Consider the following 119,866-nt stretch of genomic DNA (forward strand, 5'->3'; position numbering starts at 1 on the left):
TCCAAGAGTGACTGTGTACACGTAGATAAATAATAGATAATAATAAAATGCGAGAAGTGATTTGTAAAACGTGTATTATATATTTTTCTCCACTAATAGCAAAGCACTTTCGGCTAACAAATAGCCATCATCAGTGCTACCTAAAAGTTGTAAAGAATATAACTTCAGAAGTTCACAAGAATTATCACAAAATCTCTCCCTAAAAGGGCCAAAACTTAAAATATCATGACAAAACTTTTTTTTATTAACACATTTAGACAAACGTACGTCACAATTTAAAATTAACAAAATACAATTGAAAAGTTCAGACAATGATCATTTAAAAGACTATATATACAGAGACAGAACGGTTAATAAAATTATGTGTTTAAAATGTAATAAGAATGAGTCGTGTATGTATCTTTAACGATAATCTGCTGAAAGGTACCCATTATTTGGAATTGTTGTTCTTCTTAATCTTTAATATATCAGAATGAGCCAACGTAGTTGTGCAAATTTCATGATTAAAGTGAGTGAAGTCTATTTAATCTCCTGTACGTAAAGGGGGAACTTTTTGAACATATAAAAATATATCTAATGTATCATTTGAAAAAGATGAGTTGGATCTTTTACAACTCCGACTTAAATTTTCAATAACAACAGAAATATCACATAAAAATATATCCCACTTTGGTATAGAGATGGATGTTATGATCGAACAACTTCATAAAAAGTGGCCGAAGTTTATTTTGGAAAATTATCGCCCTATTTCGCTAATTCCTATATTTGGAAAGATCTTTGAATCTCTGCTTAGACACAGATTAAAGAGTATTTTGAACTCAATTCATTGTTGTATGAAAAACACTACGGCTTTAAGAAATCGCATTCAACCAGCTTCGCAGTTATGGATTTGGGTGAGAAGGTGCTTGAGGGCTTTGAGGGTCGCTTACACTTCCATGCCACATTTTATGATTTATCGAGAGCCTTTAATTGGGTTGAGCATGATATTTTTCTACAAAAATTAAATTACTACAAATTTGACGTCAGTACTCTCCATTTACTCTTTATCTGTATGATAGAAGTCAGTATCTTTCGTTTGGGGAGGAGGGGAGGGGAGTGAATCGCAGAGTTTACCACTGAAACATGGAGTTCCACAAAGCTCCATTCTAGGGCCTATTTTATTCTTGGTTTACATCAACGATCTCCCTATTTGCGATACCGGCTCTGTATTTTATCTCTACGCAAATGACACAACTCGCATATCTCAAGAGTCATGTGCAAACTTGAAAGACTGGGCTGTTTCAAACAGATTATGTTTAAACGAAACCAAAACCCAGCAGATTATTTTTTCTCTTTGAGATCTTGGTTCTTTCCCGCATCTCTCGAATGTAACAGTACGTTTCCTTAGTGTCACTCTTGATGGTGGTTTAACCTGGCTGAGTCACGTTGAAGCGTTGTCGTCCAAATTATTAAGATGCATATTCCTTATCCGTAATTTATCGGGCTTTACCTCAATGAACACACATGGGATTGCCTATTTTAGCTATTTTCATTCTAAAATGACATAATGTCTTATCAGCTGGGTGCACATGTCTAATATATTTGCATTGCAAAGAAGATGTGTGAGGGTGATTGCTCGTTTGGGCTTCATAGAGTGTTGTAAATACCACTTCCGGAAATTGAAAATTCTCACTCTACCCTGTGCAATTATTCTAGTGTGCCTATTATATGTTCGGGAAAATGTGACTAACTATGCAATATAATATGCTGCTACCTACCGGCACTTTACCAGAAATAATGACTTCTTAATTCCACCTTTTCATCGACTCTCCAGATCAAGAACTGGTGTTTCGCACTACGGAGTAAAATTTTTTAATGCACTGCCAGCCTCTGTAAGAGTTCTGCCACTTTCAAAAATATTCAAAAATAAAGTTAAAGATTTCTTAATTAACAACCCTTTTTACTAATTTGAAGAATTTCTTCACTCCACTGTGGCTTTTTAGGAGTATTATGTTTTTTATGTTTATATTGTATTTCTGTTAAGGTTTGAATTTGTTAGTTTTACTTAATGCTTAATTCTTGATGTATTTTTACTTCAATCGTGGATTATCTTATAATATTATATAGTTGCTGCATGGGTTTTATTATTATTGTAATGCTTTTTTTTCTGTATTTTGAATTTTGTAAGAGTTTTTTTTATTTTTTGGCATGAATAAATACATATTTCACCAGTTGCAAAGAGACTGAGGGCTGATATACATGTGGGCTGGCATAAAAAAATTTAAGGAACTGGAAACATTTATTACCTTCCAAAGGACATCATAAAATGTTAATTCTTACTCTTAAAAAAATTAATGAAAAAATTGGGAACTAAAGCTTAGTAATTTCAAAAGCAGACAAGGGGGGCTGTCTGGTTATAATGAATGGCGACGATTATATTTAGAAAGTTAAAAATGTTCTTTTAGAAAACAATTTTATAAAAATTGAATACAATTCTTTAAAAAGAAAATCTGTTTACGAATTCTGTTTAAGAGGCGTCACACAAGAACCCAGCCTATAAAGACGTTTGGGATGCTTTGTGTTCTCTTAAGGAGAAGTTGCTTGCCGAGGATCTGAGAAGCCTAGGCATTCCTAAACTCGCATGTGGACTCGTTAACCTGGACTGCAGGATGATTCGCAGTATGTTAGAAGTGGTCTACAGGCGTGCAAGTTCTGCTGGGCTGTTATACTCCCTAACGTCGTTCTCGGGGAAAAATCCACCACCTTTGGATTTTGGTTGAAACCAAAATCAAAAATAGGTTGATTGCTACTACTGTTTTTGGAATTTTACTGAGTACCCATTGTGTAGGGAACGCTCAAAATTCTGTATCTATCCAAGCGAAAAATGCTTGATTGCAATAGAATTGTATATCAAACAGTCAAATAACTCTGAAGATGTTATCACTACCGAGAACGAAGGCAGTGCAATTATTATTTTATAAGAAGAGAAATACTCTGTAATCATAAATAGTATAAAAAGTTTTTTAAAATACATTTAGTACTGCATACCTAGTAAATTTGTATAACACCACGATTTTAACCATAGTTAGTTTAACCTAAGTTACCCTTAGCAATAAAAGGTCAGTTTTATAAACGTCCCATTTCTTCTTCTTTGTCTTTGAGACGTTTTTAGGGTCATTAACTGTCAGAAGATTGGTTGGCTTGGCCGTAGATATACTTCCAGAAAGAAAGGGCGAGTTTTTAAATTCAGCAAGATTTTTTGATGGATTCCATCCACGAACTTATAAATATACCTGGACTGCTAATGCATATGGCCACGATACCCAAAAATGACCACTGCATGGTGGCCGCCATTTTTATAGTGGTTGTGTCCTTTTGATGTTGGTCACTCTGAAAAGTTTTAGTGTTGCCAACAAAAAATATATTAAATAACGGTAATGAAGTTGACGACGTTGACATTTGACGTGTGAGTATAGCGGATTGCCTAGTTTTTGGCGATTTGTAAACGACGCTTGAATATATCGTCTGCAACAGGCGATATAGCTTCCTCCTTATTTAATACGTGGATAATGTATCACCATCCTTATTTAAACGTATTTGGTTCAGTCACACTCAAAACCGAATAATTGTGAATTGTCTGTGTGTGTTGTTTATGATAGAATAATATATAAAGTTGTTTATTTTTACTATATAAACCCTTGCTAATTACAAACCCTCATAAAGTCATCTATATTTTGATTTTTATAGATGGTTTTACCTATTAATGTAGAAACACTGTGCATAGAAGGAAAGTAAAAGTCGGAATAGTAAAAATAGAAAGAAAATAGGTGTTTTTAACTGGATTGGAAGATTCAAGATTATTAGAATAATAAAACAAATATTTTAAAGTGCATGGATCTATTCCAAGTTAATTGAAACTTTGGCTCATTTCAGGTGAGGATTAATTTCTTTCATAAACTTTAACGAAATTCTTAAAGAAGTACCAGAAAAATCACAGATCTAACGCAACTATCTTAAATTCTTACCTATATGTAACTTTCTATTTTGTATTTTTGTAAACATAACCTCTCAAAAACTTTAATTGTTTTGTTTCCCTACAGTTGGCACAACTAAAATTTGTCAGAGTGACCAACATCGAAAGGACACAATCACGCAAAATGGCGGCCCCTTAGTAGTGGTCATTTACTTTTCATTGAATTGGCAGTCCAGTCAGGTATATTTATAGGTTCGTGATTCCATCAAATGGTTGACAAATTGACAGCTGCTTGACTGATGACGTAAACAGCTGACGGAAGTTCAACCGATGAAAAAAGAAGCGCTTTTTTATATTGTTTTGTGTTTTGTTTTTGTTTGGATTAGACTTTTCAGTTGATTTCCAAATTTATTTTTTCTCCTTAGATTTCCTCTTTGTTGTTATGTTTTAATAAGAATTCACGTAATAAGCCAGGGTGCGAAAAAATAATATACCCCTATACCCTTGCATCTTGCACTTGTAAAAAAAATATTAAATTGAATGAATGCAGTTAAAAGTTAATTATCTTGTTTGTCTTGGTCAAATCAATAATTATTAAAAAAAAATAAATATATTAATAAAATGTCAAAATCAACGTCAACATTTCCATCACACCATTCCACCAAAACGAAAATACGTTGGACCAGTGATTGCCATCACCCAATCATTGATGGACCCATCATATAATAAAGAAACATGATGGAAAGCAGATAATTTAGAAACGCAAATAGCAAATTTTGCTAAGCGGTGGATCGACAGCTGAATTTAAAAACGCGCCAAAAGCCTCTACAAGTTAAAGAACTGCGAAAAATGGCGTTTTATATGACATATATCAGATGCTCAGCTCAGATCAGACAGTCCGGTAGCGGTAGTCTGGAGATAATTTCGTTTTTTTTTACCGCTATCAATATGTCGAGGAATAGAAGCTTTTTCAGTGTTAGATTATATTCAAAATTATTCACAGAATATATGTCAAAAACCTGGATTTTTTTATAAAGTTAACTTTAACTGTTACCCCATCTACCCGATAAAGTTAACTTCTACATTTTGAAGTTAACTGTGACATGTAACGTTATTCCCCAAGTTAACTTTAAGTTATCTGTCCATAGAGTAATTAAAAGTATGTTTAATATTCATTTCTCTATGTATCTGTCAAAATAGTTTTATAATACCGGTCCTTTATATGTTCTCATCATCCCACATTCTGATAATTTTAGACGAAACATCTAATTTAGTTTTCAAAATCCGGCAATATAGGTCGGATAGCCGGTTGCTTAGACCAAAACTGCCTTACTGGGAGCAACCTCAGAAGGCATGAGAGAGAAGAAGAAGAACTCGAATAAATTAAATTTAAATTAATCAAAGACCTTATAAACACAAGTCACTAAATACTAAATTAGTTAGTTAATATTTATTATCCGAATAGATTATCGGTACGTTATCTAAAAAAAAATAGTACAATAAAAATGCCAGAAAACTGTTTTTGACCGAAAATATTTTTTGAAAATGATATCTGTGCTAAAACAATGCCAAAAATTATCCAAAAATAAACATATCTATAGAATAAATGTGCGGTATTTCGCCAGAGCAATTTCAGGAGATAGAAGTACACCTTTAACTGATGATACACTAACTGGGAGATTCTTATCATATCTGGATAATAATCTTTCAAAAGCTACAACATATAATGATAAAATTGGGTTGGTGGCAACAATAAAGACACAGCCACAAGAAATCAGAAATTTTGACACCAATGGAGTTAACTTAGTATTAAGTGTGTTAAATGATAGAACTGTTATAAAACATAAAAATGAATTTAAAAGAATATTGGAACTGGTTGATGTAGAATGTTGTAGCAGACTACATGAGTTCAGCACTAAGAATATATTTGATACCTTGACAAATTTTGTAAATGCTGTGCCACACCAGATAACTAAATGCCAGTTTTTCCATTCGGCACTAGACTGTTTGGTTATTCATAAGGAAAAGTTAAATAAAGACCAACTGGTTCATCTATTGTTTTTCATAGGATTTTTAAAAAAGAATTATAATGCTCAAAACATGATTAGGCAGTGTTTAAAATTATTTGACCACAGTACAATTAATAGACTGATGAAAGAAGATTTATGCATTATTTGCAACTCTACTTTTAAAACCAGTACTAAAATAAAAAATCATTTACTATTAGACAAAATAAAACTATATATTAATGACAACTTAACCCTTCTAAATGATCCTGCTGTCTTTATAACATTAATAAAAACTCTAAGACACAATCGGTACCAAGATGATGATATTCTCAACTCCATTACATGCACTATTTTCTTCAATGGAACTTTAAAGTATTATTCCTTTAGTGCCATGTGTCATATATTGGCTTTATATGCTGATTATTTATATTATGATGAATCTATTTTAAAAGTCCTAACTGAAAAGTGCCTAAATGACCTAAAACATTTATCATTTAAATCCAAAGATACTTATCTTCAGGAACAACCTAGAATGAAAGATATAAAAAGATTTTTGTGGGCATTAACTAACTTAAACTACAAAATTTCCCGAGAAGAGATTGAAGGTATTATATTACCTCAAATAGAAATCCGAGTAGATGCTGGAGAGTTTACAAATGATGTAGGATCAATGTTTCAAATTATTCTTTATTTGTGGATGATGAACTATAAGGCATGTGGATTAATTGACCAGTTTATGGTCAATGATTTAATTCAGAAATACAAAGGTAAGGATAACAAGGCAATTATGACAGATCTACATTTGATCATGATAATATCTTTAATTCTTCAAGCTTTTTTTATTTTAAAAAAATTGTAGGTATATCAACAAAGTATTGTTACCCACAATTGAATAAATTAAGTGTCACAAAAAAAAAACAAAAAAAAAGAATAACTCTAAAACTAGTTTTTTGTCCTGACTCAAAATAAGAAAATTGAATATATTTTTTTAAATAAAAAAGAAAGAAAAGCTTTTTTAGAATAATTACAACTAATAACAGTTATCATTCAAAGTACACTGCAAGTTAAAAACGTGAATAGACTACTTTAAAAGATTTAAATTATACATGCAATAAAACAATAAGTATTAACAAACTCTTCAAAACACCAACTAGAATCTAATGATCTCTTCAACGAACATTCTTGATCTATATATAGTCAATGAATTTTTTTAAATTTTTGCTTTAAAACGGTTGAAATTTAGTTTTAATTCAACAGGAATCTAATTAAAAAATGTTTCACAAGACTAAGTGGGAAACATGTTTTGCAAATGATGTTAGCATCTTTGGAAGAAGATTAATCTCACACTTTTCTGTAGTTGAATCTCACATTGCTTATAGAACAGCATTCTGGGGTTGTTTTAGTACAACCAGTTTTTCTTTAATATGTATCTACAGAAACAGGCTCCATGGAGGGAATACTGGAGACCCTTAACCCACTCAAGTAAATCCTAATTGTTGCTGGGGATTTCAATGTTGACTTTATGACTGAAAATACATCTGCCTGTAAGCTCCAGGATGTTTTCAGAAACTTTAATTTGATTAAAACTATATATACTCCAACTAGAAGTATTAACTGCATTGACAATGTCTTTTTGGATCCTGGAGTGTCACTCCAGTCCACTGAGGTGATTGATGTGGGATTTTCTGATCATGGAGGGCAGATTGGTGGGTTTGAGATTTAAAAGAGAACTTTGGGTCGCAGAGAGCAATGAAGGCTTATTTGACCCATAACTGAAAAGGGTAAACAACTATTTTATAATGGGCTGTCTGGGATAGACTGTGGGTTTGTTCCTGATAATGACACCTCTATAGATTTTAAGTTCAGTTAGTTTGTGGGCATTCTTGAATCATGTTTTTCAGAATCCTTTCCTCAAAAAGTAAATGGGCAAATTACATGGTTTACAAATGAATTGAGAGCAATGAGAGAACATTTTCTTGAGTGAGTACTACATACAACGCAAAACTGACAACTTACAAATACTCAATGATTTTAAAAAGCTTTGTAAACATGAAATAAGAAAGGCAAAAATTAATTCTAATAACAGAGTAATTCTAACCTCAAGAAATCTTCCAAAAACCATGTGGGGTATAATAAATAGGCAACAAGGAATACCTGGAGTTCCACCTCATGCTCATAACATCACTCCAGATAAGTTTGATAATCATTTTTCTCGGAATTGGTCACAACTTAATAAAAGACGGACTTTCTGACTTTGCGTGACGAGCATGTCATTTTGTTGCCACCACGAATATATAGTGTTTATATCATTTTGCAAAGTAATAATATCATTTGGAGTGGAGATTTGCCTGTAGATTTTTAGGTCGTCGGCAAAAAGCAGGAAATGGGATTTCAAGAGAGATCCAAGATCATTAATAAAAAGACTGAAAAGCAAGGGTCCGAGGTGGGAACCTTGAGGAACTCCAGAAGATGCCTGAAATGGTGAAGAAAGGCAGCTTCCTATTTTTATTTGCCGCTCACGGTTGGTTAATATGATTTAATCCATTGTAATAAAGAGCCACAAATGCCAAGTTTATCATAAGGTATGATTGGTTTTATCAAATGCCTTACTGAAGTCTGTATAAATGGCATGAGCTTCACAGCTACTTCCAAAAGATTTAAAAATATAGTTGTTAAACAAAAAAAGATTTGTTTCGATTGAACGCCCTTTAATAAAGCCATGCTGTTGATCAACAATTATCTCTTGAAAAACTTTAGATAAAAAATTTTCCACACAGCTCAAAAAGTTTAGGGATAGATGATAAGATGCTAATGGGGCGATAATTTGAAACGTCATTCTTGTTATCAGATTTAAGGATTGGACAAACATTTGATAGTTAATTAATTTGATTGAAACATTTGATTTGATAAATAAGATAGCTATTGTAACATTCCGTGGATTCCTAAGTTCTAACCTCAAAGCGCTAAAGTTTACATAAGCAGAAGGAGAACCACTCTGGTTATACAATTTATGCGCGATTTTCTTCTGAGTTATGTTTTTTAATTTTCTTGAGAACCACTGGGGATAATGTTAAGAAGGAAAAAAGCGTTTTATAGGTACAAACTTATTAAAACAGTCATATAGTACCGAATAAAAGTTAGCAGAAATTAAACAGTGAGATCTAAGATCAGATGGTGAGAATCTGACATGATGGTTTCCCAGTTGTAATCTAATTAATTGATGATATTAATTAATCTTAAGTAATTTTTGACAAAATTGAAATACGCATGTTTAAAATTATAATACAGAGTTACAGGTACATCCAAAAGTTTAGGTTCATGACAAGGCAATTTCAGTTCAAGTGGTGAGTAATAAGGATCATGTTTAACAAGACCACTGCAAAAGATATATCAAGATTTGAGAAGCAAAGATCCAGAATAGACCCATGATCATTGACCACCCCATTGAACTGAGTCAAACCTTCAAAGGCTACCTTATCGCATAGCAGGGCCTCTCTTTTTTGAGCATATTGCCATTCTCTACCTGGTATCGCAAGAACTCTACAGTTGTTCGTAATAGTGTAACGATTATTAGGGTCATGTAAGACTCATGAATATGTTAAGCTGGAACAGTATAAAAAACAGTTTTTGAAAGATTGTTCAATCTAATAGGAATTTGACTGTTGTCTAGTTTATATTTTACTCTATTGGAGAGCTACTTAAGATACGATTTGCTTTAAGGATTCGTGTACATCTTTTTTAGGTTTTTGGGCTCAGTGAAACTTAAATGAAATAAGAGTTAATTTGTAAAATTTTTTTCAGCTGTCTACTACCCAAACTTGTAGTTTATTCTTTTCGGTGACATGTTGTCCTAAGATCTATAGAAATAAAAATGGCTCAATTAAAAATAAGCTTTTTTTTATATTACTAATAGTTAAGTAGCAAATCAGCTTCTTAGCTTCAACTTCTCTAACCATTCTCTTATATATGAAGGTTTTAATTATTTACTATTTTTTTTAGCTCAAAACCTACCAAATCAACAAAGTCTAAACCTACTTCTAACAAGTATTTACTATGAAGACCCAAACCTCTTTCAAAAATTAAAAATACCATTGGAAGCCACGTCGCATGTTTATAATCAAGATTATCAGCTAGCCAAAAGACCTGTTCTCAGGAAGGTTATTCAAAGCCTAAAGTCAACATTTCCACAAAACAAGTTGGATACATTTCAGATAAATTGTCAAGTGCCTTACCTCAATATTGTAGGAATAACAGGGTATCAAAAGAAGATTTATAAAACTGTGAATATTGAAATTTTGGATGAGTATACTACTTTGAAAAATAGTGACAACGTGCCATCTGGATTAATGCAGTTAAAGATGAGAATTTTAGATAAGTGTGATGAAGCATTGATTGTGGTAAGCACATTTTGAATGTATTAAGTGATAGAAAAATTATTTCCTGAATCAATAAGATTGAATTATTTGCAGGTTTAAATTCTTCGTATTGAACCTGTAATTGGATTTATTGAATGTAAGATATTTCCTCTGAGTTAAAAAATATATTTTTTCATTAAATTGGTTTTAGTCTAAGCACTAATAATTACTATCCTTTTTTTTCTAATCTGATGAATTCTATGATGCTTAGTTGTTGACATGTTTTCACTGCATCAACATTTTAACACACTCTACCCATCATTGTTGTTTTTTACAGATATGTGAAGATGAGTTTGCTGGACTGACTGACTTAGAACTGCAGCAGTTTTTGGAAGATGAAATAAATTTAGTATGCTAGTGTATTTCTACTACGTAGTTCCTAAAATTGTTACCTATGTTTGGCTTTAGGAATGTTGTTGATTTTTAAGCTTTATAATCTGAGTTAAAAAAATGATCAATGGTCATTCCAATGATTTGCTCAAAATGTATTAATTTAAAGTGTATTAGAACTGAATAATTAGGAATGTTTTTGTTAAGACAAAAAACAGTATTTTGTAATAAGCTTTTAACAGTTTATTCTGATATTCAAAATGTACATTATAATATTTATATAATAAATTAAAGAATTATTTATTTACAATATTATGTGTTTTTATCTTATAACCTAATCAGACTTTACAGAAATCATTACATTTTAATTAAGGGTTCTTGAACAATCATAGATACAAAGAACCATCAGCAGGCCCTAGATAATGCAAAGAAATTAAAATGACATCTATGATTGTCCACACCCCTAAGCCACCAAAACTAAATAGTTTGCCTATTCCTTCCTGCCAATGTCCCAAATAGAACCTATCTGCTCCAAAACCCCCTAAAGTAATACTCAAAGCTAAAGCCGTGGACCATTTATATCCGCCAGTCCAGTTACACTTGATTTTCTTGTTGAACGTTCGGCGACCTATATGGAAAATATGTATTATTTTTAAACTCAATTGCTGATTTCAAGCTCTAATGATCTCACTTCACCTAAACATAAAATGTCCCCATTCACAGTACAATTAGTGACATAAACGTCTCTAGGTGATGAAACTGATTGACAAGTAGCTTTTTGTTCACAGCTGTGCTCCCAAGGTTCTGTTTGGTAACAATATCTACAGATGTACTTTTTATCAAATTCTTTGGACCCCTAAAATATTTATATTATGTCTAGATGTATGAAAGTTTAAATAGCGCATGACTTACGTGACATTTGACTTGGGCCTTATTGCGACATTTGGAAATCCTTTCCTTGCCATATATGCAGGAATCTGATAATTCACAGTCCAGACATTGTGCAGGGAGTTCCTTACATTCTATGTTTAAAGGGCATTTGAAGACTGTGTCACTCTATACAGAATACATATGTGTATTATTTATTAAATATAAGAATTTTATGTGTTGTTTATGAATAAACATTTTCATTTATTTTAAATTTCAATAACAAAAATAGCAATCTGACTATACATTATTAGGTACATACTTTATTTAAATTGAAAATTTAAAATTAATTTATTTTGGTAAATAAATGAACATGCTTATTTTTTTAATTTATTTCATCATCCATCATAACGGTTGACAAGTAAATAATAATGAGAATAAAGCTAATTATAAAACTTTTCTCCCTAGTAAAAATAAACCATAATAAATTAATTTTCAAGACGCATATAACTACATTTTTTAGGTATTTTGTATGTTAGGCTCTATTTTTATGAATTTAAGGAGTGGTTCCTGGATATATGATGTTCTTTGCCTAGGTTTATCAGGATTTCTGCTTATAAACATTGTCTGCATTGTCAGTCTGACCCTAGATCATGATTTACCCTACACTTTGGACTACCTATTCTTGATAGTGGGATCTACTTTGAACTTGACGGGTAAGCATTGTCCAAATACGATATTATTTTTTAAAATAAAATAGTTTTAATATTTTTAGGTGGAATAATGGCAATAATTTATTTTACAGATGAATATGAACGGTACAAATATATGATACCATCAACCTATTTGTTGCCTGTCGGTATATGCTCCATTTTAGCAGGATCCTGCATGATTGCAGATTTGATTAAAGGCATTTTGGAAAAGATGGGGCCAAATAATTAATACTCATTTAATTCGTAATAAATATACGTATAAAAATATAGTAGTATAAGTTAAATACTGGCTTTGGACTTATAACTATATGCAAATCTAGTTTATTCGGTGTCCATAAGACTGTTCAGGTGTCCATCAGCTGTTGGTTTATACAGTCGGTCATAGGTCAACTATCTTTGAGATAAGTTTTTTGATGTATTGACATATGTATTTAGAGAGAATGCTAAAAAACCAAATATGCTTTATTGTTTTTTAACATTAGTTAGAGTTATAAACAAAGCAAAAATATAATAATACAGAAAAAAATATAATATTACAGCTAAGAAGAAAATTTCACGGATACAGTAACAAGGAACAAAAGTCGCAAAAAAAGGTTTTAGTATAAAGTAACAATATGTCAACCAAAGACAAATGTATTAATAATGGACAATAATATATAAAACTTAAAATACAGGTAGGTTAAAAGAACCGATAAAATTTAAAAAAAACTATGTCAAATATTCAAGACTTACAAAATATCTCTATAAAACTCTTCTAGGCAGTAATATGCATTTTTAATTAATAAATCCTTCATAGAACAGTTAAACTGCTTGCTACTCTTCATGACTTTGCATTACAGGGGCAAGTGATTATACATTTTAATACCCTCATATATAATTGAGTATTTTGTAAGGGTGCATAGACCTAGATTGGTAGTATTAAATCTTGTTAGATATATGTTGGGCTCATTACTACTCTTGTATTTTTTATGAATCACTTCTACCGTCATTAGTATAAAAATACAAGTTAATGTGAGTATTCGCTCCGTAACCAATAGCGGCTCTAAAACCAAAGTGCAGAAAAATATCTCACAGCACGTTTTTGTAAGACAAAAAATTATTGAACCAGACCCTGCCCAGCCAAGCCCCAAAATTGAATAGGACTCTACTAGGGCAAAGTACACACTTCTAGCCACCTCTATACCAATCTCAATGCGGACCACTCTAACAGCATAACAAGCAGAGGGGGAACAATCTTCCCCTTTAAAGCAGCAATGTGGGTCTTAAATTTCAATTTTGAGTCGATAAAAACTCATAAAAATTGAAATAATCTCTATTCATTATAGGCTCCCCATTCAATGAAGGATTTGTAGTAATACCCTTAAATGTCACAATATTCGTTTTGGAAATATTAAAAGAAAGCTTGTTTGCGTCACACCAATTTTTAATAAGTTTAATATTATTGTTTATTGTTTCTTCCAATGTATTGTTCCTCCTTCCTAGCCACAGAATGGTAGTGTCACCAACAAATAACGTAAAGGATCCATTAATACTAATAGACGCTAGGTCGTTGATGTAAATGAGAAACAATAAAGGGCCAAGAACCGATCCTTGAGGAACCCTCCGATCGATATTCTGCACAGATGAACTACTGTGTTGGCCCTTAACCTAACATAGCAAGGTAGCTTTTGCAGCATTATTTTACGATCCACACAATCAAAGGCTTTGAAAAAATCACAAAATACCGCAGCCATCTCTCTCCTGTTTAAGCCTAAATAAAGTTTCTCCAAAAGATTAAAAGCTGCATCACCAGTACTCTTTCCGTCCCGAAAACCAAACTGGTTGTTATTTAATGAATTGTGACAGCAATAAGAAATGAGGTCATTCTAATTTAGACAATTTTTTCGATTATTTTTGATCGAGTTGGAAGCATTGAGATCGGCCGAAAATAGAAAGGGTTATTAGTGTCACCTCTCTTAAAAAGAGGTTTTTCTAAAGCCGTACACAAGCTATCAGGGAAAGCTTCTCTGTCAAAAGAAATATTTATAATTACACATAACTCTACAAGTAGAGCATCTGGAAGAGCCGCTACCGAGCGTTTGTTTTTAATTGAAACTAATATTTTTTAAATTTCATTTACGTCAAAAAGGATACGATACAAACAAAATGAATCTCGTACGTCTGTATAATGTGTCTACATTCCTTAAAAATTACAAGTTTCCTTTGTTCTATTATTCGCAGTACAAATCTTACTCTCTCACTATAATAATAATCTTTTTTAGCATTTTTTATTACTTGCGGTATGGCTTTATATTTATTACAAAAATTTTTGAGTATTCTATGACACTGTAGTACACTATGACTGAGGATTCTATGATGAAATTCTAATCTCCATATAACAAATTATATGGAGATTAGAGTTTTGTGAAAAAACGAATTTTTATGCTTCAGCAGTGAGAAAACCTTCAAATTGTTAAAAAACATTCAAAACTGCAGTATCATTTTCATATTACAATATCAAAATCTCTATTTGTTTACCTGTACTGGACATTTTAAAAAGTTTGAAATTATGCCAACCTGTCTTTTTTAGCTTAAACCATAGATGGAATGGTCTTATATAACAGTGCTGGAAGTAATGTACAGGGTGGCCAACTAAGAATGCGAGATACTGTATCTCGGAACGTACTCGTCGCAAAGGCTTGCGGTAAAAAATATTATTACTAAAACTGCCAAGAGAAAAACCTGGAAAATATTTTCAAGTTTCTATAATGACTGCTAGAGGGCGTAACTGCAATCTTGAATCTAAAAAAGTAAAGATTTTGTGAATTTCGATATATTAACCTAACAAAAAAATACTTGATCTTTAAAGTAGAGCACAATCCGAACCTTTTTTGTTGGGCAGTTTTCGCTATACCTATCTCTAAAAATAAAGTGGTGGAGAGTATTCAAAGGTTTCCGTAAAAAAACCCTGTATCTTAGAAATGGCTCAGTCGACGTTAATATAATTGTGTCATTCATCAAGCCATTCTTGGGCTTTCACTGTTGTAGTATTCGAAGTGTTGTTAGTTTCACATGTCGCCACCAGAGGGCTTTTTTTGACCTTTCCGCCAGAAATGTTCGAAGTTTTAAAAGTTTTTTAATGAAATTTTCTCTTAAGAATATTTTTTTTCATGAAAAAGTAGAGAAATGATGCCCAGGCCAAGGCTCACGAAAACCGCATCTTGATATCTTATTCCTAACCTTAAATTTAGGCCAAAGAAAAGTTTATACGAAAATCCTATACTTAATTTTTTTTGGCAATTATTACCAGGCCATGGAACCAAGAAAACAACAAATATACCTCAAATTGTCAATAGTTTCGCTTACTTTTGTATAATTTTTGTCGTAATAATGCGTTTTACGAACGATGAAGGTTGCGATTTATATATATTTTTACGATGATGCTTGCGATTTATTTTAAATATCTTCAGAATGCCCTAGCAAAAAGAATTTACACGGCTCGATGTCCAAATCGACGTCCTTGCGTTGTGAGAGTTTTTCCCCGATTAGTGGCTAATCTACGAGCCTTATATTTCAACGGCAACGAATTGGAAGAACCCAAGAAAATATTAACTAAGTACTAGGATACATTTAAGGAAATCCTCATGTTAGCACGAGAGCATTATCCCTTGAGTTTGGCATATCACGAACAACAGTTCAAAATATTTTGAAAGACTATAGATATGTTTAAATGATCGTTACAATATACTGACTTATTTGAATTTATCTAATATTTATTTTAATTTTTACTAGTAATTCTAATTAATTTTAGAACGCACCTATATCATGTCGTTTTGGCGACATGGCGAGACAGGATTATTGGGCCATATATACTTTTTCAAACAATCCCTAAATAGCAACGTCTGTCTTAACTTTTGGACCAATCAATTGCCGTTGTTGCTGGAAGATGTGCCATTAGAATTGCGGCAAAGCATGTTCTTGCAGTTTTTCAATATTTATACTGTTATAAGGTTCTCTCCAGCAAGTGTGATTTCCAAGCCTTGCGAAATGTGGGAAAAGATGCTATGGACTTTATTTTAAATAGCAGGTAATGTGAAATTTGGTTATGTACATTGTACATTAAAGCCTTTAACTAACTCTGATTGTGGGGTTGGAAGATAAAGATTATGCTCACCATTCCTAAGTGGGTAATTGATGGATGACGTTTCTGAAATTACTGATACAAATTTAAATGTGAATAAAGAAGGATGTTCAACAACAGAATGTAAACAAATAAAAAATTAAAATTAAAATTAAAAACAATAATAATAGAGGGTTTTTGATATGTAATCAAACCCTGAGACGTGTGTCTGATACCAATTTTAAACCTTTTACCCCCTGATAATGGGCACCACTGTGTCTGAAACATGTAGGGAATTTTAAGTTAACTAAATGTTTAATAAATAAGTGGAGGGAGACTGCAGGATTTTCATTTTACCTTAAAGAAGGAAGTGTTAATATTTTATACTTTTTAATGAATTCTGAGCAAGAAATCCTAGTACCTAGTCACAGCAAATAACAAACATCCCTCTTTTGCAGTTTAAAAGAATGCTCAAATTGAGTCATACAATATGTACCCCAGAATGGAAGCAGGTTTCAGAGATGTGCAAAACATACAGAGCTTAATTTTTTGGAAGTCTTCAATATGCCAATCCCATTTTAAGGGCTTGGCTACAATAAGTGCCAAAAACCTAATAGATTCAACAATGACTAAACTGGTGTTACAATATACAATAGATTGGTGATGTTATTTTTGAAAAAATTATGTACATTGTATTTTTTTTTAATTCATGTAACATTGAATTTTATGATTGATGCTAATAAATATTTAATATGAAGTAAGAACAAAAGGTTTCAACATATTTTTGACAAGACTTTTCATGTATGGTAGTAAAATGTGAAAGTATTATATGAATGTTCTAAATGTTGAACCTTCTTTAAAAACTGGAAATAGCAAAAGCCAAAAAAAGTCCAGTGCTCAACTGTGTGAAAGATATTTTTAATTTTAAACCTCACTTGATTTTTAATAATTTGACCTTGCCTTCAGATTCACCTTAAATAAAAAGGCTTAATGCTACCTAAATAATAACACAGGAGGTATGTAGTTCACTTGCTACATTCAACTTTTTTTCATATATTCTTTACCTCATTTTTATGCCTTTAAACTTAACCTCATTGTTTTTATATATAGGAGCGTCTGCGACTATATTATGTCCGCGCTGTCCGACACTACTTTCTTAGGTGTTTTTTGGGAAATAAAAATTCATATCTTGGGCTGTATGGGTAGCGAAAAGATGAAATTTGGCATGTCGTCTCCCACTACATTGGGAATGATGGATCCGTAAAAATCCGTTTTTTTCCGGTACCCCCGACGGAAGCGGTACCGGTTAAAAGTCAAAAATTCGTAAAAAACCGTAAATATTCCTTTCGTCCGCCATAACTCAAATTTAAAGCCTTTGAATGACTTGAAATTTTTAGGACGTAAGGAGTAGTGGGGGCTTAAGAAGCCTATACTTTTTGGGCCAGATCAGTATATAGGGTGAGTAATTATAAGCGATCAAAATTGAGTAAAAAAAAATTCAAAATGGTCCATAGGCTAAAATAAAAACTTTATAAAAAAAGTGTTTTGGCAAAAATACTTAGTTTTATGCGAGAAACAACATATTTGGAGTTTAAAAAAAAAAAATAAAATTTTTACGAGTTCTGGCATTTTTAGTTTTTTGGAATTTGTCGCCAAACGGTACTTACTTTAGGAAAAAAAATTATGAAAAAATAGCTTCATCTTTTGTCTTTCAAATGCCATACAACCGAATTTTTTGTGAACCATACAGGCCGAGCAATAATAAATTTTCCCCATGAAGGTCCGAAAAATTGAAAATATAAAATCACATTTTATTTAATAACTTTTTAGGGATGGCACTTGGAGATTTTAAACTTTCAACATTTTTAATACTTTTTAGAACCTATTTTTTGATATACTCTACAGTCATCTATGTAGAGTAGTTTTTGCTCTACACGTTTTTTTAACTTTGACGCTTAATACTGGCATACCTATGCGACCTACGAAGACCATTTTTGCCCTCAAATACGCGAAATTTATCTGGCTATAATCCATTAAATACCGTTTTGTTTCAAATATCACCACTTTCCAAGAAAATACCATTTTCTATGAAAAGTCCCAAAAATGGTAAAAAAAGGTAAAAAATGGAAAAAAAGTAAAACTTAATTTTCAGACGCTAATATAGCACTTTTTATCTTTAAAGTTTTAAAAAGTTTATGTACAGGGTGGGCCAATTTAGACGTTTTCTTATGGGAAGTCATGTCCCTGTTAGAGATAAAAAAATGTTGACCTCCATTCTCCGGGCTCAAATTTTAAAAGAAGTTTATTGAAGCAAATGAAATTTTGCTATGGCAAACAGTTTGGCCGCTAGAGGGCGCTTCTGAAATTTGGTCATTTTCGTTTTTCGGCTATGGCTGCTGTGTTTTTAAAGATAAATGATTTCTGTAAAGACTTTCTTATAGCACTTTTAAGCGCTTAACATGCTCATGATATTTAAACTTATACAGGGTGCTTCATTATTAATTTTTTTTTTCTTTTTTTAAATGGATACATATTATTTTTTTGCATTTTCTTGTAGCCCTTAAAATTCCCTTTTCAAATATATATAACACTTATAATCTAAATTCATTAGTTTAGGAGATATAAATAGATTTCTTAAGTATGAATAAATTATAATGCCGTGCCATTTAAAACGCCTAAAAAACAGAGTAGGCGGGTGACACAATTGCGGGTGAAACAATTGCGTAAAGGGTTGAGTAGGCGGTTGTCAAACTGCTTTGAGTAATACGTCATTTTGACATAAACAAGCTTATTTTCATAATCTGTTTTACTTTCTATTTCTTTTATGTGATAATCACAATGTATCAAAACTATGAAAAATTCGATATGATTAAATGTTTTATTGAATGTAATGAAAATGCAAGAGAGGCCTGTAATTTATATCAACGACGATATCCAGAACGGGCAGCCACATAGTACGCTGTTTGAGAAATTAGAAAGAAACCTTATTAATTTTGGTTCTTTTGCTAAACCGCGAAGAAATGCTAATAATAATATAAATGACGATCAAGAACTATTGGATATAACAGTTTTGGGCGCAATTGAAAATAACTCTAATCTATCCACCCGGAAATTGGAAGTAGAAACTGGTGTGCCAATGACCTCTACAAGACGGATTTAAAAAAAATATAGGTATAAAGCTTATCGAACCCGAAAAGTTCATCATCTCTTTCCTGCGGATCGTGATAGAAGATTGGAATTCTGTCGGTGGTATTTGCAAAAGTGTGGTCAAGATACAACATTTGGCTACAATTGTATTTGGACGGATGAAGCATCTCGATTAGTAGTGCAGGCATTTTTAATAGGTATACCTGGGCTCGAGCAAATCCTCACGCAACGGTGGCTGTAAGAAATCAAGGCCGTTACAGTTTTAGTGTATGGGTAGGCATATTTCGTGGTAGATTTATTGGTCCCTATATTTATGATGGACAGTTAAATTCAGAGCGATATTTACAAATTCTGCAAACGCAAGTTGAGCGCTTCCTAGAGAAATTGCCTCTAGCCCAGCAGAGGCATCCTATATCTTTCCAGCAGGATGGTACGCCACCGCACAATTCTAGAGTGGTCAGTAATTATTTAAATGAGCAGTTTGGTGAGCAGTGGATAGGAAATCAAGGTCCAATACGTTGGCCGCCTAGATCCCCTGACTTAACACCCTTAGATTTTTATCTTTGGGGAAGAATAATAGACTTGGTATACCAACAGCCAATTACTTCAAGAGTAATGTTGGAAGAAGCTTTACATAATGCATTTGCAACAATAACAAATATTGAATTAAGAAACGCTGTTGATAATGTTGAAAAACGTAGCCGCTGGTGCATTGATCAGGAAGGAGCTCAGTTTGAACACTTGTTATAAGTACGTAATATATAGAGTTGCAGTTTTAATATAATAAAAAAATAAAATCTGGTTTTTACTTTTTGTTTGTTAGTTCATATTCTAAGTTTAAAATAAATAAATAAATAAATACTTTTATTTTTTTTTTTATTTTTTTACAGTATTATTTTGTTTTTATAACTGTATTTGTCCATTAATATAATTAATATTTAATAAAACAGGAGCTATTGTTTAATTTACTTTTGATTTTTAAAAGCGCTTACTGAAGTATCACAAATAAAAAATACAGAACCTATAACGTCCTTTTTTAATCTTTGAGTGTCTTAAATAACTGCATTTATTTTTAATAAGGACGTTGATACTTGGTGAAACTGTTTGCCATAGCAAAATTTCATTTGCTTCAATAAACTTCTTTTAAAATTTAACCCCGGAGAATGGAGGTCAAAATTTTTTAATCTCTAACAGGGACATGACTTCCCATAAGAAAACGTCTAAATTGGCCCACTCTGTACCTACTTACCTAACATATTTTTTTTTTAATTTTGTGGTAGGTACCTTTATCCTTGCATTAATAACTAATATACACTGTTTTTTGCAGCTAACCGAGGCTCCGCCAGTATTCAAAACTGCTCATTCTCCTGATAATGCTGCAAATATTGAAACACTTGCCTATAATTTGATTTAAATAGACCATACATTTTTTGAGACCGGCCACACCGAAATGGAGTGTGACTCCATACACTCTAAAATTAAACAAAAAGCTAAATATCTGAAGGCTGGACCCAAATTATTAGAAGCGCTCGTACAAAACCACAACCATTCGCCGTAAAAAATGTAACACATGAAGATTTCTTCGACTTTAAAACATTTGGAGATCAATCATTTAAACTAAGTCAAATTCCCTGGCGTAAAGTTTGTTGGATTCGATACCTTAAAGCTGATCAAACCAAATTGCTATACAAACTCAACTATGATGATGACAAATATTACTAAAGGTAAAGGAAGGCCCAAAAAAGTAACATTAAGTAAAAAGTATAAAGATGAGTTACCGATTAATGCAGCAAAGTATCAAAATCTACAAAAAATGTGTACTGATCTTACCATACCAAAAATTTATCACCCATTTTATAAATCACTCAAGGTAAGTGAAGTCAGGGATAGGTTGCCTGAACCAGACGTAGAGGAAGAAAGTGAAGATAGCGATAAAGAAAATTTGTAACTTCGTTAAAAAAGTTTTTTGTAAAAACGTATTTTCGTATTTTTTAAGAACTAAGTACAAATTTATTTGAAAATAATATTTTTAAACACTACTTTTTGAAATTTTTTGGTAATAAAATAACTTTAAAAAAATTGTTGTTTACTTTTCTTAACCTTTTAAATAAATGCAGCTCAAAAATAAAATTAGTTGCATACCCGAAATTGACTACAACTTTTTTTCATCATTCTTAAAAAAAAAACATAATTAACTAGTTTAATAATAATAATAATAATAATAATAATAATAATAATAAGCCTTTATTTCCAACAGGCAACTTGCCCAATAACAGGAAACAGTTGCAAAACAATGAAAAATATAGTTAAAAAAAAACATACACAAACAAACCTAAAAGAATGAAAAGAAAAGAAAAAGAGTAAAGTAAAGTCACATTCTCAAAAGTCATCCAAAGAATTAGAACAAATAACTATTAATATGATATAAAAACCCAATTATAAAAGTTTAACAAGATAATCACATATTCAACAAAATTAAATTAAATTAACTGCAATATACCTACTAACTATAACTTAAACACATGGGTCTTAATCCCAAGAGTAATGATCCACCAAGATATCGACAATCACATGAACCGGAGAGAAATTTATATCGCACATGTGACAGATCCGATTAAATATAGCGCATATTGTATATAGTGGCGATTTCAACAGGATGTTAGTATGAGGCCTTGGCAGAAAGAATGTTAGGGGATGTCTAGCATTAAGCCTAGGCACCATGAAACGTACACCGGAAAGAAGTACAGGACTATCAATGAATCCATTCAGTAACCCATGCAGGAATTTTACAGAGAAGATCATTCTTCTGAGTTGTAATGGATGTAGATTGAAGCGTTCCAATAGTTGCCGATGATCAAACCCTCTTACCGGATATATGCCATCCTGCCTGAAGGCCAAAAACTTAGCAAATCTACTCTGAACAGATTCAAGGAGACCAACATGATTCTGATAGAGCGGGTTCAATATAATGCAGCCAAACTCCAGTTTTGATCTCACAAAGCAACAGAAAAGCAGTTTTAATGTAGACTCCAAAGTAAAACTCTGAGAACTTCTAATTATGAACCCAAGCCTTCTCAGGGCTGACTTGACTATGTTATTGAAGTGTGGAACGAATGTAAATTCAGAGTCAAAGGTTATACCAAGATCAGTAATTTGCTCTAATCTACTCAAAATAGTATCATTAATAAAGTAATTAAAATTTAAGGGTGTTTTTGATCTAGAGTAACTGACCACACTACACTTAGCCGCATTCAAGCCTAACCTGTTAACAGCGCACCATACCTCCAATGTATTTAGACAGTTCTGAAGAAAAACACAATCCTCCAATCCATATACATTTAAATATAGCTTCAAATCATCGGCAAAAGCCAGCCTATGACAAGTGAGTGACTCAATCAAGTCATTTATAAAAAAACTAAACAGGAGCGGACCCAGGTTCGAGCCCTGTGGCACACCCGACGTTACGTTAAAAAGTTTCGATTTAAAGCCCTCATATTCAACATATTGAGATCTACCAGTCAAGTAGGAATGAAATAAATTAAATAATCTCCCTGAAAAACCATACTGAGTTAATTTATGCAGCAAAATATAGTGATCTATCCGATCAAAGGCTTTTTGGAAGTCGGTATAAATAACATCGACTTGAGTATTAACATCAAGTGATTCACAGATGTGGCTAGACAGACAGGATAAGTTAGTAACACATGATCGCCCGCTAAAAAATCCATGCTGGTCTACAGAGATGAGTTCTTTTGCGTGATTAAATAGCGACCGATTCAGGATAATTTCAAAAAGTTTTGAGAAGTTACAGAGTAATGAGATTGGCCTGTAGTTCACGATTAAATCAGAGTCCCCAGCTTTTAAAATAGGTATTATTTTATTTTAGTTTAATATTTATATTGAGTTAAAAGATTCTGGGCTAACCATTATATCATAAAAATGTAATGCATTAAACTCTTTTATATTGCAATAATAGAATAACAAACAGACAAAATTTCATGAATGTGGCACATTCATGTTTTTGGCTTGGAAAAAATTAGATCCAAATTCATGAATGTGACATATACAAAAAACAATACAAAATAGAAAAAAAACAATAGGCAACTATTAAAGTACTTAAATTTATACAGTAAGTACAAAAAGATCAAATACATAAGTCAGAACACTGATTTTTCACAGCAAATTATATCTTTTAATTGCAATTATCTCATAAACACGATTTTGCACATTCATGGTTTTGGCACTGGACCGACAATATAGTGCAAGACTTGAAGAAATCATTTGAAACAATTAATACATTCTTATTAACAGCAACCAACAGCTTAAAACAATTCATTACTGAAAATGTAAATATTGGTTTAAGATTCATTCACAGAATATTTACTCAGTCAATTTACATGAATATTCTATTATTAAATGTATGCCTAATATAATTTTTGTCATAAGATAACAAATTAAAGTTTAGTATTGTTGTCATCTGATGTTTTTAAATTCCATTTACTTCTTATAATTATTATGAAAACATTCTCTTGATTAAATTTTAATAGAGGTACCTGTTAGTGTAAATGTACCTGTTAGAGTACCTGATAAAATTAACTTATATATATTACGTTGTAACTCTCGTGCGCATATACAATAATTAATGGTATTTTCCATTATATGTTAATGTCAAGGGGTGGTAAAGTGGTGATCAATTGAGCATAGGAACAAAACAATGGTAAATATGTTTTATGATACTTACTTGCAGGTTAACTGGTTTATTTTCATCCTGTATATTTATACTTTTCTTCTCGTCAACGAATGTATTTATAGTATTGTCCGCTAAAAAAATAATAAACTTTCAGTATCTTTTCATAAAAGTAATGAGGCTTTGGTATTTTGTTCCTATTTTACCTGTTTGTATATTGTTGGCTAGAAAAGTAAGTAAAATAAATGTGGCTTGACGGATATTTATATGAACGCATCGCATTTTTGCAACTTTTGTTATAATATAATAATCAATTAATAAATTTTCAATATTTGTATGCAGAAATCATATTTATTTTCATTATTTTTGACATATGCATGGAAGATTTTATCCATCTCTGTTCATTTGACCTAGTAACGTTAACCAATAGGATGTGCATCTGTAGCAACATGAAAATCGTCATCCTATTGGCTGAAATCATTTCTGATATTGAGCAGTGGCGTAAATTAAATTAACTTTAATATTCACTGCTTCACAGGTTGGTAAGTGATACGCATAGCTTTAATCATTTTCAAAATAGAAGAATAATTTATTTTTGAATAAAGTAAATTGTATTGTGAATAATGTAATTAGTATTTATACCAAAATGTATTATTTTAAAGAAATCGGTAGAATAAATTAAATGCAACTAGACTATATTCATACTTTTAAACATTTTTTAAAAATTTATTTAAAACGGACTCTAAAACAGTGACGGGTGCCAGAGCCTAGGTTTTACTGAAGTTAGATTAATAGAAAAAAATTAAGTATTTTTTATAATAACGATCGCAATAAGGTTTTATGGTAATATTGTATATAATAAGTAATATTATTGGGTTTTGGTTAAATTGGCCATTTTAAACAGGATTGGATTTTTATTTTGAAATCCCTAAGCCCAACAATATTACTAACCACAAAAAAAAAATAAAAATTACTAACCGAATATTAAACAGTTGTCTCTAACTTACTAAATTTAAATAAATTTGTTACTTATATGACAAAGTTCTTTTATTGTTCTTGCTTCCACTACTATCTTTTTTAACTCTTAATATACTGTTATATAGATTATGCGAAATGTGTATTTTATACATTTCTTCAATTGGAGTAAAGTTAGGTATTTAAAGTATTTTATAGATTTATCCAGCACGGTATTAAGTACCTTGAATGAGATAATATAAAACTATAGTAAAAACTAAAAGTCTTATTATTTTAATATTTATAAATATTTAAAAATAATAAATAATATAAATAGAAAAATACTGCTATACTGCTGTACTTCATCTTTCATCGTATTTTTCTGTTTCATAATCATATAAACAGTTTTATATTTGTATTTACCGTTAATTCATTAAAGCACAGCAATTTATATATTTATTATAATATTTACCAATATACAAACAAAAGGAAGTAGTTAGTATAAAAATATGACTATTGATCATTCTTGTAAGCCATTCAGAAATATATTTGATTAAAAAACAGCACTTAGACACTCAGTCTGATAAAGCTTGTAAGAAATAAAAATCAGTCGCTACAAACAGCATAATAATTTTTTTTTAGAAAACGAAAAATAACTTACCATTATTTTGAAAAACAGAAACACCTTGATCCATTTTCGATGCTTCCATTGCAGTACAAAGCAAAAATTATGCAAATTGTATTTTTGTCATTCTACCCGGATAATTTAGTAAAAGACCGAGAATTATCTGAAGCTTGAAAGTCGCAGTCGATTGTTATTTCAGGCGCACTAGCAAATTAATATTATACATAGGAGATTAATGTCTTAGAAAAGGAATTACAGTGTATACGCAATTATTAAGGTATGATAAAAAAAAAGACTGTATCCCCACCAGATACCGTGCTGGGGCTCCTACTATCTCACAATTTTAGTTTGAGACTCATGTTTAACCAATGGGTGGCGGCAACACGACTTCCACGTTAAACAAGTCTGCCTCACTCCCGCGCCCGCGTATGCATGCACAAAAATTCAAATTCAAATTCAAAACAAATTTATTTATCATGAAGGTAAATAAATAAGCATGTACAAAATTGTAGCATAATAATATACATATGTTGTACAACCCACCAAATACATGATAAATAGGACCATGCCTCGATTATAGAGAACCGTTTACACAGGTTCATCATAAGATAGAACCTGTGTGGCATAGCCCTTCAAACTTAAAAGAAAAAGACATGCATGTGTTGATGTGTATCATATTCAAATATTTAAGTAAGGCGAAGCAGGCGGGGGTTCTGGATATGCAGGAAAGGTAAATTAATTAATATTTATAACAATAATAAGTAGACAGCAATAGAAGATCGTGCGGCTCAGCTCTTTTAATTTTTATTGTAGATTAATAGTATTGTTTTTTTGAGAATCAAGCAGTTTATTACGAATATATTTTTTATATGCAGTAAACGGAAAACTTTTGCAATTAGCCGGAAGTCTATTCCAAAGTTGAGAGGCGACAAAAACAAAAGATTTTTGAAAATTTGTTGTTCTATGTTGTGGTATCCTAAATAAATTTATAAATCTAGTGTTATGCTCATGAAGAAAATTTGTAAAATTGTTAGCTAAATATAACAATTAAAATAAAACGCATACAACAATTCTGAAGTTTTTGTATTGAGTAAGCGGAGTCTTCAGTCAATGAATCCGAATATATCACATCACAATAATCAAATAGGGATAAAACAAGTGTGTTACATAAAAAATATTTAGTTTTAGGAGGTAAATGATTTTTTAAGCCGTAAAGTTTTCTTAAGCGCATGTATGCAATTTTGAGCTTATTCTTTATATGTGTTTGAAATGAAATACCGCTATCAATGTATACTCCTAAGTTTTTGACATCTCGTACTACTGGTAGCTGCTCATTACGAATGTTTGCATTTGAAGTTGTTGCTGCATTAAGGGCGTTCTTTCCACCACCCAGAAAAATTACACATGATTTAGACGAATTTAATTTCAAATTATGGTCGCAGGAAAAGTTATCTATATTTTCTAAAATCACGGCCAATTTACCAATTAGGATTTTTAAATTCCTAAAATTTAAGAGGAAAAATACCACTGACATAAATATAAATATAATAACTGTTTCACAAGTTAAAATACCAAATTAATTTTTTTTTTTAGGAAAAGGTGCCCGAATCTAGTAACATTCTAGTGACGGGTTTCGGTCCATTTGGGATCCATAACGTAAATGCTAGTTGGGAAGCGGTTAAATCCCTTCCCGATAAAATTCAAGGATACCGAATCATTAAAGAAGAAATCCCAGTTTCCTATAAACATGTTGAAGATAATATACCTCTTTTATGGCTTCAGTATCAACCCAAGGTAAAAGATGCATAGCAAGTAATATACTATATAATTTTTTCCGTCAATTTTATTTTAGCTAGTGGTTCATGTGGGCGTATCCGCTTTAGCAGAAGAAATAACCATCGAAACGTGTTCAAACAAGACTGGATATCTTAGACCAGATGTAGAGGAAAAATGCCTACCAAATTCGGAAGCGCGTTGTGGTACAGACCACTGCTTAAAAACTGGGATAAGTACGAAAGCGATTTGCGAAAGAGTTAACAAACACCCAAAAATTAAGGCTTGCACTTCTGCTGACGCTGGAAGGTATATCCTAATTTTTTTTATTGATGTAAAAAAATGAAATCTTCATTATAAACACTGTTTTTTCTATGACTACGTAATATTGTTGGCTCTTAAGGAAAAAATACTGCATCGGGAATACAATTTTAGAACCACCTCTTAAATGAAAGTATAGTGTTTTTTCAGTATAAGTAAATTTCTAAGACCTAAATTAAACTTAAAAAATAACAACTTCTGTCTTATTTATGTTAACAATCACTGATGTGAAAAAATGGTCAATATAAAATGGAAAGGCAAATAAAGATTATTTAAAACCTTAGATTTAGACCTTAAAAAACTAAGTAAATTGAACTCTAAAAATTAATATTTTATTTTCAGGTATCTCTGCGAATATATTTATTATATATCCCTAAATCAGGATAACAAACGAACCCTCTTCATTCATGTTCCCCCATTGGATAAGCCCTACAGCAAAGCAGAATTGACAGAAGCTCTTGAGGAAGTTATAAAAGCAGCACTAGAATTAATAAGTGAAGAAGAAAAAGGGTATGATTATTATCTTCCACCAGAAGCAAGTCGGATTTACAAGAATGGTAGAGCTGCTGCAATGACTTAGCATTTAAAGTTTCGATATTAAAAGTGATGTATATTATAACTACGGTGAATTTTTAATAATAATAAACTTAGTTTACGGTTGCAAATATATTATTTTATTTCTTGAAATATGTGTTATTAGCTTACTTTTTCCAAATACAGTTTAGTTCGCTTTCCATAAAATTTAAATTTAGTTTCTGCTTCACGAAAAAAAGTGGCATTTTAGAGCTGCTTTGCAAAACAAAAATTCCACATTACTTCTCGGTAAAACAGAATAATATCATGGTGAAACACCGTTATTTCGGGCGAGTATAAGGATGTTACATGAGCCGAATGTCCAAATCAAATATTATTTCATTATTTCTTATTTAGGTAAACTAAAATTTCTTCTTCTACAAACGTTTAATAATAGTGCAACGATATTGGCAACGTCGTGAATATTAGCGTTCTTCGCCATTCCGAAATCATCCCCGTGACGCGAGCGAGCATACCGCACAACATCTCTAGAAACGCCTGAAAGGTTAACCAATCTTCCAAAACCATGGTCTGGCCAGTGTATAAGGAACCCGCACCCCTAGGAAGCAAGTTCACGTCGGTATATAGACGTGAGTACTCACGGGTTTGTGTGTCATGATAATTTTGTATTTAGGAAAAAAAAAACTAGACAGAAAAACCAAAGAGAGAAAAAAATATTTATTTAAGTGTGCAATGGCTGTTAAAGTAATTGCCTGTTAGAATTTGCTTGACAACTTGATAAGTCATATTAATTATTGAGGTATTTGAGTATTAAAATTTAAAAAAATTTGTGTCCTGGAGTACGTTACGTAAATGATTTCGGGCTGTGTATTTTTGTGGCTGAGTATAGTGACGCCGAAACCGATTTTAATACTTCACATAAAATAACAGAAGTAGCAAATGCCATATCCAATAAACTTGGTACCAGAAAAATCGCGAAGCAAATAAACTGCTGTCTATCAAAATTTCACGGACTGAAGTAAAACACAAAATTTAAATTAATTTTCGGAAAACGTGATCTTAGTATATTCTGACCTTTTCAATAAGTATAAATCATTTTTGCTTTATTCTATGCTAAAAAGCAAGGCATTAAATAGAAATATGCATGCATAAAATAAAAAACATGCAGAAAGACATGCACTGTATCTGTATGTACTGATCGTTTTGTTGTTCATAAATTTAAGGTTGCATTTATTATGGGATGGAATTTGTTGGTACTTCCCGCAGTATGCGACGAGTTGCGGCAACTGATATTAAGGAACTAGATTTTTTGGTAAATATTCTAAACAATAAGACAAAAACTGCCAGAATAATTATGCTAGTTGATATGTTCTAAAAAATATATAAAATATATATTGATATTAGACTTTAAAAACCGTTCTGCCCGAATAACTTATTCCTAAATTATCAAAAACGAAAATGTACCATCCAGTCTATTAGCATAAACTCATAAACAAATTTGATTTAATGGGGAAGAAGGTTGCCAATTCCTTCATCCTGTTCAGTCCTGAGCTATAACCAGGACAGACACTATGAAGATCATCAGCTACTCTTTTTGTAGACGGAGGTAGGGATATAACTGCCTTAAAAAGCCATGGAGGATGGAAATCATACATAGACGACTCACATAGAAATAAAATGGATACTACAAATATAAATGTTTATTCAGTTTATGTCAATACGACTACCACCACATCATCAACTGTACACGAGCAGACAAAGAATAAGATTAATTTGGGTTAGCAATACTACCCTAACTTGAAAATTTTCAAATTATTCCAGTAATACTGTAAATATTTATAAAGAAAACACAGCAAATTGAAATTGTATTATATTATGATAATTTACTTCTTCGTCGTAATAAATATTTTGAATGTGGCAAATTTTTATTACAGAAAGATTAAAATTTCTGTGGCGGTTATAGTGTAAATCCAAATGTCACGATATTATTTCACCTTTTAATTTTATTTACCAAATGAAATCAAAATATGCTTTATTGCCACAAAAATATAATATAAACAATTTGAAATAATATCACGGAGAGACAAAAAAAAATTATTAAAATGCTACAGTCTTAGTCAATGTCCAATGTCTGCTCTCAGTCACTGCACAGAGCATCATTAAGGAATTCCGCAACGTCATAATAAGCTTTCCCCAAAAGCAATACTCCTCTTCTAAACCCCTTGTACGCATCCGAAGACCTAATACCTAAGGGAAGATGATTAGGCTTTCTTGGCAGACTAAACAAAGACTTTCTTACCAAAGTGCTCCTCGGAATCATTAATCGAATATTATTCACTTGCCTTGTAATATATGGTTGAGTGAGGACAAGTGAATTAGAATAATTCTTATAGACCGGTCAAACACTTTCAAGCAAATACAAGCATGGAAAAGTTAAGATAATATGTTGTGAGGTAAAAATTGGACAGGATTTACAGGACTGAGTAAAAGACATTTCTTTTTTAGATATACACCTTGGAGCTCGTTTCTGTTAGATAAATATTGTTGAAAAACTGGTTGTACTACAACAACCCCAGAATATTATTCCATAAGCAATGTGAGATTCAACTAAGGAGAAGTAAACAGATCTCACTACAAGTTGGTTTAAGTAATCGGAAAGCACTCTCAGGGCATAGAACTAACAACTTGAAGACAGTTTTACCGAAAGAGCGCTGATGTGTTCCTCAAATTTTAAATTGTCAATTGTGAATGTTGGGTAGGGAACATTGAAAGTTTAACATATTAGTCTTTGGTATGTTAAAGAATAGTTTATTACTATTACAGCAATTTATTATCAAAAGTAGGTCAGTATTAATTATTCGTTTAAATACCTTAACACTATCTCCAGACCGAACGATCAAAGTATCTTCAGCAAAAAGCCGAAAACATCCTCCAATCCGAATAGAGGCGAAATCGTTAATATAGATCAAAAACAGGAGGGGGCCAAATATGGAGCCCTGCACTACACAACTGTTCTGTAATGACACAGACATTTCTCCTCCATAGGAGACAGAATACCGACGATCACATAAGTAAAACTTAAACCAATTGAAAGCTTTCGGAGCAACACATGATGATCATAGTTGAATGCTTTTGACAAGTCACAGAAAATTATGGATGAAAGGAGGTTTTCATTAGTATTGAAATAAATATCCTCTAGAAGATAGAAAATAGCATCTGATATTCCTTTCCCACTTTGAAAGCCAAATTGAGAACTGGAAAGGATTTCATAAATGTAAGAACTCTCTTTTTCACAAGTCTCTCTATTAGCTTACCTAGGGAAGGAAGAAGAGAAATTGGATGAGAATTTGCTGGAGTATCAGAGTCAGCTCTTTTATAAAGAGGCACAGCCAGAGCATGCTTAAGAATACTGGGACAGTCATCTTTCTCAAAGGAGAAATTTATGACACACATAAGTGCTTGAAGCCCAGCATCGCTAAAGTGAAGAAGGATTCTGATCAATATGTAATCATATCCAGAATAATTTTTGTTTTAAAGAAATACAGAGTTTCTTTAATTTCAGGAATATTTATCTACTGGCGCCAAGAAAAATGATTTAGAAATCCTCTTACCTATCAGATAGTTGTGGAGATTTAACAAGATAGTACTTTAGCAATAGAGCAATAAAACTTATTTAAAATATTCGGAGATAACTTAGATACAGAAACTTGTAGACGGTGACTCGTTTTTCGTCTAATCTCATTGATAATGGACCATGATTGTTTTTGGGTATTATTAGAATTAGCAATTTTATTTTTAAAGTAAATCTTCTTGGCGTGTTTAAAAACTTTTTTATAGATATTTCAATATCTTATCAATAGTGCTTCCATCCAAAATACTTGTAGAAAACTGAGATTTTATTTAAATAATGTGCAGACTTTTTGGACACCCTGTATAAGGTCGTAGAAGAAGTAGTAGAACATAGCTTTCTTTTCGAATTTAATAAGCTATTGCTCAGTCGTATAGCCGAAGGTACTAAACCTAAATACATAAATTGGTTTGTTCGCTGCTGTTAGTGATCTCTTCTATATTTTTCTTTTTTCTGATAGCTTAAAAAAGCCAAGCAGAAATACATATCGACAAGTATCACCCAGATCATTTTACTCTGGTTGCTACATCGCAAAGGCCAGGAACCAATTAGGTTAATGCGCGCGCATTTAAACGTCAGCCATCAATGTCATTCTTTTCTGACTATTTGAAAATAAACACGTCAATCCCTTCCTAGGGTTTTAAATATATTGATGAAAAACTTGTAGGTCTTATTTAGAAAACAGTGATTTTTTAAATAAATCTGTATTGTTAAGAGAAAGTGTGTAAAACAAAAATTTGCGAGTATGGGACTATCCAGGCAGGAAATTAATTTACGAAGACTGTTGGCCAAATGTGAACTTCTGAGTAAAAACCAGAAAGAGGACGAAAGATTCGAAAAATATATAAGTACTTTGGAGGAAATGGTGCAAGAAGTAAAGAAAAATACTGAGTAAGTCATTAAACAACTTGGCAACCACGCAATTTTTTAGTCGTTGACGTTTAGGTTTGGCTTCTGAGGTTATGAACAGTTGTTTGCAATTCTGTGTATTGTGCTCAGTTTGGCATTCTCATTTTATCTTAAAACTAGCAATTTTCTAAGTATTTGGTTCCTTTAGTAAATATCAATAGTACTAAAGTCATGGAGGATGAAATGGAACGTTTTGAAATCACAGATTATGATCTAGAAAATGAGTTTACAATCAAACATAGAAAAGGCCTAAGTAAGCATCAGCAAATCTATGGTATATGGGCGGACGACAGCGATGAAGATTCCGGTGAAAAGAAGCACAATAGGAGCAGCAAAAAGCCTAAGAACTATTCAGCCCCTATTGGGTTTGTCACAGGTGGTGTACAACAAGCAGGCAAGAAAGAGAAGCTAAAAGAGGAGGAGAAAATGGAAGATGATAATTCAGATATTGATGAAAAACCAAGTACATCTTTTAATATGCAAAGGAGTTCAGATTCTGAAGAAGAAATGCCTTCGAGAATTGGATTTGGATCTTCTCGCAAATCTTCCCAGCCACCACAACAATCCACAGTAACAGAAGTCATTTCTGATATTGCTGGGTTTAGAACAAGAAACAAAGTAGATCCCTCATTAATAAACCAAGGAATGGGTAACTGGGAAAAGCACACTAAGGGAATAGGAGCGAAGTTACTTCTTCAGATGGGGTATGAGCCAGGAAAAGGTCTCGGCAAAGACCTGCAGGGCATATCTGCACCTGTACAGGCACATCTGCGGAAAGGTAGGGGTGCTATAGGAGCTTATGGTCCAGAAAAAAGTGCTAGTGTCCCAAAACTGAAGGCTGAAGATGTAAAACTTCAAGAAGAACAAGGCAAAGGATCCTCTAGATGGAATAAAGCGGATGTTGGTGGGAAAAACACCCGCTATTATTATAGGAGTGTAGATGATGTTATTGAAAAGGGCAAAAAACCTGGATATAATTTAGGTTCATCTAGTGAAATGACAAAAGTAAAAGTGATAGACATGACTGGGCCACAACAGAGGGTTCTTAGTGGTTATCATGCACTTAGTGGTCTTAAAGCACCGCCAGGAGTCGAGCATTTCGAAGATGTTGTGCACAAAAAATGCCAAAATTTTGCCTTGCCTGAAATCCAACATAATCTGGATCTTTTAGTGGATATGTGTGAACAGGAGATTATAAGGGTGGATAGAGATAGTAGGCATGTACAAGATAAAATGGTAGCACTAAAACAGGAGAAAGTTTCTCTACAAGACACTATTATGCAAGAAGAAAAACTAGTTGACAAACTAAAATATGTGTTGGATATAGTGGACAGGTTATTGGACCCTTCTCAGGACTACTCATTGGGCCAAATTGGAGAGATTTTCTTAAGATTGTCTAAAGACTATCCAGAAGAATATAGTCGCTATGAGTTAGCAGAACTTGCTCCAGGTTTAGTTGGTCCACTTTTAACATCAGCATTAGCAAATTGGAATCCATTAGAACAGCCAGGCCAATATATGGACTTTTTTAAGCAATGGCAAAATATATTGAGTGAGAAAAAAGATGGAAATAAAGTGGGAATATTGCCTTATGATAGTCTTTTATGGCATACTTGGGTGCCTGTGCTGAGGACTTGTATTACTAATTGGAAACCAAGAGATTGTGACCCTATGATTGCACTTATAGAAGCCTGGAAGCCAATTTTGCCAGTCTGGATTCTAAATAACACCTTTGATCAAATGATTATGCCTAGGATTTTAAAGGAGGTAAAGGATTGGAATCCTTTGACAGACACCATTCCAATACATTTGTGGATTCACCCATGGATACCTATTTTAAATGATAGACTGCAAGAAAAAGTTTATCCAGTAATTCAAGAAAAACTAGGAACAGCTTTGAGTGGTTGGCATCCATCAGATGGCTCTGCAAAGCTTATGCTCCTTCCTTGGCAAAGGGCTTTATCACAGGGAACATTCATGGCATTCTTGTGCAAACATATTGTACCCAAATTACAGGAATGTATGCAGTCCATGGTTATTAATCCTCACCAGCAGCTTCTGGACCCCTGGCAGTGGGTGGTGAACTGGAAAGATATGTTATCTGTGCCAAATATAACTTTGATTTTGGACAAGTTCTTCTTTCCCAGATGGTTGCAGACACTGGCAATGTGGCTTAATCAAAATCCCAACTACACTCAAGTAACAGAATGGTACTTGGGTTGGAAAAGAATGCTTTCAGAAGACTTACTAACTCAACCAACAATAAAAGAGAGTTTCCATAAAGCTTTGGAAATGATGAACAGAGCTGTCGGTTTGATTCAACAACCAGGAGCGAAAGAATCAATCTCATATTTGTCTAATAATGAATTGAATACTACTCCACTACCTCCTCCCCCTCCTAAGATTGATAGTATAGCAGAAGCTGTAAGGACAGCTGCAAAGATACCACAAGGGTTTAAGGATTTGGTAATGAAAAGATGTGAAGAGAGAGGTATTCTATTTGTTCCAATACAAAATAAATATCATGAAGCCAAGCAGGTTTATAGAATTGGTTCAAATGGAGTGCAGTGTTATATTGATAGGAATGTTATTTTTTACAGTCAAAATAGTCCAACATGGATACCAACCTCTCTTAATAGATTACTGGATATTTCTTCTTAAAAAGTGTCATTTTAATATGTAATTTATACTTATATTATGTCATTTGTGATTTTATTTATGAATGTATGTAAGGTCATAATTAGTATTAGGTAAATTGTTTAGTTAATAAAAATTTATGTACCTATAAAAAAGTTTTTCATTTAATTATAGATTATTTTTAAAGAAATATATGATTCCATAAACGATTCTCCTAGTAAATAGCACAAAAATATTACAAATTTGATCCCAGTATTTTTGTTTTGTTTTCTTACTTGACTGTCAGGATGAAGTATATATCAAGGACTTTTTTGCCTTTAAAAAGTTGGAAGGCAACAGAACTAGAATATATTATTAAAGGTTGTGGTGATTTCTTGGTAAAGGATCTTTTGCACATTCTTAACCTCTGTTAACAAACACCAAAAGTATAATATATTCGAATATCAATAAGTCTTTTACCAAAAAAATTATGTTGACTAATAACACCTTTCTTTAAGAAGTCTATAATAGTACCACTGGACTTCCTCTCGGATTTACGACCTCGGCCGTTGTTAACGGCTGTTAACGCCATATATCCTGTAGGTAATTCAAAGGCTTTATGTTTTGCTGATGTCTTTAAAATCTACATCAAAACCAGCTTAATAGAGAAATATCAGAATTTGGAAATTCATATGCTGGTGTAATTTAAATCACTTTAAGTTGAATGTAAAGATTAGTTCCTCTATATATTTAACCACAGATGTAACTAGCTAACGCAAGTTATATCTTATCTTATATATAAGTTGCGTTAGCTAGTTATATCTGTGATTTAACTCTCTAATTAAATATACTATTAATGGCCCATAATAAAAAGTAAAGTCGGATCTACCAAAGGTTTTAGCGTGAATGTTATCTGTTGTTACCAGTGTTGAAGTATGGTTGTCAGTATTGGTAATATATAAGGTATGTACTATAACTGTAAAACATGTGCAACGTAATTTCCTGAAATACTTGTTTTTCAAAAAGTAAAAATATCCAAATCATATGTTTACCAACAAAATTAACTCTCCAGAAATACTTTTAATGCTTCCAATATTTGTTAATACTGGTAACAACGGGTAAAAAAGACTTTTATTTTGGATTTTCTCAGCAAAAATATTTTTAAAAAATTATCAAGCTATAAAAGTTTTTTAATATTAATTCAGTTATTTAAATTTTAATTCATTTAGATAGGTTTACAAAAACTTAGAATGATGGGGTGTATGCTTCAAAGCTTTAGAATTATAATTTGGTTTATTTCTTTGTTAGTTAATTAGGTCAGTTTGGTTAGTCATGTAGATATGTGTATTTAATTGTATTTACATCTACTGAAATTTATTACTTGTTGGAATAATATCTGCAAAAAGGCCTTTCGCCTGTTGTTGTCATTATAATCAATTAAGTAAAAAAAAGTAATTTCTTTACAAAAATGTGGAATATCAGCAAACTAATGTTGCCTAGTTTGGAAAGATTCCTGAAAACCCATTTAATAATCACGTACCTAATTATTATTTATAATTCCTTCTTTCGTTTATTTTAGTACACCAATAGAGTCGATAAAGAATTATCAAAGTAGAATAAAGAATATAAAATTGAAACTAGGCATTACAACTATAAGCAAATTCGACGAATTTAATGATCCACTTGCTATGAGGGAAGAATTATTAGGTAAGATATAACCTAAATAGTATTATCAATATAAATTTATTAGTTAAGGTTTTTAATTAATTAGGGTTGCGGAACAGGAATGTGAAACAAAACATGGCTCCTGAATCCGCTGATTTAGATCAAGTTTTGAAATACCAGGAGGATTTCCAAAACAAAATAGCGGAGGAAATGCTTGAATTTACGAAAACTTTGAAAGAGCAGTCTGAACTCGCGAATAAAATCATTAAGAAGGATACTGAGGTATATTCATTAGTTCTACTAACTATTTACACGGAAAAAAGCAAAGTCTCGATTAATTAACATTTGTTGCATTCATTTTGATGATTTGCAAGATAATGTAGTTTTTCACAATGTCTGTTTCTATTTATTTAATTTTCAAATAAGATCTATTTTTTTTTAAATAGTTTTTACTTAAGTAAGTTTTTGCATAAAAACATTATTTTAGGTTGTGAGTAATTCAACACAATTAACTGACCAAAATTATTCCAAATTGATGGTTGAATCAACTAAATTAGCTGAACATACTAAAAGAGCCTGGAAATGCTGGTTGTGGATTATTTTAGCTATTGTGTTCATAGTTTTTATAAGTAAGTAGAAAATATGTTCCTATTTTGTAGTTTATGCAATAATTTTTATCGACCTTTGTCCTTATACATCGTTTTGTATTTTCAGATATGGTTTTATTCATGAAAGTTATGAAGAAAAGTAAATGAATGATCAAGGTGGTTTTGACTCATTCTAATAAAAGTGGCTTTTCACGATTTCATTATGTGGGGTTTCCGACTATATAGAAGTATATATTTCGCACATGTTTATCGCAATTTATACTGGTTTATTTACTAGTTTATAAGAATTTTATAAAAAAAAATATTATGATAGTTCCAACAAAATAAAGCACTTTTGATATTAGTTTATGATGTTTAATTTTAATAAAGCTGTGAATTTTAATTCACTTAACAAATACTTAGTTTCACTAGTTTAGTTTTAACAGTTTCAATTCTTAATATAAAATAATAATGAACAAATATATATTTTTTAAATTACCATTCTACGAAAAAAATTCCGTTAAATTAAGATCAGCTTTACTTTCGCTAAAATAACCGTTGAAATCGAGAAGTAAGAGCAGCTGAAGCAAATGTCCGCCACTAATTTTTCGGTACATCGTATATAAAACAGTTAGTAGAGACTCTACTGCATTATTCGATTTTTTTTGGAAGTCTTCTAGTTGTTCTAAGTTGGGCTCAGTAAGCTCTGCTTCCCAAGTGCCAGCAATTAGGCAGAATTCATCACAAAGCGAAAGTAGTTCGGTTATCACGTTATAGACCTGAAATTAAAAACGACACAAGGTTATGTGAGACAAGTGTAAACACGAAGCAGTTTCTCGTGTAATGATGTAAATATCTTTACAGCGTCTTATTGTTTCCTTAAAGTCTATGTTTAAAATATTCCAAATGTGAGCAAAATGTAACAAAAGACATTTCAAATATCTGTTGCTATAGATATTCCAGAAAGTAAATATTGCTTATTACGACGTATACGCAATCCGATGTAGTTTTGTTAAAGGTATAGCTGTAATTCGTAATCAGTGTCAAAATTAATATTTTTGAATTATTGAATATTTCAGAGTACCTGTGGTGATATCTAAAAATCATACATGATATCTTAAAATTATTAAAATATCACAAGCAAAAAAACATCATTATAGATATTTGTTAAAAAAATCTCTTAGGTAGTTTCTTCAATAGTCTTTGTAGTTAAATTTTGTTATTAATATTTTCTAATTATTTGACGTAAGCAGTTCCTTCTCTTTGTTCTGCTACATCACGAACTAGTTTTAATTTTGGCAAACTCATGGTATTCGACTCTCTTTTTAAATCATTTATACACTATTTCCAGCACTTGAAAACCATTACATGGTAGATTAGAGATAGATTGGGTATTATACAGTGTGGCTCGTAATTGTTCCTCCCCCCCCCTCTTATCTTTTGAATGCGTTTATATACAAATTTGAACTTTGCTACACAACATTAGCAACCTAAATACTACTTTTGCAAAACTTAAATTTAAATAGAAAGGGAGGTCATGCGATACATCATTTGAAAGTTCCCACTGAATGCTTTATGGTCCTAGAATATCAAGTCATTACATTTACCCATAGCAAAATGGCAGCCTTTTAAAATCTTATTTTTCGCATTTTTTCTTTGTTCGTTACTACATCTGTTCAGATGTGATTGGTTTGTAAGTGTCTTGTTTGTAGAATTTATTTGTTTTTTGACATTGACAAAAAATACACTCTACAAACAACAACACACCTACCAACAAATTACACCTGAACAGGTGTAGTAACGAAAATAAAAATGCGAAAAATAAGATTTTGAAAACTGCCATTTTGCTGTGGGTAGAAGTAATGACTTAATATTCTATGACCATAAAGCATTCAGTGGGACCTTTCAACGATGTATCGCATGACCCCTTTCTATTTAATTTTATTTTTCAAAATAGCGTCCCGTCGCCATTTTGAAGTTTTGCAAAATGAGCTAGGGACCAAAAAATAGTATTTATGTTGCTAATGATGTGTACCAAATGTAATTTTTTTATATAGACGCATTCAAAAGATAAGAGGGGGAGGGACAATTAAGAGCTGCACTGTATAATTAATACCTGTAAGCAAAATATATTGAGTTTAGAGAAAGATTAGACTATAAAGCGTGTTACTTGGTATAACAACTCGGTATAACAAAGGTCCAGATCAAGTCTCCACTGTAAATAAATAGCTGTGCAAATACAAATAATTTTGACTAAGTTTTTTTAATTAGCGGTGGATAATAGACCAAAGGAAGATAATTAAGAATGAGATCAATCATCATGTAACAATTCCTGCTACAGTTGTGTTGAAGGAAACGTGATACATTATCTTATAGTAAGATGTAAAAGCTGCTTATATTGATTAAATAAAATTTATAATTATATTGAATTAAATAAAAACCAATTTATTTGCAAACATTCAACCAAAAATAAAAAAACGTGTCAAGTTATAAATAACAATTTCTAGAAAATATATCAGATTAATACACAATGTTTAAGAAACAAAATTGTTCAAATTGAGGCGAATATATTTTCTTATGATATATTAGTATTTAGTAAACATTGGTTGTCAGTCGCCGAGTTAGAACAAATTATATTAAATAACTACTCTTTCTTGTCGTCATACTGTCGTAGGTATCATGTTCATAGCGGATATTAAGGAATTCAATATCAAGAGAAGAAATTAACATCCCCCTCAGTAGATAAACAAATTGAAGTATGTGCACTGCAGTCAATGAAACTAAGATTAATAGCAATTACTATCTATAGACCTTCACTCGCTAATTTTGAAATCTTTCTGAATGCAATGCGTAACATTTTACAAATCATCACTAATCTTAAATTTCAAATTTTTATTTTAGCTCTGAACCTATTTCACTCTTATGGACTAAATAGTTTAATAGTAGAATGCATCTAACGAAGCGCTTATCTCGATAATATATTTACAAATCTAAGTGACTGTATAAGCAACATTACTGAGGTTCCTCAGACCATATTGAAGTTTTTCATTTCATTTTTTTAGCTTTGCTAATTATAGATCCACTGGAAATGTAATTAATGTTCGGAAATGTTTGGTCTGTGGTATCCCTTGGGATTTCATAAACACTAAAAATATCCATGTAAACATAAAATTTAAAATGTTTCTTAACTTATTAAAAACCAGAGATTATTTCCAGAGAAAAACCTCTATAAAGATACTCCCCGGGTTTCATGGTTCAATGAGAACTTAAAAAAACGCGTGATACGTAAAATTTTTTATAGAGAATTGACTAGAAGTTATAATACCCCTGATCTCGCACTTTTAAGTAAAAATTATGCAAAGTTTTATCACAATGAATTAAACAAGGCAAAAATACAAGCAAATGATAATTATATTAAGAACTGTAACCGGAACTCTATCGTCATCTGGAAAATTGTTAAAAATAATTCAAATCTGGGAAAAAAGGAAGATAAATTAGACAGTAAGCTCACTAATGAAATAAATAAATGTCATGACTAATATACCCAAGAACTTATTTAAAAATTGCCTACATCAAATAAAAACCCATTAGATTACACAAAACATTATTGCAATTGAATTAAAAATAAACTAACATACATTTCAAATTTACCCTTAGTTTCACAAGTGGAGGTAAGGGATGTAATTAAAGGACTTAATAAAATTAAAATAGTCAAAACTATTATGGCCTTAATGTTAAAATATTAAAAAATATAATTGAGGTAATAATAAGCCCAATAACTTAATTAATTAATCATTGTATTAAAGAAGGGTTATTTCCATCTTGTACCCAAATTCTTAAAGTTGTCCCTATCCACAAAAAACTCCAACAACACACTAAACTATTATATACTAATATCAATAGGTCAGATTTTATCTAAAGTATTCGAAAAACTCTTAAGGCTAGAATCATAAATTATTTTGAAAATATCAACTTTTAAGTTGATAATTTGGATTTAGAAAGTCTCCTTCAACAACAACAGCCGTGAATGAATTAATAAAAATTATAAATACAGGTTATAATAATATGAATAGGTGAATACATAGGCTCTTTTTTGCGACCTTACAAAGGCTTTTGATGGTGTCTCCCCACACATTCTTATTAAAAACCTAAAATTGTACAAATTTGATAAAACCAGTATTAACTTAATAATCTCTTATTTAAAATGCTTCTATATGATTGGTCCAAGCTAGCTTACTATCTATATGCGCTCCAAGAAAACGAACACATTCAGAATTATTTAAGACCTTCCAAATCTGTCATTGAAGAATAAAGATTTCCTGTTTTAGACTCGTTTAATGTTATTTGGTTACAATTAAACAATTTAGTGAATGATCGTGTCTTCTCCATATATGTGTATGCTCTATGTGGCGTGGTAGATGTTATTTCTGACAATATTCTTTTAACCGTCTATTATACTATCGTGGAGTCTAAGATTTCATATGCAAAGCTAGCCTGGAGGCATTCTCCACATAATGAAAAGAACTTTTAGTATACAACGAAAAGCTGTGGTAGCTCGATTGCATTACAGAGACTTGTACTTAACCAAATCTTAAAGTTTTAAATGCACCTAGTATTTATACATTACACAGTTTGGTACATATTAAACTCCCTAATGCTATTAAACTGTTACCTACCAATTAATATAAATTTACTATTAAACAATATCTATTGAAAATATGTTTTTACTCAATGTAAGAATTTGTAAATGATGATTTCTCACATATGTAATTGTAATGTAAAACTTAAAGGCCCTAAATCTTTTGGTTATTAAAAATATTAAGAAATGTAAAGATTTTCCCTGTGACGTGTGTGAACATCTTTGTGTATATCGCATAAATAAATTATGTTTATATCCAGAATCCTATTACATAATTCTTGTTAATGTTAAGGTGGGCACTAACCTTTATTGAAAGCATCACAAAAACATCGACTTTATTATAAATCAGAAGGAAAGTTAATGAAGAACGTTTCAAAAGCCTGTGTTTTGCAAAAAGTAAAAATTAGAGAAGCGAAAACAAATTTAGCCTTTTTTAAATTTCAAACTTATAGTTATTTAATAATTAACTCAAGAAAAATAACAGCAAGATATATCTAGCTGTTTTTTTTTCACATCCTTTTTGAACTAAATAGACAATCATTATATAAGGTGATATATATATATATATATATATATATATATATATATATTAATTTTGTTTACACAACTTGGAATTAATTAAAGGCACTTTAAATTTTGCTTGTTAATAATAAATATCAATATTCTATGGAAATTAAGTACTTCCTTACAGTTAAACTATTACAATATAAATTATCAATATACCAGTGTGAAAAAGAAAAAAATTAAGTTAATAGTTGCAAAGATTTTTTTACAAATTTACACAATAAAAACCAGAATGAAGCAATTTTACCGCTCCGTAATAGAATGAAAAAACGTACCTTGCTAGGGAGATTTTGTTGCAGTGCTGGTATTTTGTATAACTTGTGTTTACTTTGAGATTCTTGGGGCTAAAATGTAAATACAATTAATACAAATATAATCACAATAATGATTGTTATTACCTCATCAGGGCTGAGTACAAAAGTCTTTGATAACAGATTAGTGACAAAATCGTGATGTATTTTTATTATATCTTCAAACTCATTGGCGCTTTCTACCGCTTTTAACAGGGTCGAAAACTGAGACTCTATCACGTTAACTTGCATGTAATACTGCAGATTGTTTACTAGGAACATCAACGTATGTCTAAGGGTCCATACTCGACGGTCACTGTAATAACAAATTCATAAAAAAATCGTTCACGATGCAGTAGATTAATTAAAGAGAGGCTTACATTTTATGTTTACTAAATGTATGCTCCTTCCATAATTTGAATAAGTTAATCTGTGTCTTTTTCAGCCTTAACAAGAATGAAAATAACTTGTTGTAACATTGCATTACTTCGGGATGGAAAACTATGTGTAAAGGCCATTCGATTTCGAAGTGAAGTTGAAGCTTTTGCCATGGATTACGCTCTAAAAGTAATATAAACGTTAAAGATAAGCCAAAACACAGTTTCAAAACAAAGTCTGTATTATAAAACAATAAATTCTACTAACATAAGGTTGCCAGAAAATGTTATTATGATATATATTATTGTGATTATATTATTATTATAACATAAAAAAAAACGATTGGATATTAGAATAGAGTAATATTTTTTTGCTGTTAGTTTTTTTGGAAAATTATTTTATGGGCGTTTATAGAAACTACTTTTGTAAATTTACTGTATAAGATTTGATATGTTTGATTTCCTCTGATAACCCTACTTAAATTAACCTTACTTGATATTTCTCCTCCTGAACCACTCAGTTCAAACTTCATGTAAGACCTGTCATTTTCCCCGTAAATTTTGCGAGCGGTCTCATAAAATAGAAAGTTGATATGCTGCATAAAAGCTCCCGAGGAAACTTCCCTTAAATTCTTGTCAGACACAGCCAAGAATTCTTGGAAAAGTTCACCTCTACCTAAACCGTAGTATTCTCGTATTAGTTTTAAGTGCTGGATTAGATGTCCTTCTTCTAAGGTTATAGACCACAAATACTAAAAAAAATTAGTTAAGTATATAAGCTAAAAATGCATTTCCTCTAGGTAAATATCAAACCTTTGTCAGCTTTACTCTACAATCTTCAATACTTTTCAAAAACTTTACAGTATTAAAGCTCTCATTGGCCAGACCCAACACTTTGTTGTAATATTCAAATTCTTTGCCCTCCCAAATATCTCTTCTTAATTTTGTTTGGTAATCCCCCATTGAATCTTCTTTTTTTGGGTCATTTCTCACTATCCAAACAATCCTGCCCATAAATAAAATACTCTCGGCCGTATCTTCTTTTATAAAACTGGGAACCATATTCCAGTTAATGTAAAATTTTCTAACTGGTGGGGGGCGTTTGATTCTGGATTTTTTCTGAGAAATAAACTACTCAAAAATACTTTATTTTTGCAAAGGAATGCAACTTACATAAAAAGTAGCCGAGACATCTCCAAAGCATTGTTCAGGATATAGAAAGTGATCATCTGCTACCTTACCATCACATATAAAAAACTCATCATAAGGATCTACCAAGTCACCACATACGACCCAATTGCTTAGATGTTGATAGAAAACTACATTTATCGTTTTTATTATTCTAAAGAATATTCTTAATATTATTATCTTCTTTCAATGAATAAAAAAAACTTACATCTCTGCAGTTTCAACGATCTGGCTGTCTCCATAGTGCAAATATTTATGCAAGCCATTTAAAAGTAGGCACCCATGCAAATATTCTGTCTGTATTTTACTTATCATTGATTTCAGTACATTAAATAGATTTTTATACTTGTTAATGGAATAGAATATATATGTCAAATTCAGCTGTGGGTATTCCAAGAATTTTGCCTCCAAATTTACTATTTCTTCTCTGTAGTCTTTAAGGACATCTTGTATACCATTGCAAAAGGCTTTCAGATAAAATCCCTTAGGTGCAACATAAAGCTGTGGTTGGTTGTCATCCATATCATCCTTTGTTTCTTGAGATTTGTCTTAAAAAAGTATAGTTTTAGCAGTTTATGTATGATTGAAAAAACAGATTTAAACAAACTAATAAGTAGTATATTTTCACATATTTCGCATCCAGAAAAAGGCTAAATTTTTAACTAATAAAGACAAAAAATTAAAAGAAATAATACAGGATGTTTCAGAAGAAGTGGTGGATGTTTTGGTATGTTGTAGTATCCATAATTCTGAATAGAAAAGTCTATATAAACATGTATCCTAATCTCAATAGTTGCTCAAATACAGCTACTTGAAGTTAATGCTAGTCTTAGACCATAATCATTTTTTATTAATAACTTTCAATACAAATAAATGAAAATTCGCTGTTAACAGTTCAGCGGAACGGTTCGAGAATCCTACCGCCAAATTCAATACACTTCTCAGCTCTAGGAATAACTTCGACTATAGTTCTTTGGAGGGCATCATGACATTCCTTAATGCGGGCAGCACAATTCATATCTCCACAATCCAAAATCTAGGGGATTAAGGTCAGGCGACCTTGATGGGCAAGTGATGGAACCACTGCGGCCGACCCAACGTCCCGGGAACGTTTGATTCAAGAATTGTATCACTAGGCGGCTTTAATTTACGGAAGCTCCGTCGTGCTGAAAAATCATGTTCATTCTTGAATTCAAAGGAATATTCTCTACTGGCATATTATTTTGTAGAAAATTTAAATACCCGGCTCCTGTGATACATTGTGGTAATACAAAGGGTTCAAGCAACGGATTCAGCAGCGGTATGAGGATTTTTATCAGACCACTTATGCCAGTTATGGGTGTTGTTAATACCAGAGCTCATTGAGTCAGGTGTTGTACCAATACCTCCTATTCTAAAGAGGCTATTGGTTGTACCCGTTGTACATGAAATGGAGGCAAACCTTGCTCATGTACCTATTCCTGTCCGCCATACCTTTACGTTGCGTACGAGGTATACCGATGCGTAAAGCAATTCTCTGTGTATTTGTACGAGACCTACGTTTTGTTTTTCTAAGTTTTGTTGATTTGCACGTTCGAATTTAAACCTGCTGGGTACACTACCAGTGTCACGCAGTTTGGCGAAGACACGAGTAAATACTCTTGGACTCCGTAATTGTTTATTCGGAAATCGTCGACCATATTCTCTATAAGATGGTTCGGCACTTCCAGCCGTTCCAGGCACCATAAACGAACACCAGACACACATAAAGACCTGGGGCATTCTACCTATTATCTATTATCATATGTATTCTACCTACAGCTTCTAAAATACATTTGAAAAGATTATGTACATAATATGGCCTCATAAAATACATCTATAGGTCTTGTCTAAGTAACTAATGTCATCGTGGCTACGTCACAGTGTTAGTGCTGCTTGACTATTCTAAAGCATTTGACCCGATAAACCATACGCTTCTAGTAGCTAAACTTAAATATTTTGGTTTATCTGAAGAATCAGCTTCTTTAATTAATTCTCTTTATCAAGTTGATAAAGTTATCAAGTTATTAAAAAAATCGCTACTAGATAGATAGATAGATATTCAAATTAGATATACTATCTGGTGTTCCACGGGTCTATACTGAAGACCTTGGTTAATCTTATCTACACCTTACCTTATCTACAAAAACTAAGGTCTCAAAAACAATTGTCTCTCAATTGTATGAGAGCCAATTTCTGTATTCTTGCATTAATTCCAAAATTTCAAAAACTTAACAATACAGGGTGTCCAAGATAAGTATGAAGTACATGTAGGTAGAAGATATGAGGTCGATTAAATTAGAGAAAAGTTGCGCAATTTAGTGCTTAATTCTGGAAATAAACGAGATTTCGTAAATTCGTTTTTTTTCATAATGTTATTATAAAAGATATGTAAAAACAAAGTTAATGATGGCTCTTTTAAAACGGAACGTCGTATTTTAAATTTAAAGGCGTCATCGTGTAGAAGCAATAAAAGATCATAATGATGCATTAATTATTTTATATATTATATATTTTCAAATAACGCCAAAAAAATTAAAAACGATTTTACCAAATTTTAGTTTTTTTCCTAAAATTTAGGAAGTATTTGGCATTTTCAAGTGCTAAATGACACCGAACTTAAAACCTATTTAACTATTTTGTTTTAATTTCAGTTAGAGGTATTTATTTTTCAATATTTTTTTATTGAAAAAGTTGTATAGATGCTGCACAGCTTTTGAAATAGTAGATGGCTTCCCAAACTCATATTGTCAAGAATCACATGAAAATACAGGCTATATTTTGCAAAAAAATATTGACTAAAAAGTTATAGTACCATACCTACATAGGTATTTAAGTATTATGAATCATTTCAATTATTCTTTATATTTAGGTGAAACCTACTCATATATTAACATTTATTTTTAATAAACCACATATTTTTTGTAAATTAGTTTTTAGTAAATGAAGTACAACAGGCTTTTAAGTTTTTTTTACCCATTTTTATATTTATTCATTTCTGTCTAAAAAAAGAGTTAGGTAAGTAATTTATTATTTATTAATAACTTTTAATTTTTCAGAGATTTCAGTACCCCTTAGACTTTAAATATGGCACTTGACCACCTAAATGGCACCCTTATATTGTGTTATCCAATTTATGGAATTAGATTTATGGAAAGTCACAGGTCATTTAAATATCAGCTGTTAAAAAAATAAATAAAAATGTAGTTCGCAGCTTATAAAAAAGTATCCAACATGGCTGCCCAACTGGAGATTCAACTCATTCAAAGAAACCAGCAGCTTCAATGAATTTTTTTTTGGTTTGTGGTTTAGCAGTACTATCTAAGTCTGTATATTTCAAATAAAAAATATTTCAAATTTGAAATCTATAGACTTTGGTAGCACCACTTGGTAAACTGCCTGGTAATCCAAAGTTGAGCGGTTACATTTTAAGGCTGAGGATAGCATATCTTCCCAAATCTTCAATCAACTTACATTTCTGAGGATATAGACGCAAGCAGTAAGCTTCAGGTTCTACTTCAAATTCTAGAAGAATTCATATCTTATTTAATGTGTCTATGAACTATCCATTTGACATTTAGATAGCAGCAAATAAGGATGTATATTATATTTAATTGATTTTAATGACATTTAGTTGTAAATATAGTATTTTTTCTATCTGTTTACTAAGATCTTTACATATTTAAAGTAAACATGTATTTTACTATAATGTACAATACAGTCTGGGTTAGAAACCTTTCTGAAAATTGCACTTCAGATTTTAGACAGAGGCTTAAAATGTGTGTAATTTTACATGAAACAATATTCTGATGCAGAAATATTGAATTTTTTCAAAAAAAAAAAATATACAAAAACTTATTTTGACATTTATACATTTTAATTGAACCTGGAATTAAAAGCCCAGTCCAACTTTTCTCAAAATCACTTAAAATTATGGACAAAATAGGGTCTAGTTTCAACACAACATGTGAGGAAATGTTCCTATAATGTCATTTTATGATAATGATGGTACATTTTTTACAGTAATATAAATCTGGAAAATTCATTTTGCAATGCTTTTATAGTTGGGTTGGAATGGCTTAAGTTAGAATTACACACATTTTAAGCTCATTCCCATAATTTCAGGTGCAATTTAATGTTAAAATATATTGGTATATTTTTTTCTTAAAAAAAAAAATTGCACATGAAAATTTGCTCTTTGTGCACTGGAAAATTTACACATTTTAAGCCTCTTAATTTTTACGTATAATTTTAGGTGCAATTTTCAAGGAAGTTGCTAAACTAGATCTAAGTGAATCATAATATTTTTTGTGAATTTGAAATAAAGGACAGAATTTATTTTGTAAATAAACTGTGTACAACACAAATAAATCAACATAACATAACAACATAAAAAACCATTATATTGCACAATGGCATATAAAGTTTTGATATATTTTGAATGAAAAAGCTAAATTCAAACAAATTCATTACTAACCTTTTGGGGTAAAGGTCTGATTCAGCACTTCATTTGTAAAGGCCACAATCCTATGGTATTCAATTCCAATTTCAAGGATGGTCTGTAGCAGATTTTTCTCACCAGGGTGCAAAAATTGTGGTAGTTCAAATAAATGGGTCCACTGGAACCAGTGCATTTAAATCATTATGAAATTTTAAAAAATATAGGAAAATTTATACTAACATCCCTATCATCAGCAAAACCAATATTCCCTGGGTGATGCCACAAATTTAACAGTAACTCATGAATCATTTTAAATATTTATTCGCTTAGCGGAAATGGTAGAAACAATTTAAACTTGAAATTCTGTTTAAGTTTAAAACCGTTTACCTATTACCAAAGTAAATATTTATTTACATTTTGATTTGATTTCAAACACGAAATACAAAAATTAGGTTAGAATGGTTTTGCGGTGTTGCTAGATTATGTTAAACAGCCGTGCGGTAGACGTTCGGTATGCAGAGCAAATGTCGCTTCTATATAACCAAATGTTTGACTTCACACGAGTCGACGCAACAAGATTTCGGCACGACATGCTTTCTACATGCTGCTTATCTGCAAGTTTTTAGGCGGTAAATGGTTTATACCGCATGTATGTTTGATTGTTTACGTTTGTGTTTGGAAGTTAAAAATGTCGAACGAGATAAATTTAGTACAAGAAATAGAAAAATATGAGTGTCTCTATAACTACAAAATCGCAGAATATTCGCGGAAAGATATTACGGATAAAGCATGGGAAAGAGTGGCAAAAAAAACAAACCTCTCAGGTAATAAACATTTTTTTTATTAGTCTTATAAACAATAGTTATATTGCCATGGGATGCTACCATTTGGCTTGATGAAATCATTTGCTAAATAATTACGAACAGTAGCTCCAGAAGATGCAGGGTTTATGCGAATAATCTCTTCTAGCAAATTATAGTTTTGAACTGCGATATTCAGTCGATGTTCGGATGTTGGTGTCGAATACCACGTCCCGTCTTTAATTCGTATAAAATTATGTAAAACACAAACACATTTTATTATATTTATAATATTAGAGATTTTTGTACAACTTATGGGGGTTAGCAACACTTGAAATTTTTGAGTTACCATGCCAAAACTACATTCTATGGTTTTTCGTTCCCTGCTCAACGTATACGTTTCTTAATATCCAGTGTTTGTATAGGAAATGGTCTCATTAAATATCGTTTTAAGGGAAACGCGTTATCTCCTACGAAGAAATATGGTACTTTTTCCTGGCTCTCATCATGTGGCAAACAAGCACTAGCGGGTAGATTTAGACCATTTCTTTCCAACCACTGACCTAAATTTGATGCACGAAAAATTCCTCCATCATTATTTCTGCCTGCATAGCCGGTTTCTATCATTGTGAATAAGCCATCTGCATCACAAACCGCAAGTAACAATTGAATGGTAGTGTTTGTAGTTGTAATTTGTTGATCTAGAGTTCGGAATTTTTTGTAATCTAACGTGCTTGCCATCAATTGCTCCTAAACAGTTAGGTAAGTTCCATAATTCGTAAAAGCGATTTGCTATTTCCTTCCACTTTTCGTTAGAGGGAATGTTCATATAAACATTGTGAAGAGTGTTCCAAATAGCTAATGTTATTTCATTTACTATATACGATACTGTCGTAACTTCTCTTGCAAAATATAAGGCCAGAGCAGAATAAGTGCATCCCGTGGCAAGATACCTAGAATTAATAAGAAATAATCAAACATATAACTTTTGTATTTCTACAAATTGATTGGTTTTTATTTTATTTCAGTTCAAGAGTGTAAGGAAAAATGGTGCGACATCAGATCTTCATTTCTTCGAAGTATGAAGACCCCTCCAAGTGGTTCTAAACCAAAAAAACCGTATTACCTCAAGGATTATTTGCAATTTATACTGCCTTATGTAAAAGCAGTAAATACTTCCGAAAATAATGGCAATGTCCCAGAACCTATTCCTGATGAAGACCGTAGTTGTGAAAATCTAGCAACAGAAGACTGACCTTCAACTGAAAATTTTAATGAAAATTCTAGGAATGACGACTTTAATTTAACAGAAGAAACAAATCGACCTGCATCATTAGCAAAACAGAAAACTATTGTATTGTTATACAACATTTATCAGCGACGCCAGCATCTCCCTTAATGAGTAATGTCGGTAATGATGAATTCAATAAATCTAATTGAATGGGAAGAAAAACTTTATTTCTACTTGTATTCTATTGAAACGAAACACTGAGGTGACGAGTCTCACAAGAAGTATCAGCCTCTTTAGTCTTTATGCAATTCACCTGCAAATTTGGACGGGTCAGTTCAACACCAATATTCTAGACGTCCTGGATAACAATAACAATAACATAAATAAAATATCGGAATAAAAATGCTATAACACAAACTATGAAATAAATGTATTTCATAGTTTTACAAATGTGTAATAGAATTATTTAATACTCTTAAAGGGCCGCAGTACAGATATTATTATATAATATAGGATTATCAATATATCGAAAAATATTATCCGTATATATTCTCATCAAGGTGCCATTAAATTGTGCTTTTTATTAGTTATATCGGTAAGATAGTTCAGATTCTTTGGATAAAACTCAGTTTTCTGTAGATTTAGAGTATTGTTATGTTTTCTAAATTTGTGCTTACAATCCTTTAAATTTTTCTTGTATCTTGTTTCGTTTTATTTGGACTATATGTATGTAATATGTCTTATATAGAGTACTGGGGCTTTTCTTCAATATTAAAAAAAAGATTATTATATGTTTTTCAGATTGAATGATGTATTGAGGATGATACTCAGCTTCAGAAGCATCCAGATTCGATTACAAAATGGTTTATTATCAAGCTTTAAAATTCCCTATTATCATCTTCTCTACAGGAAATGATACCATTAAATCTATATAATGTTCACAACTTTTAATAGATTATTTCTTTTGGGACTTTCATCTGAAATGAAACATTTGGAAGAGTTATCAAAAGTTCTTTTGCTTCTGATAACTCTTGGCAAGTCTCCAGAAATCCATCAAGATTCTTAAGTGAACTTATAAACCTGTCAGTAGTTCCATTTGACAGAATCCGTTCATTAATCAGTCGTTTCTCGAGAGCGAACAGTGTGTTTCCTAAATTACCTTTGTAGATCTTATCCATGCCCACGCTTCAGTAATAATTTCCTTTGAGAAGTTTAAATATTCTGTAAGAAAATTCTTCATTTAATTCAAAGAAGGATAAGACAAGCTCAAGCTCTTAAGACTTAGTCCAAAACGTAAAAACAGGAAGACTTCACTGGCCTCTGATAACTCTGGGTCAGGCTCCAGAAATTTATCAGAATCCTTATGTGAACTGCTGGTTCATGTTCATGAGCTTCAGGTCACCTACCCAGAATCTATTTACCCTTTGCATACTCAATCAACTCCATTTGACACCCTGGGAACTTTCAGTGAAATTCCAGTGATCCATCCATGAGTCTTTAGGTAAGATGTTTCATTAAATTTTTTTTTTAAATTTTTTAGATCAAAAAGTGTCTTTCATTACTTCAAAGGTCTGTACCAAATTTGATAAAAAGATTTGAAGCAATAAAAAAGTTATGATCAAAAAACGTTTTTTTTTTGTAAATTTTAATAACCTGTATTTCGAACACGAAGAGTTTTTCGATTAAAGAAAATTAAGGCTTATTCTGAATAGAGAATACGCTGTTGAAGTTTGGACACTGCACAGATAGTAGGTTCCTTCCAAGCGACCAGAACCGGTCATCGCATTGTCACGCGTTTGCGCAAAACTTATAATGCCTTCCAAGAGACTTATGACAGTTTACTGAATGATCATAGAGTAATTAAAAGTATAATATATTAATATTCATTTTTCTATGTGAATGATCCTGAAGGCGATGCAGGCGAAGCGAGCATGCGGAGCAGGCTACGCCCCCTAAGTATGCGGAACTCTTGGCTGATGAGAAACAATCGGACGGAGGTGTGAACGTAACTGGTCTTTTACGGTGTTTTTAGGACTTGTTTTTGGTTATTTGGCGTGTGGATTGGGTTTTATGTGGGATTTATATTTGGATTGGTTAGTGAGGATGGTAAGGAAGGAAGGATGGTTAATAAGATGGGGGTTTGGAACACACTAAGAAGACAATAAATGCACACTGTTAGGACTTATACCTCGACTCCTAGAAGAAGCTTGATCGCCGGGTTTGAGTTTAGCTTTTCTAATTTTGCTATCAGGTTGTCATTTTTTTTTCTAACGTCCCATCAGGCAAACTTAGCAGATTCAAGAGGTTTGTGTTTTTTATAGAAAACTCGGACTGTGTGGTGTTGAAGTGCCAGCCGTTCGCTCCGCCCTCCTGGTGTTAGAGTCCATGTCGGTCGTTTTTTTCAACGTCTCAGCGAAGCTTTTTAAGAAGAACCCCATCATTCAGAGCTCCTCCTCTTCTAACCTAAACTTCTTTCAGTTTAAAGTTTTGGTCAAGTCCTCTCAGTATAACATTTAGTCTTTCTTCAAGGAAGAAGGAATGGAATGAAATCCCTCTTCCTTGAGGAGTCTTGTGAGTTCTCGATGGTCTTTGGATGTTTTGTGGAAAAGCGCTAATCCCAATCTATCCTTCTGAACCTTAGAAATGTTTGAATTTGGTAGCCCAGTTTGACGTGTCTCTTAACATTACCTTTGGGACTTTATTTATATTCGAATAAATAATATCGAGAGGTTATTTAGGGGCGTGTATAATGGTTTTTTTTTTTGAGATTTTGGATCGGATTTTCAATTAGATTTGGGTTAGGATTTGAGACTGACGGTGCTAAGGGAACTGGCTCTCTGTTTGTTGTTTTTATTTTTTTGTGCTTCCGTCCTGTGAAGACGGAGACAGGCTCGCATCGTCCGTGGTTATTTTCCTCTTTTGTTCTTTAGGATTACTAGCCAGACCCTCCAGCACCGATGCTCTTCGAGTTTGGCATTTTTGTTGATTAGGGCGTTGTTTTGGTTCAACACCTCCTCGAGTTTTTCGAGTTTTCTACTCAAGTCAGAGATCTGCGTCTTAACGGAATGGTTTTCTGAGGTCATCGAGTTTATCTTGTACTCTAGTAATTGAACATTCTCGGTGAGCTGCGAGTTTTTGAGCTTGATCTCGTAGATCTCATTGTCCCTTCTCTCAATTCACAGATCTATTTCCTGTATTTCTTCCTCGAATTTGCTTTTACATTCCTCACTCACCCGCACTCTGATGTGGCGCTTTGCCAGCTCCCAGATCGGGGTTTGGAGGAGTTTTTAGTTGTTTGGAAAGTCTAGGATCGATGCCGGATTGTGATGAGGGTTTTGTGAATTTTTAGGAGTCATCCGAAGTCTTACCCTGCTCTCTCTCTTGTCTGCTTTTGGATCTTTTGCTGTCTTCGCTTTTCGTTGACCTAGTTAGGTATCCGTCGGATAGGTCCATTTTCCTCTTCTTGCTTCTTGCGGCGTTGGTTAAGCTCTCCACTGATAATGGGAGGCAAGTCGTCGTTTTTCTCTGCCGTTTGTTTTTTGGAAACCGTACAAACTTCGCGCATGTGTATTAAACTGATCGAGGCGATTTCAGGATGATTCAATGAATGGTGCATATCTGGTCGCTTGGAACAAACCACTGATTAACGGCTTTGGGGACGTTCCCACTTTACTATGCCTTTTTTCATTTCAAAGTACTTTAATCCGCTTTTGGCCTAAAGAGCAATTTTCTATTTTGATGCAATCTACGTATAATGTGTTTTGAAACAAAACTGATTGACGGAAAATTTCTTTTAAATAAAATACGTTAACGAAAACAACTCCTGTAAGTTGGTTTAAAAGTGACTGAATAATGTGGAATAAAAAAAGTAACCTTACGGTCGCCAATTCTAAAAATTTCTCATGTAAAAGCGATTTTACAGCAACGCTGCCACTAATCGCAATATTTTCAAACAAATTTAAATAAATCCTAGATAAGATATATCTAGTATAATTTTTGGCGAAACTATAAACGAGGGCTTTCTGCGGTGGTTCTAAAGGCTTGCAACGCGTTTTAAGTTGCGTATACGAAACGATAGATGTTGTTTGTTATATTTGTATTTGTTTTTATATATTGTTATTTTTTTCGATTACTGCGACTAGTTGTGGCGATTATGTTGCCGCCTCAAAGTCGCTAATTTGGCTGTATCCTTTAGCTTTAATGCGATTTTATCTAAGTCGGCAACACCGTAAAAACGAGAAATGCCGTTTTTGAGTGATGGAAAATGTATACCTTGTTGCTAGCTAGAAGGTCAACTGGGTTTAACGTTTGTGTTGTAGATGGCGCTAAACTCGATTTAAAAACCTTACCTTTGGCAGATTTGCTTTGACTTGATACTTTTTTTGGGAAATTATTTAGAAAAACCCGTTAGAAAATGAAACGATAATCAGTTTTACTATTATTTGTGATAAAAAGATAACTTAAATATGTGATGAAAAGTTAGGATAGGTGTAAGTCGGACTAGTAAGTTAGTTTTAGTTATTTTGCCGCCTTCTGGGCCAATGTTTTGATTAGACCAAATGCTACAAAAATAAAATAACCAAAAAAGTGTATTGATGATAAGCCTACCAGGAAATGTCTGAAACGAGGGAGTTGCAGGTGAGAACTAATATTCATTCCTACACTAAAAATATTAGGTATAATTAGCTTAAGCATTTCTTAAATCATAGTTTTTGTATACTTGACAACCACCTTTACAACTATTAAAACAATACTCTTAAAATCATGGTATTCCTGGCTGCCTAACAGACAGATTAATTGGGTGGTTAATTAAAACAATGTTCATTTATGTTCCACTTCTTAACTAGCAACCCAAAGTTAACTCCTGTCCACTTTTCCATAGTTCTGATTTACTCATATTTGCTAGTTTTAAAAACTCAAAAAGAAACTGCTGCCCGATCAAGGATTTGTTGTGCTTTTGTATGAAAATAGTTAATAGATGTAATTCTTCACTATCAAATGTTAACTAATTTTTAAACATATTTTTTACTGCAGGCCAATTTGCATAATTAGTATTAATAGTAAGGTCGATAACCTCTTGTCCTGATTTTAATACAATATTCAAAATATTTGGGAAATTTTTTCAATTAAGAAACAAGCAGGCAATTAAATTTAATAAAAATAAATAAACATATAAATTTAAATTCATAGCTTTAGACAAGTCAATATATCACAGCTGTTTACACAGACATTTTCTTATGAGACCCTTAAGCTAACTGTCCCTTAAAGCACCTTATTAGCATATTTGATGTATCTCCTTTTAGTGGATGCTTATGTACCCCTTACAGCATTTTTAGTTGCCAAATTTGGTCACTCAAAGCTTCCTTAATGGTGTTTTAAGATTTTGTTAACTATTTTGGGCATTTTAAAATCAGTAAAAAGTTAAAATTGAAAAAAAATACTGACATTGTTTGTACATATCTTATACCAGACATATAAGACATAAATGAAGAATAATTAAATTATTTAATTGAAACCCAGGAAATTGAAATGTAGCAACAAGAGGGTAGGGTAATAAACATATTTCAAAATTAAATTATTGAGTATTTTCTTCTGAAGCCACTTATTATATATTTTAGTATGATTTTTATAAAGGATTTTATGAGTAATAAATTACAATTTTATTTGAGTACCTGAAAGTTTTTAAATAGATATCAGAATTTTCTCCTCACTTCGCATGTTTATTGAGAACTGAAGATCAAAAACCACATTCATCAAATGATAATTTGGTGGGGGGAATGCAGCTTACTAATAAAAAATAATAGGTTCCATTGATTTGAAGTAAAATGATCTTACCTTCTTAATAGTTAAAAACTAAAAAATATTTAGTTATAATTATGAAAATAGTACTTCCCAAGTACAAAATAGATGTTTTTTAATTATAAATTATTAGAATATTGTTATAGTCTTTTTAGTTTACTGATTTTACTGAACTACAAATACACTTCAAAATGGGAAAAAAAATCTTACAAAAAACTCTTAAAATAAATAAAAATTTACTCAAAATAAAGGCTTCATTCTTTTCACAGTTTGCACTTGCATTTATCTATTTGTTTTCAATTACATTTTTATGTTTTAATGCAAAGAAAAATAGTAGATTATGTTCTTTTAACTAAACAAAAGTTATAAATTATAAACTTTTTAATTATTAATAATGAAATTGATATGACATGATATAAATAATAAGTATAACTAAAGAACACCAAGATCATTAATTAAATGCATGGTTGTCATTTTGTACCCAAAATAATGGGCTATGGTACAATGGTGTCTGTGCAAATGATTTTAAATTAAGAGTCCCTTAAATTTTAAGGATGTTTGTTAATAAGAGAATATAAGAGAAAAACATTTAACATAAAAGAAAGTTGGTGCAAATGGCTGTTAGTCACATTAATGATTAAAATAAAAAATATAACTTTTTAGAATTTTACAGTACATGTTACAAACAGATCCATCAGATTTAATCAAAATTAAACCTAAAGTTCTCTGCAAAGAAATAAAAAGCCTGAGCAGGAAAAAATGCTTTCAAGTGCTTCCTAAAAACACTTGTTTCCACAGTGTGAATAGTAGGCAGAAAAATATTAAAAGATGGCTAGCCCAGATAACCAGTGCCATCCCAAGGCCTTGAAAGTGTGTGGAAATACTGGACTGCTGTTAGTTCCATTATAAATATCTCAGAAGCTTCAAAGCAAACACCCAAGTGTACTCCTGGTAGAATATTTAGTACTGCTGATTTTATTAAGTTTCAGAGATTCCGTGACAGAATAAAATGGCAGAATTTAAGTCTTACTACAGATCCCATTGTTACCACACTACATGATCTTAAGATCATTAAGGACTGGTTCACATCTAACCATCTTTTTCTGAACCTGAGTAAAACTCACATCATTGGGTTTAAATGTGACATAAATGGTCTTCTCTTAATTGACCAGGAATTACGCTTTAAAAATCATATATTATCATTAGGAAGAAAGCTCTCATCAGGATGTTTTGCTGTACAAGGGGTAAGGAAAGAATTGGGTCAACAACTAGCCCGGACAGTTTGCTTCTCATTAATTGAGTGTCACCTTAGGTATGCTATACCATTCTGGGATGTTGCTAATCAGGGCTTACTAAACTTAGTTTTTGTTCTTCAAAAAAAAGCAGTCTGCTTTAGTGTATATAATATAACATAAAGAGAATCATGTAGACCACACTTTGTGACTCAAAGAATTTTAACTCTTACATCCCTTTTCATACTGGAGACATGTTCCCTTATCTTTAAAAACCATGATCAACTCTGAGGGCCTATTCCTCAACATGAAACACATCAAATTCACTTTCTTCCTTTACCAACTCCCAAACCTTCTCTGATAAAAAAGTCTCCGATTTAAGATGGTCGAACAACTTTTTTTCTTAAAAATTTTCACTGTCAATTAAAAAAACTTCTTTTAAATAGAGCTTATTACAGTGTGGATGAATTCTATCAGGGTGAACTCTAATATTTAAACATTGATTGCTTGTCAGGGCATCATCATAATTATACTAAAAAACCAATTAGACTGCAGTATAGAATATGAATATTTGGGTCTTTTATACTCTTCCTCCAAATATGGTAATTACACAACACAAAAATCCATATTTAAACTCATTAATACTGAGATTACATATTAAAATCCTACTATTTTTAATTTACTAATCATTTATTTTCTCCCAAGCATTCTTTTCAAAGCTCTTTTCAGAAAAAAATAACACAAAGTTGAAAAATATGTGTTTTGTAAAATTAGCTAATGTTAATTGTTATCTTAGTAAAAAAAAACATCTCAATTTTATATTTTTATCTTTTTATACTTTATGCATCATTTTCATGGCCCAGTGTTGCTATTTGTAATTAATAAGGTAATATATTGGTTTGATTTTGAAAATACATAAAAAGCAGGCAAACCTATATGGCAATAGCTGTTGAATGAAACCATGATAGCCCAGCATATAATTATTTTACATATATATAATATATTAGATTAATATGTATCAACAATAAAAAATTTGTTGTTTTGTCTAGTTTAAATAGCATATTAAGAACTCATATACTATTTGAAGATGATCAGTGTAAACTGGGAGAAAATATGCAATTAAATATTTTCATTCAAGAAAAATAAAACTATCCTTTATATACCAAATATTAGGAATCATCTAGGTCCTAACACTTTATCTCAGTGCGAAATGTCAATGTGAATAAATCTTTTTCTTTCTTAACACATGTTTTAATTATTTATAACTGTTGAAAATAATAAACCTTTTGAACTATATCAATAATTTTAGAAGAATGTATACATGTTTATGTGTCGCCTATACATGCAATAAGTGAAAATAAAATATACTTAGTCAAGTTCAAAATATGCTATATTATCATAAATACATTGTATTTGTTGATAATGTTTCTTATAACATAAAATAGAAAAATAAATAATAACACTTACTTTAAAAAAGTACATAATAGTGGGTTCAACATACTAGTATAAACAATAATAACACAAAATTTAATTTAAAATTTAAGATGAAACAAGTTAAAATTTTTGCAGCTTCCAATCTTAGTTCATTTGAAACCACTCTATAATTATAACAGCAGTTATAATTATAACAGCATAACATCCTCTAGCCAGTTTTTGCCTCAATGCTGATATATGGTCATAAAACTTCAGTTTATTATCAATTACAATTCCAAGAAATCTGTTAAAATTATTCACTTCCAATTCATTGTTGTGAATCATTAACTGGTCTGAACATACAAACTTAGCATTTTAGTCTTATCTATATTTAAAGACAACAGATTAGCATCACACCACTGCTTAACCATTAATAGGTTTTATTTTATTGAAAAAAATTATTGAATAATGTTAAAAAAAATTTTCACTACTTAGCATCAAGTTTAGACTAGTTACTATGATTTAATATTTTTGTCATATGTAAAAAAGTAGAAATAGTATTTGTTTTTTTGTCGGTATTTTTCTTTGTGGGTATAGACCACCATCAACTAATGCACAATTATTTTTTGTGCTTGTGACTTGAGCAAATTTTTTTCTGATAAAACCAACAGACATATTGAGCTTCTGAATAGTGATATGAATATTAACATATTAAATAAGGAAGATGAAGAGGTTAGTCAATAACTATCCCTTTTAAATTTTTACAGGTTTTATAATTCCTTAAAGGGGCCTACACCTGTTACATCTACAAGCAGCTCATGTCTTGATCACATTTTTGTAAAAAATAGTTTTAAAACAAATTTAACTAAGCAAACCTCGTTTATACTGCAAAATGACATAAGTGATCACCATCTTATAATGATCGATTTTTCATCAAAAGTTATAAAAAGAAAAAAAGCAAGTATCCAGGATTATCTCAACATTAGACCCTGGAAAGTTTGAAGATCTACTTTGAAGGGGAAAGCTGGGGAGAGGTTTTGGAAACAAATAACGCTGAGGCGGCAACACAAAATTTTACGAATAAAATTGCATTATTTGTGAAAAAAGCGACTAATCAAAAAACAGTTTACTACACCGAGCAGAAAAAACTTAAACCATGGATTACCACAGGCCTTATCTTAGCACTGAGGAAACGTGATAAAATGAAAAAAATACTTTTAAAGAATAACAATTTGGAAAATAAGAGTGTTTATATAAATTATAGAAACAATCTAAATAAAATAATTAATAAACAAAAGTTAACTATTACAAAGCCTAAATAAATTCTCATCAACATGATTTCAAAAATATATACCTGATCATTTCAAGTGCTGTTAATGAAACTCTATACTTTAGTTAGAAACTATCTCTGAGCAATAGTTTCTAACTAAAGGATAGATCACCGAACTCAATGTTTTTAACACCTGTTTTTGGAAATGAAATTATTGAACATATAAATTCACTCAAAAACAACTGTTCGCCTATAGTGGAATACAAACTGAAATCACAAAAAAAATTCACCTGTATATGATTAATCCATTAATACATATACGCTCGGAAACTAGTCCCCAAGATGCTGAAGCAAGGAGCAAACTATACAAAGCTAATGAAAATCCCTCCAGCGAGTTTGACAGGTCACGCGCATCACTCATTGCTCCTCAAAGACACAATTTATATACCGAAGACAATCAACACAGCTGAAGATATAATAAAATTGTTTAGTGAGGCAATAGGGACCGGACCGTCTTACTGTTTTCCGAAGACGATGTCCCAAATAAAAGCGACGTAACAAATTTGAAACGGGCAGCCCTAAAAATCAATTTCTTAGTTACCAGTTTAGCCTATAAAGTAGGATCGTTGGAGAAAGAAAATCAAATGATGCTGCAACAAATAGGCAATATAAACGATAATCAAAAAAAGTTTGAAGAATTATGTGAGGAACATATACCAACTCCTAAACCCACAAATATTAAGCCACAGTCGACAAAAAAATACAGTACGATATTGAAAATAAATCAGTCAATCGAGCAAGAGGGAGAAAAATCTGAGAAAAAATGGGTAACTCCTCCTAAAATAAATAAATATGAGACGCTGATAAAATCCAAAGAATCAGATAATTCTAGGGAAGTAATGCAGGAAGTAAAAAAGAACCTTTCTGAAACCCTTGACGGGAAAGAAAAATTTAAAAATGTAAGGCATTTGAGGAATGGAGGAATAATTATTGAGTGCCAAGATGTAACTCAACAAAATGCTCTACAAGATGCACTCAAGAACTCCAAGAATCTGCAAACCAAAAAATTGGAAAACACAGATCCTATGTTTTTGATAACTGGCATTGAAAAAGGATATGACCCAGAATACTTTGTTGCAGAATGTTGCAGAACTAATAGAAGAAAATCCCGACATAAAAGTTATTTTTGGAAACGATGTGAACAACAAAATAAAAGTCATCACTAAGAAAGAATGCAGAAATAAGAATAGAGAAAATTGGGTGCTACAAACTAAAGCTGATATCTTTAAATGGTCTATAAAAAATGACAACCTAAGTTTTGATTTAACTAAAGCTTTATCATTTGATCATGTTGCTAAGTATTGTAGAGGTAAGCCATGCTGCTCAAAATGTGGAGAAAAACATGAAAGTCACCAATGCCCAGATAATACTACATTAAACTGCCCTAACTGTAAAAGGTTGAATTTACATGACAGAATCCACTCGGCAGGAGACCGAAATTGTCCAGCTTTTTTGCAAAAATTAAACAAAATGCGACAACAAGTAAACTATTCAAGTGACAATCAACATTTTTTGCATCAAAAATAGGCTCAACTACAACTATCCCAGGTAAAACAATAAATATTAAAGGATCAGCCAAAATGTTCAATCAATTGGAAATTCTCCGGATAGATTAAACCAGCTAATTGAAGAAAACCCCGATTGCAAATTCATCTGCATAACAGAACATTGGAAGAGAAGGGATCAGCTTCAAATTTTCCAGATTAAAAACTTTCATTTAGCTTCTTCCTTGTGCCAAGAGAAGGGATATGGTAGAGTAGCAGTGTATGTGGAAAAAACATGTACTTTCAAGGTTCTAAAAACTATAAACAGGTTGGCAATGGAAGAGCAGTTTGAATGTACGTGCGTCGAGTGTATTCTGGCGGGTGAAAAATTTTAAGTGTGTTCAGTATATAGACCTCCAAAAGGAGATCTAAATATATTTAAAAAAAAATAGAAGAGTTAGTTTTGTGTTTGACAGCCAGTCAAAAGAAGGCATTTATAGCAGGTGACTTTAATATTGAACTTTTAAAACCTAATAGAGATAAACAAGAACTCTTCTCAATCATGCACTCATTTAATTTCTATCCAACAATTACAGAAAAAACTAGGTTAAATAGTTGCATTGATAATATATTTACCAATATTGATATTGCTTGTGTTCTAGGCAAGACTTTGCAAACTCATATTTCAGATCATAAAGGGCAAAAAATAATTTTCTTAACCAAAAACCAGTATACATTTTTTCTGAAGCAAACAAAACTTTTTTTATTCAACAGCTAAAAGAAGAAAACTGGCGTTTTTGGTAAGGAAGATTGTGATGTAAATAGCCAATGGAGAGCTTTTATGAATATATTTGTACCAATTTTTAATCAAAGTTTTCCAAAGAAATTAATATGTAAGAAAAATAAAAAAGAAGATCTCTATAAATATAATGAGGAAGTTAGGGAAGTGAAGGCTAGATTAGATACCCATTTTATATTAAAACAACGTTTTCCTATGTCTGCAGATAGATACAAAATTGTAAAAAAAGAGTATGATGATGTGTTGATAAAATGTAAATATACAAAATATGAAAATAAGATAAAGACATCAGATAATAAAAATAAATGTATGTGAACTACATACAAAGAAGTTTCTGGGAAAGTCATAAATCAAGAACAGTCTATCACTGGGCAAGCTGATCAAGCTGCCAATGATTACAACAATTTTTTGCTTAAAATAGTACCTAATCTCTTAAAAGATTTAAAACAAACAACATGGCAAACGAATATAGCAGCCAACCCTAGAAGCTTCTTGTTAAAGCCCATAAGCCCAAGGGAACTTTTAAGTATTCTTAAAAAAGTAAAAAATAAATTAAGCTGTGGAAATGATGATATACCAGCGAGTATAGTCAAGGTTTGCATTCCAACCATATCTGAAGTTTTTTGCCACATTTTGAACAATTCATTAAAGCAATGAATTTTCCCAGATCAATAAAAAGCGCACTCATTAAGCCAATCTACAAAAAAAAGGGCGATCCTAATGAATTTGACAACTATAGACCGATTAGCCTACTTCCAAGTTTTTCAACGTGTTTGAGTTGACAGTTTGGAATCAGCTTCTCAGTTTTCTAAAAGAGTGCAATATTTTATCTGACAATCAACATGGATATTTTGAGGGTAGATCTACACAAACTGCTATATTTCAGTTCACTTGTGCAGTTTTGAGAAATCTGGAGGAAGGAAAGCTTTCATTGTGAATATTTTTAGACCTTTCTAAGGCATATGATTGTTTAGATAGAAATTTATGAATAAATAAAGGTGAGAAATAATTCCTTAAAATGGTTCACTTCTTATCTCAATAATAGAGTTCAACAAGTAGTGGTAGAAAGCAGCAGATCAGAAATTCAGGCTAATGAAATAGGTATACCACAAGGGAGTATTTTGGGGCCTTTTTTGTTCATTGTCTTTATAAATGACTTGCCTTTTGAAATTATTAATATTAGTCAAACAGTATGCAATACCCTAACAATATTTGCAGATGACACAAATTTATTAGTGGCGTCTTCGAATATCTCTGAGCTATGCCTGAATGGAGATCTACTGTTTAAAAAAACCAAAGATTGGTTTAATAAAAATAAGCTTATATTGAATGAACAAGAAACGCATGTTCTAATTTTTAAAACAAAACAAAACAAGGAAGTAACCCCAAAAGAAGTAAACTTCAACAATATTGAGTTGAAGTGCAGGCATCAACTAAATTTCTGGGTGTACATATTAATGAATTCTTAGACTTTTCAGATCACATTGAATATTTACAAATTAAGCTGAATAGAGTTTGTTTTTGTTTCCGTACAGTTTTAAAATATCTAAATGAATGGGCTAGAAGAGGCTTGTATTTTGCGAACTTTGAGTCTTCAGCTAGGTATGGCATTATTTTCTGGGCGGCCAACTCTAAGATACAAAGTATATTTGTTATTCAAAAAAGGGTAATTAGTATAATGTTTGGGATGCACTACTTGGAATCATGTAGAGGTATTTTTAGATCTAAGAGAATACTAACTGTATATGCATTGTATATATTTGAAGCAGTGATGTTTTTATTTAAAAATAGAGATAAGTTTCCTACTTCTGTTGATCATAGGTTTAATACTTGCACATGTAATATTAACTACCCTATACATAGGCTTTCATTGTTTAAAAAGAGTCCCTACTATATGTGCATAAAGTTATTTAAAAACTTCCGCATGAAATAAAAACTATAGGAAATCAAAACAGATTTAAACAAAAGGTGAAAAACTGACTACTTACTTTAAAACTGTATAGTCAACGATTACTTAGGTATGTAAAGTTATATATAGTTATCTCAGGGAGACGTTTGTATTTCTAAATAAGCTTTTTTTTTGTGACGTCATTTCATTTTATTTAAGTTTTCATGTATAATGTGACTTTGTAATATGAAATAAAGAAATATTATTATTATTAATAATAATAATTTCTTTATTTCATATTAAGTCACACTGTCCCTGAATGTTTTAAAACCTCAGTTTTTACTCCCATCTATAAAGCTGGAGAATGATCAAATATTACAAATTTTCTTCTAGTTAGTGTGATTACAAATTTTGCCAAAATCTTTGAAAAATGCCTAAGAGAACGACTCTCTAAATTCTTGTCTGATAATAACATTTTATCTAAAAACCAATTCGGATTCCGCACAAGTATTAGTACTTCGGACGCTATACTCCTGGTCACAAAAACCATAATGAAACACCTCGAAGGTAAAAAGTGCCTTGCAACATTTCTTGATCTAGCAAAGGCTTTTGACGCGGTACCTCATGAGAACCTTCTTAATGTCCTAAATATTTATGGTGTCAGAGGGGTTGTGTTAGAAGTTTTTAAGAATTATCTGGCGGCCGGAAAACAGATGACTAAAATTAATGATATCTTTAGTGATCCCTCAGAGATGCTGATAGGAATACCACAGGATACCGTTCTTGGGCCATTACTTTTTTTAGTCTATATAAATTCATTAACAGATATCTTACTTGACAATAGTATGGTGGTTTCTTATGCTTACGATACTGTGGCCATTTTTGTGGGTGAAACTTGGAAAGAGGTGCGTGAAAAAACATCTTTAGGTTTAAGATTATTAAAAAATTGGTTAGACTCTTTCAAACTTACATTAAATGTTGACAAAACCAACTACATAGCTTTCTCCCTAACAAATGCCAGTCATTCTAATTTTAATAGCATCCAGGTAAATGGATTTGAGAATGAAATAAGGGATGTACAATTTACTAAATATTCAGGAGTAATCATCCACCAGAACCTTACGTAGAAACAACATGTGTTAAGATTAACTAATAACATTAGAAAATTAATTCGGAAATTTTAAATGATTAGGGAAATTCTAAACGAACAACTTTCGATATGTGTTTACAAAGCTCTTGTAGAGTCTTTACTGAGATATGCTATAATAGTATGGGGAAGTTCTTAAGAAAATGCATTAAAACCTTTAAAGACAATCCAAAATTACATTCTTAAAATCATTTTTAGAAAGGATAAAGTATTTCCAATATACCTACTTTATAGTGAAAAAATACTGGCAATTCGATCTTTATATATGTTAAGTGTTTGTTCTTTTATAGATGAAAACCCTGAAATGTGTACATGTTAGTCATACTTACTGTACCAGGTTTAATGTTGAAGGAAACTTACAGATTCCCAATAGTACTACCAACCTAAACCTTTTGGTCAATACAATTGGACCTAAGGTCATTTCACTACCTAAGTGTAAAAATATACAACATTTTGCCTCTAACAGTAAGGATGATAGGTAACAGAAAAGCTTTTAATAAGAAATGTATCAATTTTATAGCTCATAATTTCGAAAAGTTTTCAACATTATTCTGAATCGTTTTTCTTGATTCAAAGTAATAAAATTTCTTTTTTTTTTATTCAATTATCAAGCTAATTAAGTTTTGTTATGAGTTTGAGCAAATGGTGCTCAACTATATCTTATTTTAATATTTATCCAATTAGTTTTTATTGTTTAACTCTTAGTATTATAGTTATTATGGTACATACAGAAATTAGGTTTTCTAGGTACCTAATATAATTACAATAGTAAACATAAAAATTTTTTGTATAATATAAATATGTATGTAACAATTTAATTTTGGTAATATATGAGTATGAGTATAATAACGTAATATAATAATGGTATAATGAAGCAGTGGCGTGCTAATCCTGATACTTGAGATTTATAGGGTTTTCCTTTTTGTGCCAGTATATGCTGTAAAAAATACCCAATATTACAAGTTTGTGTCCTATTAATTCATATTTTTCAAATAACAGTTATTATTCAAATAAAACTTCAAATAACTGGCTAAATGATGTTTAACAAAGTCTATTGTCGGGAAGCAGAAAAATAAGGATGATATTACCGACATGTATTTCTACTTATTAGTTTTTTCAGGGCAACAAGGCAAGCAAAAAACCGAAGGAAAAAAAATGGAAAACATACGAAATATCCCGTTTAAATCTTCGTATTTATTTTATACGACACATTTTAACTTGGTCATTGATTATGCCTGAATAATATGTTTTTAATTTGCTTAAGGATAACTTTTTTCTTCAGGAAATGCTCTTGAGTTTTCGTGTTTCTGAATTGCAAATGCTTTTGGGTTTTGCGGGCAGAAATAAGTCAGGCCGCAAGTCAGAATTACAAGCGAGAGCGTCTGAGTTACTCACAGTAAGATCTCATCCAATTCATCAGAAAATTCGAGAATTGTTTAAAACTATCCAAACGTAAGTATTTTATAAGTAAGTAGACATTTTATGAGTATTTAAATATGCATAATGTAAGGTATGACAATTTTCTTTTTATAACAAATGTTTTTAATTTCTTGTAGTGCTGTATAATAATGGAATTTGGCAGTGCCTAACAAAGGCGCCACATTTATTGATCCTAAAATATATTATTATATTTTAGTATTTATAAGTATATTATAAGTGGCATTACCATTCTTAAAGGTATAAGAGAAATTGCCATTTATTTTTAAGTAAAATCTCATTTATATTGTAACGATATTGAAAACGCTGAGAATGCCAGCTGATTTGCCGTCATTCCGAAATGACACAAGTGGCACACCGCACGAGGTCTCTCGAGAGGCGTGGAAGGTCAGCGAATATTCCGGAATCATCGTTAGCCAAGTATATAAGGTCGTCAGTCGCGTCGCCGCTGGAAGTCAGTTTACAGTTCAGTGCAGTGAAGTTCTGAATTTTGACGCTATATTTAAATCGGACATAAATAGTATTAAATTAATAAATATCTAGATAGTCATAACCGGGATAAAGAAAGGGAAGAAGTTGCCAAGTATTCTCTCAATGTCAAGTCATACTAGGCACAATTGAACTCTCTAATTTTGAATGATGGACTCCTGAGGCGGTAAATAGTTGACCACGACGGCAAAGAGGAAAAAATGCAAATCGTTGTGCCCGAATGTCGGATTTCGGAGTCGCTAGAGGAAATACATGCCGGTGTATCAGGAGGACATCTTGGAGTAACAAAGACTCTGGAAAACGTAAAGAAGATATTTTACTGGGTGAATAGCAAGGCAGACGTAAGGGATTGGTGCAGGAAATACGTTGTATGTGTGGCAAGTAATGGGCCGCAGAGAAAACAGAAGGCTTTGATGTGTCAGTACAACGTGGGAAGATCCTTTGAAAGGATTGCTATTGACGTTGTCGATCCGTTTCTTGAATCAGAAGCAGGAAATAAGTACATCGTGGTCGTGATGGACTATTTCAGCAAATGGTGCAAACCATGAGGTCTCTACAATCGCCGACACCTTAATAAAAGAATGGATCTGCCGATTTGGTGTCCTTTTGAGCTACATTCAGACCAATCTCGCTTGTTTCTGAGAGAATTAGTGCATTACAATTAGTGGAACGTTACATTATAGTGGAACGAATGAATAGGTTCATTAATCAATATCTGGCCAAAGAGAGTGGGATAGGGATATTTCTTCATTTGTTTCTGCTGACTTATCCATCGGCCATCCATGAAAGCAGGGGTGAGTCTTCGGCTTGAATAGTAATGGAAAGAGAACTCCATGCGATCTGAAATTGGGTTGCCCGCCAGGAACCGATGTTGCCGGGGAGGACTAAGTCAGTGGGCTGCGTGTAAGAATGGATGCCATTCATAATCAAATGCACCCTTCCATTCAAGATGAATGAGAATGAAGATCGGATGAAGGACATATACATGATGTTAATGCCAAGACCAGAGGTTCAACAACGGTGACTTAGTTTGGCTCTGTGACCCTAACGTAATATAATAATGGTATAATGAAGCAGCGGCGACTTAGTTTGGCTCTGTGACCCTAAAGGAAGAGAGAGAAGGACCTGTCACCGATATGTTAAATAACATGGGATAGATCATAAAAAGTGCTGGAAGCCATCAGCCATGTTCTTTACAGAATACAAAAACCATCGAAAAGTTCAGCTCGAGTCAATCATTTGAACCGACTGGCTCCTTATCATGGAAACCCCGAAGACGCTGAGTTGCGGCAAATCTAACCAGAGCCGGATTTGACATTCGATAAATTCATGACACATCATTCTAATGGCCGAAAGAGTCGATACGTGATCAGTGACGTGCAGCAAGGCGTGTTTACCGCTCCAGTTGAGGATGCTCTGGCACATTATTAAGGAACGGATTTAAGGAGGATTTAAGGCTTCACATCAGAAAGCAACCTATAAGGACGCTTGGGACGCTTTGTGTTCTTTGAAGGAGGAGTTGCTTGTTAAGGATCTGAAAAGCGTAGCAATACGACATCCACCACCTTTGGAATCATTTTAGGACGAAATGAGCTTAGGGAGGAGGCAGTGTAACAATATTGGAAACGCCGAGTCAGGTGATTTTCTCTCAATTCAAAATGATGCAAGTGGCACACCGCAGGAGGTCTCTTGAGACGCGTGGAAGGTCAGTGGAGTATATAAGGAGCTGCTGGGTGTAAGTTGACAGTTGAGTGAGAGAAGTTCGAAGTTTTCGCGCGATATTTAAATCGAACACAAATAGTAGTAAATAAATACGATGAAAATAAATGTTTCTAGTAGTCGTAAGTGATCACGTTTACTATTGAGGGTGTGTAAATGAATCAGTTGACTATTTTCGTGCATCAAGTATTTTATTTACACCTAACGAACGGGAAAACGCTACAATATCAACTTAAAGTTGAATTTTAATTAAGATAAGACAACAATTTAGGATTTGCTACAAACTAACTTGATAGTGTAATACTAGTTTTAATAGAAATAGTTAAAAAAATATACATTTAGGGCCTCATAGTGTTATCACCAAATAAGAAACAATTTTATTTGCTTAGAAAGCTAGTAAATATTTACTTATTTGTAACAGTATTCATTAAGACAAACATTTGATACTAATATGCCCCGTGAGCGATTTTCACAGGGGGCTGTTTCAGTAAGTACAGTGTTTTTTTTTGAGTTGGAACCTTAGTCCGCTTAAGTTATTATAAAAACAAGTATTCTGATAAGGTATTCAGGGAAAGAGTTCCATAAGAAGTTCATAATAACTGGAAAAGTTATTGCTGATTTGGTAATGAAATATTTTTATTTATTGGTTTAGTGTTTTTTATTTAAATTTCTAGTTTTGCTTAGACTTATATTTTTGATTTTAGAGTTGATGATGCTCTAGCTAGAGCGAAACACGTGTGTTGTGAGGGTATTTTCTTTATTTTTCGTCAATATATACCTTTACCAATAAGCGCTCTTTTATAAGAATAGTCATGTAATAAGAGCTCTATTGATACCGTGTTTTAAAGATATCTTATATATGGGCTTGTTTTTCGTTATTCATTAGTATTTTCACCAATGTTTTTGGTTTCAAGAAAGTTTTTAAGATGCGGAATTTATTAACTTTTTAATCTTTTATTCTTTTTATAGCTAGTAAAAATTACATATACCATTTCATTTATAATTTGGTTATATATAACCTTCCCCACCACCTTATTTTAGCAGTTAGGACAAAAGGAATGGATAATACAACAAATTTAAAATTTACTGAAGGTTATGGTGCCCTTTGCAAAATTTTTGGAAAATACCATTTTCTTATCGGTTTTAAGAACTTGCTTTCCAGCAGTTTCTCATGATCTCTTTGATATCAACTTTAAAAAACAACTCTCAAAAATAAACTAAACAAAAATTAATTCTTTAACTAAAAGCCTCAAACAGGCATCCTTCATTGGCTAAACAATAAGCCTAATCATAAAAGCCATTTCGTACTTCTAAAAGAGTTTGTAGTCAAATTTAATTGGCACATTCAACAATTTTCTCTCGCAACTCCTCTAAATTTGTTGGTCTACTAAATTGGTGTAAATGGTCTTTTGGAGGGCAAATCTGGAGGTCTAGGAGGCCATTTAATATCGCACTAATAAAAAAATTAGGTTTCCTGAGACCAACATCGAGCAACGGAAGGATTGTATTTCCCATGAACTTTTCATTATTATCTGCTTTTGCCATTATGGTTTCACAAAATTCCATTCTTTGCCACTGTGTTCGGGAAATAATAAATCTCCTGAGTTTTGGAATAAATAAAGCGTTTGTACCCATGTTTTTCCAAATAATGGTAATAGTTTTATGGTCCATACCCAGTTCCGCCTCTCCAACACTTCTACTTGATCATGGTGAATCCACTTCGAGGCACTACAAACCATTTCTTCCAGTCATTCTTGGTCCTTGACCCTTTCCATAGGAGTTTCTTGAACTTTAATGTGACAACTTTAAAGATGGAAGATATTTGAAGAAAGGATGTTTCCAAATTTCAAACCACATTTAAAATTGTTTTTTTAGCAAGGAATCGGTCTATTTTCAAAGGTAATTGAAAACAAATCCCTACATTGTACTACTGATGCCTCTATAAAACCATTATTTGAACTATTTGGAAGGAATCTAATCAGCCATAGTAAGTTAAGAAAAAAATTGTCGAAGAGTAGTACTAACCGGAAATGGTTCTGTGACGCCATAATAGCGGGAAATATAATTTTTGACGCCAAATTTGACCGTGCGCTTCAAATTAGTGGGAAATGTGTGGTTCTTTCGGAAACTACAGCAGGCAGATTGAAAAAATGTTAAATTGGGACTTTTTTTATTGGGACTTTATTTATTTAATCTCCATATTAAAAAAGTCCTCCATAAATCACTTTTTCTGTTGGGGTAGTTTCTACAATTACTATAAGACCTATAATTTCTGAAAGATCTATAAATTTTCCACTAGATACACAGGTCTGGATTAGAAATTAAACAAAAGATTATTCACAAAATGTATTACTATGTTATGAAAAGAGATTATACCAAAAATGCACAAGTTATACAATCAAAATTAACAGTTTACACGCTTGTTAAAACATTAAATAAAATATCAAAATTCGTCGAAATTTCACAATGTTTAACCTTACAACTTATTTTAATTAGGAACTTTATTGTATGAAGAGCAGAATTTGTAAAGTAGAATTTATATAGGGTGTTATAAAAGATAATAGTAAATGTATAAAGGTCAATAAAAAATTTTAAGAAATCACCATGGAATTATCCCTTATTCAATTCAGCAGTAATTCCTTTGGTAAATACTATAAATTAAATAATTATAAACAAATTGCCAATGAAAGAGACAATAAAGAAAAATGTTAGCGGCAGAAATAAAAAGGCAATGTTTGTGAAGTAGATTTTATACAGGGTGTTACGAAGTTATAGCAAATGTATAAAGGTAAAATTAAAAAGTTAAATATTCATTTTATTTAATAAACAAAATTGGGTTATTTTAAACCTTAAAACAATATTGGAAATATCAAAAGTAACCGTGTTTTGAAATTTAGTACATCAATCAAGAAAAAATTGAAGTGGGTTAATAGCTTACCTTTTTCCTAGATTTATGGCTTCTGAAATATTATTCTCTTTAAATTCTTGTATGTGATCAAACATGGCCTGTTCTTCATAACCATAATCTGAAAAAGGGTATTTTAAATGGAATTCCCTATAAATCTTTGATACAAATAAAAAGATACAATTTTTTCGAAATATTTTTTTTTACAATTTAGTCCTATAGCACTTCAGCCATGACATTAACTGCGCCCCTGGAAAATGCATTGATATGATTATTAAAAATATCGATATTTCGGTATCTCCCTATTATAATTTAGTTTGACCCGTGAACCCGTGATTGGCCAATTTGTGTTGCTACAGATTGCGACGCTGTTGTGGAACGCCATTGGCAATGACGCAAACTAACTTCACGCATGTTCGAATGTCATTGTATCTGTATCCTAATTCCTACTTGATAAACGTAAAATGGCCGAGTAGTTTTTCCGTAAATCGGTAAAATTAACATTTTCTTAATGAACTTAAGAAATAGTACCAAAAAAAGTAATTCCAAAAAAGCAATGTCGCTAAGAGAGATCCTCTTTAGGTAAATATTTACTATTTTTACCCTCTTTAACAATATTTTGCTAGAGGTCTCTGTTTAGACCAAAAAATGAAGACCTAGTGCAGTTTTTTTTATAGAAGACTTTAAATAATTCAATATCTGTTTAAACAAAATACATAAAAAAAACTTTCAACGGCTCGTGATAGAAGGCCCATGTGTCTCCGGATGAGCGCAGTTTAATTCTGGGATCTGGGATTCCACAAACATGTATTACAGGTACTTAACTAAACTAGCAATATTGGTGGTTGTTCTACTAAAATTAAGAAGTTTATTTCAGTTATATATCTATTTTTTTATATTTACTATAACAACATATGCTTTAACAATTCGCCAGACCAGAGCTACAGGTTTTCAGTTGGGTTTAATTTGGTTCTTTCTATAAATGAGACCTTTGATTTTAGTTTTAAGTGTTTGCGTTCTTCCTGTGGGTTTATACAACTTCATATAATTACAAAGTAAATATAACATAGTATTACAAAAACGATTCACATCAGGAAAAGATTTCAAGACAAACAATCAAATGTCTTCATCAACAAGTTGTTGGCTTGCAATTGCCAGTTAATTAAATTTTTACGTTTCATGTTGTACAGTGGCAATTTCTTTAACATTTAGCATTTCTGTTTGAAATAGAATAAAAGGTATTTATAAATTTTGAAATTCAAATCATTTTAGATGAAAATGTGACTTGCACCCTTTTTGTAATACATGATTCAATTATCTATGTTTTTCACAAACACACTTAAAGTTTCTGCTGTCTATGCCCTATATTTTAATATAAATTTGTATACACCCTAAATATGTAATAAAATATTGTTTCTTAGGAAGATATAGTGTTAGATTTTATTTATTTGTTATAATTATTTTAACTATTATTTTTTGAAGTATTAAAAACAGGAAGGAATTTAACCTACATAGGTATCATTTCTTGTAAATTTGTCTATATTGGGATATACTATTTAAAAACTATTTCCATGAAAAATGATTTAAAAAAAACTTCAACATCATGTAGGTACATACCGGTTGGTGTGTCCCCGAGTGGAACATAGGAAAATCCATGTAAATTTTAAGGGGGTCAATTATTGGCTTCCCTGTACATTTTATAGAAAAAATGTAAGATACCTTTTTGAAGAGACAATCTGGCAAACCCTTGTCAAAGTTAAAAAAAATTTTAATAAGCGAATCTTGAATTATTCAATTAAATGTAATTGCAAAATTAGCAAATTTTTGGTTCAGGTAAAACCAACAGGCACCAGTAAAATGAATATTGTCACTGACGTGAGGAAAAGTGTCAATAAATCAGTGACAGTTGATATTTGAAAACAAGTATGAATTACTTAATCGACGAGAAAATAGCCATAATTAAGTGGCATTATGCGGGAAACAGTTTTAGAGCAGTATCTGAAATGTTTTCAGTTTATTTCCCCACCAAGCCCATTCCGTCCATTTCAACAACTATTAAACATATTGTCGATAAGTTCTAGTCGAAAGGTACAGTAATAAATAATTATAAATGTTCAACTCAGGATATCGAAGATAGAGCTGAAGAAAGAGAGAACAGAGATCTAAATATTCTACTGAGTGTGGAGAAAAACCAGATGGTTAGTATGAGGGTTCTTGGGCAAGAGGTAAATAATCATCATACAACAGTATCGCGCACTTTAAAAAAACACAAATATTCTTCATATAAATTCAAAAAACATCAAGAGCTGCAGGAAGAAGATGAAGAGTGAAGAATGGCATTTTGTTTTGAAATGATGGAAAGACCAAACAATGATATCTATAAATCAATGAAAGGTGTAGATGAGTTAATTAATCAAAGCCCCTATGAAATAATATTCTTTAACTGCCCCTTAAAAGATGTAATCCCAGAGTCAAAAAAGCTTATCTGTCCTGACAGACCATTAGCACTTCAAGCTATTCGTGTAATTGGCTCATTAATACCATAATTGGTATGGTGGAATGGGACTGAAAATATTTCTGATTGTCTATTCAATCTGGAAGGCACCCTAAGTTTAAAAGGAGACAATAACTCGGGACAATCTATAGTAGCATTTAAAACCTTATGCATAAAACATAAGTCGAGTAATGTTCTTCGTCACTTTAATGTGGGTAAGTTCAGGTTATCCCTGACCCACTGATAGTAATACTCCTGTCTCCTGTAATCACTTCTAAAAGCAGCCACCCTTAAAAATGTATTTTGAGTTTTTTCAATCTGCTCAATGTAGCAGTTATATGATGGGGACCACACAATTGAGCCATACTCCAAGATGGGCTTAACAAGAGAGCAATAAAGTAATCTAAAAGTAAACAAAGACAAATCAGTTTTAGACCGTTGGATAAAACCTAGCATTTTCATTGCCCTACCAGTCACCTAATTGATGTGACTTTTAAAAGACAACCTGGAGTCAATAAATATTTTTTAAGTCAGAAACCTCTGTTTTGACACCAATTGCTACATTATTTATTTTATAAAGAAAAGCAATAGGGTTTCTTTGCTTAGAAAAAGTAATCTTATGGCACTTATTGATATTAAGGGACATTCTATTCAAGTGGCCCCCATCAAAGAACAAATTGAGGTCTTTTTGCAGGAGCACAGCATCTAAATAGCTTCACATCATCAGCAAACATTAGCACACAACAATTTTTAAGTTTCCAAACTAAATCAATCAAAAAAAGGCAAAACAAAACAGAGCCTGAGTGAGAGCCCTGTGGCACCCCAGATGGCACCAAAATTTCAGAGGAACATGTACCTCCAAGATTAACAATCTGGGTTCTACCTTTGATGAATCCCGAGATCCACTGAAGAAGAGGCCCCACAATACCTAAAGCCCTAAGCTTCGGCAAGAGTACCCCATGGTTAACACTATCAAAAGCCTTGGAAAAATCTGTATATATTGAGTCAACCTGAAATCCCTTCTCCAAGCAGCGGTAGAGATAGTTGACATACATCACCAAATTAGCATCAGTAGTTCTGCCTTTTATAAATCCAAATTGCTTAGGATTAAATAAAGATTTAATACTCCAGGCAATCCTATGACTGACCAGGCAGTCAAGCAGCTTTGGCAACTCAAATTGGTTATACACAGCTCGATAATTGGAAATTTCATTTCTACTACCAGATTTTAAAATAGGTTTTAGAAAACTTCTCTTCCAGAGAGTGGGATAAGAACCAGTACCTAGAGATTTGTTCAAAATGAACAGTATTGGTTTCGTAAGAACACAAACACATTTCTTTAGGAAGAATGCTGCAATCCCATCTGGTCCAGGGTAGAGCTTATTCTTACAGGAAGTAATAACCTCATAAACATCCTGCGTTGACAGAGTTAAATTGCTTAGACAAATTGATTTATCAAAATCAAAAGATGGTATGTCATTGACTTGCTCATCCGAATAGACAGATCAAAAGTATTCTGCAAATATATCCGCCGTATCCGAGATATTCCTAACTAATCCTGTTATTGTATTGTCATTCCGGAGGGAAGGCTAAAACCAGTTCTTTTATTTCGAATATATGACCAAAAGTACCTCGGATTGCTAGAGAGATTCGTTTCCACCTTATTAATATATTGTTTATAGCACAACTCTCTTAAGTACTCACATTGATGTCTCAAAAATACAGATTCATCATATTCTTGCTGTTTACCACTAATTTTAAACTTTTTTTATAGGGTGATCAGTTCAGAACAAGACATGGTTCTCTTGCAAGATGATCTGAATAGATTGTGTGAATGGTGTGTTGGTAATAGTCTGGCTCTGAATGTGGGTAAATGCAGTTACATTAGTTTCTACAAAAGAAACAAACGGGTAACTTCCTCCTATACTATTGATAATGTTAATCTTAGGTACACTGAAGTAGTAAAGGACCTTGGTATCTTTTTTGATGCACAATTGAATTTTAATACCCATGTAAATACTATTATAACTAAAGCATCTAAGGTCCTTGGTTTTGTCCTGCACAATTGTAAGGATCTGTCGGTTGAAACTTGCAAAAGGTTGTACATATCACTTGTTGTCTCTTTGTTGGAGTATGGATCAATAATTTGGTCTCCTCTGTATATGAATAATTGTATGGCACTGGAGAGGGTTCAAAATAAATTTCTACGATTCTACCTTTATAAACTTCGCATTCCAGTTCCTAATGACCATTGTTATGATGAAGCAATGAACTTGCTGAATATGCGGAGTTTACTTAAGAGACGCACTGAGAATGATTTTGTGTTTATTTATAAACTTTTGAATGGCCTTGTCATTTGTCCCGAACTACTTAATAGGATTTCATTTAATATTCCATACCGTAATCTGTGGGCAAATCGATTGTTTTCTTTGCCTTATCATTGTACCAACTATGCTATGCACTCGCCTGTCGAAAGGACCTTGAGGCTGGTAAACTCTACGGGAATTGAAGTTTTGGGAATTTCCTTATTGCATTTTAGGAGTCTTATTAAGAGTTTGTAGGATTTTGTTTTTTGAATTAATTTTGCTCCATGTTTAATAATTTGAAATACATTTGATCATTGTCATTGATAATAATATATTTTGTTTTTTCTTAGCTAATTTTGCATTGTTAATTGTTCTGATTTTGAGAGAATATTGTTACTACTTGTAAAACGGTTTAATTATCCTTGGTATTAAGATTAAGTCTGATAATTATTGTTAATTAGTAATTAGTGGTTAGGTAGTATAGCTTTTATTTCTTTTTCAGAAATATATATATATTTTTTGTAATGGGGTTGATCCCGTGTATTATAAATAAATAAATAAATAAAAACTTTTTGTGAATTTGTTTTTTCTTATGATCAAACTGTGAAGCTCTGAAGAAAACAAACATGGAAAAGAAGAACTTTTGTACCTCTTTAGAGGAATAAACTTTTCCATTGAGGAGTAGATCACATTATAGAAAATTGAAAATTGAAGTGGAATATTCGTGGGAATTATCAGACACCATATCATTGGACCCTTTTTTATGGACTATAACCTAACAGCTGAAACCTATTGAGACTTATTTCAAAATCAAATTGGACCCGCCGTGGAAGAAGTTGTTCAGGAAGACAAATGATCTGGTACCAAATGGATGGTTGCCCGGCCTGGAAGTGCTTGGAAAATGCCTTTAACTGCAATATTATTGGTCCACGGTACCAGATACTTTGGCCAGCCAGGTCACCTGATTTTTCACCGAATGACTTCTTTTTGTGGGGTCATTTAAAAAGTGTCATTTATAAAAATGTAAAATTTGAGAATCTAAACCAGTTAGAAAACGCTATTTCGTTAGAATGTAATAAAATTTCCCAATATCAACTTAGTAACATTAGAAATTAATTTTATGATCGGTTAGGATATTGTTTAGCTGTTAATGGGCGGTTGTTTGAACATTTGATTAATTGATGTTTTTATGTAATTCCCTATTATTTTTAAAAAAGTTATTGTATTTTATTTTATTTTATTTTTCCACACTTAGTAAAATATTAAGAGTTCTGTTCTCTCTTTTTTTGGATCTATTTTCGATCTTCTGAGTTAAACATTTACAATTATTTATTGCAATGCTTTTGGACTCGAATTTACTAACAATAGGTTTAATGGTTGAAATGGACCAGATAGGCTTGATGGGAAAATAAATTGAAAATATTTCAGATACTGCTATTGGTTTAATTAAATTCTAAGTATGATAAAATAATTTTTTTAATAATCGATAATAATTGTTATTGTTTCAACTTCGTCGTTGTATTAAATAAAAGTTTAGATAAAAAAGTAATGTTAACGTGTCTTACTTTGAATGTATGGTTGTAAGATTGATAAAACGAAAAAAAAAACATTTCTTGTATTCGGCTGTACGTCAGGTTTGACAAAGCCTTATAACAAATTGTTTGCTGGTGGCTGGTGTCTGGTTTTACCTGAACCGAAAATTTGGCAATTTTGCAATTACATTTGTTAAATTATAATCAATTTGTTAAATTAAATTATAATTGAATAATTCAAGATTCGCTTATTAACATCATTTTTTGAAACCTTGCACGAGAGTTTGCCAGATTGGTCTCTTCAAAAAGTTATCTTACATTTTTTTCTATAAAATATACAGGGAAGCCAATAATTGACCCCCTTAAAATTTACATGGGATTTCCTATGTTCCGCTCGGCGACGCACCACTCGGTATACGTGTTGTTTAGCTATATTAGCATACCCATAATAATATATACTATATTAGCATACTTACATGTTTTTCTAAAAAAAAAAACACATTTTTTGTAGCAGTTATTTAATTTTTAGACATTCTTGGTTGTCCATCAATGTAATTTAGTAGTTAATTAAGTAGTTTTATGTATATATTTAAAAAAGCTTATTACTATAGTTTATTTACTTAACAGTTATCTTGTTGAAAGTCAAGAAGGGTCTTAAACAAAAATAAACACTAAGGCTTAAAATATAATCTTTTTGTCAGTGTAACAAAATAAAAATATTCTATTCTAATAATATAAGTGGATAAAAAAATAAGTGTAATCAAAAAAATACCTTTTCTACAAAAAACAATTAAATATTTTATAAGATAATCATTAGTACTTAATAGCATGACCTATATTCTTCAAAACAGCAGTACACCTTCTAGGTATAGAGTCGATTAACGTTCAGCATTCTTCTATGGTGATAAAATACCAAGCTTTTTCAATTTCTTCCCATAAAACCTTTTTTTTTAGTTTTCTTAATGGTAAATTGATTTTTTAGCTTGCTCCAAAGGAGTTCTCAATCAATTTTAAACTGGGTGATTAAGATGGCCTATTTAAAAGTGTAACATTTTTACTGGTAAACCACTGCTTTACAACGTTTGTAGTTTGTTTAGGGTTGGGTTTGGTTGGGTTGGGTTGGGTTGGGCTCAAAATATAATCTTTTTGTCAGTGTAACAAAATAAAAATATTCTATTCTAATAATATAAGTGGATAAAAAAATAAGTGTAATCAAAAAAAATACCTTTTCTACAAAAAACAATTAAATATTTTATAAGATAATCATTAGTACTTAATAGCATGACCTATATTCCTCAAAACAGCAGTACACCTTCTACGTATAGAGTCGATTAACGTTCAGCATTCTTCTATGGTGATAAAATACCAAGCTTTTTCAATTTCTTCCCATAAAACCTTTTTTTTTAGTTTTCTTAATGGTAAATTGATTTTTTAGCTTGCTCCAAAGTAGTTCTCAATCAATTTTAAACTGGGTGATTGAGATGGCCTATTTAAAAGTGTAACATTTTTACTGGTAAACCACTGCTTTACAACGTTTGTAGTTTGTTTAGGGTTATTGTCTTGCTGGTAAACCCATCTGAGAGGTATATTTTCTTTTGCAAAACAGCATGACTGCCTATAAAATTTCTAATTAGATTTCTTCACTCATAGTTCTCTTCACATGAAAAATTGGACGCACACCATTATAAGAAAAACAGCCACAAATTTTTATATTTCCCACACCATGCTTCGCAGTGTCTATATTATTTCTAGGATGATATTCTTGATTTTTACTCTTACAAATAGTTTTCCATTGAATGTTCTTGGAGTGATTCCGCTCAGATTTGATGGGAAGAGTGCCGGCTTTCAGAGCCAAAGCTCTAATGAAATGAAGACTAGCATAGGTGTCCCTCAAGGATCAGTTTTGGGTCCTTTCTGATTCTTAATCTATGTTAATGATTTGCCTCATATTTAAGTAAATGGTCATTTTACCATCTTTGCAGACAATACCACCATTCTGTGGCAAAATAAGAACTCTGAGCAGCTTGAGGAAAATATTCGGATGGATTTATGTAAGGTAACAAGATGGTGTGATGCTAATAAGCTGTTCTTTAATATTTCTAAAACAAATAAAACAGTCTGCCTGATTTTTAAGAAACATAATAGTGACTCTTGGGTCAACTAAATGTGGAGAATATAGGTAATAATAGACATGCCTCTTATATCAGATTGCCAATCTCTTAGGTCTGAACAAGTGAAAAAATCAGTGGTGTACAATGGAAAGAAAATGTCCAATTATCTACCTTTATCCATATGCCAAAGTAACAACAGCTTGGCATTTGGCACTCTACCAAAGCTTTTTTAACATATACAATAAAATTTTCAAAACAACATTTTATATACAAAAAATATCACATTAATAATACACCCAATTGTAATGAGCAATAAAATTACAGTTTTAATGTTAAAGCATATATTGATAAAATTCAACCATATAATGATCTGCTCTGTGCAAAAGTATTTTTTTTAATAGGCAGTATAAAGTCTTAATAGAGCGAATTGTTGTCAAACTTGTTGGTAAATGAATGGTTTGTTAAATTTAATTTATATTCTTTTTTGACCACCCTGTCTTAAGGTTTATCAAAATTTCATATAAAGTTTATTAAAATTGTTTCTCCACCACAGGCAACCCCAACAAAATGATAAAGGTTTACTTATAGGAAAAAATAATAACTGTTGTATGGGCTGCAAACGTCATTTTGACATAAAAACTGAAATATGTCAAAAACGGTTTATTTTAGAACATTATACACAACAAATTTTTTTAGATTCTAATTTACACGCTCCAAAATTAACGCATGATTTTATAAATTGTTTTATTTCAAATATTTTTTTATTTCTGAAACCATAGAAGTAATTTATACGTCAATTGACGCTGGATTCTCTAATAATTGTAAACAAACGCATACCTCTTTAGAGGCAAAAATTGTTAAAAGAATCCGCCGCACCGAGAAAACCGCAATTTGTCAGAAGCTGACTGTGTTAGAGTCTACAAAGAACGGTATACCCAAATTCAGCTTGCTCAAAGATTTAATGTCAACCATCTCCCAGGGTTGTGGAAGAGTTAGAACCTTTGCTGAAGACCGATTTCTACGAATTCGTACCTTGAGGCAATGGTTTGTGACTAGCACTTCTTTACAAAATGAGTTCCTGGAGAGTTCCAATTTTAGAAATAGTCAAAACAATCAGGATTTAGCGGAGACCATTACAAGGCCTGCTAGAGCAGCCATTACTCACCAGAGAGCATAGGAGACGAAGACTACAATTCGCTCGTGAACACGTTAATTGTGCTCAGATTATGTTTAGCGACGAATCCACATACTGTCTTTTTTCGGACGATAGACGTAATAGAGTGTGCCGAAGGCCAGGTGAAGGATATGCGCAGTTCAATATAGTGGGAAGCGTTAGTTATGGGGGCGAGTCAGTCATGGTGTGGGCCGAGATTAATATGAAGTGCTGCACAGAATTAGTGCTTGTAGATTGAGGATGGCTTACTGCACAGAGGTACATTACAGACATTTTAGACCATGATGTGGTCCCATATTTGTCTCCCTTGTTGGAGATAAAATCCAGACATGGCAAGGATGGTCGAGGTGTACCTTAAAGAAGTCCAAATCGCTATAGTGGATTGGCCACCCAGAACCGCGGATATGAATTCAATAAAGCACATGTCGGATATCAAAGGGGAAACGACTGAGATACTTGACCAGAACCCGAAACAACTTGAATGACCTTAACAAACAAATCGGAGCGTCAAACCCATACTATTGTGATCAGCTGAAATGGCATCATGGCGGCAGACGATGGAGTGGGACGAGAGAGTGAGAAATAGAGAAAGTGTGAGAAGGAAAGACAGACGCGAAGTGCGAAATACAAATCTTAGTAGCTGTACGCTCAACGCTATATTTATGGGTTTAGCTACATTGCTTCATAAAAATCATCATATAATATATTTTCCGTAATTCTTAAGGGATTTCCTTAAAAAAAAAAATCACTCTCGAGTATTTCAAGGTTAGGTTTTTTTTTACAACTTTGTGACTTGCCCATTTCCTTACGCCACGCTCAAATCGTCAGATTATTGAAATATACACTCTTCTTCATGTACTTAACTTACCATGTCTTAATCTGACGCGCTAGAGTTTTTCTGATGATAGATTTTTTTTTACTAATCTGACGGACTACTGTCAACGCACGCCTCTATAGAAAGGATCCATATATGGTAGGGGTACATTATAGGGTCTAAGGTCTCTTCCTATATGATTTTCTGACGCTCTCGAATAACGCGCAAAATCCCCGCTTGGGCTCCCCTACTATTATAAACGCCAGAGCGGGAAATACCAGTTATTAATTTTTTTTTTTTGATATCGCAATTTATATAGTTTGAAGTAGAGTTATTTGATTAATTTTTTGGTATAAAATTTTGAGAACGCATTGTAGACTTTTATTTTAATTATTTATAAATTAAACTAGAAAGACAAAAAATAAGCTTGAAGAAAAAAAAAACTATGTACTAAGACTAAGATTATGTGTTAATTTTGGTGTGCAGTGTAGATTCCTTAATATAGTGTTCCACTTATAACTTAAGTGTTCCAATAAGTGCCCCCATGGACTTTAGAATATTGGCAGATTTTCAGATTTTTCCTGATTATATAGTTTTTCCACAATTGATTGATGCAGTACATTATATAAACAGTCCTTTTATATAATGGTAATTTGTAGTATTGTCATGAGCAAAGATCTTTATTTCATTATTATAACATATAATTTTAGTGTAAAAGTGCACTAAAATTGTACCGGGTGTACAACTAAGAGAGGTCGCCGGACATATCCCAGTAACTAGTCATCGCACAGCGTAGAGAAAAAAATATTTCTTATGAACTCGCTGGAAATTATTTACAAGTTCGTACGATGATCGCTAGGGGGTAAGAAAGGGGTTTTAAGTATGATAAATTCTTAATTTTTTTTTTCCAATCTGTTAAATAATACGTGGGGGAAACGTTGAATATTTATATCTAAAATTGTTGATAACTTTTGATTGGTCTAATCAATTTTAACGAGTTTGCTTTTGTTTTAAAGGGTAATTATTAGGCTTTTATGTGGTATAATTACTTAGACGACTTAGTTGTTTTGTTGAGCGCCAGAGGGCGGTTTGTGTTAATATGGACTTTTTCAACAATTTTCTGGCAAATATTAAATACAACGATGTAATTTTTTTTCATTTATGCTAAAAAAGCATGATAAAACATAAAAACTGGCGCAAGCCGCAGCTCGATATCTAATTTTATTCCGAAATTACTAATTTCAATATTTTTGAACAATAAAACCCGTTGCCGCCCTGGCATTATTGCATCACGGGTTAGTAGTAGGCTTTGGAAACAAATGAAAATTGATAAATATTTTCGGGGCCATGATAAAACGTTTATGATTTGCCAAACGTAATTCCAAACAACATAGCTTTTGATATGCTATGTGTATTTTGAGTTAATGCAAAATGCACGCATTGCAGCTCGTATATATGCCCAAATATATCCTGACCGAAGACCATTACAATAATAGAGTCTACCGATTTAGCTACCAGGCTAAGAAATACTGGAAGTACTCGCGGCAATATTCATCGAAGATGAAGGCGAAGGCGCATAAAGACAAACGTTATAAATGTTTTGGCCTATATTGAAATAAATCGTCACGTATGCATCCGAAATATTTCTAGGGAGTTGCGAATATCCCACGGTACAGTAGAAAATATTCTGAAAGAGAACAGGTACCTATTTTTATTTGTTAAAACACTAATAAGCATCCTACTATCTCATATTTATTGTTTTTTACTTAAACTTCATCCATTCACGTGGTTCCGCATCAGGCGCTTCTGGAAAGAGACTGTGATAACAGACTCAATTTCTGTCATTAGCTGTTGAACGTGGTTAGAGAAGATCCCCGATTTATCTCAAAAATATGGTGGACGGACGAGGCATCATTTAGCAGCGATGATGGTGTAAACCTGCATATTGGGTAAAAGAAAATCCCAAAAGAAAAATTATTGGTCCTTTCTTTTTCAATCAAAAACTTTCTGGGAATGTGTATTTAAATTTTTTGCAAAATGATCTCCCGAGGTTACTGAAAGATGTTGATTTGGAAACAAGAGGACAAATAATTTTTCAACATTATGGTTGCCCTGCACATTTTGCAGTTCAAGTTTATCAATACTTAACCAGGCAGTATTGTTTGTGGATAGGAAGAGGAGGTATATTTCCTTGGCCTGCTCGATACCCAAATCTGACTGTCCTAGATTTTTTTCTGTCGGGAAGGATTAAAGATTTAGTTTTTGCCACTCCACCCACAACACAGAACGACATGCAGGACCGAATATGCAATGCAATAAATTATTTTAGACATCGGTTCTGTCAACGACTTCGACTGTGTATTGAAAATGAAGGAAGCAGTTTGAGCATCTAGGACACTATTAAAAATATAAAACAATTTATTTATTACAAAAATTTTAGTTCTGGAGTTTTATTTTTATTCTTTAAATACATTTTAATTAATAATTTTGGAATAAGTTGCAAGTTGCGATTTGCGCCAGTTTTCAATTTTTTTCATGCTATTTTAGCCTAAATGAAAAACATTAAATCGTTGTATTTAATATTTGCCAGAAAATCGCTGAAAAAGTCCAAATTAATACAAACCGCCCTCTAGCGCTCAACAAAACAACTAAGTCGGCTAAGTAATTACACCACATAAAAGCCTTATAATTATTCTTTAAAACAATAGTAAGCTCGTTAAAATTCGTTAGGCCAATCAAAAGTTTTTGATAAGTTAATAAGATAAGTAAAGTTTTTGATATAAATATTCAACCCTTTACCCACCTATTAGATTGACAGATTAGAAAAAAAAGTTCAAAATAAAAATGTGATATGGCCGGCGATCTCCCTTAGTTGGACACCCGGTACATTTGTTACTTTGGAAGATTGTATAAAAACATATTTAATCAACACATTCATATAAAAATTATGTACTTAATCCTCAAAGAGGCAAAGTATCAAACTAGAAGTCTAAATCAAAACCTTGCTTGGTGTTTTATCATTAGATATGATCAGAATAATTAGATTATCTAATAAAATGGTTTTAGATTTTTTTCCATGTTACACACAAAACTTATAAGACGACTTTTTTAAAAAAGGTTTGTAGTAATAGAAAAAGACAGACGATATTATCCAATTATAAAAATTATACTAAAATTTTGTCAGTGCTTTTCTAATACTATTATACCTAGTTGTAAAAAGGCTAAATCATTTTAGCCAAAGAATGATTTAAAAAAAATATTTTTTAAGCTATCTGTAACAGTAAGAAATAAAAAAATAGATAGTCTAAAGAATATTTAAAATGTAAAGTAAAAAATTATATGGAGTTGCATAAACCTACCATTTTTTATATATTTGAAGCATGGTTATTTCTTAGAAAAGCCTTCTAGAGATTTATTTTATATAATTTCTTAATTCAGGTGTAATTTAATCATACAAATTTTCAAACTAATTTGCATAGTTAATAAATATTGTCTGCTAATAATATAAGGGCATAAGACTTCATTGCAAGCAAGTTAACCAATACTAAGAAAATTGTCATATCGCACAGCTAACCCCACTTTTGTGTTTATTTAGCAATTTTTCCAGGGCAGCAGCTGTACAACAGGGAGCAAACGGTGAACAACAAACTGCCACAGCTCAAGCTACAATCATGCCTCAAACTAGAAGCACAGCCTCAGTTCATCCTTACCAGGTTGATTCCAGAGGAATGCTTGTATGTATATTATTTTTATAACTTTAACCTAAGTAAGAAAATAGGAAACAATATAGTTTTGTTAACAATATAGAGGAGCAAGGAAAATAAATTGCCAATCATTTGATGGAAGTTAATATCAGACAAAGTTTTAAATCATCATCAGTTGAAGTACACTGAAATAAAATATATGAAACATCTACAAGTTAAATAATATTGCCTGTCAAATTGCAGGGACACAAGTTAACAAATTTTTAATAAGTACTAGATAATCTCTGCCGATGTCGCATAGACTTAATTAATATGTGTTCTTTAAATGCATTTTTGAATCACTTTTTATTGCACAAATTGATTTTAAATGTGTTTTCTATTTTTTAGACACGACAATCTGCAAACATGTATGGAACTTCGCAGAGTATAGGGCAAAACTACAATTATCCTCCACAGTACCCTGCAGCACCAAGGCAACAACCCACCGTGTTATCTACAAATTTCCCTATTCATCCAGACGTAAAATTTAAGAGGTTGCCGTTTTACGACATCATGTGTAAGTCTTACTAATAATATTATTTTATACAAATTGTTTGTTTTCGAATTACTTATAGTGAACCGATAATCCGCTATTCAAGCGATATTGAGCAGCCGCTATTCAGTGTTTGTCAACCTCAACATTCTACTAAATCTAGTAGAATTTTCGATCCGCCTAGTGCTTAAGTGTCTCTCGTTTTTAAATTTTGTTTGGTAGACCTGTGGCATTCGCGAAGTGCCTATTGGTTGGCACTATTTTTTTTCATATAAGCCATTGCAATGTAATCAGCATGAGCGTTTATTTAAATGAGCGCGATTTCTTTAAATGTTTTATGCTTCATAATTCATTATGAAACTTAAATGATAATTCTAATTTAAAATAATGTATATATTCTTATAAATAAAAAGATTATTTTAATTAAAAAGAAACTTTAAACTCGTATCAAATAATAAACATCATTTAATAAAAATATTGTCAAATTAAAAAAAAAAATTATAGATAAAGGCTCAAATAAACCACCATCGTTAGCTAAACAATATGTAAAAACAGTTTCGAAAACCCTCGAAAAACTTTCTGCGCTAATGGAATTAAAAAGTCGCTTGAGATCTAGGCGACCACTTAATATCACCGGTCCCGATAAATATGCAGTTAGGATAAGAAGTTGTTTAGAATTCTTTCATTCTAACCGCATTATGACAGCCATCATGCTAAAAGTGTAATAATTCCAAATCTATGTCGGTAAGAATTTAAAGGGCAGGAAGAATCTGGTTTCATTTTTTGGGGCGTTCAAAGAACTATCAATAAAAGATGGTCCTAGGACATGGTCTTCTAAAATACCTGCCCAACATTTATTTTTTAGGATATTGTTGGTACCACATTTAAAGCTCCTATGATCATTTTCCTGTGACAACGAATAATGAAAGGGTTGCATTTGCTATTTAATGGGAAAGATGGGCAGTATAAACAGCCACGGCGAAATAAAATAACGCTTTTAATTTTAACAATAATGCAGTCACACAGGAAGCAATGGCCTATTTGAGCACTGAGCAGCATTGCCACATTTATTCTGGTGAATCACTAAAATTTTGGCTGAATCTTTTATAATATTACATATTTTTTATGCAATTGATTATAATATTTAGCATTTATAAACATATGCATATTTGTTTACATAAAAAATTTGAACTTATGGAAAGGAGTTTGGGAGATTAATGGGAATTAACTAATTTTGTTCCAATAATGAAACTTTACTATTATTTATAAACTTTAATAAAAGACTCAACGTTCCTCAAGCCGTCTTTAGCATGTATCAAGGCAGTTACAGTACAAAAACAGACAAAACGTATTGTTTAACAGTTTGTTCTGATCCTCCGTTTAAATTCCGAAAATATTACATTTGAAACTGGCAAGAAAAACATTTGTTTTGTGAATTTGCAAATATCGTATTTTAGTGTATAACTATTATCCTTCAAACAACTTATTTCGTGCCGAAATTCTTCCACATTAGGAGAAATGTCCATATTGCTGCTATCACTAGAAAGCAAGTTAAAAACACTTTAATCTAATTTAATTTCTCTGAATTCATTATCAATTGTATCAGCTTATATTTATTATGACTTACACCTAATGCTACCGAATGGCGCATTTAACAAATATGCTGTGCGGATTTATTTTACGAATTTTTACAATAATGCCATTATTATCACCAAACATAACATTTGTAGATCAGCAGCAAATCCTAACAGTTGACTGTGTACAATTGACTCTGTATATAAGCATATCAAAAGAATCTTGGGCAGACTCTCCTTGTATGTCTTACTGAACACAAAAGTCTGGTCTTCGTGTAGTTGGAAACGCAAACGTATTTGGAAGAAATTTAATCGCGATAGAAAGAACTTTCTTAGCACTTACACCTTACACCAGGAAACGTATCCTTAATGACACCGCTTAGATGATTCATTACAGAAAATGAAATATAATATTCCACAAGCACATACACTATTTTAATTTCACACTTTTTTTTATATTATCTGAAACTGATTTTTTTAACATTTGATCAATCTAAAAAGAAGGCAAAACCTTAAAAGGTAAACCTTAAAGTAAATTATTCTGCTATTTTAGAAAATTTTAAAAATGAACAAACCTTAGCCAAATGGAAAATAATGGATTATGTTTCCAACTGTGCCTACAAATACAACTAAGCCTTACAAATGAAATGAAAAATCAATTTGGCGATTCTGGGGTAAATAGGGTAAATACTACAGTGAATCACAAATAAGAGTTTAGGGGAGCCACCGACAAAAAAGCAGGCGAAGCATTCTAAGCAATAGAAATACTAAATTCTTACGCGTCTAGCAACATTAAAAATTAAAGAAAATTATTTTTAAATTAATAACTCTTGTTAATGCCTATTTTAGAAATTATTTAAGGAAAAATGTATATTAAAAATCTACTAAGTATAATCTGTCTACTAAAGCTATTTGAAAAAAATTAAAAATATACTAAATGTGGCATTGCTCGCGCTGAGCAGGTTCTCGGTGTGCTGTTGCTATTTTAGTTGCCCTATAAGTAATCCGAAATAGCACAACCTGTATATAGATGTTTCAAAAAAGGTCTTGGCTCACATTTTGATTGTTAAAATTATAATTTTCAAATCGATAAAAAAAAATTTTTTTCAATAAAATTATAATTTTACCTATCAAAATGCAAGCCGAGTCATTTTTTGTGTATTTAAGATGTATGTGTCTCTTTTAATTCTCGAATTTATATTAATCGATGTTTCACTATAATTATTAATTTTTAGCCGACTTAATAAAACCTTCAACTCTTGTACCTCAAACTAACCAAAGGATGCAAGAACAAGCATTTTATTTCCACTTGACTCCACAACAAGCTACTGATATTGCTTGTTCACGAGATATAAGGCCTGGTGTAAAAAACGATTACATTAAGCAGGTGCAACTCAGGTTTTGTTTGTTGGAGACAACTTGTGAACAAGAAGACTGTTTTCCGCCTCAAGTTATTGTAAAAGTCAATAACAAATTGTGTCCCTTACCTGTAAGTTGGTTTCTCTATCATATGAGTTTAGTGCCCTTATTTTTACCTTTTCTTTGTTTTAGAATCCTATTCCCACAAACAAGCCGGGAGTAGAGCCGAAAAGACCGCCTAGGCCAGTCAACATCACCCAGTTGGTGAAACTTAGTCCTACTGTAGCTAATCAGGTCACTGTCTCATGGGCTGTTGAGTATGGGCGTGGTTATGCGATGACGGTGACATTAGTTCATAAGTTAACGTCATCAGATTTGCTTCAAAGGCTGCATAAAAAGGGAGCTAAGCATGCTGATCATACAAGAGCATTAAGTAAGAAGCTTTGTTATTACTATTTATATTTATTAATTAATTTAATTATAGATTGTATGGTTAAAATACAGCAATTTTGTGCTTGGCATTTGTTTTAAATTATTGACTTAAATTTGAATTTTTTAAATTAAATTTGTTGATTATTCCAAAGAAAAAAATTAAATATTTTTTAATATTTCATTATATTTTTGGCCATTATAAATAAATAACTATATATATGTAAACAGCATGAGAATAATAATTCAATAAAAATAATTGAAAAAAGAAGCATTCACAAGAAACAATGATGCACAGCATATAAAATAATTATTCTATAATAATTTCCATTAAGTAACAAGTTAATACAATATAGATAAAATTATGTATCTCAAATACTAAATAAATTAGATATTTGCAAAGAAATAAAAGATGACAAAAAGTTGAGTTTATACTGCATTCTTTATTTCTGAGTTGAACATTTAGTATTTTGTGGAATGTCCGCATATCAATATATTTTCCCATTTTAAATGCAACAAATCTAATAAACCTCTTTTGCACTGATTCCATTTTTTAGTATACTGAGTATAATATACACAAATATTAGATATAGGGACAAAATAGTCTTTTAAAGCAAGATATACTATTAAAATCTTGCAAGGTTTTCCTTTTAAAAAGCCCAATAACTTAAACATTATTTGTATGAAAATTAAGATTCAAGTTACTCTTTCTTGAGAGTGATGATGAGTTACCATTAATATCTGAAAATCATTTTCTCAAATAAAAACTTTTCTATATTCAGTTTTAGTCTATTTAAGTTAATGTTTTATACCTCTAACATTGCTAAAAATCTTTAAATAGCCGTTAACGTTCTTTTGTGTTTTGAGTTATCTCTGAAAATTAAGAAACAATTATAATTCAAATTTGGGTAATATTGGTAAACTGTTGTAGGTATATTCCTAATATAGGTATTCATATTATTGTGATTGTATAATTTACATGAAACTAAAAAAATGCTTTTAATTTTTTATCATTGTGTTGGATATTTATGATAGTTTAGTTCATCATCAATTTTTTCTTTGAAAACTTCACAATTTCTTTTATTAATTTAAATATTTTCAAGAACTCTAGTTCACAATTTTTTAATAATAGTTGAGCCTTTCATTAATAGGCCTGAGAAAAGCTGTAGAAAGTCTAAAACTACTTCTTGAATGAATGAAAAAAATGAAACTTCAAATCATCATTGTGCAAACATGATGTTCAATTCAGAAGATCAACAGATGTTGTACATCATATATGAGATTGAGACTTTGGTACCCACTTTTCTGACCTGCAGAATCAATTATTTTTACGAGAAATTGAAAAAAACTAAAAGAAAACCTATCAACTACATAATAAATACACTTCATCGCACAAGTCAATCATTACAATGATTAATGGTCCGTCATTGATGCAGTTGGTTATGCTACTGAAACTAGAAGTTGGCGCGAACGCCCTAAATAAAAAAAATAATTAAATGAAATATTTTAAACAATGCAAGACATAAGTTGGGGTTTCTTTTGTGGTTTGGAGTAGAGAATAACAATTTTATTAGTTTATTCTGATAACTGTATATTTCTCGCACCTAATCGTTACCCCAATTTTTATTACAAAATATCAATATATTACATAAAGTTTCATAGTGAATTAAAATAAATAGAAATCCAATAAAAAAACAATAAATTTGTCAAATAGATGTGAAAATATGAACACAAATTCTATAAACCATATAACTCTGTCTTAATATGAAGTAAAGACAGAGCTTTGAGCTACTTGTTATAAACCCTCTTAAGGGATAAAATGTATTCATAACGGTTTGAATCTCTCTGCTAGGTAATATTACCATTTTAAATTTTATAGTCAGACATTAAATTTTTTTTTCCAGAATTTTGCATATTTATTTATTTGTTGTAAATTGGGAAGATTTTAAATCAAATTTGGAAAAAAGCTGCACTGGAAGTTATCTGGCAAGGGTGTGCTATTGTTCTTGATAGAAAATGTCTCGCTTAGTACGAGTTTCAACGCCTTCCATTACCTTCGTGATTTTTTCGGCTGTTATAAATGAAGTGTTTTGTTCGTGTTGCGTTATGCCAACAAATTAAAACATGTGTAACCGTCGCGTCTTGCTCAAGACCAAACCAGTTGAAAACTTCCAGGGTTGCGAAGAGCAGTGGGGAAAATGTCTTTATCTAGTGTGAAGCTGCCCAACAGAACTACGTTAAACCAGATAACATTAATTTTTGAAAACAATAAGAACTTTGACATTTAAAAAAAAAGTGTCATTACTTTTCTGCCACATATCTTAAATATTGCACTTTTTTAGTTTTTGAAGAATGTCCCAAAGTACACTATCTAAGAAAGTTTTTTTTTCGTGATATTTAGGTCTTGTTGAAGTTTATATTTGGCTGCTTCCCTTGTTGTTCAAAAAAAAAAAAAAAAATCACAATGGATTAATCGACATACTACACAATTTGACCTTGAGTCTTAATATTATTTATTGAATAAGTTCAGAAGTATAAGAGCCAGAACAGTGTCCTGCAGAATTGCCGTACTTCTCTATTTTAAACAAATAGATACAGCCCTTCCCTTTGCGAAATCTCATAAAATTTTGTGTAATTCATCATATTTTTTTTTTCAGTCAAAGAAAAACTGAACGACGACGACTGCGAAATAGCCACTACCAGTCTAAGGGTTTCCCTAATGTGTCCCTTAGGAAAAATGCGCATGACGACGCCCTGTCGTCCAGCAACCTGTGGACATCTTCAATGTTTTGACGCATCCCTATTCTTGCAAATGAATGAACGAAAACCTACTTGGAACTGTCCTGTGTGTGATAAACCTGCTATTTATGATAACTTGGTGATCGATGGGTACTTCCAAGAAGTGTTGAGCTCAATGCAACTGCCCACTAGTTGTAATGAGGTTCAATTGCATAAAGATGGCAGTTGGAGTGTTCAAACAAATGAGAAAAAGGTTGCCAAGATTGAAAAAGCGGCTCCTACTACTATATCCATTGATGATTCGATTCAAATTATTGACGATAATGTTGGTAAGTCTAATTGCTAAAAAATTTATAGTTATCACCCACTATTGATGACAGATGATATTATTAAAAATTGCTAATTGTTAAACGTTGTTTGCATGATTGCCTACCGCGTGCTCATGATAGTCTACTTCTCTAGAGTTATTGTCGAGTTAATCACCTAATGCTTTTCCATCTATAGCCTCAGGTTTAGGGTTCTACCAAAAGCAGATCTTAAATATGTCGTGAATGTAGTTTATATGCCGTCTAAACTACTTAAAAAGCTTCACAGAAAAAAATCTTTAGACCTTTATAATTAAAATGATGTCTGTATTTGTAAAGTGAAAAAAAAAATTCATCATTGACAGTAACTGGTCACAAAAATAATGAGCTCGCGGGAGTAAAATTACTCTAGACATTGTCAAAATTCATCTTTATTATTCTCATCTATTATTCTTGGTTTTTAGTACCTTTTCCGTCTTTATACCTTAGTTTATTTGTTTATAATTCCAAATTCAAAAATTGGTGATTTATTTATTTATTGAATACTTTACAAACACCATATAACAGTAATTACATGTAAAGTTACTATAGACTAGTTAACATAAAAATAAGAAAATAATAAAAGCAACAAAAAACAAAGAGAGAGAAAGAGAGAAACCTAACACAATGGAGTATTTATAGGAAAGCCTTTAAATTTTTGAGACTAATGTTAAAGAGATCTGTTTGACCCTCACAGAGAGTTTCATTAGTTACTACCATCATTCTATTAAAAGGAGATATACCTACTATTTGGATCTACACTAAATAATTTTTGATTATTTATTTGGGATTCTTAAATTAATCTTTGGTACAGTAAAATTTTTATAATTAATTAATTCACTTTCTTTGTACTTTATATTATTTAGGATGTAATAAAGATATCACAACTTTTTGTCCTCTTTGTAAAAGTAACTTAAAATTAAACATAGATTTATATGAAACTCAACGTGAAAAATGAACGTTCTTTACAAGGGATATGTGATAAAAAACATCGCATATCCCTTGTATATAGTATACATATAGGTAACGCAAAAAATCTTTTCTGAATCCTTTCAATACAATCAATATGTATCGCTTGCGATGACATTCAGATTTGCGATGCATATTCCAAATGCGGCCTAACCAAAGCACCATACAATTTAGCAATTGTAGACATTTTAAAATTTTTTGTGTTTCTGATCAAGAAGCCTAGAGCCTTTGTAGATTTATTTATTATGACAGCAATGATTGTTAAATTTAAAGTTTGACTGAAAAAAACTCCCAAGTCCTTCACCCCACTTTCACGCTTTATTATGACATGAAAAACTTTATAGTTATGTCAAATTGGATTTGGTTTCCTGGTAATCGTTATGACTGAGCTTTTTTTCTTGTTAAGAAACATTTTATTATCTGAGAACCATTTAGTTACTTTATTGATATCGAGCTGTAGCAAATCACAATCTGTTTTTTATTTTATGGCTCTATAAAATTTGAAATCATTTACAAAAAGTAATCCTGTAGAGTTTGGCAGACACTTGAATTTATAAAACACAAGAAAAGTAGAGGGCCCAGATTGCTACCCTTTGGCACGCATGAGGTTGTAATAAAGGGTTCTTATTTGCAGGCACCAATTCTGAAAGATATGGTTTAAAAAAGTGGTAAATCTCTGTTACACCTAATTCTACAAGTTCATGATTGACTTTATCAAACGCTTTCTCGCAGTCCGTATAAACAACATCTAACTGGTTTTTATTCAGAATAGCTTCAGCTGCAGCTTCTGTTATTGACAGATTCATTAGAGTTGATTTGTCTTTCAAAAATCCATGTTGAAAGTTTGTAATTTTGGGTTTTAAAAAACTATATAAATTTAAATGTTTTGGTATAATAATTGGTCTATAATTTTTAATCTATTTTTTTTTAAAATCTCATCTGCCACTCTTAAAAACCGGTGTTATTTCTGCAGTTTTTAGTGCTTCTGGAAATTTGTCATTTTTATGACAAGATTAAAAATATACTGTAGAGCTAGAGCAATAAACTCATCCACACCTTTGTAAATGTAGGCTGGTACATTGTCGAGACCAGTTGTTTTTTTTTTAAGTTTTTTTATGCTATTGATGACATTTGTTTCAGTAACTAATGAAAATTCATAGGTGCTGCCACTGAAATCTGGACTCTTATGCAGTGGCAGATTAGGAAAGGAAGATTAAACTCTTTTTTCGGGTAGACAAACAATAAAAATCGTTAATTAGAAAAAAAATTGTATTCAATATTATTCACTTTAATGAAATAGAGAATGAAAGCGCATGAAATATTAGCTCAAAGAGAAAAATTATGTAGTGATATAAAAAAGAAAAAAATAATTACCACTAGCATAAAAAGTTAGATAGATTAAAATAAATACTACTTACAAAAAAAACACAACTAAAATACAATTGCCGATATCGAACAGTCGTTCATAAATAATTAACACTAACATTTCCACTAAAAAAACCTTTTCTATACACCCAAAAATTAAAATACTAATTATTAAATTACTATCGCACGCGCCCGCACCAAATGCCAAATGCAGATTCATTAAAAAACAAACTGAAGTTGTATTGCGGCCAACCAGATCAAGCGTGTCCATAAACAATAACCCCCAACAGCATAATAAAATAGCTGGTCGACTTCGATAGACAAAAGCTCGAATGTCTTTCCCGCGAGTAAATTTTGCATACGTAATAGGCTCAATAATGATGCAGCCGGACCTCTGTCGCCTGCATGATGCGTATTTGGTTCGATTAGATGCTCCGAATTTCGGAAGGCAAATATCAATGTGTCTGCCTGGGGCTCGTATACATTAATTGGGTATCAGCCTTGTATTTTTATCTTAATCGGTGCGGCAGGCGGGGCGCACCTTCGGATTAATCATGTTTAGATACTATTTAATAATAGTAAGGATAGCGACTACGTTCTGTGTTAATTTTTTTTAAATTTTAATTCAACAATTACATGAAATAATTACGTGATAAATTAATGACAAATAACTGGATAATTTTTGGTAGACAGTGTCTACCTTGTCTACTCGTACGCTTCGCCACTAGAGAGTTTTATTTTCGTAAGTACTTCATATACAGACTGAAAATGTAGTGCAAATGCGTTTGCAATGTCTTTTGGATTTGAATATAATTTTTTATCATTTTTAATTTCAGCTGGTACTCCACTTTTTTTAGAGTTACTACACAAAAAATGCCAAAAAGAAGAAGGATCTGAGTTTAAGTTGCTTTCAATATTCTTTTGGTATTCCTTGTATTCAGTCTTTGTTTGAAGTTTTATGCTACTCCTTAGGTTGTTAAAATGTTCACGCAGAGTTGGACTTTCTTGTTTTTTTGAGATTATGCGATGCAGCCTGGTTTTTTCCCTAATCCTATGTATCAAATCCATGGGGTACCATAGAGGAAATCTTGCTTTGTTACGAGAATTTTCAAGGAGTAATTGTATAGATATTTTTTAGATACATAAGGCTCGTCCCTCTCCCTCAATGGTATTTGAAAAAGGAGAGCAGGATGGTATAGTCTATTTAAAATTAATTCGAACGGCGCTAAAATTGGGGAACGGTCAAGAATTCACAACAAGGTACTAAAAAAAATAAACAAAATATATGCGAGCCGTCCTGGTATACTTTAGGCTGTCTGGCCGTGGAATCACCAGGCTCCGGACCGTTCAACGATCAATTTTTTGACAGAGAGAGATACGCCGATGAGAGCGCAATATCGTGTAACAGACGAGGAAAAAGACTGCGAAGTCGAGCTCGAGGGTTTGATTGTTGGACGGGCCGTGGTTTTACATGTGCGGGCGGCTGGGGATGATATTTTATTTCTAATTTCTATTATTTTATATTTAAATATCTGTTTGGCAGGTACTTAAAAGTGTGCTCCCTTATTGTCGTTTCTTTATCGCTTTATTTTGTAGTTTTTGGCAGTTCTTTTTATAAGCTGTTTTTTGTTCTGTTTTTGCTGTTGTTGCTGTTGTTGCTGTTGTTGTTGCTGTTTTTGTTGTTGTTGCTGTTTTTGTTGCTAAATACGTTTTTTTTGTCGTTAATATTCGTAAATTATACGACCAAGATGGCATTGTGGAGACTCTTTGATGTGTCAGATAACGAAGCTGAAAAGCCGGAACATAACGAATTTTTAAATAAAAACCTACATGTTCAATCACAGCGCCTAATATTAAATATTTTTAATTGCTTGAAAAGTGAAATGCCTTAATGGTTTAATGTCGTTAAGTATGGTTGGGTGGACGACACTAAAAAGTGCTCACTAAGTGGACCAAGTTCTCGCGGTAAACGTGTTATAATTTTACACGCAGGTGGTGATAACGGCTTCATCCCCAGTGCGTTGTTGTTGTCGGCCAAAAATATAAAGGATTCGTTGGCTGATTACCATGAGGACATGGCAGCTATTCTATTTGAAAAATGGTTTGCTGAGCAATTGATTCCCAATTTACCTGAAAACTCGGTGATTGTGATAGACAACGCGTCGTACCATTCGCGTTTACATAAAAAAATCCCAAATAATTCCACAAAAAAGGATGAAATTCTTAATTTTATGGAAAGCAAAAATATGAGCATTCCACAAAAACCCACAACTCTGCGAGGCAAATGGCCACACCGTATTACGTCTACTGCCGTACTACTGTATTTTTAATCCCATAGAGATGATTTGGGCTACTTTAAAGGACCGAATTAGAAAATATAATCAATCTCCAACTAACGATACTTTCGTATTAGAAACTATAAGGGCATATGGAGGAATTGTGTTCGGAGTGTTATTGAAAAAGAGAATGAGTATGGTATTTTACCTCATGTTAACCCCATTATTATAAATCCAAGTTTGGACTCCAGTTCCGAAGATTTAAACAGTTATTTTTGAGTTTTTTTATAAACATTTTAATTACTAATATAATGAATAATAATAAATATAATAAGTTTATAAATCCTTGTATAAATCATTTGAATTACATTATCCATACATCGCTTAGTTTTACTGAATATAACTAGTTTTTATCTATACAGGGTACCTATTTAAATTTAAGTTCAATATGTTATAACAAAACTACTAAAAAAAGTATATAAAATATTAGCTAAATAATAAAACATGCGTAACATTACAGGCAATAACTATCCTAAAATAGAGTGATTTATGGCCATATGCACCGTTATCTTTAAGCTCCCCTTTAGGCTTAAGCCACTGATTTTACATGTAAATTCGAAGGCTTAAGCCTAAAGTGGAGCTTAGATACCACGGTGCATATGGCCATTAAAATTTTAATAAATATAACCAATTAACGGATTTTTAAAATATTTTAAGAAATAATAGCTCTCTATTTTTTGCACGCCTATGCTTTATAAAGAAGATGCCGCTTATTCATTGTGATTTAGTTTTTTTGCTGTTCGAATTCATTTTAAATAGACTATACATATCCTCAGTAAAAAGTGTATGTGTTGGTCTAGTCAGAAGTAATATATCTATGTTGGATATTAGCAGGTCTAAATATCTATCCTTAAAGTTGTTTTTATTATTTAATTGCTGTAAATTACATAAGTTAATAAATTCTCCCAAAGCACTATTCTTATCATTATCACTTAAATTTAAATATGGCAGGTTAAAATCTCCTCAAAATTAAGGTTGAGGAGATTTTAGTATGCTCATCCCTTAAAATACTCTCAAAAAGGTTAAAATAGTTAATATAATTTTTTAAACTCTAACTTCACAAATAAACATTCTACCTTACATTCTTCTTTGGTTTCCAACAATTCATATGACAGCTTCCTATTAAAAGCGAATAGAACACCACCTCTTGTCGTTGCTGTATTTCTGTCTTTCCTTAGCAGAGTATAACGTTCATCAAACGGTTCTTCTGAGAAAATACCATCACACAACCAGGTCTCAGTTAATGCTATTATGTCATATTCTTCAGAAAGCAAGTTTGTATGAAAAGTTTCTGTTTTGGTCCTGAGACCACGGACATTTTGATAGTAGACTTGGCCATACTTGCTTTTGGTAGCGACTTTGTTTACTTCCATGAATACTGAGGAGCTGTCTCCTCTGTCTGCGGCAGTTTCCTCCTCCTTACAAAAAACTTGGAGACAAGTGCCCCCTCTGGGCCATATTTCTTGCATAATGGTAACTTTCATGGAGGTATATAAATCAGGTTGTTTGAAAGGGTGTTCTTCACAGGTTACCTCTGGAAAGTGTGTAGTCAGCATTTTTTGAAGATCACATGAACTGAGACAATTTTCGGTACTGTGTGTATGGTGGTTTCATTTTCATTACCACGAACCATGCATCTTCTTCGTCTTCTTGTTCGATGTCTCCCCTGCTTCTTCATTGATGTCTTGCACTAACCCCAATTGTTGGATATTTTGGATCATATTGTGTAACTGGACTTCTAAGACGCCGCATTTACGGTTTTTGAGTTTATTTGGAAATTTTCTGTGTTTTTATTTTTATTTTTCCTTTTTGAGTTTATTGCTCCGCCCGTACTTTGGCAACATCGGCGTCGGTAGAGGTTGTTTTTTAGAAATCAAACAATTGTAGTAGTAAAATTATGTATTATAGTAGCAATAGGAAATATAATCAATTTCATTTCTCTTTTAAGCTAGTACTGCCATCGGCAATATATGACTATGTTAAAAATATGAAATCAAATGGTTCTGGCATTGATGTCATCACACTGCAAATGCTGAAAAGTTGTCTTCATGTAATTGTTTTCCATGTTACACATATCACAAATTGCAGTAATAGATAACAGAATATTTTGTAACAAATAGGTTTTTTTTCAGTACATCAGTCAAAGTTTCGGGCAAATCATAGTACAACTACGGCTTTTTAAATATAACCGACAATATTGTCAAAATAATAGATTCGAAAAAGGCAGCAATTTTAGTTCTATTAGATTACTCAAAAGCTTTTGATGACATAGATCATGATTTGATGTATGCAAAACTATCTTTTTATGGATTTGATGATGCAGCATGCCATTCCTTTGGGAGCGGCTCAGCTCTTAAATCAAGAATCATTATATTTTCGAAGGAGCACAATTTAAAAATTAACTCGAATAAGACTGAATTATTGCTTTTTTGTCCAGAAAATAAGAGAAAAAATCTTTTAAATCGCCTCTATATAAAGATTGATTACAAAATATTGGTATTTACAAACTGCAGTAAAAACTTGGGCTTATATATTGATATAAATTTAACTTTTGAGCAACACATGTGAACCCTATTAAAGAAGAGTTATGTGAAAATGAAAACGCTATATGGAAATAGACATATAGGATATATAATTTTAAGGCTAGAAAAAAATTATGTGGATCACTAATCATGTCAATATATCCTTATTGTTTTATAGTATACTATCCATTCTTGTGTTTGGTAACTAAAAAGAGAATTCAATATATCCAAAACATTTGTTGTAAATTCATATATAAATTGAAAAAATTTAATCATGTTTCCTCTAGTATTAAGGCATTAGGTTGGCTCAAATGTGAAAATAATTAGGATTATAATTTTATATTATTTCAAAGAAAACTGATTGGTAAAAAAGAACCTAGTTATTTATATGAAAAGCTTACTTTTAGGGATGCTGTACATAGTCGTAGTTAAGAGGTAAAAAATTATTTAACATGCCTCAGCATAGAACATCATTGTTTCAGAGAGGGTTTACCTACAATTAAGTTATTTTATATAATAAACTGCCTATGATATTTAAAGAGTTACCTAGACTATTTTTTTTTAACCATTTTAGTTACCTAAGACTAGAATTTAAACAATATTTGTTAGAACTTCAGTAATTTAAAGACTGGTTGTAAGTCACAATATCTATTTTTGTTTTTCTTTTTTAAGTATGTTTTCGTTGATGTTAGCGCCATTATTCTGGGCCACTGTTTGCGCTAGTTGAGCCATCATATTTTCCAAGGCATAGATTTTTACCTGGAATTCTACAGGGCTTACATTTTCAATCACATTTTCATCCTTGAATGCGCCCATTTGCGATTTAACATCCGCATGCTTATAATATCCGCATCTTTCGTAGCAAGAGCAGGGCTTACGACTTTTTTTACATCCGTGTCGCGGATGACCTTGGCACATGTTGCACAATTGACGAGGTTTTTGCTGCGATTAACGACTGTGAGGCCCGTAATTCGTACTGCACATGAAGCTGCTTCACACCCGTTGGAATTTATCACTATTTTTCCCACATTTGATTTGCAGAATTTGCACTTTTTCACTTCCGCGTCTAAGCAATTACCATCACTCGGCACCATCTTTCATGTGATAATACATATTATATAAACACATTTTGTAAGTAAATATTTAAATCTTGTGTTAATAATTGGAGAATTTTTGCAAAATACTCCTCTTAACTGTAGAATGCATTTTTAAGTTAAAATGCTCTAAGTTAAAATTTGAGTCTTAAATTCAAATTCAAAAATCTTTTATCTTTTAAACATAGCTACATATAACGGAATTCGAAAAAAATAATACAGTAAAAGAAATCACACAAGAATGTAATATGAATTGTACTGTGATTAACAAACTGATAACACAAAAAATGAAGAATACAATTATAAGTATGTGCGAGGGCAACGCGACTCAATAAAATTTTATAATTTGTAGTCAGTGCTTGCAAGATAGATTGGGCTAAAATTGATACAAAATACTTAAATTTACTGAATCATATGAAAAAAGTTTGTTAACATTTTTACAAACCATATTCCTAAATTAGTTGATACATTTATCTTCAATCTATTTGTTACACTGTCTTCAATATAAACTGGCAACTTGTTCCAAACATGTATCATAACATCTTACTACTTAAATAAGGTATAGAGGTTTACCTAGATTAATTTACACTAAACTAAAATTTTATACACTAAACTATACATATGAGTTTAATTCTTATAAGTTGTATATATTTTCCTCTTTTCCCACAAAAAAAATCTTGATCCGCCAGGCAATTAGGGCGGTGGCTGAAAAATTAAAAGCGACGTTTTTTCCTTTTTTCGTATGAGTATCAAGAGATATACCAAATGCAGATAATTTGCATTAAAATAATATTCATTATCTCAGAATATCACCATAATCAAGTATAGAAAGTACTAGAGAATGGAAAAGCAAATATTTAGTATTTGGTGGTAAATTATTTTTATAATGAAATAAATATTTTAAACGAGCCCAAACGATTTTAAGTTTAGTATTAATGTGGGAGGGAAAGCTTACATTTCAATCTAATATAAGTTCCAAATAACGTTTTACTGCAATTCAAAATAATCATCCATTACTCTCAAAGAGACTTAAGTATATAAACAAAGGAGGGAGAAGGTAAACTCAAAGTCTAAGTCTCATAAATCAAGCGTCTATTTTAGGTTACGCGTTTCGCCGTATTAGGGCATCATCAGACCTAAATAAAATTATTAAAATTAAATGATACAGGACAGAACGCCAATTAACAGAAAAGACATACCTATCTAAATACAAAAGCCACACACTAACATCACACTAACATCAATAAAAAATATAAAATAAAATGAGTTTAGACCATCGTGTATCGTTATTGACTAAAATATGGACTTTAAAACGCCAAATATCACATCCAGTACATATTATACATATTATCTTAAAAGGAATGAAAACAAATACAATTATGAAAGGACAAAAAATATAAAAAAATGTAAAAAAGCTTTTTCAAAAAAATGACTTAATTTAATAGGGATCGCACCGGAGACCACTGGATCCGAAGCCCGAAGCATATACCTTGTCACCAAATCAGGGTAATGATGTAGTATGCGAATGAGACAAGATTAAAATCTTATTGGAGATTATTGAAAATGAGATTAGGTTCGGAATTAAAGATATCATTGATACAATTTAATACTGAGCTTCTCTTAGCTCTTGTAATCTCCAGCTTTTCAAGGAGATCTAGTTTTTTACCTTTTCCACACTCATGTAATATAGTTACGTCATCCGACACCGAAAAGTTATGACCAGTCGATAAAAGATGATTTGCGACTATTGGCAAATTTATTCTGATGATATTAATGATGAAGTTCCCAGTGCATTTTCTAAATAATTCTTTTTCTGCGAAAAAAACATTGCGCATTATTAGGGGGCATTTGGTTTTAGATTTTGGTTTTTCGCAAATAAAGCAATTCTTTGTAAATCAGACCTAATAGTTTTTTAGCCAAGTGAGTATTCCCATATTGACCGAATATGGAGAACAGCCTAAAATTTTTTTAAATCATTGATAGAATTCTTATTGAATATCTTTTAAATCTGTAGGATACAATATTTTTGGAAAGAGAACAAGTGCTGCTTTTTTGCTACTATGAAGAAATTTGACTTCTAAAATGCAGGATTTTAAAATATTGAAAAGAATATCTTTATATAAGGTCAAGAAATTAGGATACATTAGCAGAAGATGGATACACATTTGGAACTAGAATATTTTTTTCATTTACATTTACAAATTTTGAACTTATGTAGTCAAACTCATTAGCTAAATGTGGAAACGTAAGTAAAGAGACTTTCATAGTTTTCTTTGCATAAATATATAGCCCTTTTGGTGATCTTATTTGTATGTGCACATATTCATTGATTTTTAGCAAAAACAAATTAACCTAAATTAGCCAGTAACAAAAATTAATAACAAATCTAATATAATATGTTAATTTTTAATTTCTAAAATATTTTCATTAAGATTTTATAACATCTAAAAATATATTTTTTTCCTAGTAATTTTTTAATTCTCTAAATGTAATTGAAGAGCATTATATATTCTGGGAGCTGTGAGCTTCTTTGAACCGCTGGAAAATTAATGGTTTGAGTTATCAACAATTCATTTAAGACAAGCTGTTTGCATATAAATGTTTTGCAGTGTTAGTAGGTATCTTGTTTGTGCTTATCGGCTATGCACACAACACCTTTAATCTATAATTTGTGTAGATTACGCACTCTAGAAATAAATTATCACTTGAGAAACGTTTGTCTTTAAATAACGCATAACATCTATATACTCTGATAAAACCTACAAACTTTGGTTAAACTCTGCCTTAAAACACAAAATGTGAATAACCATTTCCTAAGTTTCGCTCACACATAATTTGTCTATAGTCATAGAATAGCAGATAAAATTTGAATTTTCATTGTTCAAGGACAGTAAGCTATAATCAAATCGTTTTTTAATTAAACTCAAAATCAAAGTTGCAGCTTTTTTATACATTTCGTATCATATTTTTTCATTAATATAAGAACAGTGTCGTCAGCGTAGCGAACAACACTATCGTTGGGTAGAATGTCAAGTATTACATTATATATAGGATAAAAAGAACCTATCCAACCACCGTCGTTATGCATTTTTCCTTATTGGTAAGATGTACCAGTGGTTTAAAAAGTTTGTACAAGAAGTTTTTATGTTAACTTACAGATGCCTTTTTGGTTTCAGCAGTTTTTAAGGAACTTTTCGGATATTGTATTTAAGAAGCTTTTATTACATATATAATTCGTTGGCGTTTTTATTTAAGTTCTGGATATTTTTTTTGCTAAATGTCCTAACCTGCAAAAATATTTATTAAATTCATTAGCAATCTCAGATTCCTCTGACACCACTGACCCGCTTTCACCAACAATACTGATAAGAGATCCTATCACTTCCTTTATGGCTAGTTTTGTGGTTTTCCATGTTTCCTTTGAACTACTAAAATTAAAACTAAAAAGAGCCTTCAAATACGTGGCTTTGTGAATTAAATGAGAAAAAACGCTTTGTTTAGCTGTGAAATAATTAGGGTTTAAAGAATATAACTTTTTTGGTTTATCCCTCCTTTTTTATAGAATTAAGAATGCCTTGGTGATCCATGACTTTTTGCACCGGTACTTACATATACAGTGACCGCCTAAAGTTCCGCATAAATTCGATAAAAATTAGAGACATGATTTTTTGAGAAAACGCTCGGACCAGTCGATTTTTATTTAAAGTTGCGCATTATTTCACATAAATTTTTGTATACAGGGTGAAACAAAAAAAAACATATAACGTCATCGGTCATTTTTTTAAATGGAATGCTATATTTTTAATTGCATTTATGAAATATAGGCGAAATTCCAAGCAAGCTTCGTATAACACACCTTATCTTAAAACTCAACTGTTTCCAAAATATTTACATTTAAATAACAAGAAAACAAATAAGTACGTCTATTTACAAATTAAGGTAAAATTGAGGATAAAAAAAATGTTATAAACACTGCCAATTGTTTCTATTTCCATGGTTGCACTTGTAAAGAATCTCCATTTTCGAATATCACTGTCAGTTCGAAAATTAATAGTTTTTATCAGAATAAATTATGGCTAATTTAACGGAAACCCAACGAATTGAAATTTTGATGATGCTAGGGTATGGGGATCGAGTGCGCCCGCAAAAAGAAGTAAGTGAACTGTTTAATGCCAAATACCCAAACCATCCTAATTCTCAGTCAACAGTTAGTAGAATAGAGCACAAATTCATAACTTCAGGTCATGTTAGGGATTTGCCAAGATCAGGTCGTCCAAAAATTTCTGAAGAAACAAAATTAAACGTTCTGCTCTCCGTCGAAGAAAATCCAAACAATGCAACTTCACAAATTTCAGTTGATAATAATATAGCCGGAACGTCAGTAAGACACATCTTAAAAGCAAATGAATACCACCTTTATAAAATTAGACTAATACACTACTTAAATGAGAACGATCCTGATCGAAGAAACCAATTTTTGCGAGCAAATGATGAACATTTGCAATAATAACCGTCAGTTTGTGTTATGAGTGTTGTTTTCAGATGAAGCAACTTTTTGTTTAAACGGTGTCGTAAATTGGCAAAACTGTCGGTACTGGTCAGTGTCAAATCCACACCGGGTTACTAAGGCTCATACACAGTACCCTAAATCTATTAATGTTTGGGCTGGTATCGTGGAAAATAAAGTAATAGGGCCATACTTTTTCGAAGAAAACTTAACAGGACAACGCTATTTAAATTTTCTTCAAGAAAATCTTATCCCTGCTTTGGCTGCCCTATACCCAGACGAACAAGACCCAGCTGTCCCGACAGATGCGGTTTCAGCAAGACGGCGCACCGCCACATTTCTTTCGAGATGTCCGTAATTACTTGTATACAGTGTTTCCAGGAAGATAGATAGGACGAAAAGGGCCAATAGAGTGACCGGCGACAAAAAAATAAATCCCTGCGACTATTTTCTGTGGGGGTACCTGAAAAGTAAAGTTTATATTGAGAAGCCAAACAACGTAGAAGATGTGAAAAATAGAATTAGATATGAAATTAGACGTATATCACCTGAAATAATTGATAGTGTTTTACATGAGATTGTAAACCGTCTTGCTTTCTGCCAAGAAGTAAATGGGGATCAGTTTGAACACTTGATACATTAATAAAAGTTTTCACAGTTTATAACATTTTATCCTCCATTTCATCTTAATTTGTAAATATTTCTGATCAGGTGAGTTTTGAGATAAGGTGTGTTATACGAAACTTGCTTGGAATTTCGCCTATATTTCAAAAATGCCATAAAAAATATAGAATTCCATTTAAAAAAATGACCGATGACGTTATATCTTTTTTTTCTTCCACCCTGTATACAAAAATTTATGTGAAATAATGCGCAACTTAAAATAAAAATCGACGGGTTTGAGCGTTTTTTCAAAAAATCAATGTCTCTAATTTTTATCGAATTTATGCGGAACTTTAGGCGGTCACTGTATACAGGGTGTCTCACGACGAATAGACGCGCTCGATATCTCAGAAACTAATTTTTCAAAAATTTTGAAAATTTGGCAACATGGCACAGTCGATGGGGGCTACACAACTAAAATATTTTGACAGTTGTGACGTTTCCGGTTATACCGGAAGTAGGTGTCAACTTCGTTATTTTAAATGGAACACCCTGTATATTTTTACATTTTTGGCTTTTACGTGAAATTCTAAATATATTTTGTGTATAATGTCCTATACCTAAGTGTAACCGTTTTTGACATATTTTTAATTTCATGTGAAAAACTATGTTTATAAGGCCTAACATAATTACCGATTACTCCCTTTTAGTAGCCTTTAATTATTGGTTAGTTTTGGTTTTTTTTTTAGAGGAAGAACCACTTTAAAAGACTATTTTAATATTTGGCTAAAAAAAAGATACAGGGGGGTCAAAAACTAGCATTAAAAATTAAAATGAAAAAATCATTAAAAGTCAATTTTTTTAAATGGAAACCCCCTATTTTTATAATTTTTTCATAAAGATAGTTAAAAATAAGGTTAACTTTGTATAAGGTTATCTAGTCCAAAAATTGATAGTTTCCGAAATATTGGCAGTTTAAATTTGGCCTAATATTAAAAGCCGTATAGTAACACGGCCCAAGGATTGTTGATTAGTTGGGCATGATGGTTGTCATAGTAACCGCTAGAAGCGGCAGTAAGATAATGGATTATAACAGAAATGTACACTTTTTAATTAAATTACACTTTTACGAAGAAAACTTAAATAGCAAGTAACTTATAAATATAATGCATATAATCCATTGTCTAGCAGTTACTATGACAACCGTCATGCCCAACTAATCAACTTGAGCCGTGTTACTATACGGCTTTTAATATTAGGCCAAATTTAAACTGCCAATATTTCGGAAACTATCAATTTTTGGACTAGATAACCTTATACAAAGTTAACCTTATTTTTAATTATCTTTATGAAAAAATTATAAAAATAGGGGGTTTCCATTTAAAAAAATTGACTTTTAATGATTTTTTCATTTTAATTTTTAATGCTAGTTTTTGACCCCCCTGTATCTTTTTTTTAGCCAAATATTAAAATAGTCTTTTAAAGTGGTTCTTCCTCTAAAATAAAACCAAAACTAACCAATAATTAAAGGCTACTAAAAGGGAGTAATCGGTAATTATGTTAGGCCTTATAAACATAGTTTTTCACATGAAATTAAAAATATGTCAAAAACGGTTACACTTAGGTATAGGACATTATACACAAAATATATTTAGAATTTCACGTAAAAGCCAAAAATGTAAAAATATACAGGGTGTTCCATTTAAAATAACGAAGTTGACACCTACTTCCGGTATAACCGGAAACGTCACAACTGTCAAAATATTTTAGTTGTGTAGCCCCCATCGACTGTGCCATGTTGCCAAATTTTCAAAATTTTTGAAAAATTAGTTTCCGAGATATCGATCGCGTCTATTCGTCGTGAGACACCCTGTATAAGTATTTAGAAGATATAAGTTTATGCCGTTCTTTGTGACTTATACCAATATTAATATTGAATATTTTTAAAGTATAGTATAAATCGTGTTCCATGTATAATATATTCTAGTGAAGTATGGAGCACAAATTTTTATATCTAGAGATTGACTTCTAGCCTAATTGGAAACCAAAGACGGTTTATCAGATAAACTTGCCAATTGATTTTGAAGAATTTTTACTCATCAAAAAAAAACATCAAATTTGGGAAATATTACGTCAAATGTGTGTTTATACTTTTATCGGCAATTTTCTAAAGTTTAGAATCATTCCATTAACATCACATTATTTTTTCTTCAGAATTTGTCAGCGCTGTTACCACATCAGTCTCTACCACAGATAGTTCAACCAAAGCTCCAGGAGAGCCTGTCAGGAAAAGGGATGTAGTGGATCTTACTTTGTCGGATTCGGATGACGACCAGCCATTGGCCAAAAGATGCCCCCCTCCAAAGCCTGATTCTACCAATAAGACTGGTGAGTCTCCTATTGCATCTAGAATTAGAAGTAAAAGGGCAGCTTATAATAAATATAATACTAAGAATACGTAACAACATTTTATTTGAGAATGTAAATAGCGTTATTTGGTTCATTACACAAATGTAGTCCTTTTTTTAAACATTTGTTGGGCAAAACAAAATTCTTTTCACTTAAAATGTTTTTAAACTTTTCTACGTTCTGAGGGTCGCAGAGATATATTTTTCTCTAAATTAAGCACAGTGTTTTTTTAGTACCTAATCATGTTAGAGTTTAATTTTTTCTTATTTCAGGGTTCCTTGAATTATAAATCGTTTTGAAAATGTTTCCTTTAAAGTGAGATATAAGTGTCATGTGTGCATTAAGCTTTCCATAGAAAATATATTAGAACATAGTTTGCATATTATATAGAGTTATTTATTCATTATTAATGTGCCGCAATTCAAAATACAAATTTAACTTTAAAGGAATTTTCCCTTAAGAATTCATATTTTGAGATTATTTTTGTATCCAAATAAATTTAAAAAAATAGCATTGTCGATAGAATGTTACGTAAATATCACGGTTACTCGATATTTGAAGGCAGTGTAAGACAAGGTAAAAATTTTACAAATCTGCCATAAACATTGAGTTTAAGTTGTTTGTTCAATTTGTAATATCAGTAAAAAAAGACTTTCTTCCTAATAGAATTTTCATGATGTTACATTATAAAATTCCTATTTGAAATCCTACTATAGACTTTTTATAGAATAAACTTTTAACTACTAAGAAGGTATGATTGGAGATTCATAAAAAAAGACAAGGAACATCTGAGAGTTGAACATCACAGAATATGTGAAGAGAATTTTGTTTGCCTAGTGGAAAAGCTAGCTTAAAAGGTATCAGGAACAATATTTTTGAATAATCATGTAGGTAAATTTTAAATTAAAAAATCCAATTGAACTAATGTTACCAAAATGTTAGATAGTGTTTATTGTTGATGTAAATCTTGAATTGTGTTCTTAGGATAAGTTGTTTTTATTTATAGCCACGTGTAAAACTATTTCTACGACTATTAAAATCGGAAGCGAGTTTCTAAAAGAAAAAATAAATAAATTATACATTTAATACCATCTAAGGAAATTACATTTAAATATCTGTCTTATTTATTTATTTTTATTTTAAAAATTAGAATAGCTGTCATGGATTTTTTATTCATCTTAAGTTGTTAGACCATTTTTCCATTTTCATAACATTATAGGCGCCACAAACGCGAAAGACAATAGGTTGAAGAATACTAAATACTATAGATTTTGTGCTGTGATTTTTTTTTAATTTTTATTCTGTCCCAGTAATTTAAGTAATTTATTAAATTAATCGTTTTCAAAACATCTGTATCGCTCTTATTTTTAGCTTAAAATTATATTTTTTTTTACATTTTTTAAGTTGCTTTTTATTTTCGACCGAACTACGTTTGACTGGAAAAAGGATAGAATTCTTGTATATTTTTTGCTTGGTACCCTAATTTATATTATTTTATTTTATCACATTTGAGTTCATTATTTGGCGAAAACACGGGTTTTTCCAATTTGTAATTTTAAACTTGTAGGGCTCAAACTTCACGGTCGATGGTAGGTTATACATGGTTTTACAAATTCGATATAATGTATGGTATTCTCGTAATGAAAAATTGAAGTTAAGTTGAGTATTTAGGTAATGAACAAAATATACAAGACTACTAAGTATTTTGTAGATTAATTCGATGGATCGATTTGTTCCGATCCTTTCCTTGCATTATTTGGTGGGAAAATGTACTCATATAAAAATATAATATATATAAATTTCCTTAAACATCCCGATTTAAACTGCATTCTGAAGATGCAAGGTATAATTCACGGCTGGAAAAAATTTTATTTTTTTTTTGAAAAATCAAAAAAAAACGTAAATTTTTTGGATTAAATTCATTTTTTTTTTTTCATAAAATAACTTACTTTTATTAAAATTTATTTGGATTTTACTTTAAAATTTGCTAAGATCAAGCTTTGTCTCTCAGATTTGGAAATTGACAGTTATATACGATATATAACATCCAAATATTTTGTTAAGTGTATTCTTTGCCACTTATTGTTATTGTTGTTATTATGTATTTTATTATATTTTTGTGAATTATCTGTGTCACTAAAATAAATAAATTGCATTTTTAAGAGAAATAAGATAATATATCATCCGGTTACTAATTTTGGAATAGTATGACTTAAAATGCTTTAATTACGATTTTCTATTATATAATAACAATTGGGTATTATTAACATGAAAATATGTCGTATAGAAAAAATAACATTTGATTTAAATCATGCACCTTGGCATAAATTATAAATTAAGTTGATTTTTATGAGTGGCTTAAAATATTTTGATAAATTTGATTATATTTGACCTCTTATTGTTTTCATAAGTAACTAAATGCTCAACTTCTTTCTTCTTAAGTTATGAAATCGCCTTGCATCAGGTCTGATTTGTAAAACTCTGTGGATATCAAAATGGGCAGAATATTTTTGAACTTTCTTAGTATTAAAATTTTTATTAAACGCATTTTTATCGTTGGCAAAAGCTTTTTCGATAGTCATGCTTTGTAGCTATAAGTTTAAATAGCTATAAGCTAAGGTTATAATTATTTATTATAAATATTAAAATACAGGGATGTTTTAATATTTGCATACATAAATCTGCAGGGATTGCCATAAGCTGTTTTTTTCAATGGACCATTTTTGCTCAAAATGAAAGATTTTTTCGTCAACATTTAACCTTTAAGTAGTCGCGTGCCTACTATGATTTTGTGTTTTTTTTTTCAAGTATTATAATTATTGTTCAATACCTACAGTAATCTAAATAAAAAAAAATTAATAATATAGAAATTGAACACAAAAAAAAAACTAAAGCAAAATAAAAATATTTAATTTATATTATCATTGTATTATAACAAATTACAAATAAAGAGAAAAAATTATGTTTGTGCTGTGGGCAAATATTGCATCCTTTCTTTACTTTTTGTCACCTGAGAAAATTGAGCTTCTCGAGTTTTTTTTCTCGAATATTACGTTAAAGTCGTTTTCTGAATTTTTGAGTCGTCATTTATCTCCATTTGCTAGGGTTTTGCTAACTCTTAATCCAACTCTTTTCCAGAAAATTTCTTTAGCTCATAGATTCTGAAGATTTGCAGAATTCTATCGATTTAATTTACGTTGGCTTTAAATGACGTTTAAGAGGTTAAACTATTTATTACTATGGAATAAATCCTATTCGAAAAGTTAAATAAATGTAAACAGCTTTGTTATAAAATGAACTAAATTACCGCTAATTTTTTATTTTCAATATGCCAACTACGATTTCTAATACACATTTAATAGTTTTTGTATGAATTGGGCTTTCCAGGGCTGTCTTAATAAATTTTATTTCTTAAATATCCCTACAAAAAAATATCTAGAGGGTTTAAATTAGGAGTATTAGCCGGCTATTGAATCATGGCATATTGATATTAGCGAACCGCAAGTTTTCTACGTAGGCTTCAATTTTGTGCTTGATAAGATTTAAATATTGATTATCCCTTAAATAATCAGTAATAAGCCAGTAACCTTAAATAACCAGTCACTTGCAGTGACTTATTTTTACGTATTTTTATAGTGTAAATTTTATGTATACCTTCCTGCCGTCGAAAACATTGCTTTATCTGTATGAATTTTTCCCAACAATGGAGGATCTTAATACCCTAATTCTAAAAATCCTAAAACTAAGTTCTACACAGTTTTTTGAGCCTTGTAAAATGATTTTTCATGTTGTGATTAACCGCTGTAATAGGTTTTTTATTTTTTCTAAATAAACTGTTCCATGAAACCCTAAGTAGGTAAATATATATAAGTGAAATAAATTAAAGTTATTTCTTCCTCTTCCTTTGTAAGTTATTTTTCTTAGTCATTGGGTTTGGTTATCCAGGATTAATATGGCAATATGTGAAAATTAAGGCAAAAATATTTGTAATTAATTATAATAGAAAATCAGTATTATAAAGTAGTTTTTAATCAGCTAGAACTTAAATTATTGGAAAATGGCTTAACTAATCGTTGACATACCATATATTTTTTAAATCAGAAAAGAATTAGCTTTCTTTTTTGCCAAAAATAAGCAGATTAATATTCCATTAAAAAAAAGTAAACTTAGTTTGTTTTTCTAAAAAATAATACTGAGGAAGCCAATCTATTTTTGATAGAAAAAAAACTTTTCTAATGCTTGGAAACTACTGCTAATTTAGTTGCTGCTGCATTACAAAACACAATAACTGAAATTTCTGAAAAAGAACGGAGAAAATTCGATTTAACTAAATTATATCAGCCGCAAGATTTTATTCGAAAAAATTAAAATAAACTTTGCAGCTTCATAGGATGCTTTTGTTAAATATCTGTTTTTTATCATTGACTTTTATTAAAAACTCAACAAAGCTATATCTAAGATATGGCAAGTTTTATTTATATATCTAAATAAAGGATATTTAAATTCTACAAAAAGAAATCGCCAGTCAACAAAATAATTTGTTTTTTATTGTTTACTTTGTATTTACTCAACTACGGTAAATTTGGTTTAAAATAGCATTTTTTGGTATAATACATTTTTTAAAGGGTAACTAAAGTTTGTTTAAAAAATATTAATCCGACATGCCTGATTAATATTTGTCCATCATCAGGGATAATAAATTAAGGGGTTCTGTCAAGACATCTTATAGATCTACTGCCTCAGACAAGGTTAAAAGATTAAAACGAATTAAGATACAGGAGAATGGCACCAAACATGGATTTGCAAAAACTTTAAACTACATAATTACGACAATAGGTTAATAATAATACAGCTATTGTTTTGTAAAACCTCAACGATATGGTAAACCCCAACAAATGGTTTTACAAAACAATAGCTGTATTATTTAGTGAAGGATGACCGAAATACCTTTAGTTGCCTATTGATCTACTAACTCCATTACAAGAATGGACTACTTCTTCAAATATAATTTTTTTTCTTTTTTTTTTTTACCTTTTTTGGTTATTCAACTTCGCTCTCCTAAGGTAAATTGTTGAGAATTTAATTTTGTTTTATATATTTAGTGTACGGCTTTGGTTTATTTAGTAAACCAAATTCAGAGTTCCCCAAAACTCGACAATTGAGGAATACACTTTTTTATTTTTTAGCTTTTCTCATAGACCATTAACTTACAAATTTTGCAAGAGATTTTCCAAAAATCGATGCAAATTTTAAAAATACTGAAAACGAGTGTAAAAGCTAGCAACAATAAACCAGTAAAAAAGTTGATTTTGGCGGAAAAGTCAGTTACTGTTTGGTAATGGGATAGTCGATGGGGGAAATACGAAAAATAGGCTAGTTTATACCTTCTTCAAAAATATTCTATGCCCACGCTACCATTAACCGTGAACGATTACCCTGTATCTAAAAAGCATTCTATCCTTTACCTTTCAGAATCGAGCAACATTACCTCCACCACACCGGCTACACAGCGCACTACTACCACTCCAGGACCTGCTTCGGTATCCAGCTCGGGGTATCCGGTAAGTCCGGCCGTCATAAATCTGGATAGTCCGTCCCCGCCACGCTCGCCGCAAGTGACCACTCAGCCGCCATCTTGTATGCTGGCACAAAGCCAACAAGATAGTGATGCGCAGGCACAACCCACCCCTATGCCTTACATCGACATTGGTAATGAGGCGAGTGCGAATTTAAATTTTATGCAAGGATATTAATCCGGGAAGCGAGTGAATATTCTGTTCGTTTTTTTTTGGAACGGCTATATTACGTTTGCGGAAGACAAAGGAATCTCGATTGTATTGTAACAAGTTACTTGTGTTGCCATCATAGCTAATTACGATTAAAAATTTATGTACAAGGTGGGAAAGAAAGTGAGGTTCCATATAGCTTTTCCGCTAGAGGGCACAATTAATAATAAAATTTGTAAGGTCTCACAAAACTCGTATATTACGAGTACATATAAAGTCTAAATACTTTTGAGGATTAAGGTTCATTGGCATATTTAGTTATGATAGGAGTAGTGGAAGTGAAATTGCTGTAAATTCAAAACCACTCATTTAAATTTAGTCCAAAAAAGGAACATTTAATTTTAAACCGAAGACTTGTTTAGAAGAGAAATACATAAATTTTAAATTGTACTTCTCTTTGTTCCATAATAGCTCTTAATAAATGTGCTAGAGAACTATTTGTAATAACTATGTAAATCACTTGGTATATTTTTGATATCGCACTCGAAATGTACACTAAATATGAAAGAAAAGCATAAAAACCCGAAGTCAATACGTTAGATAGCTAAATATAGATTTTATAATATTTTAATTGCCAAAGGTTAGTTTTGCTGAGCCGAATTGGATTAATTAATCTTGGTCTTATATTAATGGGGTAGTTATTTTAAGCGAACTAAGTACAAACAAGAATAACTTTTGCTTATTAAATCTACTTTTCGAGTGCAGTTTCAGAAATATACCGTGCAATTTTAATTTTCGGGGAAAAATTTAAATAAATTAGGGAAAATAACAATGGAGAAAATAAAAACGATTACAAATTGTGGCGGAATTTGAAAACAGCTACATTTGTCTTTCAAAAAAGCATAGGTTTAGTAAAAAACAATAAGTAGTTCAGAACAGTCTAAAGGGTGTTTGAGAAAAACACCCTTTAGACTGCGCATTCTTAAAGGGGTGAATCCTTAAATGACTTTAATAAGAAAAGTTAAAATAATCCTAAACCGGTCTTACTTTTGAACTACAGGGTGTTATAGCTGAGATGAGCTACAGAGAAACTCTTTTTATTATAACTTTGAATCGATGTTACCAGCATCGCAACAAAACAATAAATTACTAATTTGATCGGCTAAATATATCGCAGCGCAAGTAGACGAAACTACGGACAACAAAATACTGATCAATGAAGGTGTTTGGAGTAAATATAAATTCTTAGGTCCTTCGCCTACATCCATCCTGGAAAAAATCTGTGGGAAATTTTATTTCAAGTCAAGATCATATATGAATGTAAAACTTATGATTTGTTTTAGATTGTTTCATTTACACTACTATTCTAAAGTATTTAAATCCTTTTGGAGTATCTTAGTCTTGAATTGAAATTATCCTCTAATTGGCTAGAGATCATCGGCGAAGATTTTAATTTAAAACAAATGCCAATATAGACAAATAATTACCAAAATAAGCCTTCCAAGGTGAGATTTTTAAAAGATTATCTGAGATATACTATTATCTAACTTTTTAGTAATATTGGTGTTCCTCGAGATATATGGGCTCATCAGATTGCTCAACAAGAGAATTTACTTTAGAGTCTGTTTCAACTTTTTCAATTTTTTTGTCTGGTATATCTTAATATTAAATACACACATACCCATCAGGTGCACATAATAAAAAAAATATATATATTTTGCTCTTTTTTATATATACTACCTTAAAATTAAGCCTTCCTCGATAAAATAAAAGTGATTCATCCAGACTCAAATATTCCTTGTGTTCCTTATCAGTGTGTCTTAGCATACATTTTCAGCTTATGCTATTTGAGGTTAGAGCCAGAAAAATATCGAATTCCCTGTAATCAATTCCTATCAATAGCTGCCTAACATCCATAGTTCAAAGCCTTTCAACTATCTAAAGTGCGCTCATGTCTTCCGTTATATTGCTTCATATTTTTGCTATATTATGATCAAAAATAAAGTCAGAAAAATTTTGAACAAACTTATTCCATTGATCTAAAGAAAGTATTTAGGTTTTTTCTTGAATTGCACTGTCAGAGCTGCTGCTAATATCGCTGACTCTTGGATTGATAATTAGGATCAATTAAATTAAACTGAGTATACTTCAAATGGATTCAAGTATCAAAATGTCTTTTTACTAAATTCTTTTTACAAATTGGCAAAAAACAGGTGATAGCCCTTGGACACTAGGTCGTAGTCTGTGTTATAATAAATCCGTTAATGCCATCCGTGCGCGCGCCATCGCATTTTTGCCATATTTTACCGATTTTCATCAACAATAAATTATACCTGTTATGGTATGTACATTTTATGTGACTGGTATGAGTGTAAGTATGCTATGACGAAAATTATTTAAATTAAATCACTTCACCATAATTGTTTGCTTCAAACTGAAGTGATATGAATGTAGTTATGTAATAATAAAAACTGGTCAATGTCATTGCTGACCTTGTTGTTGTGAGGTTGATTATGACATATCTGTCTCGTCGAATTGCAATGAATTTGGGAAAAAAAATGTACATTCTTTATGCCCACTGTTTCTTTAAAAAAATGAATGGTTTATTGGTTTGGAAATAAAACAAATAGTCATAATTATTGCTGTGGTGGCAACAGAATTTATTTAAGGGATGTTTCTCAAACAAATTATTTGTCTGTACATACAAGAAGTAAAGTTTTATTATTTATTTATACCAAAGTGGTTTTTTTGTAAATAAAATACAAGCTATTGTTAAGTTACTTAAGTTTAAGATTCTAGTATTCATTCCGTATGGGATAAAACAGTTACTATATATTTAGGAAATTTGTAAAATAATGTGTATTTAGGTTTAGGATAGCGTTTTTTTACGTGTAAATTAGGTTCACAGAATTATTGTTTTAGTTGTAAATTATAAAGGAATTAAGTCTACAGGGTCAGAAAATAACAGCTGAAAAATTGATGCTAAATAGAAAATAAAATATGCGCCAAACTAAACACATACAAAGCATATCAAATGTTATAAAATTGTTCTCTATTCTTATTGGGCTGATCTTCTAATAACTGACCCTGCAGAAAATTCTGTATTTTCTCTATGTAATATATATTTTTTGGGCCTAAAATGCATGACTTTCATTAGTCTCTTTTTTTATTTGCCCATTTTTTGTAACTAGAAGTAAAAAGTATAATAACCTAAGGTTTATTTAGTGGAAAAGTGTGTGAAAATAAGCATATTTAATTTCCAAGAATTCAAAAAGTTATAATTCGTCTTTATTATACTTGCGTGATTTATTCTCAGTTTTAAAAATCTTTATATTAACTCAAACTCATTAATCCCTGCTCTAATACGTGGACAAACAAGCGAAGTAAGCGGCTGTAGGGTCAATTGTGGTAATTGTTGAGGATATTTAATGTTTTGACTTGCTAAACGATTTTTGTGGACATCACGCATTATGTTATATATGTGAATTAGCAGTCACATAGCTCATAGTATATTCTTTGATAATAACTAGTGGTTTTCTGTAATTACAAGTCACATTAAGATAAAAAAAATATATTCAACATGCTTGTCCGTTTACATTTGCCCCTACTCGTTAGGGGTAATTGTAAACAAGCATCTCTTGACACATTACTCTACCAGAAAAAAACCTGGGGTAAATATAAACGAACTATATAAAGTCGCTGTGTAGCAAAATATTTTTTGATATAAGTCGTGTTTACATTTACCCCAAAATAATGTGACCTTAAAGGTTTTGCTTGCAATATAAATGAAAAATCGAGATAAAAGTAAATATTTTCCAACAGTTCTGTTTATTTTAACTAAAACTAAACTATTTTTGAGAACGCTAATAAAAGAAATTTATTCTAAGTATGTAATTATAATAATATTATAGCTATAAAAAATTAGTTTTGCTCATAAACAGGAACTATTGCTGGAAAGTTGTATAGTATTCTCTCTCCCTTCATTTGAATGCCAGGATCGGGAAGCACACCAATGATTTGATTCAAGGTTATATAACTGACATCAGTTTCAACAATGTTGAAAAGCATTTTTGATGCATCCCAGGATTTAGGACCAGTCACTTTGATTTCCGTTGATTTTTCATCCACAGCTTCAATTAAACACACATATTTAAAAAAAGTACTCTTTCTCTTTCCACTTTATTTAAGCTCTATATCTTGTT

At 31.5% G+C, this 119,866-nt stretch overlaps 7 protein-coding genes and 1 long non-coding RNA gene across 21 annotated transcripts; 6 read left to right on the forward strand and 2 right to left on the reverse strand.

Annotated features, from left to right (window-relative positions):
• The first annotated feature begins 5,257 nt into the window (after nucleotides 1-5,257).
• Nucleotides 5,258-11,016, forward strand: LOC126734789 (uncharacterized). 2 transcript variants are annotated; one of them, XR_007660175.1, is made up of 4 exons: nucleotides 5,258-6,728; nucleotides 9,961-10,156; nucleotides 10,207-10,358; nucleotides 10,654-11,016. XR_007660175.1 is itself a non-coding variant. In XM_050438526.1 (3 exons), the coding sequence occupies exons 1-3, from the start codon at nucleotides 5,498-5,500 to the stop codon at nucleotides 10,732-10,734; spliced, it is 1,710 nt and encodes a 569-aa protein (XP_050294483.1). In that variant the 5' UTR covers nucleotides 5,263-5,497; the 3' UTR covers nucleotides 10,735-11,016. The 2 variants fall into 2 exon arrangements, 1 of the variants encoding a protein (XP_050294483.1); XM_050438526.1 differs by having other exon boundaries at nucleotides 5,263-6,728; nucleotides 9,961-10,358.
• On the reverse strand, nucleotides 10,927-24,615 carry LOC126734794 (TM2 domain-containing protein almondex). Of its 2 annotated transcripts, none has more exons than XM_050438533.1 (5): nucleotides 24,426-24,611; nucleotides 24,274-24,353; nucleotides 11,619-11,762; nucleotides 11,403-11,562; nucleotides 10,927-11,334 (listed from the first exon to the last, which is right to left on the reverse strand). In XM_050438533.1, exons 1-5 carry the CDS (start codon nucleotides 24,499-24,501, stop codon nucleotides 11,093-11,095), a joined length of 702 nt encoding a protein of 233 aa, XP_050294490.1. In that variant the 5' UTR covers nucleotides 24,502-24,611; the 3' UTR covers nucleotides 10,927-11,092. The 2 variants fall into 2 exon arrangements, with proteins under 2 accessions (XP_050294490.1, XP_050294491.1); XM_050438534.1 differs by having other exon boundaries at nucleotides 11,193-11,334; nucleotides 11,398-11,562; nucleotides 24,426-24,615.
• LOC126734798 (uncharacterized) lies at nucleotides 11,987-17,148 on the forward strand. 2 transcript variants are annotated; one of them, XR_007660178.1, is made up of 5 exons: nucleotides 11,987-12,040; nucleotides 12,097-12,289; nucleotides 12,349-12,960; nucleotides 16,077-16,352; nucleotides 16,844-17,145. It is a non-coding gene; the product is annotated as an uncharacterized LOC126734798 (long non-coding RNA). The 2 variants fall into 2 exon arrangements; XR_007660177.1 differs by having other exon boundaries at nucleotides 12,012-12,289; nucleotides 16,844-17,148.
• Nucleotides 24,046-28,557, forward strand: LOC126734792 (pyroglutamyl-peptidase 1). Of its 2 annotated transcripts, none has more exons than XM_050438530.1 (4): nucleotides 24,046-24,249; nucleotides 27,392-27,592; nucleotides 27,651-27,880; nucleotides 28,235-28,557. In XM_050438530.1, exons 1-4 carry the CDS (start codon nucleotides 24,247-24,249, stop codon nucleotides 28,470-28,472), a joined length of 672 nt encoding a protein of 223 aa, XP_050294487.1. In that variant the 5' UTR covers nucleotides 24,046-24,246; the 3' UTR covers nucleotides 28,473-28,557. The 2 variants fall into 2 exon arrangements, with proteins under 2 accessions (XP_050294487.1, XP_050294486.1); XM_050438529.1 differs by lacking the exon at nucleotides 24,046-24,249 and adding an exon at nucleotides 24,310-24,451.
• Nucleotides 28,558-32,657: 4,100 nt separating this feature from the next.
• On the forward strand, nucleotides 32,658-38,195 carry LOC126734795 (vesicle transport protein USE1). Its single transcript, XM_050438535.1, has 5 exons — nucleotides 32,658-32,945; nucleotides 37,159-37,286; nucleotides 37,351-37,526; nucleotides 37,732-37,873; nucleotides 37,959-38,195. Exons 1-5 carry the CDS (start codon nucleotides 32,800-32,802, stop codon nucleotides 37,997-37,999), a joined length of 633 nt encoding a protein of 210 aa, XP_050294492.1. The 5' UTR covers nucleotides 32,658-32,799; the 3' UTR covers nucleotides 38,000-38,195.
• On the forward strand, nucleotides 32,961-35,755 carry LOC126734784 (septin-interacting protein 1). Its single transcript, XM_050438507.1, has one exon. The coding sequence runs from the start codon at nucleotides 33,135-33,137 to the stop codon at nucleotides 35,622-35,624; it is 2,490 nt and encodes an 829-aa protein (XP_050294464.1). The 5' UTR covers nucleotides 32,961-33,134; the 3' UTR covers nucleotides 35,625-35,755.
• On the reverse strand, nucleotides 38,193-49,821 carry LOC126734787 (gamma-tubulin complex component 4). 3 transcript variants are annotated; one of them, XM_050438513.1, is made up of 10 exons: nucleotides 49,589-49,820; nucleotides 49,385-49,526; nucleotides 45,098-45,437; nucleotides 44,875-45,043; nucleotides 44,515-44,832; nucleotides 44,195-44,453; nucleotides 43,705-43,885; nucleotides 43,433-43,640; nucleotides 43,310-43,378; nucleotides 38,193-38,610 (listed from the first exon to the last, which is right to left on the reverse strand). In XM_050438513.1, the coding sequence occupies exons 1-10, from the start codon at nucleotides 49,655-49,657 to the stop codon at nucleotides 38,335-38,337; spliced, it is 2,031 nt and encodes a 676-aa protein (XP_050294470.1). In that variant the 5' UTR covers nucleotides 49,658-49,820; the 3' UTR covers nucleotides 38,193-38,334. The 3 variants fall into 3 exon arrangements, with proteins under 3 accessions (XP_050294470.1, XP_050294472.1, XP_050294473.1); XM_050438515.1 differs by having other exon boundaries at nucleotides 44,515-44,820; nucleotides 49,589-49,817; XM_050438516.1 differs by lacking the exons at nucleotides 44,195-44,453; nucleotides 44,515-44,832; nucleotides 44,875-45,043; nucleotides 45,098-45,437 and having other exon boundaries at nucleotides 49,589-49,821.
• Nucleotides 49,822-55,722: 5,901 nt separating this feature from the next.
• LOC126734788 (E3 SUMO-protein ligase PIAS2) lies at nucleotides 55,723-118,804 on the forward strand. Of its 8 annotated transcripts, none has more exons than XM_050438517.1 (9): nucleotides 55,723-56,017; nucleotides 67,754-67,923; nucleotides 87,048-87,186; nucleotides 87,544-87,712; nucleotides 90,498-90,751; nucleotides 90,814-91,054; nucleotides 93,708-94,118; nucleotides 109,744-109,917; nucleotides 115,411-118,804. In XM_050438517.1, exons 1-9 carry the CDS (start codon nucleotides 55,994-55,996, stop codon nucleotides 115,689-115,691), a joined length of 1,863 nt encoding a protein of 620 aa, XP_050294474.1. In that variant the 5' UTR covers nucleotides 55,723-55,993; the 3' UTR covers nucleotides 115,692-118,804. The 8 variants fall into 8 exon arrangements, with proteins under 8 accessions (XP_050294474.1, XP_050294475.1, XP_050294476.1 ...); XM_050438518.1 differs by having other exon boundaries at nucleotides 55,724-56,017; nucleotides 87,060-87,186; XM_050438522.1 differs by lacking the exons at nucleotides 55,723-56,017; nucleotides 67,754-67,923 and adding exons at nucleotides 73,463-73,603; nucleotides 73,662-73,837.
• The last annotated feature ends 1,062 nt before the right edge of the window (nucleotides 118,805-119,866 follow it).

This window comes from Anthonomus grandis, chromosome 4 (genome assembly GCF_022605725.1).
Source record: "Anthonomus grandis grandis chromosome 4, icAntGran1.3, whole genome shotgun sequence".
Taxonomy (NCBI): Eukaryota; Metazoa; Arthropoda; class Insecta; order Coleoptera; family Curculionidae; genus Anthonomus; species Anthonomus grandis.

What these genes read in the sequence shown, in the direction of transcription:
- LOC126734784 (XM_050438507.1), top strand. Translation starts at nt 33,135, where the DNA reads ATGGAGGATGAAATGGAACGTTTTGAAATCACAGATTATGATCTAGAA.
- LOC126734795 (XM_050438535.1), top strand. Translation starts at nt 32,800, where the DNA reads ATGGGACTATCCAGGCAGGAAATTAATTTACGAAGACTGTTGGCCAAA. An exon ending in GAAGTAAAGAAAAATACTGA is followed by an intron (nt 32,946 to 37,158) that starts GTAAGTCATTAA and finishes CGTTTATTTTAG; the next exon opens with TACACCAATAGAGTCGATAA. An exon ending in TATGAGGGAAGAATTATTAG is followed by an intron (nt 37,287 to 37,350) that starts GTAAGATATAAC and finishes TTAATTAATTAG; the next exon opens with GGTTGCGGAACAGGAATGTG.
- LOC126734792 (XM_050438529.1), top strand. Translation starts at nt 24,395, where the DNA reads ATGAGGCTTTGGTATTTTGTTCCTATTTTACCTGTTTGTATATTGTTG. An exon ending in GTATATTGTTGGCTAGAAAA is followed by an intron (nt 24,452 to 27,391) that starts GTAAGTAAAATA and finishes TTTTTTTTTTAG; the next exon opens with GAAAAGGTGCCCGAATCTAG. An exon ending in ACTTCTGCTGACGCTGGAAG is followed by an intron (nt 27,881 to 28,234) that starts GTATATCCTAAT and finishes TTTTATTTTCAG; the next exon opens with GTATCTCTGCGAATATATTT.
- LOC126734794 (XM_050438533.1), bottom strand. Translation starts at nt 24,501, where the DNA reads ATGCGATGCGTTCATATAAATATCCGTCAAGCCACATTTATTTTACTT. An exon ending in AGCCAACAATATACAAACAG is followed by an intron (nt 24,354 to 24,425) that starts GTAAAATAGGAA and finishes TTATTTTTTTAG; the next exon opens with CGGACAATACTATAAATACA. An exon ending in TGGGGACATTTTATGTTTAG is followed by an intron (nt 11,335 to 11,402) that starts GTGAAGTGAGAT and finishes TTTTCCATATAG; the next exon opens with GTCGCCGAACGTTCAACAAG.
- LOC126734789 (XM_050438526.1), top strand. Translation starts at nt 5,498, where the DNA reads ATGATATCTGTGCTAAAACAATGCCAAAAATTATCCAAAAATAAACAT. An exon ending in TTTAATTCAGAAATACAAAG is followed by an intron (nt 6,729 to 9,960) that starts GTAAGGATAACA and finishes TATTTTTTTTAG; the next exon opens with CTCAAAACCTACCAAATCAA. An exon ending in GTGATGAAGCATTGATTGTG is followed by an intron (nt 10,359 to 10,653) that starts GTAAGCACATTT and finishes TGTTTTTTACAG; the next exon opens with ATATGTGAAGATGAGTTTGC.
- LOC126734788 (XM_050438517.1), top strand. Translation starts at nt 55,994, where the DNA reads ATGTCTGAAACGAGGGAGTTGCAG. An exon ending in GCCGTTTTACGACATCATGT is followed by an intron (nt 87,713 to 90,497) that starts GTAAGTCTTACT and finishes ATTAATTTTTAG; the next exon opens with CCGACTTAATAAAACCTTCA. An exon ending in AATTATTGACGATAATGTTG is followed by an intron (nt 94,119 to 109,743) that starts GTAAGTCTAATT and finishes TTTTTTCTTCAG; the next exon opens with AATTTGTCAGCGCTGTTACC.
- LOC126734787 (XM_050438513.1), bottom strand. Translation starts at nt 49,657, where the DNA reads ATGATTCATGAGTTACTGTTAAATTTGTGGCATCACCCAGGGAATATT. An exon ending in TTGTACTCAGCCCTGATGAG is followed by an intron (nt 43,379 to 43,432) that starts GTAATAACAATC and finishes TTTACATTTTAG; the next exon opens with CCCCAAGAATCTCAAAGTAA. An exon ending in AACAAAATCTCCCTAGCAAG is followed by an intron (nt 38,611 to 43,309) that starts GTACGTTTTTTC and finishes TTTTAATTTCAG; the next exon opens with GTCTATAACGTGATAACCGA.